Raw genomic sequence first — 144,179 nt, forward strand, 5'->3', positions numbered from 1 at the left:
CAGTGTTGATCTTTACACCTTTCCCTCAAAGCTATACAATGTATGAAATTCATGAAAACTGACCAAAGTTAACACAAAAGCTAATATGTCTTCCAGTGACAGCACATTTGCTGTCCAATACAAACTATAGTAACTACCTTAGCCCTACAGCTATGAAACTTTTTACATATGTTTCTCCTTGTGAAGAACACCTTTGTGTGTCTGACCTATGACATTTGACCCTTAGATTGTCCACCATTTTGAATTATATGAAAAACAGTCATCTCAATCTCCTTCTGGGAGTTTTTATCAATTCGCACAAAACTTTCTACGCAAGTCATGGACTTTGGACTAATATCTACAAACCCAGTTGGATAAAATGGCAATGGACATTAAAGGGGAAAGGGTACAAACTTTGGCAGGCTACTAGTCCTACATACTTACCCCTAGAATTCAAACTTTAAATTTAAATGTTCATCTTAATTTGGACATGTTTGCCTGAAAATTAATCTTTGAAATTTGTTTCATAGTTTTAGAATTGTACTCCTTTAAAAGTTCAAAAGTGTTAACCATGGTGGAGCAGTGGTTAAGATACACGCCTTGCACACAGATGGTCCTGAGTTCAAAACCAGCAAGGACATCTTTCCAACTTTTACCTGGGGCTTTTACCTTTATCTAATCTTTCAGTGAATACCTCGCAAGTTAACAGAATAAATAAGAACCTCTGTGATGCAGTGGTTTAGATACAGGGCTTGCAACCAGAAGGTTCCCGATTCAAATGCAACCAGGACATTTTCCCAACTTTTATCTGACTCTTGTGGTCTGTATCTAATCTTTCACAGAAGACCGTGCAAGAGACCAGATAAAGTATGAACCTTGGTGGAGCAGTGGATAAGATACAGGCCTTGCATACAGAAGGTTCTGAGTTCAATACTGGCAAGGAATATTTTCCAATTTTTACGTGGCTCTTTCACCTTTATCTAACCTTTCAATGAACAACATGCAAGTGAACAGAATTAGGATGAATTACAGTGGTGCAGTGATCGAGATACAGCTTTTATAACCAGAAGGTTGCTGGTTCAAATCCAACAAGGACATTTTTCGAACTTTTAACTGACTCCTGCACCTTTATATAATCTTTCAGTGAACAACAGGCAAGTGAACAAAGTCAGTAAGAATCACGGTGGTTAAGATATAGGGCTTACAACTAGAAGGTTCCTGGTTCAAATCCAGCTTTGACATTGTTCCAACTTTTACCTGACTCTTGCACCTTTATCTAATCTTTTAGTGAAGAGTGCGCAATAAAATAGACTATGTATGAACTACGGTGGTGCAGTGGTGAAGATACAGGGCTAACAAACGGAAGGTTTCATGTTCAAATCCCGGTTGTCCCATATTCCAATGCTGTAACGCTTTGACATTTTCAAGGCCAAAATAAAAAAAGCAAGTCAAAAGCACTAGAAGACCCCTGCTGAGGGCCCAAAGGTGCGTTGGCGCAGTGGTAGGGTTTGGTTTATCTTGATCTTGATCGGTTGCCTCTGCTACAGACAGTTCGCAGGTTCAAGTCCCATGCCATCAATGTACACGGAGGACCATCGGGGCCTCCCCTGTTTCCTGATAGTTAAAGGTGGGGGCTTATGTCTGAAAGAACTCTGCTCAGCTGAAGTTTTACAAAAACACATCTGGCTATGTGCATGGTGATCGCTGGTTTGTAAACAGCACCATCTGGTGGATCACATGAGACACACCAATGGCACTGAATGAGTTGGTGTCTTTCTGTAAAACCTTAGCTGGGCAGAGTTCTCATGGTTCATACTTTCTCTGTTCTCTTGCACGTTCCTCAGTTAAAGATTAGATAAAGGTGCAAGAGTCAGGTAAAAGTTGGAAAAACATCAAGGTCGGATTTGAACCGGGAACCTTCTGGTTACATGCCCTGTATCTAAACCACTGCACCACAGTGGTTTTCACTCATTCTGTTCACTTGCGTGGCCTTCACTGAAAGATTAGATAAAGGTAAAAGCGCCAGGTAAAAGTTGGAAAGGATTCCTAGCTGGTTTTGAACTCAGGACCTTTTGTGCTTAACCATGTTAAAATCCCAGTCGTCCCATACTTCAATGTTGTAGTACTTTGACATTTTCAAGGCCAAAATACAAAAGAGCAACTCAAAAGCACTAGAAGACACCTGTTGAAGGCCCAAAGGTGCGTTGGCGCAGTGGTAGGGTTTGGTTTATCTTGATCTTGATCGGTTGCCTCTGCTACAGACAGTTGGCAGGTTCAAGTCCCATGCCATCAATGTACACGGAGGAACATCGGGGCCTCCCCTGTTTCCTGATAGTTAAAGGTGGGGGGTTATGTCTGAAAGAACTCTGCTCAGCTGAAGTTTTACAGAAACACATTTCAAGTTTTGTGAGCTCCACCCTGGTATCTGCATGGTGATCGCTGGTTTGCAAACAGCACCATCTGGTGGAACACATGAGACACATCAATGGCACTGAATGAGTTGAGATGTCTTTCTGTAAAACCTTAGCTGGGCAGAGTTAAAGTATGAAGGAACAGCGAGGTGCCAAAGTTTTCAGATGCATGTTTTAAAAGTTAAATATCTCAAAAACTACAAAACATTTCAAAGTAAAAAGTTCAAGCATTTGTGTCCACAGTAAGATGAATTATACAATGTGTGAATGGAGTTTCTAGGTGAAAGTGTTTCTTGACAGATGACAGTTAACCTACTTTAACCTATAAACTTGATTCACAATTAAAAAAATCCACCTTACTGTGGACATGTATGCTTCAGATTTTATAATTCAGCTTTCATGAAACTGATTCATCGCTAATCCTGGCTAAATTAAGCCAGGATAGGTGTTAAATCCAGGCTTAACCCCTAATTCTGCTTTCATGAAATAGGCCCCAGGTCAGATATATTTTACATTTATACCAAACTCGTGGAAGCAATGTCATTGGGCATCCAGGTGTCAATCAACTCTAGTCAACATAGCAGGTTCTTACAGGGGGTGGGACTAAAAAAAAGCAGGAAGGAAGGAAGTCTGAGAGTGAGAGAAACAGGTGAAAACAGAGATGTCTGTAAAATCTGGAAAATGAAGAGCTAGGGATTAATATCAGTGTGGATATACCAGCATGTTTGTGTGTTTGTAGCTGGGTTTTCACCTTGTATTTCTACCATAACCAGCTGACAATAATAACAAGTTGGGCTGTGGCTGGTCAACTAACACACTAGCCTGGAGGAGAAGAGATTGTGTGAGACATTTCAACACGTTTCTGAGTGAGTATGGAACTGTAATGAGATGGACATTAGTTAAAGTTTAGGACCTTTATAGCCCTAGAAAGCTGTGATACATTTAATTGACACAGGAGGGCATAGGAGTGATCTATGACTTTGTATGTAGAATACATGGAATGAATGTAATATCACAGCCATTCCAGGACTAGGACCTTTAATAGTGATGTGGTGTTTTGGATAGTGTGCTTCAGCACCTGCTACCAAAGCTGTTACAATAGAGGTGCTCAGGACTTGTCACTGCATACCAGAGGATCCAGGTGGACACAGACAGACAGGTGCGGTATTGGGTTATCCAGCACACATACAGACAGGTGGGGTACTGTACTGGGTTCTTCAGCACACAGACAGGTGGGGTACTGGGTTCTTCAGCACACATACAGACAGGTAATAATAATAAACTTTATTTGTATAGCACCTATAGGTGGGGTACTGGGTTCTTCAGCACACAGACAGACAGGTGGGGTACTGTACTGGGTTCTTCAGTACACAGACAGGTGGGGTACTGGGTTCTTCAGCACACATACAGACAGGTAATAATAATAAACTTTATTTGTATAGCACCTATAGGTTCAGCACACAGACAGACAGGTGGGGCGATGCGACACGTTGTGAGCTTGTAGATCGGCTATTTCCACTACTTTTTAAAAAACATAATTTTGAAGATAAAATGATTAAATATGGCCTATTTTGGCCATAGTATACTATTTATTTTAATTATTGTTATTATTATTGTTGTCTTCATTTTGTCGTATAGTTAGGTTATTTGCCATATGCAATTTTTATTTGCAAAGCCTAAAAGCTAAACATAAATGTAATTTATATATTCCAATGTTCACAGAAAAAAGACAATTAAATTGTTAATCGCAATTATTTGTATGACAATTAATCGTCAAGTGGAATTTCATGATCGTGATCGCCATAGTCACTGATCTAGGTTCTCGGATCTAAACCTTATATTCCTTACCATTGGTTGATTGTAACCGTTAAAACACTAAAACTGTTTTTCTTTTTCCACCCCTGTCACTCACAGTGGATGTCTTGTCTTCTCACCACCTCAAGCTCAATCCAGACTAGACCGAGCTTCTCTTCTTCCCAGGTAAATCCAGGATCTCACCGTTTCCATAGACAACTCCCTGGTGGCTTCTTTTCAAATGGCCCAGAACCTTTGGTGTTGTCCTGGACAATCAGCTCTCATTCTAGGCACACATTGCAGCGGTCACTCGATCCTGTAGGTTTACACTCTACAACATTCGAAGGATCAGACCCTTCCTCACCCAGAAGTAAGCCCCAGCTCCTTATCCAGATCTCAGACAGTCATATCAAAACTTGACTACTGTAACTTGCTCCTTACTGGCATGTGCACTTAAGCCCCAGCAAATAAGACATGTCTGGTTTTGATGAACCAGCTAAAGTTTTTCCCCCTTCTTCACTCCCTCCAATGGCTCCCAGTTACTGCAAAAACAGGCCAGCAAAACACGGATGCTGGCCTACAAAGCAACCAAAGTCATAGCCCCCCATACCTTTAAAGCCTGATTCAACCCTATAACCCCTCCCACTCACTCAGATCAGCTAACATAGGGAAGCTGTCAGAACCTTCGCTAAAACATCAGGGAAACATTCCACATGTCCCAGACTCTTCTCCCTTCTGGCTCCCAAACTGTGGAACGAACTCCCCATTGCAGTTAGAACTGCAGAATCACTCCCAATATTCTGCCGTAATCTGAAGACTCACCTCTTCAGTCTCATCCTCAGCCCTTAGCACTTCACTCTCCCCATACGCCTTCACTCAGTATTTCCACCATAACCAGCTGACATTAGTAACTACAAAGTGAGCTGTGGCTGGTCAACTAACACAGTGGTTATCAACCTGTGGGTCGGGACCGACATGATTTTGGGGGGGGTCCCCAGATGACAGTAAAGTTTCAATTTAAGGACTTTTAAGACCTTTTTAATACAAAAAAAAGAAAGAAAGAAAAAGAGCATTACTCCATCAAAATTTAACCAACAAACTATACTATAAAAACTGGTCGAAGATTGGCCAAATTGTCAAATAATCTAAGAAAGAAAGAAGCAAAAGCAAAATAGCCGATCTACAAGCTCACAACGTCTCTCGTTGCGAGGCATTGTGTTGTGAGCTTGTAGATCTGCTATTATCTGTGTAACCAAGTCAAACTCGCGTTGCGTTGCGAGGCGTTGTGAGCTTGTAGATCTACTGTTTTCACAATATTTATCTGTGGAACCGAGTCAAACTAAATGTAATGCCTCAACTCCTACAATTGCAAATGCCTATCAGGGTGGGCGTCCCCTGTTCAAATATGATTTATTTTGGGCGGTCCCCAGTTCAAATTTCGTCACCTTGCTAAACTAATGGCCTAAGTCATTTTTTGAGAAAATTTATATTTTTGCCTAAGTCAGCTCCTCATGACACTGGCCACCTCTGGTAAAATCGCCCATCTCCTAATTGAAAAGGATCATGATGTTCACTCCCCTTTTAGTATAATGGCTATTTAAATGCCTATTTAAACCTATTTAAATCTCTTATGTTACATAACTGACAGACAGTGTTATTTCTATTTTCATAATTTGTTATAAACATTTTGGGTGAAATGATTAAGAAATATCATATAGTTTTGTTTTGGATCAGTTTTTTATTTTTCCTGAAAAACTTTAAAAAATGACTTAGGCCACTAGTTTAGCAAGGTGACGATATTATTATTTTGGGGGGCACGGCCTGAAAAGGTTGAGAACCAACCTGGAGGTGAAGAGAGTGTGTGAGACCCTTCACATTCTGCTCCATTGATGCTAGCGACTGACCTAGATATGACGACCATGCAGACATACCCTGGTCATTTGTTGGCTTGTTTTTCCTGACCACAATGTTAACATTTTAATTTAGATGGCATGTTATTTAGACAGATGCTATAGGTTCAGTGTTTACCTGGTATAGTTTCAATGTACAGATACAATTGTGTCGCAGATCAAACTTTCTCATAGATTTCATAGATAGCTTCATGTTTGACAGCACTGTCATCAGTGTTGTGTTGGATTCATGTTAATGTGTATTTTCAGACATTTAATCACTTCAAAACTTCACCCTCAAAACTTAGAAAACATCTTTTCAGAACTGTTCTGTTGTGAGTATGTAGATCGGCTATTTTACGGCGAATGTTTCCACCAGATTAGGGATGCTATAGGGTTCAATTGGTTAACCCATTAAAACCGAGAAAAGCATCTGTGTCATTTTAGATGTTGCTATGTAGCAACAAGATGTTTTTTTTATTTTTGGAAAAAAAGAAATAGAAGATTTTCTGAAAACATAAGTTAGGATTTAGTAGCCGTTTTTAAAATCGTCCTCGGGTCTAAAAGGGTTAATGTAAAAAAGAAGTTCCTATCACGCAAAGATTTGGTGCCCCCCCCTGTAGTAACTCTGAGGACCCCGGACCCCCTGTTGAAGACCCATGGTAGACTGATGCTAGTTTCTTCATAGTTTACTGAGGCACTACACCGTCTCTCTGCATTCTATGTACTGTATGTGTTTACCTTGCTTAATGTAAGTCGCCCTGGATAAGACTAAGAGTCTGCTAAATGCCTACATTTTAATGTCACTAATCTCAGATTTTATCCTTACTCCTAATACTATTGGTTGATTGTGATGATATTTATCAGTGGTGTAGCGTTATGGCCCCAGTGCAGACATATGTCATTTTTATAGCTTATGAAGGCTAAAACACACGCACGCACGCACGCACGCACGCACGCACGTACGCACGCACGCACGCACGCACGCACGCACGCACGCACGCACGCACGCACGCACGCACGCACGCACGCACGCACGCACGCACGCACACACACACACACACACACACACACACACACACACACACACACACACACACACACACACACACACACACACACACTTAATGTTAGTTGTTAAACTTCTTTGAACACAGTTGTACATTAGAGGTGCAATCTGAATCACTCACAAAGGGCCGTAGTGACCCAACATACCACAGGTGGCCACTAAACTATAATAATCTAACCCACGGGCCCCAGTGTGACCACTCTGGCTGCTCTGTCTATGGCTGTAGGATCTGATTATTATTCTACTGCTGTAAAAGAGCCCCAGTGAAATGAATGGATTACAAATATCACTGTGTGCATCGGTTTGTGACCTATGACCTTTGTGTTTGACCTCAGTGTGGATCCATTGTTGAGGGAGTCGATCAGGAAGGATCCTGATGCAGAGAACTCCACCTTCTATAGACCATGCACACCCTGGTTGAATGTTTCCAGAGGGTAAGAATTTAACCCTAACACCACAAGAATATACCCTGACACCACACTAACACCACACCTACCAGAATGTTACCAGAGGGTAAGAATTTAACCCTAATAACACACCCTGCCTGAGTGTTATCAAAGGACAAGAGCCCACAAAACGACACTATTTGAGATTAAAAGCAGGTTCTATAGACTCATAATGTTAATGTTATTTTAGTTGTATGGTTAATTGGACATGTTATTAATTAATTTATTATTGATTTTGTTTTTCTGTAATAATTATATCTGCTCTCCTCCCTCCCAACACACACACACACACACACACACACACACACACACACACACGCACACGCACACGCACACGCACACACACATTTCATTCAATATGCATTTGTGTCAATAAAGAACAGTTAAACAGTTAAAAAACAGAATGTAGTTGATAACTATTTGGCTCGGCATATAATTGTTCATGAATGTGATATGCTGCGTGCCATGAGTGATATATATAATGAGTTAAACTCATTTCAGATAATCAGAGAGAAGTTTACGTATGGGTGTAATACCACTCTGTCTGACAACCTTATAGCCACTAATTATTTGAATGTTAAGACCTAAATTATTGTAAAAACTCAACAGCTAATGTGTTTGATTAGGAAATAACATAATCCACCATCAGTTGATGCAAGCTGGCAAGCGTGTTATAATTCAAGGTGTGTTTAACTCATTCAGTGCCAGACTTATTTCTGGCTGTGTTTGCCCAGTGCCAGAAAATTCAAAGTAGTCACAGAATATTTATCTCCAGTATGATCGATCCCCTGATGGTTGCTAATCACAGAGGGTTTCACTGTGCTTCCGCAAAAAGGTCTTGGTCAAAGATACATAAATAAATACATAAATACAAAAAAAAAGTACACAGGAGCCGAGATACAGGATTTTTAAGTAATAAGTAAACCAAATCTTTGGATCACGTTATATTGGGTTCTGGACGTCGGCGACGTCGATGGCACTGGATGAGTTAAAGACCAGTCCACACCAAAGCAACTCCTTGCAATATGCAACTACTTGCAACGACTTGCATATTCCGAGCTTGATCATTCTACGCCACAATCCCAGTTCCCCAGACCATTCCTTGACACAGTAAGAATATTAATCTGTCCAACAAACTACAGCATGGCCGAAGGCCAAGCACAGAGCACAGTGGGGAGAGACGACAACCTATTCATCCAAAGGGTCCTTTTTCAGGACATGTTTAACCTTGAAGCGGATGGGGCAGGGTCACTTTGTTAGCTAACTTAATTACTTTATAAAGTGTTGTACATACGCATGTATGCACTGTGATTAAATGGGATTTTAAGGGGTTGAATATACCCAGCTTTTGTCTTCTTTCCAACTTCTTATCCATGCATATCTCTGACTTACAGGGCAACATCCTGGCCTTTCTGCAGGTGTAAATGAACCAGTAGATGAACCTGATAGAAGAGGGAGTGTATGTCCACAGTGTACAACACACCAACATGAACACTCAGCACGTAAGCTATTATTATTATTATTGTCTGTCTGTATAATAGTTGTGCATATGATGTTTTGCTTTCTGTCTTTATTGCTGTCTGCCTGTTTGTTTTCTCTCTCTCTCTCTTGTCTCTCTCTCGCTCTGTCGCTCACTCTGAGATTGATTGCAGTGTTTAATAATGTAATTTTTTATTTGTATTATAAGGTCCATTGGGGGGTAACTCAAAGCCTATACACACCTCGTCTCATTCTCGTTGCTGTCCTCTGTGTGGGCAGCCTGAGCCTTACAACAACACCAGCACAGAGCCAGGTAAAGCAAAGTACCCTGCCAACCCTGTGTGTGTGCGCGCGCGCAAACACACACACACACACACACACACACACACACACACACACACACACACACACACACACACACACACACACACACACACACACACACACACACACACAGATTCCAGGAATGTATACATAGATGTACAATGATGAAAAAGGAAATAAAATGGAGATCTAATGAAGTACACAGAGAGTCCAGGGGTTGGTTGTGCTTCCTGTCTAGAGTACGTCTCTCGAAAATTCTCTCGCAGAAGCACTGCGGCGCTGAAAATAGCAGATCTACAAGCTCACAACACGTCGCAATGCGACCTGTTGTGAGCTTGTAGATCTGCTATTTTCAATACAGACAGATCTACAATCTTATCTGAATGACTGTTAAAGCAGTTTGTTTAAATTACTTTATAAAATGATATATTTTCACAGCGATTATTTATTAGTGTAGATATACACATTTAGGAGTGGATTATGTGTCCAGATGCTTGTCAGACAGTCAGACAATGGTGCTCCGCAGGTCTAGAATGGAGTAAACGGGCGCAGCCAACGTCAACAACTGGTCTCGACCAGACGTGAGATTTCAGCCTACGGTAGGATGAAGCCCACGTCAGGATATATTGATAAATGCCGAAAGGTGCGGTGATTACGCCGTACGCTCATTATTCGGGCTGCACCGCGTTGATAGGGATGCTAGGGTTCATGTGATTAAGTAGGATTGGGTCAGTTAATTTCACACAAATATATAGTACATTCACCCCCTGATAATGGCATGTAGAAAGTCTACTCCTCGAATATAATATAGCTCACCTTTTCAGCTGTTCTGTCTGAATAATAAACTTGCAGATACAGAATAAAATATTCCAAGAATAACTGTCTGTAGAAGACGAAAGAAGCTCTTAAACCAAAAATCTGCAAGCTTGTATATCAGGTATTTTCACAGAACGTTCACCCAGTTTTCGCAGAATGTGAGCCTATTTACGCCAAATGTTTGCACCTTTTTCACAGAAAAGGGCAGTGAGCCCATTATGACAGGCCCAGAATAGGGACACTAGGGTTCATTTGGTTAATATCCGGTCATGACATCGAACCCCTTTTCCACTCAGGTTTTACCCCAGTCCTGTGATCAAGATGGACTCTTACCCAGAGGCCCTGCGTGTGCCCTCGAACAGCAGTGGAGGAGCACCCTCGGGTGTCAGGGGCCGCAAGGAGGCGAGGGGTCATACGAGTTCCCTGACCACCAACCAGCGGCGGTCCCTGAGCACCTCCCTCAACCGGGCCATCCGAGCAGCTAGAGACATGAAGCATACCTCACGACGCATGGCTCGCTCTCTAGCTAGTGGACTGCACTACCAGGAGCTACTGTCCCAGTCCTGCATCTACTAGTCCCATGTTACCATCTCAAACGATATACAAGTTTCTGACGCTGTTGGTCAGAAACCTCTCTATATTCTAACTTTTTGTGCTTTTTCATAAATCAATGCCCTACTTGATCATACTACAGCGTCACACAAAAGTATCAAAAGTTTGCGTCGCGTTTCGAGCTTTTTTTTTGTGCTATTTTTGGAAAGTAACAGTTTTGGAAATATGAGGTTTCCACCCGACAGAGACGATATATATTGAATGTTTCAAAATAAACAGCCAAATATAAACATCCTACAGATGGAAGCTTGCACGACAAAGAATTTCACCTACTTTTTTTACACTTGCAAACCTGTGATGTGACATTTTAGCTGAAGTTGAGTTGAAGAAAAATATATTGTGGGAGAATATATATTGTCAGTAGCTAAAATATATTTTTGAAAATGGATTTCTAATGACCAAATTATATTTTTTACTACACTTTACACTTGAGTTCCTAAAACAAGCCACTAGAGAAAGTTTTTCAGTTCCAGAACTAAGAGTTGCCATGTCCAGCGTTTAGGATGAAAAAGAATTGGGGGCTGAGCACTGGAGATGGGGACCATAATAATAATGTGCCCATTTTCTAAACATTGTTCATGTAAGGAAAACATCCAATCCGCTTCAGTAATTGCTTGTCTGAATAATTGTAATTCTGTGTCTAGAAACCTAGCGCTGCACCAGTCACTCATGTGAAAGATGTTTACTTGCATCTCTTTCAAAGAACGGTTTACTGTACGGCCAAATGAAAAGGTCATCAGAATTTCAAGCCGGAGATGGAGCCACCATGCAAGGGAAAGGTGTTTCGCACAGAAAATAGAAGATGTACAAGCTCACAATGCGTCACAGATCTGTGAAGCGTTGTGAGCTTGTAGATTGGCTATTTTAACCATGTGACGCCATTGTACGATATAAATCAGGCGTGAAATTGCTTTTAACCTCAGGATGTGCTTTCTTTATTTGGAGGGCGTATTGAACAAACAATATCCCACTGTAGACTCTTACACAATTTTATATTTATGTTTGTCTGTATTGCAGTTGTTACAATAATGAATTACTCTGTCATCATTTATTTGTGGATCCTTGCAGTGAAGTAGAATCATCTGTATGGGTTCATTTGTTTTTATCTCAGGATTATTATTCTACATCCGTAGCAGATGTTATATTCACCTGTGTATACTGCTGCACGTTGCAGTGGTAGAACTGAAGTCAGTTCTTCATACTAGCCTTCTGCACGCATCAACCGTTTTAAATTGATAATGCATCATTTCTGTCATACAGTGCTTGTCTTAAGGGTCAGGCAACAAAGTATGATTTAAGCCTTAGCTTTTTAACAGTGTTTTGTTGAACAGTTTGGATTTAACAGTTGATTTTTCAAACCAACGATGAAAGAATAGATAATCGCTGCTATGCTGTGCTGGAAATGATGCGATGCTGACAGGCCTCAGAATGATTTTGTTCTTTAAATTATTGGTAACGTAGTTGTAAATGTTTTTTTTTTGTTAATTAAATGTGAGTTTACTCAGTGTTAGTTATTGTACAACACTATTCTTTTTAACACTACAGGTATAATTGGCTGAACATCACTCCTTTGTTGTCCCAGTTGAACTGGGCCACGCCATTTAGACTTACTATGATTCGAAATGTTCACTCCGTATAAATTACATTTTGACAAAATCATAACCTGAATTACAAGATGATTTAACATAAATTGTTATACATGAATACAGCAAAAGCTAATAAATCAAGCATGTCATCGGAACCTGAACTAATATTAGATTAATTTAATCTAGGATTTAATGTTTATTTTCCTCTAATTTGCTTTTTGATTTATTGTTGATCATTGCATGTAAGAGTGTGTTGTGTTTTGTATTTCCAAAATGTATATTTTGGGCTTTTTCCTAACCAGATTATTTTCTACCTTTGTACAATGGTTGATTTTCTTACACTTGTGTTCATGAATATTTTGTAGTTTTAGTTTCTATTGTTCCTTGAGAGCCAAATAAAAAAAAATGTATTTATCTCTGCCAGATAAAGCCTGGATTATGTTTTCTGAGTACTTTTTTGGCACCAGGTTTACAATTCCTGACATAGACACAGAGAGAGAGAGAGGCGATTTCCTAATTAAGGGGTCTTTTAAGTGGAATTCATAATTAATAATGTGCCTGCCCCATAGATAAGGATGATGATGATGATGATAACAATGATAGAATATACTGAAACCGATTATATCTTGGTTGAGTGTCTTGCTCAAGGACATCTCGACACATTGTCAGGGCTGGGATTCCAACCTTTACCCATTCAGCTTTCAGCCAATATGATGATTCTTAAACATTTTCATGTCAAGTCCCCAAATGAATATGTATTTGGCAGAGGACCCCCAAAATCACAAATTGAGCAAATGTCACACTATACTAGGCTACATCAATAAAAATATGCCAAGTCTACGGTGGATTTTTATGACATTAGCTCATTAAACATTGATAAACTACATGAACACACTGATGTAAATAAATTTGATTACATAAGGCCTGTTCGCCGTTACCCGCAGCGGTAAGGGGTGTGTTTTTGGGACGAGCGTTCCGCAAAAAAAGATAAGCAAACTCAGAAACAGGCTAATGACTAGCCTCAGTTAACATGCTGAACCCGAGGGGGGCTGCGTAATGCTAACAGCAAAGATGGTTAATAAATCAAGATACGCATCTCCAGTTTACCTCCCGTTTCTGCGTGACGTAGGAGACCGGAAGCAAGTTGGAGTCCACCTACGTCACGCAGAAACGGGAGGTAAACTGGAGATGCGTATCTTGATTTATTAACCATCTTTGCTGTTAGCATTACGCAGCCCCCCTCGGGTTCAGCATGTTAACTGAGGCTAGTCATTAGCCTGTTTCTGAGTTTGCTTATCTTTTTTTGCGGAACGCTCGTCCCCAAACAAACACCCCTACAGTTTTGGCCATAATGAGGTTTCCGCCCGACAGACAATATATTTATATTTATATTGTACATGCAAAATTGCTGCTATGCGAAAACGTATTGTTTACTGCACTGTTTCTTATTTTTATTTTCATTTGTAATAAAATGTCACTGACATCACAAGGTATTCTTCATTTTACGTATGGTCCCAGTATATTATTAATTCATATCAGTCACTGTATTCCAGTGGGACATGGCAGCCTACTGTAAGTCTTAAACAAATATATATAAAACAACCCTAACAGTGGGATAAAATCAATAGAGAGTAAGCACATGCGTCACTTTTCCACCGGGAGATCTGAAATACATTTTACACCCATATCCTCAGACAGATGTAGTGTCTGCTGATGGACACTAGATGGCGTCCAAACAGCAGTTTTTAGTCTTTTTAGTCAGTCTGTCCAAAAAGAGGGTTAAACACTCAATCAAACATACCCCAAACACACATACACGAAACTTCTTTTTAAAAGCTGTTTATTTAAGATGTGACGGATGTCAACACAACAATCTGAAGGGAACAACAAACGCTTCAGTTAAAATAAGGTGACCGTTATTTAAAAGGATTAAGCAACAAAAACAGAACAATTGATGGAGTAATAACCCAAGAATTAAACATGACTAAATACAATAATTGGTCATCAACCAACTGTAATCACAAAGAGACACAAGACACAATTAAGGGAACATCTTTATGTATCAGCTAACAGTATGGAAAATGGTATAAGGCTATAAATATGATTTGTAATCAAACTGAACAATTTATTCAGTTAAATACAAAAATGTACCAGTCTGGTATTCACACTGTCACAAAATAATATATTTAGAGATTAAGCATCATTAGAATAATCTCATTGCGTTTATATACAAATGATAAATTATCAATACAAATAATCAGTTTTCCTCCCCTACATATTCATAATCACACAGGGAAATATGTTTGTCACAGTCAAGTCCTGACAGTAGTACTGTATATCTGTGCTGTCGGGCAGAAACCAGCTGTGTCCAAAATATTATTAAGTAATTGGTTCGACTCAAGACCCAATAGAGTCTTGAGTCGAACCAATTACTCCTGCGAACGCATTAGATCCAAGTAGACATCAAATTTCTCTTTTGGGCCTTTGAGTCTTGGGACTTAAGGCCCAAAAGAGAAATTTGATGTCTACTTGGATCTAATGCGTTCGACTCAAGACTCTTTTGGGTCTTGAGTCTTGGGACTCAAGACTCAAATCCTGGAAATCAAATCCTGGAAATGGCAAATCAGCATGTGTCTGTCTCCCTGGGGTCTAGTGCTGTAATAGGGATAGACTCCTGTGTTCTTGGCTGTTGCTGACAATAAGCCCACTTGTAAAGTGCATGAGCCAAATGCCTTTAATTAATTTGGTGGAATGACCCATCACGTTCATGTAATGCCAATGTACGAAGGTCAGTGTGCTTGGTTAGCTCTGTTGGAAGAGCTCTTGACTTCAGACCACAAGGTCATGGGATTGAATCCCAATACAAGATCCTTGGCATCTGAGCAATCTGGCTCCTAAGGGTTTACTATGGTTTTTCGCCTTTATCATAAAGGTTGCTGGACAATATATAGAGGATGAAATGCATAATTTATTAAATAATATAGTAGAACTGCCTTAGAATCACTGCTGATGATGTGGCCATAGCTGAATGGTTAGAGAGCCTGCCTGTCACGCCGAAAATCTCAGGTGTCCTTGAACAAGACACTTTAAAGAATAGTTCACCCAAGAAATACTTATTTTCTATCAATTACACACTCCATGAAGCTTTGAATTCATGGAGATTTTTTAGTTTTTGACACATTCCTGAGCACAGACTCAGACATATTGGTTGGATGCATGGCGCATATAATAGGCTGTCGCATTGTAGATTAGTAGGCGATAATTCCAATATTCACCATACATTCCTCATGTTTAAGCCTAACTGAATTATATATTTATTAACTTGCATATACATTGTATATATTTTTGGACGACTTGTGCATTTAATTTGTCGGCAATACTTTGCCACGCTTTCTCCCTGGATCCATTTATTGCTGCCATGTTTCCTTTCTTGCTTATTATACATTTTACTTCCTCGTATGATTCCGGGGAGACATCAAATTTCTCTTTAGGGTCTTGAGTCGAGATAGAGGCTCCCGCGGAGACATCAAATTTCTCTTTTGGGACTCTAGGCCCAAAAGAGAAATGTGATGTCTCCGCGGGAGTAATTGCTCCAGATTGCTCTATCTGAGCAATCTGGCTCCTACGGGTCTACTATCTTTTTCAATTCCCAAGACAGCTAGTTTATCCATCCTGGCAATGTTTCTTTGACACAGTACCTCTAGTAGCCTACTGCTGGTTCTATGTCCTACCAGGACCTCATGTAGGCTACTGCTGGCGTTATATCCTACCAGGACCTCTGGTACTGCTGGCACTGACAGATCCAACCTGTCAGTGATTACACCAGGAGAATACCAGGTTAACCACTTAAACCCTCGATATACACAGTGAAACGGATCTGAGTTGCAACTGTACAGCAACTGTACTGTACTACACCAAATCTCTTTGTCAGAAATAGCTGATCTCCAAGCTCACAACGCGTCACATTTTGACGCGTCATGAGCTTGGACATCAGCTATTTCTGGTGAACGTTCCCCCCAGAACAGTGAAATTTGGGGTTGAAGCGATGAGTGGTCCGGCACTACGCTGTGCTCCTGGGCGATGGCCGCCAGCTCTTTCAGGAACTCGGCGTACAGGATGACAGCAAACACTCTGCTCCAGGCCTGGGGGGGATGGGCGGGCAGGTGGGGGGTGATGGGTGGGCAGGGGGGCAAGATGGAGCCATCCGCCGTTCTAGAACCACATGACGGTATGCCAGACTCCGCTGTGAAGTCATCACCTGGAGACGACTAGAGAGAGAGAGAGAGAGAGAGAGAGAGAGAGAGAGAGAGAGAGAGAGAGAGAGAGAGAGAGAGAGAGAGAGAATGGGGGAGTTATTAAAAGTTGAAATGCTAAGTTATAACTTTCTTATACGACAAAATGAATGATAACAATAATTAAAATAAATAATATACTATGGTCAAAATAGGCCATATTTAATAATTTTATCTTAAAAATTATGTTTTTTAAAAAGTAGTGATTATAGCCGATCTACAAGCTCACAACGTGTCGCATTGCGATGCGTTGTGAGCTTATAGATCAGCTAGTTCCACTACTTTTGAAAACGTTTGAAAATATAGGAACATTTTGCAACATGGAAACGATGACGCCGATTATATCATTATTGTGACAGGCCTATCAATCAATCACAGATGAAAAAGAGAAAGAAGCAGTGGATCACTCTGCTTTCATTTCTAAATGATTCTAACATGAAGGACCCATCCAGTCCAAACGAACATTTTAAACAGTTAGCTTCACAAACCACATTTATTTTTGTCCTGAAGGCTTGTCGGAGTTGAAATTTGAAATCCTCAATGAAAGTATTGTCTCTCAATTCGTTTGAACTGAAAACTTTAGACAGCTGCTGCAAACAGTTTCCCAACAAGATGAGCTGGAGAACCCACTACCCCACCTGTCTGTGTGCTGAAGAACCCACTACCCCACCTGTCTGTCTGTGTGCTGAAGAACCCACTACCCCACCTGTCTGTGTGCTGAAGAGCCCAGTGCCCCACCTGTCTGTCTGTGTGCTGAAGAACCCAGTACCCCACCTGTCTGTGTGCTGAAGAACCCAGTACCGCACCTGTCTGTCTGTGTCCACTTGGATCCTCTGGTATGCAGTGACAAGTCCTGAGCGCCTCTACTGTAACAGCTTTGGTACAGGTCCTGAAGCACACTATCCAAAACACCACATCACTATTAAAGGTCCTAGTCCTGCAATGGCTGTGATATTACATTCATTCCATGTATTCCATATACAAAGTCACACATCACTCCTATGCCCTCCTGTGTCAATTAAATGTATCACAGCCTTCTAGGGCTATAAAGGTCCTATACTTTAACTAAATGTCCATGTCATTACAGTTCTCAGATAGCGTCCATACTCACTCAGAAACGTGTTGAAATGTCTCACACAATCTCTTCTCCTCCAGGCTATAATGTGTTAGTTGACCAGCCACAGTCCAACTTGTTATTATTGTCAGGTGGTTATGGTAGAAATACTGAGCAAACACACAAACATGCTGATATATCCACACTGATATTAATCCCTAGCTCTTCATTTTCCAGATTTTAACAGACATCTCTGTTTTCACCTGTTTCTCTCACTCTCAGACTGTCTTCCTTCCTGCTTTATTTAGTCCCACCCCCTGTCAGAACCTGATATGTTGACTAGAGTTGATTCACACCTGGATGCCCAATGACATTGCTTCCACGAGCTTGGTATAAAGAGTAGAATATGACTGTAGAAACAACACTGTCAAGTGGTGTAACTGGGTTGTACTAACCAGTATTTCTCTGATAATATACAGGAAAACTGTGGAATAATGAAACATCACAATCCTCTATTGCAATGTAATAAAATGTTCTGTTTTGTTTTCATTTTTAACATAATTTGTCAAAGACCATTTAGAAAACTGAGGTTTTCTCAGCATTATGTCGCGCTCAATACAACAAAATGGCTAAACTTGTTTTCGAATGTCATGAAAATTCTATTTGAACAAACCTGATACATGCCTTTATAATAAGATTTAAAAAAAATATATATATATTGTCATCTTGCCAACCCCATTTTGTCACTGACCTATGTAGGTATATCCCCTGTATAGGCTATAGTTCTCATATTGATTATTAATTATTGAAGCAGTATCATACAGTATATAAGAACTACACACATTTGATATCATAATATGTGATATAAATCACTGATAAAGGTCAACAACAACTAGGACCTTATCTCCATGCAAATAGTGAATAGCATTGAACTGTTTCTACCCTAACATTCATAGCACACAATGCACAGTTCAACGGGGGTATTAGTCGCCATGGTAACCACCATCCCCCTCCCCTCATATTGCTATCGCCTCTCTCACATCTCCCTCCTCCTTTGCTCTGTTCTCATTGGTGGGCAATGAGTCGAGCATTGAGTTCAGTGGGGGGCAGCTGCTCCCATGATGCTTTGCAGCAGGAAGCAGGAAGAATCTACATCAGGATGAGGAGCAGTAACGTCAGGAGGCAGGGTGGATGCTGGTGGCAGGATTGATGGACAGATAGATGGCAGGTTGTGGAGGTGTCAGTCATGGAAACATGGCTGATGTTGCCTCCAAAGTGCACACACGCTGCTCCTTCTGCTTGGGTGAGTCACTTATGTTCTTTGACTCCTCTCCTCTTTTCAGGTATTGCATCTGCTTTTGCTGCAGCATTTTCAGACTGTTCTCTTCTCTTTATCCTACACCCCGATATCCTGAATGCAATCTAATGTTAATGTGGGTTATAGACAGCGTACTAGACAGGCAGATGGATGGGTGTGGGTGGATTTAAAAGGATACTACTCTGATCCACTCAGGTGTACTGGTAACATTTTGAGTATCCTCACATTATAGTAAGAGATTTACAAACGTACTGTAACATACATTAGCTTCCTTTTGTGTGTGTGTGAGAGAGAGAGAGAGAGAGAGAGAGAGAGAGAGAGAGAGAGAGAGAGAGAGAGAGAGAGAGAGAGAGAGATTACAGTCAGTGAATTTGCAATGGTTCAACATTTGTGTACAGTATATGAGTGGAGAGTTGGACTATATGAGTGGACTATATTCCAGCTCATAAGATAAGACTAGAGTAGGTCATTAGGTCAGTACAGCTACAAAAATCTGTCTCCATTGCAAAACCACAATCAACGTTCACACAAGGCCACACAAAATAAACTTGATCTTAAACATCTATAACAGTGGTTCTCAAACTTTTTCATGTCAAGCATGCCCAAATTAATGTATTTGGCCGCAGACCACCATCAGAAAATATTTTGTGCCTGGGTCCCCCATGCAAGATTTGTGTTGATAAATGTTAAAAGCCCATCAACAAGCTCACAAAGCTTCACGTTGCTACGCGTTGTGACCCTATACATCGGCATATAGTTTTAAAGTAATTTTGCTGCGGTCCCCCTGGAACCCCTCAAGTAGCCCTGGACCCTACTTTGAGAACCACTGATCTACTTATAAGACAGTTGTTGCTTCTTGCTGCACTCCTAACCATAATCATGATGCAGTAAGTGTGGTATCGGGTATGTTCACATCACAGTGATTTCATGTAGTTGTGATGGCAGAGACTGATAAGATGTGTCAAGTCTTTTGTGACTTTGGTTGTGACCTGGTTATCTCCTGAGACAGAGCTGCTACTGAGAATGGGTAAATTGATACGTCAAGGTGCAAACCATAGCAACAATCTGCAAAAGCCTTGGAGGTGCATTGGAGGTGCACTCTTTCAATTGTTGATCATGTTGAATGTGTTTACCTAAAATATTATGATCAGTGTGTTTATGATAACCCTAACCCTAATGCCATAATGACAGTAAGTGCCTAAAATGTCATGAATGTCAAGCATGAATTGCAGTATTGAGAGAGGGTGGAGAAGTGTGTGTGTGTGTGTGTGTGTGTGTGTGTGTGTGTGTGTGTGTGTGTGTGTGTGTGTGTGTGTGTGTGTGTGTGTGTGTGTGTGTGTGTGTGTGTGTGTGTGTGTGTGTGTGTGTGTGTGTGTGTGTGTGTGTGTGTGTGTGTGCATGCGTGTGTGTCTTTCTTCAGAGTGAACAGGCTGAAAACAACATGATGATAGAAACAGATAGATTTTTGTCCCTGATGAGTTCCTGTGAGTCGGCGGATTAGATCAGTGAGGGTAAGGTATTATAGCCCTGGGGACGTTTTCATTGTAAATATACAGAGAAGTCACTTAGCAGAGCACTAATTACTATTATTCACAACGCTCCAATGACCGCAAGACTTGATGCAGTGATAATGGTCTCGGCGAAAGGAGCAGACATACGTTTGCTTATTTATACAAGACTGTGAAGGATTGGCCAGAGCTGTATCAAATAAACAATAACATGTTGCTCTAGTAGTTACAACTGGATTGTGATTTCACCTCATCTTGAACAGTGGATCTCAAATATTTTCATGTCAAGGACCCCCAAATTGATATATATTTGACCACAGATCCCCATTTGAAAGGATTTTGTGCCAGGGACCCACAAACGAGATAATTTGTAGGACGTACGGACGGAGATTCATTGGGAAATGGACTGAAATCTGACTGAAAGCAAAGAGGAAGTACCACTTGCAGCCAACAAGTGCCACCATGTCAAAAATCATCAAGTATCAAGTATTTCGAAGTGTCAAGTAAGTCCCATTTCAGGTTTCAATTGCTTTCAACACCTTTTTTTCTCTTTAATGCTACTTACTGTAGCCTATATAATTTCTACTACGCCTATTTGCACTTAATAGGTCTAAATGGTCTTTTATAGAATATGTCAACAACATGTTTATTATACTTTATACTGTTTTTATTGTGCGAATAAATAAATCAAATAAATCGAATCAAATGTCACCCTTAAGGTGGGTATTTTGACATAGACAGCAAAATCCACAGTATTAATTTAACTCTGTGTAAAAATGGTCCCAAATAGAACCATGCATCTGTGTGTGCGTGCGCACGTGCATGCAAAATATGAGCAATGAAAAAGTGCTGTTAAGTACTGATATCCTTGCAAATGATTTACACACGTGCGCACACACGCACACGCACACACACACACACACACACACACACACAGTACACAGAGTACACACCCAAACCTAATTGAACATTCTTCTGTTCAGTCTGTCTATTTGCGTTCAGTTTGGAGTTAAAAATGCACACCATTGCTTATCCAACATGATTTCTTGCTCGTAAATGAGCTGCAACATCTGTCAGCGCCAGTGCTTATAGGAGGGATTTAAAAGAGTGACCTGCACCTTTGTTTATTTATTCTGGTAGGGAATGAATGAGTGACTTAAGGGGGTGTTGTTGGAGAGGGATTGTTTTACATGGAACGGAGAAACAATCGATTTGTAGACTGTCAAATATTTAAATGATGTGCGTTTCGGGGCTCTGTTCAGTTTGCTTGTTCTCACTCTCTCTCACACTCACACACTCAAGGTGGGCCAGATCTGGATTTGTACTAATACAGGTCATTACTGTTATTGTCTCCGCCAGGCCGAAGGCTAGCCGGAAACTATGTTTTCGGCTGTCAACTATGTGTTTGTTTGTCCGTCCGTCCGTCTGTCAGCAGCTAATCTCCGGCACCGTTGGACCGATTGGCGTGAAACTGTGCACATACACTCCCTGGAGGCCTGGGCAGAACCTTGCCCCAAATATTTCTCATCGTTATAGCACCACCAGGGGGACGATCTTTGCAAAATACATTGTTTGATATTACTCCTACAGAGCGTTGTTATTGGCAGCATCAACCTTTTTGGCATGTGGGCTTCTACGGCAGGCTGGGGCACAGTATTCGGCTGCAGCGAAGACCAGGGCTTGCGTGGAGATTTGTACCTTGCAAAGGCACCCTAGGACGTACCGGCGAGACGTTGGATTAGCGAGACCCTTAATGACACTTTTGTCCTATCCAGGTGTACACCGAGGTACTTTTGTTGAGGTGATATGCTGCCAACACTGTCTTGCCTAAGCTGGGCTGCAGGCAGCACCTCTGAAGGTAGGCTGCCAAGACGCCCATGTCCTGGTTGAGGCCATCTTCCATCGACCTCCACGTTGGTCGTCGCCTCATAATGGCCAGGACATCTGCGTAACAGTATTTCTAGATGTTGTCTCCGGTAGGTTGTAGATGTAGATGTAGATGTTGAACAGCATCGGTGAGAGGACAGACCCCTGTGGAACACCGTTCCTCAGTTTTATGTTCCCCTATCCTTAGTTTGAGAGAATGTTTGGTTTCACGAATATATGCTAGTCCACAGGGACATTTAAGTAGAACGTTGTATGACGCAACATTCCAATCGGACAGTTCTTGCGTCTAAGGAGGAACTGTAGCTCTACCTCAGACTTTCAAAGCACGGCACTAACCAACCGCTTTCTATAAAGTAGACCTTGACTCGGCATACGAGAGGGTAATAGACAACGATCGAGAGGGTCTATTAAAGAAAAAACCTAAACAGGCATCTAACCGTTTGTGTTACTAAATATTTCACCCACCCCCGTACTGGCAGAACATACAAAATAAAATCCTTCATCAACTGCAACTCAACCCATGTATCTACTTAAATGTCCCCGTGGACTAGCATATTATATTGGTCAAACCAAACGTTCTCTAAAACTAAGGATAGGGGAACATAAAACCGCTACCCGCACAGGCAATCTCGACTATGCCATGGCAAGACATCAAAGCCAACCATGGCTCCCCAGCATCCTTAAGATTCTGGGGAATAAATAAAAAATCTGCCATGTCACGAGGAGGTGACTTAATTAAAAGGTTACTATGCAGAAAAGCATAGTGGATTTTATGAGAACACTTTCGGTCACTTTAAGTGGATAACATATTGAAGATGTCTTACTTTTACGTGGTTACACCACTTGACATTTTCAGACACATTCTGACACTTTCATTGTAAACATGGCATGAAACCAAAATGTGTCATCTTGCCAGCCCCATTTTGTCACTAACCCAAACACATGTTTCACGTTCAGACATATTGTGTCTTTTAAAACAGCTAAACATCAAAGGTACACACACCTGCCATACACCTTCAAACTCACAGCACTAGCAAGTCAAATCATTAACATACAATTAGCAGTGGTGGAAAGTACATTATACTCTGCACATACTGAGTGTACATACTCAAGTACTCTACTTAAGTACACTTATTACTTTACTTGAGTAATATAATATAAAAAACTTGAGTAATACAATATAAAAAACACATGAACCACTTCAGCCATATTTTATGTTTAAGCTATTTTTGAAAGTTGGACAAAAATACATACCTAACTGTAACAGAGTATTTTTATACTAGTACTTAAAGTAGTGAGAGTACTTATTCCACCACTGCCAGTTAGTCAATTAGGTCTCCTTTCCTGTTGACACAACAAATCAATTAACTCTCATTTCCCGTATATCTATAGGATCAATTAGCTCTGGTTTCCTGTTTACTTTCTGCTAAATCAATGTACCTTGACAGAGCAGCTGCCTTGTTTGTGGTGGACCACATATGCACATCAAACGGTTTCTAAAAAGCGCCCTTATCACACCACATTAACCTCACATAAACACACCATGAACCAGTCAGGGCAGGAGGCTGAGTGTGCGGGATACATGTGTCAATGCACTGTAAAATCCTCAGCGTTATTTAATCCATTTGTAACTCTGAGAGTGTAGTTATATGGACCCTTGCACTTCAGTTACATTTGGAAACTCTCAGTGTTAAAAGTAACCCATGATTTTAGTGTGTTTGTGATAATGAGTCTGAGGTTTTGCAAAATTGTGATAGCAGTAGCAGTCTTAAATAGGCAAGATAGTATACACTGCATTTTAACTTGAATAGTTCCTCTGTATTGTAGAAATACAGTCGACATTACTGCCTCACAGATATGGACAAAAATGCAAAAATATACACACATACCAGCTAAAGAGAATGACTGTGAGATTGTCCTGTCCTACTCCACTTGCTTTATCCACGTTTCTTGACCCAACACTGCAATTTCAGGGCTCAATTCCCCTGTATTTATCAGAGAAAGAAAACGTTTTCAGTTAGTAGCTCGAAAATTACTGAGGACACGGTCTGTACATTTTAGTTTCAGATATCTTTAAAAAGTATCATTCCCATTTGATTCCCATCAATCATTTTCATTTTTTGGTCTTTTTTCTTTCAATAATATTCAGGTCCCTTTTTTAAACTAGTGGATATCTGTTTGCTTTGCTTTAGTATCGGACATTAAAGTACAAATACGATTTTTAACTAGATAAATACTTTATTGTTTTCAACTTTATAGTAGAAAATATTACGATCATCTCAACACATAACTGAAATGTGAATCACCTACATGACAAAAGTAAAAACAGAAATACCAATACTTTTTTTGTGCTCCATATGTGACGATAGCGATGTGTTTGAAAATGAATAAATTATTACTGCTCCCTTATTACAGAAAACATTAATAGTGATGCTCCTTTCACAAAACAAGATGGATTTTCAAATTCCATTTCAAAACATGCATAGTGTCAAATGCATTCATGAACGTCATTTGACACCATGGACAACAACGGAATAGTTACTTGCGAAACAAATAACATTAGGAGTGATTTATGTGGCCTACAACTACTGTATAGTCAAATAAATTAAACAAATAATCTCTATGTGAAAACAAAAACAAAAACATCAACATAAATTCTTTTCACAATGCCATACAGCAAAGCCAATGGTAACACTGATATAATACAATACAATCGCCTCTCCCTTCCAAACAATTCACTTTGGAGAGAGACTTGACATGGGCTATGGTGGTTAGTTCCTGATGTAATCTCAAAAATATACTGCATATCTATTTATTTATTTAAAAAAACAAAAACAACAGCAACACCTTTTGATAATTTTCTTTTTTTATATATTTCTACAATAATCTATAATATGTAGATACATTATGTACAATTTCCCCCTACAGTGTTATGCAAAACTAAAGACATTCTTCTAAAACAGAAGAATAAGTCTGCAGAAAACATCGCTGTTTGCAATGGCAGGGAGTTAAGAGCTGTTTTTATTGCCACACACACACACACACACACACACACACACACACACACACACACACACACACACACACACACACACACACACACACACACACACACACACACACACACACACACACACACACACACACACACACACACACACACACACACACACACACACACACACAGAACATACTGATATGGTTGTGACATTTAGTATTGAAACAGCAACATATTTTAATGACATTTAACCTAAACTAAGTTTACCGAGTTCCATGGATGTCACCACTACTTAGTATTGGGCGAGACCTGTGTAGAATAGTAAATGTTAACCATGTAACAAAATACTTGGATGATTTATTATTTCCTGCTCAAAGACCAAATTATTGAGGGGGACAACGGGTTACTTTGAACTTTGCAATTACTTTGTTGTCTGACCTGTATCCCAAGATTTTGGTGTCTACGGTAAGATCTAATATTCTGAGACATGCTGGTGAATGGTGCATTCACTGTAATATAATCTTCTATAAAATAATTGGAACCGCATCCTTGTTGAAACCTCCTGTTGCATGAACATCATCCGATCTTACATTTTATAATGAACCCTTTTAAAACCTTGGGTTTTTTCCATGTTGCAGGAAAAGCAAATCTTATGAGACCATCAGACCTCATTTATGTTGGATGCCATTTTCTGTTCAGACCACTTCTCTGCTTCTCTGAGAACAAACGTCCAATCGTCCATGGACAGTCCTAGCACAATCCACATATCCTAAACATCAGGAGAGTCTTGTGACAAGTCCTGCTGTATGAGTGTTTCACTAGTGTTCTTTGAAAGTTATACAGCGAGAGTTCTTGGAGAATGCACGAGTCCAGATCTCCGAATGAGAGGGTCAAAACATTACGAGGTCTGTTCCAGGAGACCTCTTGGCTCTCCGAGCTGACACGCGAGACGTCAATTTGCATGAGAATCCATGTTCCGTGGGACTTCTCGTATCAGAAACCACGTTCTATGACATTGTTCGCCCCCACTAATGAGAGTGCAGGGATCTAAGGGCGGCAATGTCCGTTGGTTCAAACCACACTGGTTCAAAACAGTGTAGGGAGCAGCACGGCCTCTAGGGGCCACCAGCGGGGTTTGTAGAATATAAGTCTTGGTTTAGAAATATGTAACACTCCACTGCTGAGACCTAGAGCAGCATAGTTGACATCTGTTGGAGAATTAGAAGGAATGTGAAGAGGAGGGGTACTAAGGAAGATGAGGAAGGTGATGACGATGAAGGTCTGTGGTGGTAATTGTAGGGACCATGGACTCTGTCGGGCGGCCGCACTGTGATGTATCCATTGATGATGCGTACGAGAGGCGGAGGAGGAGACTGGACCGTCGTGCTGGAGAAGAGAGAAATGACAATGACAAATCATTATTATATATACATTTATTTATTTTCGGTTATACTTTGGGCAAAGTGCTTGACGATGAGCTCCTACTGTCTTCTGTGGCTTTTATATCCACCTTTGTGTAACTTTGCTTCTCTAATGACTGCCTTTCTCCCTGTCGGATAAATTAACTGCTATCCAATCTAATTTGCTCATTAGGGGAGCGACATATTTAAATAGACCGATAGACCTTTATTTATCCCGAGGGAAATGCAGTTGTCATAGCAGCGCCGCGGTAAAAACAAGATACAGGTATGGGTAGAGAACAAGTACAGAAGAAATAGTAACGCCAAAAAATCGTGATAATAGGATAACAATATAAAAGACTATAATATATAAAGTATAAAGTCGAGTCCACATCCGACCTGGCCCTCTGCGGGCTGGGCTGGTCAGGTGTGCATAGTGTATAGGCCACCAGTTGGTCGAAATATTGTGTGCATTCTATCACTAATAAAAATGGCATATAAATAGACTAGACAAGATTTCAACAAAAACATAACTATATGAAATTGCTCCAATCAGAGCAAGATGTATTAACTGGCCAGAAATTGCAATGTTTCTTCCCGCATTTCAGATTTAGAAATAAAAGCTACAATATTGTGGTCCGGCAGACATAACTCCAAGGTCTTTTTCCCTTCACTTGGCTTCCTGTCACTCTACATTGACCTGTCAAAACCCTGACCGTAACAAAATTTAAGCAAAGATATGCGTTAAAATAATTTAAAAAAAGAGGCTACAAGACAGTTCTCACTCCTTTCTACCTGTCTCTTGTGTGCTGCTCTGCTTAAAACGTAATGTCATAACCATGTCTTTCGCCCGATTTATACTAGGTACTGTGCCGGCATTGCAACATGATGTGAGCTTGTATATTTGCAATTTTCTGCGCGTGACACCAGCTTGTATATATATATAATAAAAAAAAAGTATAAATCTCTGTTTCTGTCTGCCTTTCTTTCCCCTCGTTTCATTTTCTCTCCTGCTAGGTCTGTCAGTTAAATAGTTTCTGCCTCTCTGTTTGATGCTGGGCCAATGGGGGCTATAGTGTGGTTAAGGCTGGGACACGGCCAGGCAAAACAAACACACAGGTTCCTGAAGTCAGGAGGAACTCTCTGCTTGCCAGCGCTCAGGCTAGAATGGGCACAGCAACTAGGAGGAGGATTATAGATTGAGACAAGGTTTGAGGAAAAAACGACATGATAGCACGTTAGCATTTCGCATTAAACTGACAGGTAACAGTAACTGCCCTTTCCCTTTAGATTAGGAATGCTAGCCAAGTTCAGAATGAACTTTCTATGCACACGCACAACTTGCTATTTCTAGCTGAAAAAAAGCCAGATAAAAAGTGCATTTGAAAACGTATTCCCTTCAAATGGTGCAGACAGGTCTGTTATCTTCGCTGTTGCGATGAGAAATCCTATGGAAGAACATAAGCATCTAAAACCTTTTTCAGTGCCCAAACCGTTCCCCGTGCAATTTCCAAATTAGCCTCAAATTCAAGTGTTTTCATCGCTGGCATATGTTTGCAGTTAATAATATTTACTCTGCATTGATTGGTCTTGGCTTATGGCTAAACCGGTCTGTAGCTCTTGGCCCCAGTTCCTTAGATGGATTTTGATGTTGATGATTAGTTCAGACAGGCTACAGAACAGGTATTTACAAGTTCTATTTTGGTGTCCTTTTATTTTACCGATTCAAATATCTATACTTTTCGTAACCACTGAAACCCAGATGTATTTCATTGAATGGAGTCACCCCAGGGCTCTAAACTATAGATCCACTCCTTTCTTTTCTGTCTACATCAAAATCTCTTCACTAACAATATCTACAGCTAGTAGATCTGCTATTTCTGCTGAATGTTTGCCCCACAATACTGACACGAGGGTTCATGCGGTTAAATTGGATATAGATGTTTGGAGAAGGTACCAATATCTCTATGTAAAGTAATTGGTTATTCTCTCAGAATGTTATTAATGGAGTTAATTTGACTCAGAGATCGTAAAGATGGACCCTCAGAACTAAACTAAAGTATGACGGGTCGTTCTGCAAAAGTAGTCCGATCTACAAGCTCACAACGAGTCACAATGCAGCACATCTGTTAGCTTACAGATCGGCTATTTTTTTTGGGAGTATGAATTAAGCATAACACTGGTGATTTGTCCGTGCATGTATCAAAGAGTGTAGAAAAAGGACTGTAGTGTCCAACTCTCTCTCTCTCAGTCTCTCTTTCTGTCTCTCTTTAATACAGACACAGAGACCCACTCAACATTGATCTCTCTCTCTCTCTGTGTGTTAGTCAGTCACTCTCTACCTCATCCATCCCTTCGCGTCACAGTGGAAAGAATTAAGCCTGGAAGAACGCCTCACAGTACAGCGCGCTCTCGGAAAACACTGAATATTAATACTAGAGCAATACCTTTTCAGACATTAAAATATACAAACTAGGTCCACAGTGTACACTCAAGAACATGTGTCCACAAACAAACTCCTTTTCCTTCTGGTTAAAGCCCTAGTCCGAGATACTAAAAATAACAAGGTTTTCAGACATAATGTATACAACCCACGGGCCATAGACCCTCTCTGTTCATTTGGGACCGAGTTGTGAATATACAAAGTCAAATGCTCGGTGTTAATTGAACCCTGAGAGTGTAGAAATCGAACCTTTATGGTCCACTGGGTCCATTTTTAAAGCCACAGACTTCAATTAACACCGAGGATTTTATTACATGACTTGATTGCTTAATACTTTTCAACTCTTTGCCTACTGCAAACTGACCACATTTCCAAATCATATAAGCATGGAAAATAAAATAAAATAAACCTTGCCCGTACACCACAGGGTTATCCACTTTCAACCATGACGTGCCTATTTTGAACAGGTCATTAAACACATTGTGAGCTTATAGATCGGCTATTTTCGCCGCACGGTGAGTGGTCAAACGTTACTTGCTTTCTGGGGGTTTCAAAGGATTCACCACGCCCCTCGCATGTCATTACTGAACTTTATAGTGACCTAATACACAGACACAAACTGATCTCCAGCCAGCACTCCAGCTTTCAGTAAGTACGGACTCAAGATTTTCGGATCCTGTGTAAACAGTCTGAGTCTCCATCAGTGTATGATCGCCTGAAGCTAGCCATGGTAAATAAGCTTTATGTTCCTTACAGAGTGAATAAATGCATAAGAGTCTGGATGGCAGGGCATACCCTGGCACGTAAATACTTCGACACACACATAGGCACAGACACACACCTACAGCTCGTTGCTGTTGAGCAGAAACCATCTCCATATTTCAACATTTTATGTTTTAGTCTTTTTGAGTGTCACCAAAAATGTGTGAGAAGCTTGTAGATCGGCTATTCTTTATTAGATTTAGCCATTTCTTTGGACAAGAGGTTTCCGCCCGACAGAGACGACATGCAAGTGCACTCAAAATATTTAAATAGGGAGAACGTAGAGACACAATTGCTTCACAGGTTTAATGTTTCTGTCTGATTATGTAGTTTGATGATGGGGGGAAAAAGCCACATTATAGTATTTGATTATGATCCTACATATTAACACCTTGCCTGAGGTTCACTCACAATTTTCTCATCTTTGTGAATAAACAAGGCTATGGGTATAGTGATAAACACATTATGCATTATGTGCCCCGAGGTGAGAATCTGTATTTAATGGTCATAAATGACTTTATCCACTACTGTTTTCCACAGGCACTACAACATAAACAACTTCAAATCAAATTAAAACGGGACTGCCTGCACAATAAACCCTATATCGCCTTGTGGTTGCTCAATCCAAACAAGTCAGTGGAGAGCGCGGTGTCGACAGAGCAGACCACACCTTGTGGCGAGGGTCCCTTGTTTTCCTCTGAAAGGTGAGCTTGTTTTGTTGGCTGGTTAGTCCCTGCCTGGAGCACATCGAGAGACCAAAACCGGATGCTGTCTAAGATTTCCCAGGCTGCTATCTTCATAGCCAAGACACTTAAACCAGGATGCAACCAGTCTGGGCCTATACCACACTGGAGGGTTTTTCTTGAGTGCGTTGCATAGGCGCGCGCACACACACACACACACACACACACACACACACACACACACACACACACACACACACACACACACACACACACACACACACACACACACACACACACACACACACACACACACACACACACACACACAGTACGGTGATGTGATACACTGACTGTTTTAGCCTGCAGCACAACATCAGGAAGTGTCATTTGTGTTCTATAGACAGACAGTCCAGCTTCAGTTACTGGCTCGCACATTTCCAATGTGCCCTCTGCTCTTTTTTTCTTCCGGACATCTTTTTACTTTGCTCCCTTCTTCTCTTCTATGCTCTTCCCATCTCTCCTCTTTTCTTTCATCTTGTCCTCTACATTTCTTCTCACATGATACGGTGGCCAGGGGTGGAAAGCAGCACGAATCACGCTCAACCTCGTGTCTCTTCTAAAAAACCTCTCTCTCATCTCACCTCTCCTCGATGCGGACCCAGAGGTCATTGAAGTGCCGGTGTCGCTGTTTCTTCTGCTTGTTTCTCCTCTTCTTCTTCATCATCTTCCTCTCCGCCTTTTCCAGTTGCTCCAGGCTGTCCGGGGGCAGGAGCATGTGGGGCAGCAGGGGCTCCGTGTCCAGGGGGTGACCCAGGTCGTCCTCGTCGTGGTGGGGAAGCTCATGGAGAAAAGGCTCCAGGGGAGGGGATTCGTCGTGGTTGTCCTCCGTTTCTGGGGACGCAGGCCTGGACCTCCTTGCAGATGAAGGAGACAGAGAGAGAGAGAGAGAGGAGAGTTAAGCTTTGTAGAGGCCTTTAGAGATTCATATAAAATAGAATAGAACTGTATCATTCAACCGAGGTCGTGAGAGGAGGAGTTTATGTTATGTATGAATGCAATATTATGGATGCTACAGCCAACGTGATGCTCTATGATAAAGTAAGGTACTGTAAGGTAACTGAAACCACCCCCACCCACGCAAACACACACATTTGTACTGCTATACTTGTGTTGTGAAGACATCAAGATTTCAGGATTTTAGATTTTAGAATTGTATGAGTGTTCCTTTTGTAAAATATCTGTCGTTTTTGACCCTATAACACTAAAGCTGAAACTAGCGGATCTACAAGCTCAGAACGTGTTGCGCTGCAATACGTTGTGAGCTTGTAGATCCTGCAATTTTCAGTGCGCGACACCGGGCACGCGTCCGAGTATCAATCCACACAACCCCTAAAGCCCTAAACAGCACAAGCACACACAAGAATCATGGACTCACTAGAAACGAGCACATTTAAGCTTTTGTTACACGTGTAATTTTTGCACATGTAATTCTTCTTGTGCTTTCCCCTGAGACAGAAACGTCTGAATGATCTGCAGCTTTCCAGTGTCTCCTCCAATATCCAAACCCATTCATCCTGAGCAAGTGTGTGTGTGTGTGTGTGTGTGTGTGTGTGTGTGTGTGTGTGTGTGTGTGTGTGTGTGTGTGTGTGTGTGTGTGTGTGTGTGTGTGTGTGTGTGTGTGTGTGTGTGTGTGTGTGTGTGTGTGTGTGGGTGGGAGTGAGATGTTTTGCTACCCCACAGTGATTTTTCAGTGACTTTAAAGAACTGTGTATATGTGTGTTGCACACACACACGTGCGTGCCTGAGGGATTCACATCTGCTTGATGGATGATGGCACCAATCACCCATCAGCCATAGTTCCTTATCTCCCCTTAGCACATAGACACACACATGCTCGTACAACCAGACACACACACACACACACACAGATCTCCACAGTGAGATAGCCAGCCACCCATGGTGTGTGTGCATACAGTATCACGGTAGAATGCACCAGCCATTCCCAACCTGTTGGTCGTGAGGATAGTGCACGTGGGTCCTGAAATAACTGGCAAAACACTAAGAATTTTATGATAATATAATATAAAACATTTTCTTAAAAAAAATACCATGACATTATTAACCCATTAAGACCTGAGGCCGATTCTTACTAATGCCTTCTAAAAACAGTTTTTTGAAAAACGTTTCTATATCAGTGGTGCCCAAACTTTTTCATGTCAAGGACCCCCAAAATTATATGTATTTGGCCGCCGACCCCCATCTCAAAATATTTTGTTCCAGGGACCCCCAGAAGCAAGAGTTATGGCCATTTGAAATGTTAGACACCGCAGTGACACTGCTGTAGTGCCCCATATACAGCATGTGCAATACATTTTTCTTTGGTGTGACTATTGTCACGGTAGACCCTTGAACAGGGTTTTTGTCATGTTTGGTGCAGATTGGAGCAATAGTATGCCTGTGGCCCCTAACATGGCACCTGGTGTGACTATTGTCATGGCAGACCCCTGAACAATGTGCCAAGTTTGGTGCGGATTGGAGCAACAGATTGCGTTGGTGAACTATTTAAAGGGTCAGGGTGAGATTACTGGACATAATAGCAAGCTACCTATAGCTAACAGTTGACCAAAGAGCATGGAGTTATTCAATTTGGTATCCAGACCAGGACTGCAATTCATGGAAGCTTGTATGGAAAATAATTTCAGCCAGTGTTTTACACCTGTAAACTTGTGATGTGACAATAAAATTGAAACTGAGGTGTGTGTGTGTGTGTGTGTGTGTGTGTGTGTGTGTGTGTGTGTGTGTGTGTGTGTGTGTGTGTGTGTGTGTGTGTGTGTGTGTGTGTGTGTGTGTGTGTGTGTGTGTGTGTGCGTGCGCGTGTGTAAAAACTTGCAAATGAGGAGTTCTAGTCTAGTATATAATGTTGAAATGCCTGCTCACAGAGGGGCTCTTGTGAGCAAAAACAAAGGCAGAGTCAGAGGTTTATGGGTTTATAGCCATTATATGCAGGGGCATTATAACAGTCCATAAATGTCCAATATTACATGGGTCATGCACACAACAAAATCCTAAAAAGTGTTAACGCTTATAAAAAAGGTTCAATTTGACACTCTCCGATTGTACTCTGCAGTATTTTCTGTGGAATTAGTCAAGAAGAAAGTAATAATTTAAGCCACTAATGTAATTAACAAAATGTATTCAATTGCTATACTAATCATGCTCTCTACGAATATAAAAAAATAGCAGTAGACAGAAGTGGATAGAAGCAGCAAATAAAATGTGTAAGGAAAGGAGGCTAATTGATTTAACCAATAAAACCATATGAATGAATGAGAAAAACATTTGGCTGAGTAAGAATTTCTTAATTTGAGGACACATGCACACTCACAACACACTACTTTCCCAAGACAAGCCATGGGCAAGAAGTTTGATTTAGACAGGGGTTTACATGTGTCAAGGGGGGGGACCATGGGTCCATTTAGGCCCCTTTTCAATTACAACAGCTTAAGAGGCGTGCAAATCAAACTCTAAACTCCACACACAACTCTGAAGGACTGTGGTGTGCGAGAACGACAAAGAGAACGATTGACCGAAATGAGGAACCCAAGGGACATTGTACACAGTCAAATCCTCACTGTTAATTTAACTGAGAAGAGTGTACAAATGGAACCAAAATGGTGTGCATGTGTGTGTGTGTGTGTGTGTGTGTGTGTGTGTGTGTGTGTGTGTGTGTGTGTGTGTGTGTGTGTGTGTGTGTGTGTGTGTGTGTGTGTGTGTGTGTGTGTGTGTGTGTGTGTGCGTGTGCATGCGTGCGAGCCTGTGTGTGATGTTATGCAGACTATTAATACAGCTGCAGTATGCTAGATTTCTTTCCATAGTTTACGACAATTTGTTTGCTGTGAAATTGAAAAAAAGAACAAACATTGTTTATATCGAATGATTTTCAAATCATTTGATATAATGAGTCTACTCTAAAACGTATGATTTTATAAAAAGGACTTTTTGCATTGTAAATAAATATCAAAGTAATTGCACAGCAGCTTGCACATGCACTGAGGGTAAGCAAACAAGCATAATATTCCGTATACAGTAACCTACTTTTCCTAAACAAGTGATGTTTGTTCTATTTTGCAAATTGTGCATTCTTTATTCCTTTCTTTGTTTTAGCCAGTGTCCCCCTGTTAGCTGCTTTCACATTGAGGATATGCCAGTTTGTATAAATGTTCCAATTACAATGCCAGAAATATTTACGGTTTCTCCTCACTGAATATTGTTTTCTATCCTGTTTTCATATCTCAATGTTCTTAAACATTTCATAAGCCAACGGCTGTCTGTCTTACACCTAGAGCTGAGGAAGACAAAGTTGAACACTTTAACCAAAAAATGTCTGGAGCTAATCACTTAAAGATAATTGAAAGAGGTCAAAGAGTTGGCTAATATTTTGCCTATTGCTAAAGCCTAAAGGCTTATTTATTTTCCCCCGCCAACATCCACATCAAAACATGGCTATTACACAATTAGCAGATTACTAGCCGTCTCTGGTTAGGTTTAAGTTGTTAGATCTGACATGCTGTTCCCACCACAGGGAAATTAGTAAAAAAGTAAAATTAATGTAATAAAGAGGTGTCAACATAACACCTATAGTGAGACATGGGGAGACATCTAGTCCTTGAGAAAAGCATAATCAATGAAGGGATTATTACTGCGTGTAGCTTTTGATTATTTGCAGACGGTACATGTCTTTTTTTTTCACCAGGGCTTAAGCTGAACTTAAAACATCTGTTTTGGGTCTGCAGGATGAAATTAGACCAACTACGGAGTTGCGCTTACTTGGAAAATGATTTCCATTTGAAATCCAGTCTGCAAAAAAAAAACGGAGACAAAAATAAATAAATAAATACCCCCACCAGGGCCGCGGGGCAACAGTTGCAGCCAGGCCATGAAACCGTACACCAATTTAAGTGATAAAATATGGACCTACCAATTTCACAGACTCGTGTTTTCAGAAGAAATCATAATGTGTAACAACTTTGTGGCGGAATAGGATACTGTCTGCCTCACTCACTCTCTCTCTCATCCCTCCGTCTGCCTTTCGTTGTTGTCTCTCTATCCAGCAGGTCCAGGCATACCTTTTCTCTCTCCATTAGGGCTGCAACCACTTTTTATCTTCTAAGTGATTATTCCATCGACAACTTTTTTGAGTAATCACAAAGCGTATTTCTAACAAATATTTATATCAACAAATCGATTAACCACTTAAAGGAGCATTTCACCCCTGGAAGAACTTACAGTCACTCAATGTTAATAATATTTGTAGTAGATAACAGTAGCAAAATATGAAATTTGCACCCTATGGCCAGAACAATATAGAAGTCTGTGTGTTTGGATCATGTTTATGGGTCATAGACCTAGATAAAAATACGGGTTTCATGCAAAATCGGCGAAATGTCCCTTTAAGCATTATTTTATACTTCATCACAAGACACCGTTGTGAAAAAAAATGAAGATAGCCATAACAATTGCACTGCGATGCGTTGTGAGCTTGTATATTGACTATCTTAATGATTTCAGAATTTTCTTCCTATAATGAATTGCCCAAAATAGGGATTGATTATTTTATTAAAGCATTGCTTATCGATATTTTAAATATAATCAATTAGTTTGATTAATTGTTGCACCCCTACACTCCTTCGCCGTCCTTTACTTAACTTAAACCCTATATACTTCATTGTACACCAAATAGCCCAAATATCTGATCTACAAGCTTTGGCTGTGCATCGGCTGTTTCTTGCATATCTTTACAGAATATTCACCTATTATGACATGCCCAGAAGGACGCTAGGGTTCATCTGGTTAAAGATTATAACATTACACCTATCCGTTGTTCCATTGTGTCTTTTTAAAAACACATTATTCCAAATCGTATTCACTCCCATGTGGTACCAGGAAATGAGGTCACGTCCACTCTCAAAACAACCAATACCACATTGCGTGGTATTTCACCGACTTCCCATGCTCTACAACACCTCTGGCTTGCTTTTCATCAGACACCACCTCTCCATTCTGCTCCAAGTCCCACTACAATATCCCCCTCCCCAAACCCCTCCTATACTGTCCACGGCTTTGTTCAGCTCCGACCTCAACCTGTGATGATGACATGTACCCCACTGTGCCCAAGCCAAAGAAAACACAGCCACTTATATATAGAATAGGAATCGTATTGTTCCGACTAAAAGTCTTAAAGCAAGCATTTTAAACAAGAGAACAATTGGCCTTCTATTGTTGCTTTTGTTCTGTCATACATTTCTATCTGCCTCTCTCTCTCTCTCTCTCTCTGTCTCTCTTAATCCTTCTCTGTCTGTCTGTCTGTCTGTCTGTCTGTCTGTCTCTCTCTCTGATTATATTAACACTCTTTGTAGCCGTTTCTATCCACACTAGGGTGACCAGATGGTAAGGGGAAAAACTTGTGACAACTGGGGGTTGTTGTGGGTTTGAGCCGTCAGGAACCATCAGCAGGCTGGGCAGTGGCAGCCATCACAGCTAAGTCCCATCTGTAGTTATTTTATTTAATGTACGGCAAACACAATCCCTTTTTTTAATACACACCGTTTAAAAGAATACTACACACAGCCGTGTTTATGCTAGAGGAAAGATTAGGTGCTGACATGTCCGTAACTCTTTTGAAGCTAATGCAATAAAAGTGAACATTTCACAATGAACACTTTTTATGACTTGAAGCTTGAAAGCTTGCATTAACGCAGTGGTTCTCAAAGTGGGGTCCGGGGGAAAAGTTCTATCAAATGGGGGGCCGTAGCCTAATCCATATCAAAGCGGGGGTCCTTGAAATGAAAAGGGTAGTCTATCATGTACTGTAGGTCAGTGGTTCTCAAACTTTTTAATGTCAAGGACCCCCATATTGACACTTGTTAGCCTGCGGACCCCCATTTGAAAATATATGCCAAGGACCCCCATAAGAGAAGATTTGTTTTGGCTCTAGGAGTGATTTTCAACCATTTTAATTTCAAGGACCCCCAGTTTGACATGTATTTTAATGGCATTTCTAACTCTGGGACCCCAATTTATATTGTAAAGTCAATGTTAACTTAACTCTGGGGTGTACAAATGGAACCAAATGGATCCGTTGGTTCCATTTGTACACTCTCAGAGTTGTAATACAGACCCATAAGGGTTCATTTGGTTCCTAACTGTCCATCATTTAGCTTGGGACCCCGTGGAACTCCCTCAAGGACACCACTTTGAGAACCAACGCTGTAGCTATCGTGGAGGCAAATTATCAGAATATTCTGAAACATAAATGAAAAGTAAAAAAAAAAGAGAAAACTTAAGTGAAAGAGAGAGACCTTGAAAACCAAGGCGAAGGGAAATAAATTAAGAGAACGGCAATGGCATTGCAAGCCGAAAATAGCTGACCTACAAGTTCACAAAGCGGCGCGCATGCAACGCGTGTTGTGAGCTTGTAAGTAGGCCATGCGACGCCATGCGACGCCATGCGACGCCGGAGCATAAATTTGGCATGGACATGGAAGACAGCTACACGGGACAAAGAAAGAGAGGTGGAAAGAAAGATAGAAAAACAGAGAGAAAAAGAGAGAGAGAGAGAGAGTGCAGCGGCCTTCAAGTGGTAAGCCCGTTTCCCACATTGGAATCCAGCGAAGGCCGCAGCATTGCTCTAAACTATCACCCTTAAGAAGTCTGGCTTTGGCGGTTTAACTTGTTTATCACTTCAAGACACGGCGCTCCACGGCCCAAGAATTAGTCAAGGCCACAGCGGAGCCACAATCCTTTCTCTTACACTCTCGAAATATCACTTCCAGAACGCGCTGGACCGCGCGACTTAGCAGACATTTGTTGTCATGTCCCGGAATTCACATACTGTACGCCCATCATCCCCATTGACATCAGGATAATGATTTGTTATTTCTAAGGGGGTGTAAAAAAAGAAAGTGTGCTAGTTGTGCTCATAACAATGCGTGAAATTTACATTATAAACAGTGAGCCCACCAATATGTGAGCGTGTCGACTGGGTAGCTGTGCTGTGGGGGTGGTCTTAAAGGAGCACGTCATCCAATTTCAACCCATCTTCATATAATTGGTCCTCACTAATGCTCGTTATAAGACGGCACCATTTCTGTCTACTCACGGCGTCTCTCAGAGTTTGGGCTGTGGACGGTTTTGAATCCCACCTACCAGTGACATCATCGGTAGGCAGGTTTGGTAATTTCCATTTTAAATGTTTCAGTGCCACGCTATGAGCTTGTAGATCTGCTATTTGTGCAAATCTTTGAATAAAGCGAATATTTGTAAAATGTTTCGTTCCAGGGACCTCCAGAGGCAAAGATTTGCACACAATTTCACAATTTTCCAAAAATAGCAGATCTACAAGCTCATAGCGTGGCACTCGGTGCCGCACTATGAGCTTGTATATCTGCTATTTAATAGCCAAAGTATAAAATAATGGTTATAACTAAAAATGCTTCCCGATGCGTTCCCGGATTGATTGGGTTAAGTGTGTGCGTGTGTGTTAGTGTGTGTGTGTGTGTGTGTTTACCTGCTAATGGGCTGCCCAGCGGGGGTGTGCTCCACCTCGTATCCCTGGCGACGCAGCACGTCAATCACAGTGTTGTTGCCCAGGAAATGGCCTGCAAATCCAAACACATCGGTCACTTATTATGACTGACTGACTGACTGTCACTCATGTGAACTGTCACGTTCAGGGCTGTAACTAATGATCATTTTATTAGTGATTCATTTATCGATTATTATTATACAGTATCAACGAATCGATTGACCACTTAAGCGTTGTTTTATACTTAGTATTTTATACAATGGTGCCATGTAATAATACTGTTAATAGCCGATCTACAGGTTCACAATGAGCTTGTAGATCAGCTATTTTCACTAAAAAGCGATTTAAAAAAAATAATGACATGACTAAAATAAGGATTATTAATTGATTATTTGATTACATTATCATACATATATTTTTTATAATCAATTAAACTATTTGCTGTTGTTTGTGAGAGGACCACGATGGAAATACGTCCTGGACTTATTAACACACACAGAGTTTCACGCTGCTCATATTGCAGTCATGTCACACACACATAGTACACACATGCACACGGCCATAGACAGACAGACAGGGGGTCATTGTGTCACCGACTAGCGGAAAAGGTTTAAGTGCTGTTTTTTAGTGCTTTAGGGCTTTCTCCCAGGGATACTTGACAATAGATGGTTGTCCATACTGGATGGACAGCATGGCTCTACAGCCCGTATCAGGACTGCTTCACAACCACAAGGTGGTCACCTTCGATGTAACTGAATTTTGATAGTTAAAAATGAAGGAAAAAGCAAAAAACCTTTGTAATACCTTTTTACTTTTACTCAAGTTAAAGTTTGAATGCAGGCTTTTTACTTACTATTACTTTACGTAACCCAGTAGTTTTATGTTGTGGTATTGCTACTTATCACTTAATCCATTAAGGCCTGCTGGTTCCGATCCTACAAAATATCTTCATTAGTTTTCTGAAAAACTAGTGTTGCTATATCAGTGGTTCTCAAACTTTCAAGTCAAGGACACCCCAAAATTATATGTATTTGGCCGCGGAGCCCATCTCAAAAATATTTAGTTCCAGGGACCCCCAGAAGCCAAGATTTGATTTAAAACATTTTTGCTTTACAAATATGTATATTGAAAGATTTGCAAACATTTTCACAATGTTTCAAAAATAGCAGATCTACAAGGTCATAGCGCGGCACTCAGTGCCACGCTATGAGCTTGTAGATCTGCTCATTTTGAATAGCCAAAGACATCTAAAACGACACAGATGCGTTCCCGGTCTTAATGGTAGAACATCCGAGTACTTCTTCCACCACTGGGCCAAAGCTACTAACTTCTGAAATGACATCAACTCCCCCACCGCAGAAATCCTGGAGTGTTATTTCTAACTCGACGAGTGTAAAAATGGACCCTGAAAGGATCTCTCCTCCCTATCTGGTTTCCATCACATCCTATTTGGGTTTGTTCCTCCCAAACGCTCTTGGCACCATGTTTCTACTCCTCCTCCTCCTCCTCCTCCTCCTCCTCCTCCTCCACCCCATCCCTTCTCTTCCTTCTACATCCTTCCATTCTTGGACCATTTGCGTCCTGTGGTGGAAAGTGACATCTTTTGACAACATTTACTCAAAGTGACAACATTTACTCAATCATTTGCCTCTGAGAGTAGACTAGTATGGGGTCGAAGTATGACGTATCAAGAAGAAGGAAATACTCAAGTAAAGTAAAAGTACCTTGAAATTGAACTTAAGTACCGTGCTTGAGTAAATGTACTTAGTTACCTTACACCACTGCTTTTGCTGCACTCTCTCACCCGCTCATCTTAATACATTAATTCTCACCCTTCTCCTCTTGTCATCCTGCCTTCCAGTTGCTCATACCCCCCTTCTCTCTACCATTACCTCCTCCACTCATCTCTTCACTTTCTCCTGCTCTGCTCTCTCTCTCTCTCTCATCTCCACCCTTTATCTATCTCTCTCTCGCCCTCTCTTTTCCCCTTCTTCTTTCTCGCTGACCCTCTCAGCTATAGGTAAAGTGGGGGGCATTGAGGATTCAGGTTGCCGTGTCAAGAGGTCTCCATTCTTCTCCTCTAGTCTGACAAAGGGGTAGCAGGGGTCCATTGTCCGGGCCCGCTCAGCCATGGCATCATAGAGCATGTGCAAACAAAAAGCTCAGCACTCTAATCTGGCCCTGAGCCATTGAGACTTTGCCCTCGTTGCATTATGGGTTGCCATGTTGCTGCCCCCTTGTCGACAACCTCTAACTGTTGACAGATAATATGTGACAAACCCAGGATGGTCAGGGGGACGTTGTAATTTGCTCTTTTTTTCCTCCCTCACTTTTTTGTTGTATTGTTTTAAACATGACATACGGTTCTTTTCTGGTAGCGTGTCCTGGATATCTGTGCCGTGTGATTTTACATCACAGTGAAAGAGAACTAAATGTATTGCAAGTGAAGCTAGCGATGCCATTAACCCATTAAGACCTGAGGCCGATCTAAAAAAAAAATTGTAAATCCTAACAGCTTTTTGAAAAAAATATACAAAATAAATGTCCACGTTTTTTCGCACTCGGTGCCGCGCTATGAGCTTGTATATCTGCTATTTTTGAATAGCCAAATAAATCTAAAAATGACACAGACAGTCTTAATGGGTTAAGACCGGGTTTGAAAATAATAGATCGATTTGACTGAAATTGTTATTGTATTGGCCAATATCTAGTCACCATTTATGAATCATCGCTATATACACCAAAATATCTATACACCATTATTTAAGCACATCAAAAGCTCTGTCTATCGGTGGACTTCAAGATAAAGGACACTGAACCCGATCTACAGTACATCAAAGCACGCAAAGGGACTTCAGCCGTTACTTTTCCTTACTCCTTACTTATCATTATCACCACTGTTCAGGTACACTCAGCTGTGGAAGTACTACTCATATGTTTTACTCAAGCAAATGTAGCAATACCACAATATATAACTCATACTCTGAAAATACTTTCCACCACTGGGTGCACTCCAGCATAAAACACAAAGTCTTGTAGTGAACTATAGGGAGCCACAGAGAACTTGGCAAACCAGCAGAAGAGAGGGATGAAGGGAGAGCGAGTGAAAGAAAGAGGTACAGAAGAGACGGAGGGGAGAAGGAGATAGAGAGGGTGCGATTGCGACAGAGCGAGACGTACGCACAAAGATGTCCTGCTTTATCCACATCTAAAAAAACAACTCGGTGTGACTGATGCAAGTTTATTTCAGGGGGATTAAGGTGGGACAAATGAAGCCCCCCGCCACACACACGAGAACACTAACACTAGGAGCTGAACCATCATCGGTCGTCTCCTGTCATCACACTGTTCCACTGTGTTGGATTCTTGCAGGAGAAAGGACAGTTTCAAACACGAGTTGCGGTCTGTCATGGTGGGGATATGGGAGTTCTACACATCGTCTACGCGTATCGTCGGAAACCTCGTATCTCCGTGTTTCTGCTTTTTATGTCATCTAATGCCCTACTTTGTCATGCAAGCTTAAGTAGTGAAAATAGCCGATCTACAAGCTCACAATGTGTCGCATCGCGACACATTGTGAGCTTGTAGATCGGCTGTTTTCACTATTTCGGAAAATGGTTGTTACATTTACTGAAAAGTAACGGTTTTGGACATAAAAGGTTTCCACCGACTTTATGCAAAATGTCAGATGCATGAAAAAGATGGACTGTTGAATCGATTGCTGAATTAATTACAGTATGTAACCAGTTTGACAATCCTTTAAAACAAAGATTTATAAGAAGATTTGCTACCTTAATCACTTTCCTAAATTTGAACATGTTCAAAATATGATAATTTCACTTACTCCAACGCACTAGCAGATCATTTTATATTTGATTTGACCTACTCCTTCCTTCATTTTTTTAATGATATTCTTTATTTTTCTAATTTCTCAAAAGGTAGCAGCACATATAATAGCTAAACATGCCAGCATTTCATATAAAAGGCCATTTTATAAGCAGTCCTCCTTAACAATAAGCCGTTTCACATAGGCCTAATATTAAAAAAATAAAATTAAAAAATAAACCTAGCCTGCCTGTGCTCCATAAGTCACGGAATTACAAACAAAAACAAAACGTAGACATCTCTGATTAAAAATGATTGATGCCCCTGTGAGCACTGGAAAGGAGAAACAGAAAATTATGTTTTAACAGTATGAGTTTTTCCTGAAATTAGGCCATACATGCGATGTAGGCTTTGGCAGCCAGCGGTGCACAGTAAAATCCTCAGTGTTCATTTTGACTGAGTGTGTAAAAAAATTGACCCAAATGGACGCTTCCGTTTTGGGTCCATGTACGTTCTGTCAGGTGGGTTATTTCCATCTCCTTTAGTTTCTTTACTTTATGACAGTGGATCTTTGAAACCTGCTTAGCAAAGAAGCCACACAATTAACTTCAAACGGGAAAGAAAAACGGAGAATTCAACAGGTCCCTGACACACTGCAGTCAAAGTGGAAAAGAAAAGGGAACCAGGAACAACTGTGAAATTGAATCAGAAAAAGACAAGTGGAAAAGACAGCTGACAACTCTCATTATCACATCAACCTCAGTGAGCTATTACACAACAATACAACACACTAATGCTCAAGTGTTCATTTAAACATCCTGAAACCTCGGTGTCCCTATTCTGGGGATAACTTCCGATGAAAATAGCTGATCTACAAGCTTACAGGAGTGGGTCATTTCGCCCACTCGTCTTTACACCTGTAAACCTGTGACGTGACAATAAAGCTGATTCTGACATTGATTCAGATTCTCTGAACACCAGATATATATGTACCAGATATGCATTTGTTTATGTATTTTTTACGTAAAAAAAAAAACTTTAAGTGTATCATGTTAGTTCCACTGATCTAAGCCGGAACACAATCAATTGATTGATGATCATTAAAATAAACATGCCCTAAAGGCCAGACTGCACCAAAGCAACTAGTCGCAACTAGTCGCAACTCCTTGCAACAAGGCGTTTGCAAGGAGTTGCATTGGCGCGGTCTGGCCTTTAGAACGCACGCCGCCCACCCATCTGACCACTTAACAGTGGTCCCCCAGAAAGAGTAAAAGCCTGAGTGTCATTTTGTGGCATATGCCCTAAAGTTCAAGAACCCTGTTCCCCGAAATCATGTCCGTGAGAGCTGATAAATTTCCACTGAATGTTTGTTTAGGCCATTTTCATACATTTTAACCCATCCAATCCGGGAACATATCTACAAATGTCTTCTAAATCCTAACAGTTTTCTTTTATTTAAACGTATGTTGCTATATACATCAGTGGTTCTCAAACATTTTCATGTCAAGGACCCCCCCAAATTATATGTACCGTATTTGGCCGCGGAACCCCATCTCAAAATATTTAGTTCCAGGGACCCCCGCCCCAGAAGCAGAGATTTGAGTTACAAATGTTTGCTTTAAAATATATATATATATATATATATATATATATTCAAAGATTTGCAAACATTTTCATTATTTTTCCAAAATAGCAGATCTACAAGCTCATAGCGCAGCACTCTGTGCCGCACTATGAGCTTGTATATCTGCTATTTTTGAATAGCCAAAATGTAAAATAATGCTTTTTTAGCTCAAATGAAAAAGTGACACAGATGCGTTCCAGGTCTAAATGGGTTAAAGCTACGAAATGGTCCAAAAGTATGTACACGGTAATGTACAGTATTTTAAATGTATGTCTTTCCAGAGGCCCAGGTCCCTGTAGCAGTTAGTGCTGAGGGAGAGAGGAGATGGCAGAGATAAGATGTAGGGACTGACCTGAAAGCTCTCATTCACAACTAGGCTCCGGCATGGGAGAATAGGACTACTCATACATATATATATATATATAAGGTCACTAAGCGAGCCGACTTCCCAAGCCATATAAAAACTTAAGAGATCAATATAACTTCTAAAATGGTTCACTGACTTCTTGAAATGTTTATGAATAGTTAAGTGAATTTTAGTGCGATGCTGCAGGCTCGTTTTTTACGACCCCCCCATAAAACATAACTCCCGTTTTTAATGTATAATTTGAATGGTTGTTTGGGCCTGACTGTACTCAGAGAGAGCCATTATTATAGATTAATTATACATCCAAACAAACTTATATTACAGACTGCCGGTGCTACCGCGCCTTGTGCCATGTGCGTTACGCTTCAAAAGCCTCAGTATAAAAATTAACCCGCGGTAGCGGCAGCCCCTTTTTTTGGTTTCAGGACACATTTGATCCGGATCACCAAGGAAACCAGGCCAATATCATATTATCAGCACACATAATTAAATGAAAGTGACTTTGGGGCATAGCTCTAATAGCATTAAAAGCAAGGCCAATGTGGTCTTCAATAACCACAATGTTTTCGATACTTTAGAACAGTGGTTGTCAAACATTTTCATGTCAAGGACGCACAAATTAATATGTATTTGGCTGTGGACCCCAATCTGAAACAACATTTTTTTGCCAGGGACCCCATCTGAACATATTTTTTTGCCAGGGACCCCATCTGAACATATTTTGTGCCAGGGATCCCCATCTGAACATATCTTGTGCCAGGTAACCCCCATACAAGATTTGTGTTGTTAAAATGTTTCCAAAATATATTAGAAATAATATTGTTTTGAAAATAGCACATCTACAAGCTCACAATGCGTTGCGATCTGCAATTTTCAAAAATAGTCGATGTATATAGGGTTAAAGTGGTTAAATACATTTTGATGCTTGAACTAATTTTGCTGGCGACCCCCTGGAACACCCTCAAGGTCCCCTGGGGGTTCCCAGACCCTACTTTGAGAACCACTGCATTAGAACAGTCTGGAGGCACACCTGCATGCTCACTCAGAGGCACATGAGAATGACACAGCACACACGTTGAGAGCCACTGTCGTATGCTAGCTTTAAAAAAAAAAGGGGCACCCAGTATCCTCAACCCTTCGCTGAAGTTATTAGAACATATGGTAAGCCTTAAATAGCGTTCCTTTTCCATACACAGCAATATTTACATTACGACGTGTAACCAGGGACCAAGCGGCAGTTCTCATAACATTATGGGATGTTGAATAAACAAACGTTAAAGGCAGAGCTGAAGACATTCTACCCTGTAGGTATATAGCCTGCAAAACAGCGGTTGGTGTGCGCTCCTTGTTAGTGAGCTAGCCTACATGGCCAATAGTCACCGCTGCTAACCACAGAACAAAGAGTTGTATCGAAGAATGTGGCAATTGGGAGTCTGGAGCACTGATATTCCTCCAATGATGTAGCTGTTACTTAGTGCAGCTGTTTTCGAACTTCACAGCTCACAACGCCATTTTTAAAAAAGAAAGAAAAAAGTGGCTAAAATATATGTATATAAAATATGTTATGGTAAAGAATTTGAACGGTATAGAATATGTATTGGGAAATGATTGCACACAAAGTACTGATATACAATAGTAAATTGAAAGATAATTCATAACTTTTTGTATAGTTTATATAATCTGTGGTTGACACAAAATGCGAAGACACACCGTTTGAGAGCGTTCGAGAACAAAACTTTTATGAACTGACTTCTAGCAGTATAGAAAAAAATCAATGATTACATGCTCTTGCTCTCACACGCACACACGCACAGTCACACACAAACTGTCACAAACACAGTGCACGGAATTACAGTATTTCACCATTATTGTCTAAACTAAATCAAACTGGCAGCAGGCTTTAAGGATTTGACATTTCTAGGACATCGGAAAAACTGACCAGCCAACAATTTAACTGGAAAATCGCTGTTTGAGCTAAATGGGTGACTAACAGTGAGGGGGTAAAGTCTCTACGTCTTCAACGGTCAAGCTGAAGCTGCCGTCCACCATAGTGACAGTCACGTCACGAGATAAATAGCAGAAGAAATTACTGGTTTATCCACTGGCATAAAGATCACACAGGCATCTTGGTGTATTCCAAACACTGCCAGGCTTACATTGACACACATATCAAGTGTCTGGCTACACAGGCCACTGGTTAAATAGTACTATTTTTGATCTATGGTAAGATCATACTGTTTTCCTCCCTTGATGGACGTCCAATTCCTCACTGTATTAAACTTAAAACCCCCATTCCTTTTTAGAGGACTGCAATTTGTTTAAATAGGACAGGACACTCCATCGGAAACTAGCTAGCCCCAAAAGAGACAATATGATTACATACTGTCACGTTAGTTGATGATAAATACATATGGCAGTATGATTTCCCTTATTGTTGAGAGTCTAGGCAATTTATTGTATCATAGTGTCTTAATAGTGTACAGTCACATATCAGTGTTGTAGTAACACCTATTGAGTGATCAGAGACATTTATTTAACCACTTAAACCCTACATACTTCGTTGACTGGCGTCTCCCAAGGTTCTATACTTGTCCACTCCTTTTACCCCCCCTCTACATCAAACACCTCCCCTGAAAACAGCCGATCTACAAGCCCACAACGCGTCGCAACAAGCTCGAAGATCGGCTAATTTTGCCAAATGTTTGACTTTGTAGGTAGGCTATTTTCAACAATGTTCGCCCCAGAATAGGGACGCTATGGTTCAAGTGGTTAAAGTTTTTTTTTAAGACAAATGGGTAGAAATAATCTATCTCCTGTAGTTTTCAATGTTAGGGCAGAAGGTTAAAAGAGGCATTTGTAGAGCCACTGACTTGTGGAAACACAGGAGGAAAGGTTGTGTTGAACATCAATCCCATACCAGCAGGGGAGAATATGGCTCAAGAGGCTAGAGGACTTCACCATGAACGGATAAAGGTCAGAGCTAATAATGCATGAAAAATAAGCAGGGGCTGTTTTCTATTCACAAATGTTCATAGTTTGTGACATCTAGCAAACCGTTGAGACGTCAAAGTTTCCCTTTACTGGTTAAGAATATCATTTTCCTGGCACAAAGGTTTTGAACCTTTGAACATTTCCAATCTATTGTCAATCATGCCAATACCTTATTTAATTTACTGTTGGCCTAAACAAATTTAAGTCTTAGATTCACTTCTCTTAGAGAGAAGAAAACAGTATACTTCTATTGGCGGTCAAGCCCCTGTTATGTACACTTATGGAACTAATGTTGTCGAAGATAAGCTAGGCTAGTAGCTAAAAGGCTAGATATATGGTATGTATTTGGAATAGTTCAGAGAGATTTAGGAAGTAGGTGTCACAGGAAAAACTAAAAGGTCTAGTGTCAAATTCAGGCGATGATGCAGTATATTTCGAGTTAAATTAACTCTCCAGAAGTTGCCTTGCATCTTTTCAGTCTCTCCTACACTATGTCTAATAAAACAGAGATTACACAAAAGTCTCTGGTTTTTAAGACGAAATCCACCACCATAATATGTTATATTATACCCTCTTGTGTGGGTATTAGAACATGAAAAAGAACATTTGGTTCGACATAAATCCAAATCCTAAGCCCTGTTTCAAGGGTGAAACCACGGATTGAGCCAAGCTAAACCTTTGCATGTTGTTTTAGGGGTTTCCACCGCACAGTCATTACCCACCTACTGTATAGCGCCTATTTGTGAAACTGATGTCATGATTTCCTTCAGAATTATGATGAGGTCGAGGAGAAATTCGGATCTAATTTGAAAGCGTACTCTGTCACAATGTGGTGCTCTCGTTGCTGACAGCGATCTGCAGTACGCTGGAGGAGAAAGCACACTATAATGCCTTTTAACCCATTAAGACCTGAAGCCGATTCTACAAATGTCTTCCTCTAAGTCCCAACAGTTTTCTGAAAAACGTATGTTTCTATATCAGTGGTGCTCAATCTTTTGTCAAGGACCCCCAAAATGATATGTATTTGGCCGCGGACCCCCATCTCAAAATATTTTGAGGTGCGGTTATTTTGTTCATAGAGAGCTGTTGGTTGGTTCAAGGAGAGAGAGATAGTGGTTATTTAATGGAGAGAGAGCTGGAGGTTAGTATATCATTGCTGTGGCGTGGAAACCTTGTATGTCCAAAACTGTTCCTTTTCATTATCATTTAAAAAAACGTTTTATTTACGAAAAAACGTAGATTTTTCGTAAATAAAACATTTAAATGATTTCAACTTTTTATAGTTGAAATATGCAGATACAAGGTTTCATCCTGACAGCGACGATATGGAGAGAGCTGGTGGTTATTTCATGGAGAGAGCTGGTGGGTGTTATATGGAGAGAGCTGGTGTTTCTATTTTTCCATAGTTTATGTATAATTAGTGACACATCTAGCTGGAGTGCGATACATAAAAATGTGCAGCAATGGACCAGACACCGTGGCAGCAGGTACCATGCCACAAAACCAGGTGCAAAGTATTCATACAGTATAAACACACAAGTGGTGGTCCACATAACAATGTCCTGTTCTATATTTTAAAAAGCCCCCCAAAAAGCCCCCAAACGAACGCAAAACAAACAGCATCGAGAGCCAGTCTTGATTATGTATGGCTGGCAGGTCCCATTTTCAAGCCCCGGCTATGTTTTCCTTGAGGAGGTTTTTCTGTTTATGGAAAAATGTTTGTGGACATCGTCCATCGGGGGGGCATATGGTTACTCCGAGACAGAGACACGTTTCTACTTGATCGTTCCCCAAACACTGGACCATTGACCCTTTACCAAAACTGAACAGCGGCAATGCAGAGCGAGTGTTTCAATGGGAGCACTTTGTAGTTGTTGAAGGATATACAGCGCGTGGAGTGGAGGCATCACCCCGGTCAGTTATAGTGGTACCCTACATGTACCAGATGGCCCTGTGTGTGGCTAGCTCTACAGCAATGGTTCTCAAACCTTTTCAGGCCGCGACCACCCCCCCCCCCCCCCCCCCCCAAATAATCATATTTGAACTCAGGACCCCCCACCCTGACAAGCACTTTGACATTGTAGGAGTTGAGGCGTTACATTTAGTTTGACTCGGTTCTACAGAAAATAGCTGATCTACAAGCTAACAATGCCTCGAGTTGCGAGGCGTTGTGAGCTTGTAGATCAGCTATTTAGCGAATTTTTGCCTCTTTCTTATATTATTTATTTATTTATTATTTGACAATTTGGCCAATGTTTGACCAGTTTTTATAGTATTACAACGCGTCGCGGTGCGACGCGTTGTAATACTATAAAAACTGGTCAGCTTGTAGATGGGTTGCTAGGGTTTAAAGGAGTAGTTCACCCAAAAAATTACTTATTTTCTATCAATTACACACCCCATGAAGCCTTGAATTATTGGAGATTCCTTTTTTTTTTAAATATAATTTGATGACCGGAGTCTCAAATGCAGGTCAATTGAGTCTCCTACCAGAGACTCCACCGTCATCAAGTTATTCTCTCAGGAATGCCACAAAAACATGAATTCAAGGCTTCGTGGGGTGAGTAATTGATAGAAAATCTGTTATTCTGGGGGTGAACTACTCCTTTTGGTGGTTAAAATGAACGATTTCAATGGGGGATTGGTTTTAATAGTTGTTGTTGCATTCTTCTTCAAATCCACCTGGATATGGTCATGAACGTGAGATAGGATTGATTGCAGACGGCGGTCATAGGAGACAGCTGTTACATGGCCGCGTGGATATGAAAGACTAAAAGGCATCGAATCACAGAGAAATCAGCTAAGGCAAACCTTAAACAGCATGCCGAGAGCACAAATATCCCTGTTAAACAAAATAGGCCCTATTCTTAAGCATGCAGAAGAATGCTAACATTTCAGCTGCCAGCAAACCAATTCTCTTTCGGTTTCTCTCATGCATGGGCAGAGGCAGGGTTCAGGCCTGGGCTGCATTCTATAGGTCACTGGATCGCTTCTTTATTGGGAAATTGATAGCAATCAGCATCTCGCACACTGCAAAATCTGGAGTGGCACTTAAACTCTCGGTGTAAAAACAGACCCCGCAATGTACAAGAGACAAAAGAAAGAAGAAAAAAAAAGGTGAATAAAAGAGCAGAGCAGTGATGTTAATATAATCAAATGAAAGCTGGTAAGAAAGGAAAACAAAACGAGGAGACACAAAGAAACACGCATTCCAAACAACAGATGGAATGTTAAGTCGTCAGATGCCAGACTGTGATAGCGGACGATAAGAGCATCCTGTAAAAACCCTCAAAAGAAAAGGTTGGGTTCAAGCTAAAACACTTCTGCTATTCAGACGTGTCTTGAAAAGGTGCCCATGTAAAGTCTACTCTAGCACACTGGAGCCCGGGATACTTAAGGGGTATCTCGCTTTGGTGCAACATCATTCATGCAATCAAAGGCAAAACGTGGCTTAACCTTGCATGAAAGAAACCATTGACATTAATGTGGCCCCTCGATGTTTTCCAAATTCAATCCTTTATCTATCATTTAAATCGTGACTTTTTGAGGTGATCTCTCACTTGTCATTCAAACTCTCTGTCCTAACTATCTCAGAAACAAACAGTTCATTTTGATTTCTCACTCATGACAAAAAATTAAAAGGTCTTACACAGAACTGTTGGTCACTTAGGTTTGCATGAAATGTACAGTCTTTTGAGAATGTACAGTCTTTTGGGGAAAAATCAGAAGCGAGCAAGTGACATCGCCATGGATACCAGAATCCCATAAAAATGACAAACGCTTAAACAGTGTGGGCATGGCACTAGATTTCCTTCATCCAACTCTGGGGCCCCTAGCTCAATTTTTAAGACAGATGTTCGCCAAAAAGGCCTCTATTTGAAATGTGTTTTTTATGGCCCTCTACTTTATGAAGACAGAATTCAGCGGAGAGTGGCAGGCGAGATGGGAGTTAGGTGAGATTGTTTAGTCAATAACGCAACTGATGACCGAAGCAATGTGTGAAACAGGTTGTTGCTGCGGTTTTATGACCACTTCAGCTTTATAGATGTGAAAATTAAAAAGATGGATCATTAAACAATCCAGCATTCCAGTCCTACCTTGTGTGGCACTGGACCTTTTTTTGTGAATTGAAGCGTGTGAAGTGAACTGTTTATGAGAGGTGTGAAAAATGGCTGAATTCTCTGCTGGGCGAGAGCGAGGTTTGACAAGATGAAGTTTAGCAAGTTCCCCGACTTCAAAAGGATTTAAGACTCGCTTCCAACTTAGAATTTATGCAACGAACAAATGAAATACAGAGCCCATAAGAGGCCCAGGGTGTGAGGTTGTTGTTTAAATAAGCCCTTGCAGAGAATTAGTGGTGGCACAAGGCACTCTGAACTCAAGCCATGTGAGGGATTACATATCGTCGCTGTTGGGCGGAAACCTGGTATGTCCAAAGTAAATTGTGCATACTTTTCATTGGTTTAATATTTATAAAAACCCACAGACAGAACAAAACAACGTTCACTTTCAAAACCATTCAAGAGTGGCGAAAATAGCCAATCTACAAGCTCACAAACACTTGTGTGACACCTTTCTATGACAAAATAGGAACATTTACAAACATACAAAAAACATTAAAAGTTGTGAAATATGGAGATACAAGGTTTCCGCTCAACAGCAACGATATATCATTCGGCTTTAGCAGCCCTTGTTTCCCAAGTCCTCCTGCCAAGAAATGACAGCACATGAACACACACCAGCCCGTTTCCTGTGGGCAGTGGGCACATGCAGGATGATCAAAGCTAGAGGATTCTGTAAAAGTGAGCACTTTTGACTAAATAAACCAGCGCAGGACCAAATCTAAATGTCAAACCCCTCGCTGTGAAATGTCTCATTTTACCTATAAATGTTCTCTCGTCGAGTTTTCTTCCTAAACAAGCGAGTATAACGAGATTTTATAAGCAGCTTAAGAGGGACGCGGGGGGACCTGCACACCTGAAATTCAGATTGCTGCAAACGTTTTTTTCCCCTGTCAAATCTGTTTAAAGTATCAAAATGGAAGTCAATCTCTTGTGCCAATACACACGTGTGTGGATACACTGTAGAAGACAGGCACACCGGGTAAAACTTAACTGAGAACAAGAATAACTTCCAAGACTAATGTTTTAGTTACAAACACATCTCCAAAGCATAAAAATGAAAAACTGAAAACCTTTGCATGTATTGGTAAAAGTAAAATTAAACAACCTCAGAGAGAGAGGGCAATGTAGCATCAAAGAAACAGGATGGAAAAACACTTCAAATGTTCTTTCTTCCGTTATTATTATTATCCTACTACACATGCGCAAAATCTCTGTCCGTGTGTGCGCGTGTATGCGTCTGTAGTTCGATCCGTAGGCCACTGGTCTAGTTGTTATTAATATTATTATTACTTGTCCATTCTGTTTTCTGTGTTAATTTTCCATTCGAGGATGTCTTTTCTCTTATACTTTTTGGGGGGCATTTTTAAGCCTTTATTTCACAGCAATAGAGGATAAAGAGACAGGAAATGCGAGAGAGTGCAGGGGAATGACATTCAGCAAATGGTCCAGTGGAGCGGGAATCGAACCAGGGCGTCACTGATCAGGGCCATGTGGCATGCGCCCTAACCACTTGGCTATCGGGTTGCCCGTCAATTTGAGAATATTGACTTGTGTTTCTAATTAAACTGGGGAGATTTTCACCATTTACTGACATCATTACTGCCCTTATTTGTTCCTGGAAATAAATGCTACATAAGGAAGTAAAATACACCAAAAAGCCTGTGATTGGATCATGCCAGAAACTTCTCCTTTACCTAGCCCGCTCACTCCATTGTCGTCTCAGCCTTTAATCAATCTCAGTAAAGAATAAATTGCAGACTGGAGTCGGATGGAGTCTCGATGTAGAGAAAAATATCCCACATTATAGTTTTTCTTCAGAAGTTTTCTCGGAGAGCCCCGCCGCCTGGAACATGTGGGTTGGAGTGTAATTTTGTGCCTATTTAGTTGGGAGAACTTGTAGTATGTAAAAGAAGGAGCAGATGTGCATTGTCTCCATCTCTACCAGAGACCTATGGATCATGTCCTGTTTGTGATTTAAACAATTTAGCCTCATTTATAATTCGTCGTACAAGGGCGTCATGCCGCGAAAATAGCCGAATTGCAAGCTTGCAACGTGCCGGATCGCAAAGTGTTGTGATCTGCTACTTTTGATGCTTTGGTGTAACGCTGTAGTATGATCAAGTAGGGCGTTCATTTAACAAGGAACTGTTAACCCATTGAGACCTGAGGCCGACTCTACAAAATGTCTTCTAAATCCTAACAGTTTTCTGAAAAACGTATGTTTCTATATCAGTGGTTCTCAAACTTTTTTCATGTCAAGGACTCACAAAATTGTATTGTATTTGGCCGCGGACCCCCATCTCAAAATATTTTTTTCCAGGGACCCCCCAGAAGCAAAGATCCGAGTTAAAATGTTGTTTTAAAAATATATATATATTCAAAGATTTGCACACATTGTCAAGATTTTTCAAAAAATAGCAGATCTACAAGCTCATAGCGCGGCACTTGGTGCCGCGCTGTGAGCTTGTATATCTGCTATTTTTTGAATAGCCAAATAGATCTAAAGTGACACAATTGCGTTCCCGGTCTTAATGGGTTAAAAGGGTTATAATTTGGAGATAAGAGGTTTCTGCCCGACAACAACAAATGACGGCAGCACGTCAAGGCGGATAACGTGAAGATGCTCAATACGGAATGAAGTCGGAAAACTAGACACACCGAATTTGAGAGGAGTCATTTAGTCATGACGTTACAATTTTATATTCAAGCGGTTAATGGCGCTACTATAAAACACAGCCTAGTGTTGTACAAAGGAAAGCTCAAATAAGCTTTCATTCATGAAGGCAACCGGAGAACTTCCCCCCTTCAGCCCAACAAAACAAAAAAGTATTCAATATCCCCACAGAGAGAGGGAGAGAGAGAGAGAGAGAAAGAGAGAGAGAGAGAGAGAGAGAGTGGAAGCCACATATCACCCGAGCTGTGTTTTCCTCCACATGTCTATCTCTCACTTCCCCTCTGGGCAGTTTGAGCTCTCCTTTATGTCTCCCGCCCCCAAAATGAAAAGGGACAGCTCCTTCATAACAATTCCCGCTCGTATCATCAATAGACCTCACTGCTGCCGCTCACTAGATATGTAATTTTCTTTTTTTTTCTCCCCCCTTTCATATAGGAAGGAGCGAGGGTAAAGGTATTTGTGGTCCACAAATGAAAGTTTAGCCCCTGGGCTATAGCACATAAAGAGAGCCCGTTCCAGGTGCGTGAGGAAATACTGCTATAGGCTTGAATGGGGTCAGGGGTGAGGAGTTCAGCCAAGTTCAACTCTTTCAATAAATCACAACAGCCCTGTTGTGACAAGCACTCACTACACGACCGAGAGAGACGCATGGGGTTATGTGAAATGCGTCTCAGCCGCGCTAAAGCCTAATTTATCATTTGTCGTACGGCATTTGTCGTCCGCTGAAAATAAATAAGCGCTGTGACGTTGTAGATTGTCTATTTTTGGAGAGGGACAACATGGTATAAAATTAAGCTTACGGCTTTGGGATTTCTGAACCCAAGTGCACGTAAAAAGTGTGTACCTGTTTAATTGCTGTTCAGTTGAGTTGATCAAATGAACAACGCTCAACCCCCGCCTCAATACCACACACGGAAGTGCCCTTTTGTACAGCTGCAATCAGTCATATTTATGTCCTACCTGGGATTTGAACCCAGGTCCCCCACCGTGAGTGCCAGCATTTCTGCTTAGCCAAGACAGAAAACCATTTGGGCAGAGGAGAACGGAGATATTACGCTTTGAGCTTCATGCAATACCTCTTCAACCAGTAATGGTCGAAACCCATCCACAGAATCTACATTTCTCCATAGGGAACAGGGAGATCAAATCCAGCCACAGCAGATGTACCAGTTTTGTATTAACATATTATACCATAGAGATGGATCAAAATACAGTTTTATTCACTTAAAAAGTTCTGGATTGCAACTTTTAGACAAAACAAAACAAAAAAAAACAGCAACACAAGTCTCTAATAGGCCATTTCCACAGCGTGGCTGACCTACTGACATGCTTTAACATCCCATAAAGTCAGAAACCAAGCGGGGTTCGGCGAGTTCAAGAGTCACAATAAACACAGTGTTAATATGCCACTTTTCAGCTGTTCATGGGTGATTTCTTGGGATATTTAATATGCAACAGATTCGTTTTTAGCATAGTCAGTATTTCTTTTTTACATATTTTCAACAAGTCTTGTGTAAGACTTAAGACCACAGGCATGCAGATGGTCAGAAGAAAGAGGGGAAAGATGCAGACAGTCAGTCATAGTGACAGTTGGTCAGTATATCACATCCCTCAAAGGTTGAGACAGAATGGGGTCTGACAGGTTGGAGGAGTGGCCACAGAACGCACGGCCCTGTTATCTTCTGACTTTTAACGTTCTTCTGACGTTTAAATGTGTGATTACCTCCGCCGAGGAGGTCATGTTTTTGCCCCCATCTCTCTGTCTGTCAGTCAGTCAGTCTGAGTGTTAGCAGGACGTCTCAAGCAGTTATGACCGGATTCGCACAAAACTTGGTGGAAAGGATGCTCCTCAACTTTTCACACCGAAAAGTGGCAGTATAGGCAAAATGCACTATAACCTCTGAAGAGACATAAACATCTAACTACGTTGGGTTTATCAGGGGTACAGGAAGAAGTGATTAACTGTTCACGTGGGTTTTTGACTGAGACTCTCGGGGGGAATCAATAGATAATCAATAGGCAGCCAGAAGGGAAAACGAAAAAGAAAGACAGATATGCAGACAGACAGACAGACAGACAGACAGACAGAGTCTATCACATACCATAAATCTAGAGACAGGTCAAGGAGTGAACAGCTCTGTCATCATCTAAATGGTCCATCTGGTGCCAATGGTTTGCGTGTACTAAAAGACCCAATCCTGGAATCGAAATGTTCCGGAAAAAAAGGCCAGTCCCATTATGTACGTACCTGATGTTTCTTCAAAAATAAGCAATAACAAGGGCAATGAGAGTTTCAAATTGCAACAAGAATGTATGCTGCCAAAATATCCATTGCCAGGACTAAATTATTTAATATAAATTATTATATATATATTAAATTAATATATACAAAAATAAAATAAAAATACATCTTTATAAATGAATCCAATTAAAGTTCATGTTGAAAGTCAAACTGATAACCTGGTTGAAGTACATCCCCACACACACAGCTGGACTGCTGGTAAATTTCAAGCAAAAAGATCTAGGACTGTTGGTTTAGCCCTGGCCAGGACTGAAAGTGTGTGGTCGGTCTGTCTTTTAATGGCGCTGTTTGACATGAGTGGACTCATGTCAGCGACTGCACCAAACAGTTGTAAAGTAGCCGTTTATGAGGCCAGGGCGCTGTCACAATGCGCCGTGTTTCTGAATTTCACACCGTCTGGGAGAAAACAAGAGACAGGGAGGCAGGGGCCTTGATCGTGTAGTGCTTGGAATGAAACTGTATCGACGCCGTCGAAGAGGAAACCTTGTATGTCCAAAAACATTACTTTTCAGGAAATGGGGGAGGAAAAAAAAGTTTGTTCCAATGGATTCCAATGTAGTTATTTAGTCACAAGCTCTTATTTTTTATTGTTTCAATATTTATAAAACCCACAGACAGACTTAACTACTTTCAACCTAGCGCCCCTACTTTGGACATGCCATTATAGGTGAGTATTTTCAAACACGTTAAAGAATTATTATTCTTTTGCATGACACAGAGGACAAAGTATAAATGAAACCTATTTTATCTTGCAGTCAACAGCAAAAGAGATCCATAATGATCTCACACGCCACATATCGACACAGTTCATAATATATAAATATCTTCAAGTTAATGATTCATTTCTCCAGTGCGCTGTATTTGACAGACACAGCTGTCTGGGAAAACCTGCCAACAACCACACGCTAAAGCAGTGCTGACTCCACACACCACAAGGCAGTTAAAAGAATCTATCACCTCTAATGCAAGACAGTGAGCTGTTTTCAACACTTTTAGTTTTGCAGTTAGGTATATATATATATATATATATATACGCCTTTTGTGTTCCCGAGAAGCTGCTTTAACTCTGTCAATGCGACTCTAAAGTGTGTGCGCGCTGACCCTACTCAAGGTAAACACAGTGGATTCGGCAAGCATTAAGTGACTATTTCCCTGCGCGAGACCCCAGCACTGGCCACACACTGACAAGTCAAGGTGCTCCGTGTGAGTTATGAACGCATGTCAACCTTCGCCTTTAAGCCGCAGCTCAAGCAGGCCAAGCCATCCATTTATTACTGCCTACCCCACCACACTAAACAGTTCACTAACCATGGGGTATTCACTAGCGTGGCCCTACCAGCCTAAATAGGGAGGGATCCAAAGGCAAAACTAATTGTCTGTGAAACGAGTCAAACATTTCAAAGTACAGTAAACGTTAGGGCCTGTCAACCACACTGGCAATTACACCGCCACAAATATTTAAATTTGTGGTTTGGGAGCAGAGTTTGAGGAGAATCATGATGTGCTAAGCAGTGAGGGTTGATGCCTGGATTTATACTGGGTTGCGTGCCGTGTGCCGCGCGCCGAAAATAGCTGATATACAAGCAGAAGTACAGATCTACTAATGTAATGCGTTGTTAGCTTGTAAATCTGCCATTTTCTTCGGTGTTCAACTAAGTATACATCACAGATGAGACGGAAATGTACATGGATGCATACGGCCTCAACCTCCATGATCTGGAGGAGAAAGAAAGAAAGACAGAAAGACAGAAAGAAAGAAAGAACTGAGAGGAAAAAAAGGAATTTGTACGAGCCGGCAGAAATGGAGCCCTCAGCCCTCAGCGATATGTAAACACATCATTTTATTAAAGTCAAGAGTGCCAGGGTATGGCAGAGATTATAAAGGGAACATGGGTTCAGATTGTATACATGGATTGGGTTACTGTACCCATAGACCAAAGCAATAACCGGTTCCATATGCCTGTCTGAACATACAGCACTTTTTCAACATCATCATTTACTGTGAGTGATGGCCGTGGTATTTCAGACAAACAGATGGGGGGGAAAGACAAATTTTTAGGAGGTATTTACTTACAGCACCAGTAATGTTCAGCAAGACATGGCAGTACGGCACCTCATACTCATGTAGGACCAGGACTATTGCCGTTTAGCATAATAGACTATGACCTGTCCGTTAAAACATTCTTTATCCGTCTTTACTTGAAAACACTCCGTCTACTTCAAGATAGATATGGGTTCTCCGAGTTAAAATGATTGCCCTTAATCAGAACCAAATGCTTCCTGACAAAATAATGAATGTTGACCGTCAACTCCAGCCAGGAAGTCAAGTGTGTTCAAATATCGATATGCATGATTAGGTGAATCCTAATGGGAAGATCAAATTAATTGAATTGAGTAATTGTTATGACTTGTGCTTTGCTCTCCCAGCATGTCTCTGGAATCGCACAGACAGCCAAGCTGGCATGGGATTGAATCCCGCCAGAACCGTCACTCATATTCCTATGCTGTGGGTCCTACTGTCTATCTCATCAAAGAAAACACAAATCTACATGGAATGGACCGCTCATGCAGCTTTGAAATTACTGTCATTGTTTTTATATTCATACTGAAGGTTCCCCAACTAGACAAATCCACATATAAAGTAGTTTTGACTTACACAGCACACTGAATGGATCTCCCATGAACGTTATCATTGCAATGTTCAACTTCCAAAACACTCTCCAACTCACCACTGTTACAAGTCACATTGTTGTCTCTCTCTCCGCTGTATTCCATGTAACAAAGATGAGACGTAACAAACATAAGTCTGTGGGGAAGGGTTGCCAGATCTGCTTATTATAATTTCCCCGCAAGATTTTATTTGAAAATAGCAGATCTACAAGCTCACAACGTGTCGCATCGCGACGCGTTGTGAGCTTGTAGATCGGCTATTTTCAAATAGCTGATGTATATGTTAAAGTGCTCATGTGGCCCATAGTTGCTTCTTTTGGGATGGTTTTCCTAGACCTGGTTGCTTGTTTCTCTCACGGAATCTGGCAACACTGTCCGTGGGTAGTAAAATCGTTGATCTATACATTTGTGAATCTGAGTGTACAAATGTGAACCAAATGGTTCCATTTGTACCCCCACAGGGTGAACACTGAAGGATTTGTCAGTGTGGATAGGATTACTAAGTAAGACACAGACAGATCTTAGGCAGATGCCCTGAGCTTAAAGTGAGCGTGTGTTACTGGGACAACAAGCATCAATCTGTTAACCTCAACGTGTTCCGCCTGCCAGCTACACAGTGCTTCCAACGGAGGCTAATGAATGGGCTTGTCTGTGTGTGTGTGTGTGTGTGTGTGTGCGCGAGTGTGTGTGTGTGCGTGTGTGTGTACGCGAGCGTGGGTGCTGATTAGAGAGGAATATGGAGAGCAAGGAAGGTTTGTGAGTCTGTTAATTTCTCTGTTATAGTGTGTGTGTGTGTGTGTGTGTGTGTGTGTGTGTGTGTGTGTGTGTGTGTGTGTGTGTGGACATGCACATATGTGAGAGAGCACATATGTGAGAGAGAGAGAGACAGAGACAGAGAGAGAGAGAGAGAGAATGAATGCGTGTGGCTCTGACTGAGCTGACATCGGGCAAAGGACCAGTGACCACTACTGACACTGACTGACCGCCAGTCCACCAAACCACTGGAAAAACAGCTCTAATACCTGGAAGCTAAGATATGATGGGTGGGTGCCATATTGACTTTTCATGCACTTCCATTACTCACACGTGTGTGTGTGCGTGTGTGTGTGTGTGTGTGCGCGCGCCTGCGTACATGTGTGCGTACGTGTAATGAAAGTGCACGAGAAGTCAATCAGAGAATGGTAGTTTTGGCTTGGCCTATAACAGTCAACCAGAATGTTTTCTCCCTCAACAGCTTCTGAAGACAAGAGGCTCTACATATTTCCCTCGCGAATGAAACCACATGAGAATGAAAAACATTAATGGCTTGTTTATCCAGTTTTGAGTTTTCTTTATTACCGTTTGCCTTGTCCAGTTCTGCGGTCAACTGTGAGAATGGTATTCTATCGAGCCGTTTTTATACTTAAAATGTATCAGACTCCTATGCTCTCTTGGCCTGGTAATTATGTGAATTATTTTGTTTATTTCCTTTTTTACTGAGCGGATTTAGCCAATTGGAAATTATTTGCATCAACAGCCTGGGAAATTGTAGAAAGTATTTTGCAACCTTGTCATGGAATAGGGCTTATTGAATTGGAGGCAAAAATGATAAGCCTCAACAATTTTCACAATAATTGTCATTCAGGCATCTGTTGGCTAGCGCTCCGGGCTAATGGGCTCATTACTTGGGAGGACAAATATTCTAAATATGTGGTTCTGCTCTCAACAAACTCAAAACCAATTCTCCTCAATTGATTTTGATTTAAAGTGAAGTGTTTTTTTTTTTTTTCTGGGCAGCTGATCAGGTTTTAACTTGTGTTAATTACGTTTAACATTCAAATAGAAAATGAGTGTCCAATACCAAATCTTAAACTATCAATAACTAGCTATGCAAGTAACTAGGTGTGCAGTTTAAGGACAAAACTTCCTCTGTGTTATATACAGACACCATTCAAATATTACTTTAGATAAGCAACACTTTAATGTGGTATAGATTCTGCCTAAAATGATCCTACTCAATCTAATCAGCTGTTATTATTAGTCAAGCAACTGGCAATTTCAGCACAGAGTGAAACCTATGATCTGAATGGCCATTCTTATTCATTACATGACATTATCTCATCTCACCTTCAAGCTAGTGAAATTATAGTGAAATTAACCACTTTCAACTTATTTTGTGCATGTCATTGGAAATAATCTTCAAACAGAATGACACAGTCATATTATACCAGCTTGTGCCAGGCTAAAACCCTTGAAAATACTAGTGCAGCGACTGAATACAGACCAGCTTGCACCACAAGCTAGTAAAAATAGCGAAAATTGCAGATCTACAAGCTCAAGCTTGTAGATTGGCTATTTTTGCCAGTTTTGAAATGGAACCCCCTCAAGGATCCTGGAGTCCCTGTAGCCTGGGACCAGACGCAGTGATATAGTCTAGCTACGCCAGGCTAGAGTCCTTGGACCCCACTTTAGAAACACTGTCGTAGACATCTAACATATAAGATACCGATGTGTTTTGTTGTTGCAGTGTTTTTCTACATGAATTCATTTGTGATTGTGATTGTCATTTTGGGACCTCTTGCCATTTGGAACTTAACTAATGCACAAGCAACAGAAAAAATGTCTGCGGTGTAGTTCCGCAGTAATTCAAGCCCTGGTATATATTGATACGAGAGGTTGGCTAGTCTACATAGTACTATGAAAAATAACATGGTTTTACTCAGCTGTGTCTAACTTCATTGCATAGCCTTTCTCCACATTGACAAACTGACAACTTGTGGGCATGTTGACTAGTGTGGTGACAGTCTGTCTCCTTTGGCCGAATGGAAACATCGTTTTTTTATAAATGCATCACCAATAACAACAAAAGTTCCTCACAAGAACAATGTTGGTGTAACTAAGAGATTTGCCAAAATAAATACATGTAGATATTTTCAACAACAACCACCCAACTTTCCCTTTTTTCACCACCAGGCAAGGTGATTCTGTTTTGTGACATAATGCATGTAGTGGCATGAGTGTGACTGTAGAAATAAATATAATAAATATTATACTTTTACTCCACTACATTTATTTGAAAACTTTAGTTACTAGTTACTTTGTTGATTTTGATTATTATTACAAAACCTACATTAACCACTTCAGCTCTGCATACATTTCGGCCATTTGAAAATAGCCAATCTACAAGCCCACAATGCGTCGCGATGCGACGCATTGTGAGCTTGCAGATCTGCTATTTTCAAAAGATTTGTATACATTTGAAAAGTTGAAATGGGACATTCTGCATAATGACTACTTTCACTTTTGGTACTTTAAGTACATTTTGATGCCAATACCTTAGTACCTTTACTCAAGTAAATTTAGAATTCCTGACTTTTACTTGCAACGGAATACGTCTACATTGCAGCGTTGATACTTTTACTTAAGTAAAGCAATTGAGTACTTTTTCCACCACTGGTTGGCAGAATGTTGAAAGGTCAGGATACCACCTACGTTCCGGTTCTCTGACATTAAGACACGAGATTGGTCACTGATAAAAACTACTTTAACAGCTGATGCTTCCAGATCAGTCGAGGACAGGGACATAATGGACTCCATTGTAACTCTATGCGTGTGTGTGTGTGTGTGTGTGTGTGTGTGTGTGTGTGTGTGTGTGTGTGTGTGTGTGTGTGTGTGTGTGTGTGTGTGTGTGTGTGTGTGTGTGTGTGTGTGTGTGTGTGTGTGCGTGCGTGTTCTCTGACCCCTGTGGGAATAATTAAGGACACATTTTACTCTAGTCTGTCAATGGTTTGGGGGCTGGCATGTATGTATATATAAGCGTACATGCGTATATGCTGGCCTGTGTAATGTGTGTGTCTTTGCACGTGTTTCCGTGTGTGTGTGTGTGTGTGTGTGTGTGTGTGTGTGTGTGTGTGTGTGTGTGTGTGTGTGTGTGTGTGTGTGTGTGTGTGTGTGTGTGGGACATACACTATTTAGTGCCTTGTATGTGGTGACCAGGCTTGCCCTTCATATGTCTATGGCTAGCACTTCTGGGCTGATTGGCCGTATCAGTTTCACACATGCACACGCACGCGCACGTATGCACGGCACACATGTACGCACGCACTCACCTTTTCAGACCAAGCCCTTGTAAAGGCAGCTCCTTTGGGACGTGCAGTGAAATGTACTCCTTGTTAGGGCTTGCATGTGTGTGTGTGTGTGTGCGCACGCGTGTGTGTGCGTGCGTGCGTGCGTGCGTGCGTGTGTGTACGAGTGTGTAAGTGTGTGTGTGTGTGTGTATGTGTCTGCTTTTCCTCAGCTGTTTCCTGCTGGCTCAGAGACCAGCAGACTGTGAAGGCCTCTCTCCGCTCACCACTAGCAGCTTTTTCACTTCCAACTGACCAAAGCAACATTCAGCACAACTTGGAAGCCAGGACTTTAGGGCTGCAACTATTGAGTATTTCTTTTGTAGAGATTATTCCATCGATTACTTTTTAGAATAATCGATTCATCTTGAAGAGCAGTTTTTTATATATATATATTTTAACACATATACTGCCAATCCCGAGATATCTCGGGACATTAAATCCACCCGTTACCTGCGTATCCCGAGATATCTCGGGATCGTCTTTTTATGTGGTTTAATAACGAAAAAAAAATGTTTTGGTACCATCCTTGATTTTTTTTTTTTCCCATGACGCTTCCGACCCATCCTATGAGAAAATTTCCGACAACTGTTTCCGGTTCGTTTTTTATCCTGAAAAAACAGTTTTTCCCTGGTTTTGGCTAAAGATCATGGTTTTCACACGGTTTAAAAAACAAATGGTAAGCTCCGGTTGTATTTTCTTTTCTTTGATCGACGAACGGTTATCCTCTTTGTGTTTAAAAACGATCTGATAGCCGATCGGAGGCTAAGCTAATCTAAGATGGCCGGTGGGGAAACGTCACAGCCACGTCACAGCCAAACGGATATGACGTTTGCAGCCTCTTTTACCGGCTGATAACACAGAAGAAGAAAAAGGAAAAAAAGTGTAAACATTATGAGGGCTCGTACGTCCGTCGTTGCTGTTTATAAACACCATCCGATCGCGGATTTTAATGGATATAATTTTTTTGTGAACGGTTCAAAAGGCTATAAAACTCAAAAACGCTGGCAGTGGGTGAGTACCTTATGAATAAACTCTGGCAGGGAATGTGTTAAGTATAGGCTACTAATGAATTGTCGTGAAAATATTGTAATAGATTTTTTTTTATAAAACACAAAATCAATTAGTCTGGTTAACCACTTAAGCCCTATTTTATGCATTGTCGTACAATTCTGTCCAGCAAAATACCAACAATATCAGCTATTTTCTGTATTTATGAAGATTGCTTATTTGCATTCAAGGCACCATCAACCTGCTCATCGAGAGCAGTTAGCGGTTCAGTGTCTTGCTAAAGGAGGTTTTGAGACTAACACAGGGGGATCGAACCAGGGACCTTCTGATTTCCCAAGTGGCCACTCTGCCTCCTGAACCACTGCTGCACCCCTCAGAGAAAGAAGACGAAAGAAGAAGTTGTGAAGAGTGGACTTGCCATGCGAGAGTGCAAAAGCACTTCCTGAGGGTGTGAAATTAAGCCTGATTTATGTAGTCGCACACCGAAAATAGCAGATATTGGTTATTTTTCGGGGCGTGACACAGTGTGCAGCAAATGATACATCAGGCGTTACCTGTAGATGTCCATAGGACTGGCATTCTTCACCCCAGCTCTCATCTATACCAAGTGTCTGAGTAAATCATTACAACAAGTCCTTGGTTTCTTTCCTCAAGTGTCAATAATGGGACCAAACAAACATGACTCCAGGGCGAAAGACTGTCTGCCTTAGATACACATCAATCAACATGCGAAAACACACACACACACACACACACACACACACACACACACACACACACACACACACACACACACACACACACACACACACACACACACACACACACACACACACACACACACACACACACACACACACACACACACACGACTTGATCTTTTGTTATCTGGTGTCTTTATTCTCACTGTTTTAACTCGTCGTCTCTTATCAACTGAGTACTACTAACGATGTGGCTATATAGTTTCAGGGGAATTCAAACTATTACAGTGTAATAGGTCTGAATTCCTCTGAGGACGCGTTGGTGTAATAATTACACCGACACGTCTTATCCGATCAGAAAGAGCCTGCAATGCATCCAAGAAATCTGATTAGGGAAATGCCTGGTCTTGCATGGCCAGACGATCAGAGATCAGAGATCAACTGATACATACTGGTGCCAACTAAACTCAATGGAGTTGCTAAAAGAGCCATCAACACGGCTACTAATAAGCCTACGCATTTCTCATAATTGTTCCTACCCAGTTTAAGCAACTACATTGAATTTAGACGTCACCAGACATATTGGTCAAGTGTAATAATTTAATCTCATCACCTCTCTCCACCAGCAAACAAAACTAGGCATTCAAGTTTCTTTCGGTTCTTCACGCCCAAGGATGAAGGCGTGAAATTTACTTTTTTTTTTACTTGGAAGCACTGGTGCTCCCAATTTAAAAATAAATATAGTAACATGGTGCAAAGTACATTATGATTCTGCATGAGGTTGTATACATCCTTAAATTGGCCATATTGCGTGTAAGCACTTCTCAAGTCGGCATCGATCAGGGGTTTGTTTTTTGAATATTTTTTGGGGAACACACGGAACAGCTCCGCCTTTCTTTCACAACGAGAGACAGTTTCTCTCCGCGATCAGCTCACCTCGTTTCTCAAATTGAACATTTGTTCAAGTTTCAGGCCGACCAGAGCCTATTTGACTTCCACTGTAATTTTTTTTTAAAAGTATAAAACGTGAAAAATGGGCACTTCTCTGGCCTACTGGCAGTGTGCACAAGAAATTTGACTCTGATCGGTCAAGCGGTTTGCAAGATTAGCTCCGGTGTAAACACATACACAACACACACACACCCTGACACACTTATAGATGGCTAGCCTCCTGCAGAGCCACACATAAAAAGAAAGGTGTTTCAGCCATTTGACTTTTTGAAATATTGCTTATCAAACCCAATCCCACAGGGAGGTGGTGAACACTCAGGCTTTCACGAGTGATCAAACTACATTATGGCAGGATAACTTCCATCTCTCTAGACATGAGTTGCTTCAGAGTCCAATAAATCATGTACACCCATTTTTCTTCCTCTCTCTCTCTCTCTCTGTCTCTCTTTCCCCCTCTCTTTCGACATCGTTAACGGGAAAAATGATGTAATCCCTCTGAAGTCTTTGGTTTCACACCTTAGAGGAAGACCGGCTTTAATGTCCTGCAGACTTTTATATGCATCTGTTACACACATGACTGACAAAAAAAGTAAGTGAGTAAGAGAGGTGGCAAGGGAGGTGAATTCGCTCAAACAATAATTTAACTCCACCATTCCTGGATTTGTGTGAAGGTGAGTGTGTGTGTGTCTGTTAGGCATCTTATGGCCAGGGAACATTCCGATATTCCAGGAAACATTTGTTGCCTTCGTGAGCTTCAAGCGTCACCGACTCAAAATGTTCCCTTCGTGTCTTACTCCGCATTCATACCATGTGCAACCACATCATCATTCAACAGCACACTGACTGTTTTTTCCTGGCTAAAAGTTCCGAGTTTCAGTGATAGAAAACAGTGTGATTTGAACCTTTTGTTGTTCTGTTTGTCTTTTAATACACTGATTCTTTGCAGTTTGGCCCAATTACTTTTTATTTATTTATTTAAATTTGCCAAAGGACACAAGGACATACGGATGCACAGCTAACACATGGTTAGCAGCATGTTGCCCAAAAGTTGCGCTGCCGCCAACTTTCCTTGGGCCAACAAATGAGGAAATATGGTCACATAAAATGAATGGACATCCAACAACTTAATTCTCAAATTGCTTGTAGTGTGAAGAGGAGACAAAACAGGCATTGTCCTTCTCTCTAAAACCTTATATTGTTAAGCCCACGCTTGAAAATTGAAACTGGAGTGTCACATTGACACTTCGAAAGGGTCATGCCAAAAAATTGCCTTTATCTTGATTTTCTCCATATCATCCCATTTGAAAGAATATATAAATATAGATGTAGACCAACCTGCTCCGAAGGCAAAGAAGAAACTCTTATCTGGATGTTCCTCCAACATTGTCTTGACTCTCCTGCCCATCCTCTCGTTGCGCTTGTAGATGAGCTCCTGTCGGAAGTAGCTGTCTATTTCCTGGGCTGTCACCTGCTCACTGGGAGGCAGCGTCACGTTATTGAAGTTAGGAACCTGGAGATTGGACGGGGTAGGGTCGGGGTAGTGGAGTATAGAAGGTAGAGAAAAAAAAATATTCACTTGTCAATTAATGTCTTTTTAACCACTTTTTCCAAAATTCTAAAACTTTTGAGAAATGTAAAAGAAATTGCTAAAATAGCTCATCTACAAGCTTGCAACGTGGCACGTTGTAGTCTTGTCGCTTGAACATTTTTGAAAACGGCATGGCCAAGTAGGATTGAGAAGGTGTGAGTGTGCTTGTATGTTTGGCATCTTCTGACCAGCTAAATATATGAACATGCATTTATTGAATTGTTTAAATTATGTTAACATCTCCGTAATCATACCATCATTCAGGTGAGATGAAAAACAACACTCATCAGTCATAACAATCCACGAGTTAGTGTATGGAGTGTGAGTGAGTGAGTGAGTGAGTGAGGTTAGTATGTGATGAGAGATGGGGGGATGAAGAGAGATTTGGGGGGTCTCAGGGAAAGAGTGAAAAGGAGGAAAGGGAAGGGGAGACTGGAGGGTGGTGGCTACGGTGGCGAGGAGGAAAGAAGGATGGAGAGAAGAGTGTAAACGGGATGGCAGAAAAGGGAAGGGGGGAGGAGGAGGGGAGGCAGTGGGAGGTTGGGGTGTTGAGGGGGGGCTGGGGTCGGGGTTCAGGGATTTGGGGTCAAAGGTGAAGGGTTATGTCACAGGGACACTCCTAAAGATCAAGAGGTCAAACTGAGCCGTAGCTTATTAACTAGACTGAAAGTGAATGGAGGTTTACCGCTACATAGAGTAGAATTAATTAACAGGTGCGTTGGATCAACTACTGTTCTTACGACATCAAAGAGTTTCTTATTGTCGATCGAACACCAGAAAGTGTAAGAGATAAAGCCCAATGAATACTTTGACATACAATGCTGTCGCGTGCCAAAAATAGACGATCTACAAGCCATCAACGCTTCCTTGTAGATGTGCCATTTTCGACAAGCATACTATACGGTGTAAAGAAAACATACATTTTCTGTCTGGCTTTTAGGCTTCGTAAGCAAAAATGACACAGGGTAGATAATGAAAAATAACTTAAATACACAAAGAAATTACTCATTTTACGACCATAAGAAATAGTGGAGATCTGCTATTTCCAGTATAAAAATATAAAGAACTATGAATAATTTTAAACAATAACCTGCATTAACCTAACCCTGCATTACTTAATTTACAAGAAGTCTACACAGTTAGAGAATGTAGAAGAATCTCTCCTACCAACGTAAATATACAGCATGGAATTGTGGCAAAAATCTTTTTTTGGGGGGTCTGAGAGACTAAATCTCATCAAATGGTGGTCTGTGGCTCAAATGCCAAATAAATAATGGACCTTGATATGAAAAGGGTTGAGAACCACTGGCCTAGAGACAGGTACAGAGGACAACCAACCTGTGACGTGTCATGGTTGAAGATGATGGAGTTGAGGTCTCCACAGTTGTAGTGTTTGATGAGGTCTTCAGTGGTGTAGGGCACCTGGAGGCTCCCCGCCCGCAAAGACTCCTGCTGTAGCAACGTCTGGTTCAGGGCAAAGATCACCTAGAGAGTCAAACAATGATATATTGCATTAATGATAATTACATCATTCATTAACCACTTAAACCCTCTAGACTTAGCAAAGTGGACCCGAGTTGTATCTGTACTTTTTTTTCTTTGTCAAAAATGGCTAATGTTCCCCCAGAATATGGATGCTGTTTTTTTTTGGTAATATATTCATTCATTCTTTTATTTTCCTAACCATCTACTGTAGGAGATGTGCAGCCTTCTGCTCTCAAAACAAATACAAGTGAAACAACGAATACTAAAAAGTTGCTTATACAACTTTATACTGTGTGTTTTAAGGTTTCTCTTCTTCAGGGGGATTTTTTGTAAGTAGAAGTAGAAGGATATTTACTTGCAACCCATAAACATGGAGACTGCAACCCACTGTTTGGGAAGCAGTGCTTTTAGGTGATGTGTTTTCAGGTTTGGAGTGGTCCGCAGCAGTGACAAGCCCCCTCTGGGCTGTCCTGTGGAGCAACAGCTATTGTGAGAGCGTGAAATCAGCCAGTGTTTGGTGAGAGAGAGCCCTGGTGAGCCTACAGCCTGTGATCCCAACCGTAAGCGCGCACACACACGCACACACATGGATGCACACACACAAATACACACAAATGCATGTGTGTGTACATGCATGTGGGTGCGCACACACACACACACAGCCTCTGATCCCCCATTCACCCGCCAACCTGCATACACACACACACACACACACACACACACACACACACACACACACACACACACACACACACACAATCCACTGATCTCTTACTGAGTGCTCCCCTCTAAATATAACAAGTTTACATAAGTCCATCAAAGTGAGGAACTCTTCAGTCAGCCGTGGAAAAGAGAGTGTGTGTTTATTACCCATCATGCATCTTCTTCACGTTGGGACGTTTCACTCAAACATGTGCGCACCTTCCAGCATGTGCGTGCCTGTGTGTGTGTGTGTGTGTGTGTATGTGCATGTCTCACAGTGTGCCAAACGGCTTCGGTATAGTGTGACCACGTGTACACGCATGCATAGGCGCGCGCACGTGTGTGTCACGGTGTGTGCGTGCATGCTGTATTAATATGCATGCCCATACGTCAACCAGCCAAACCAAGTGTTTTTTTCCTCCCTCCCTGTGCGCTTTCTAAAAAAAAGGTACCCTCGATGTCACTCAATTTATCAAGAGGGTGTCGATCGTCCCCCAAAATAGCCGATCTACAAGCTCTACAACGCAACGCGTTGTAGAGCTTGTAGATCGGCTATTTTGGGGGCTGGTCAATCGACACCCGCGTACGAGAAGATCGAAATGACGCTTCGGGGTCTCTTTAGGGCCGGTTTCCATTGTGGCGAGCAACAGCGTAGCGGAGTAGGTGGAGGAGGAGGAGGAGGAGGAGAGGGGCCGAGCAGCAGCAGATGCCTTCTTGTCAGCGGACAAAGAGCTCCCCACTGTCGCCTTCTCCCTCTCTCCTCCTCTGCTCTCTCCGCTCCCCTCCGGCTTTCATCGCGGCCGCGCATCAAAGTGGGCGCTCTGCATATGAAAAGGGGGTCCGCCTTTTATGCCGCGCAAATTAGCCTATCGCCAGTACACCCCCCCCCCCCCCACCTCACTCTGTTCCAACAAAAAACGCGCGCACACACACACACACACACACACAGACACACACACACTACACACACCCTCACATCTGTGCCGCGTCCTGGAGGAAAGGCCCTCATCTTCAGGGTCTCCCGTTTTTTTTCACAGGCCTCCTCTCCTTGCCTTCCTCTCTCTCTCTCTCTCTCTTTCTCTCTCTGCCTTTCAGCCCCTTAAATTATGGCTGGGAGAGGAGGAGGAGGAGGAGGTTGCAGTAGGAGTGGGCGGTGAGGATCAGTCATACTAACGGGGGGGTGAAAAGATAGAAAAGAAAAGAGAGGACAGAGAGGGAAGGGTCTGAGGTAGAAAGGTAGATAAATGCAAAGGTTGGCAGAAGAGAGAGAGAGAGAGAGAGAGAGGGGGGGGGGCAGAGGGTCCCGGGCCAGACAGTAAAGCAGAACCTGAAAGACAGAAGCTGAACGAATGACATTTCTTCCTGTGACCCCATCTCCCCCCCCCCCTACTTTCCCTGTTGTGTTTGTGTGCCGTGGGTCAGTGGGTGCATTTTCCCACTCGTCTGTTCACTCCTTTCATGGACCCCCCCCTTCCCCCCCCACGCACACACACCCCTAACTGATATCAAAGCGAGCGGAGCCAATGAAAGTCAATAATTGCCCTTTGTCATGGAAATGCTCCACTTGTTGAAATCGAGAGCGAGTGTGCGTGTGTGCGTGGCCGTGTGCGTGTGTGTGTGTGTGTGTGTGTGTGTGTGTGTGTGTGTGTGTGTGTGTGTGTGTGTGTGTGTGTGTGCCCACCATCATGACTGGATTCCCACATGTGGAGATCTGGAGTGTTCAGCTGAAACACTCTTTCGCTGTCCCCCCTCGCCCCTGCACCGTGTACAGGGTTGCCAGATCTGCTTATTATCATTTCCCCACAAGATTGTATTTGAAAATAGCCGATTTACAAGCTCACAACGCGTCGCATCGCGACACGTTGTGAGCTTGTAGATCTGCTATTTTCAAATAGCTGATGTACATGTTAAAGTGCTCATGTGGCCCATGGTGGCTTATTTTGGGCTGGTTTTCCTAGACCTGGTTGCTTGTTTCTCTCACAGAATCTGGCAACACTGACCGTGTATGTTGTTGTAGAATGTGGGCACAGCAGCCACACACACATGCTTATGAGTGTTTGCAGAGAAAAGTTAGCCGTATTTACATTTCTTTAAGGGGCGAAGCTGGCCGCGATGTAGGATTTGATAAGATGAAGACATGCCTCTTTCAACAGCCCCAAAGCAAACCAGACCAAAGCAAATGAGACTTCTAGGAGCAATATTTTGGGAGGAAAGTGAGATAGCTTTAACGATTAATCCATTAAGACCGGGAACGCAACTGTGCCGTGCTATGAGCTTGTAGATCTGCTATTTTTGGAAAAATCGTGAAAATGTCTGCAAATCTTTGAATATATATATATTTTTAAAGCAGACATTTGTCAAATGTTTAATTCCAGGGACCTCCAGAAGCAAATATTTGGGTTTAAAATATTGTTTAAAACATGTATGTATTCAAAGATTTGCTAAAATGTTCAAGAATTTTCAAAAATAGCATATCTACAAGCTCGTAGCGCGGAACTCGGTGCCACGCTGTGAGCTTGCAGATCTGCTATTTTTGAATAGCCCAAAGTATACAATACTTTTTTATGCATACTGTGTAATTTTATGAAATCGAAAATGACACAGTATGCGTTCCCGGATTGAATGGGTTAACAGCAAACTGTGCTCCGTTTTATGGCTCTCAGGAAAGGCACCGACTGAAATCAATGACACACTGGTAGCACGATATCTTGAAAAAGTAGGCTTGCCATGAAATATGCTGTGAACATTCATACTCCTAAAGATGAAGTAGATTTTGGGTGACCACGTCACCTTTCTTCTAACACAGTGGTTTTCAACCTTTTTTCATGCCAAGGACCACTAGATTGATATACATTTGGCCGCGGACCCCCATCTGAAAATGGCTTGTGCCAGGGACCCCCAGAAGCAAAGATTTGAGTTAAAAATGTTCTCTTTAAAGAATATATATTTTCACGATTTTTCTAAAATAGCCAAAGCTAAGTGGTTAAAATGACTGTGACGCTTTGTTAACTAATTTGGCTGGGGACCCCCTGCTAACAGCGTGGCCTCCCTGTCCAATCTGTATCTATTGATAGTAAGTTACTATGTGTGCGGTTTGTGAACTAAACAATCACAATGCAGTGTTTCCTGTATGGTGCAAGATACAGTAAAACCATCGATGGCATTATCCCTGCATTGACAAATTCGCAGCTTTGTGGGCGTGTTGACTGGTCTGGTGATGGCTCATATCTGGCCAAATGGAGCTAGTGATCACATACTTCACCAATAACAACAAATGTGCTTCACAAGACTATTCACAGAACATTGTCAACGACTATCTTAACCCATAAGGCCAGAGGTTCCGATTCTACAAAATGTCTTCTAAATCCTAACAGTTTTTTGAAAAAACTTATGTTGTTACTTATGTCAGTGGTTTTCAAACTTTTCAATGTCAAGGACCCCAAACTGTATATGCATTTGGCTGTGGACCAGGAGACCCCCAGAAGCAAAGATTTGAGTTACAAATGTTTGAAAATATATATATTCAAAGATTCGCACACATTTTCTCAAAAATAGCAGATATACAAGCTCGTAGCGCAGCACTTACCGCGCTACGAGCTTGTAGATCTGCTATTTTTGAATAGCCAAAGTGCTTTTTAGCTCAAATCTAAAAATGACACAGATGCGTCCCAGGTCTTAAGGGGTTCACTTTCACACTCTTCACGAGTTTCATTCTCCCATCACCATGCATGCATTCCTGGTCGTGCAAAGACCGTTTATATGCTGCACTTGTTTATGGCTAGAGTTGGTTCCGTATCATGATGTCATGCAAGTAGCAAGCAACATGAGCTGTGATGATTGGTCTACTGTTGAGGGGGCAGACAGACAGACAGACAGACAGACAGACAGACAGACAGTTCTATACGGCTTGGACTTTGGCCACACCGTAAAAGCCTGAACAGAAGGGAGTGAAAGTTAAAAAAAAAAAGAAAAGAAAGAAAGAGATGGGGGAATGCAGGTTATGATAGAGCAAGGACACCCAACAAGAGAGAGGAAGGGCAAACAGATACCATCCCCCTTCCCTAGGACAGACTTTATCAGTGAAATCTCTCAGAGAGAGAGAGAGAAAGCACACAGACAGAAACGGGGAGAGAATGCGAGTGCGAGGGGGAGGTACCATGTTCTTTTATGAGCGATGTTATCAGTGAAATCTTAGACAGTGCAGTCAGCCCTAAAACAAGGCCTATCAGGTGCGCAGGAGAATGATCCAAGCTGTTCCGAGGCCAAGCTTTTTACTAGACCAGGGACTTGGGAAGGTTTCTGATGGAGCACACGATCGAGGAGGACGGACAGGGCTATGCGGATGGATGTCAACATGTGTACACCGTTTCATCCTGTAAACCATTGATTCTCAAAGTGGGGTCCGGGGACCCCCAGGGGTCCTTGGGGGGTTCCAAGGGGTCGCATCACAATAATGTGAATTTTTAATACTTTGGCTATTCAAAAATAGCAGATATACAAGCTCATTGAGCGGCACTCAGTGCTTTTTTTCTGCTATTTTTGAAAAATCGTGAACATTTTTGCAAACCTTTGAATATATATATATATATTTTTAAGCGAACATTTGTAACTCAAATCTTTGCTTCTGGGGGACCCTGGAACAAAATATTTGAGATGGGGGTCCGCGGCCAAATACATATCATTTTGGGGGTCCTTGACATGGAAAAGTTTGAGAACCACTGCTGTAAACAATGCCATTTTCCAAACTTTGTGTTTGTATCCCAGGGGTATACCCTGGGATATACAGGACATAACTATTAGAGAAGCAGCTATTAGTTAACCACTTCATCTTCATACTTTTCCGTACAACGGACAGCGAGAATTGCTGATGTACAAGCTCACAGCGTGTCATAGCCTTTCGGAACGAAAGAAAATCACAGTGAATTTGGGGAAAACAGCCCGTGCAAGACAAAATCCTGAGACAAAATCAAGCTGTCATATGGGCGAGCTTGTGTGTCTGAGTGTCAGCAGCCAATGAGCTCTCAGGCGTGAGTTCAAAGTTGAACTCTACAGCTCTCCTCATGATCATGACAGTGAAGAAACCAACCCACCCAACAAACTGTAGTCTGCTCCAGGCTGTGTTTTTGGCACATCTACGTTTTCTTTCCTCTCCATACAAACAAAGGCACATACACTGCATAAGTGGTGGTAAATACCTGCTTGTTCCCCATTTTGTTTGTTTTTCCTGCACTTTTTCTCAAATTTGAGAAAAAGTGCAGGGAATTCCAATAACTGCAAATGTGTCAGGCTGTCTGACTAGAAATCATGTTAAGAGTCTGATGTTGGCTTTATTAGCTGGCCACTGAATTGAGTCATATTGTCTGATGTTGGATTTATTAGCTACTGAATTTGATCATTTCAACTGGAATGCAATGAACTTGTTAAATGTGGACATTATGTAAACTTTATCGTCTGACAACTGCAGACACAGAAGAGTTATAGGTATTTGGGAGGCATTTAGTGTATAAAACCCTCATTGATTGTTTTGGAACTGAGCAGGTGAAACCAAAGCGAACCCGGCCAACACTGTGGTTTGAATAAGGAATGTCATTTGAATATCAGAGTAGACTGCACCAGGTGACATCTCCACTGGATAAAAACTGTTTCCCAACTGTTGTGTATAGCCTATATGTTGCCGTAGCTTTTATTGTTGCGACCGTAGGTCGCATTTACTATAGAAACCTGCTCCAGGTGTCCGTCCGTCACGTCACTCCGTCACACACGTCCCGTCACACTTTTGCCCTGCTCATATCTCCGCACCCGTTGCCCCGATCCATGCCAGATTTTGCACACACACTCCTTACCTGCCAAACTACACCCTCCAAGGACCCCCGGAGCTCCAGGGACCCCCAGCTGCCTCGGGGACCCCCAAGTGTAAAAAATGAGCACATGTGGACTAATTACCAAATGACCACCCCAACGGGGCTGCTCACGGGGCATTCCCGGGGACCACCCACTCCTGGTGCTCCAGAACGGATGCAAAAGTGGTGGCGCCCCCAGTGGAGGACCCCCTGCCACTGCAGCTCACATAAAATGCTGTAACTCGGGCTAGGAGCGTCCGGGAGAGCCGCGGCCGGTACCTATTCGTCCGCCAAGGCAACGCGGACACCCCACCCCTAATTTCTCACATGGCCCTCTTCTAGCGCCACCTTCAGGCCGCTTTTCACAACACATTTTTGCCCACTACTCCTACAGTTTTGCCCCTAAAAACACGCAAATTGCTACACACTACACAGTATGTCTACACTCATGTCATCAACATGCCTGCCACCACATTTCTTAGACCACCAAACAAAACTATACATTGCCCACACAACTAGGAACCAATCGCCGTTACAGCCCTCTTCTGTATACATGTGACCTACGGTCGCTTATCTCCCGATTAGGGAGTCTTACTGGTATATATACGCTGAGTATATACGTTATTTTCCTACTGTCCTTTTTTATTATTACTATAATTACTTTTGCTGCTACAATGTCTGAAGGACCCAAACAAAAATAAGCTTTACTCTTATGTACCTGTGTATATAAGATAAATAAAAAACACCTTTAACAAAAAGTGTTTTATGCAAGTAAATATACAATAAAGTTCTAATGCCTTTGCCTAATCTCTATGGTGAACGGTCAGGCCACTGTGGATTAGTTTTCTTCAGACATGCTGTACAAAGTAAAATGAATGAATCACTTCCACGTACATAAAAACACACATAAAAACACACACATGCGCACCCTCGCAAATAAATCTTTCAGCCTGCAAACCCACAATTTTCAGCTTTTACGCATACACACACACACACACACACACAAGTTAGCATTACGTCTGGAATGTGTCATCTCTTCTGCACTTCATCACTCCCTCTGCCTCCTGCTTCCTCTTCCACCAATCACACCTCCTCTTCCTCTGTCCTCATCTCGCATAATAATATAGATCTCAAAATATTTTGTTCCAGGGACCCCCACCCAGAAGTAAAGATTTGAGTTACAGATGTTCCCTTTAAAAATATATATATTCAAAGATTTGCACACATTTTCCGGACTTTTCAAAAATAGCAGATATACAAGCTCATAGCACGGCACTCGGTGCCGTGCTATGAGCTTGTAGATCTGCTATTTTTGAATAGCCAAAGACATCTAAAAAATGACACAGATGCGTTCCCGGTCGGTCTTAATGGGCTATTAAACCCCCAGTGCTTCTCAAACTGTTTTATTTCAAGGACCCCCAATAACTCTTGAGCGTACAAATGGAACCAAATGGTCCATTTGTACGCTCTCAAGAGTTACAGACCTGTAAAAAGGTCAATTTGGAACCTTCTCGGGTCCCTGGACCACACTTTGAGAACCGTGTTCTGGGGTGAACATTCGCTATTTTCGGCAAAGAGATTTGGTGTGGACAGAAAGAAGCAGGGGGGCTTAGCATAGACCCCTGGGGGACTCCAATTAATGAAGTTTAACCACTTAAAAGTTAAAAGTCCGGTCAACCAAGTAGAGGGGCTTAAGTCTTAACCCCCTCTACGTGGTTGACCGGAGTCCGTCAAAGGCTCTAGAATAGAGCCGATCTACAAGCTCACGATGCGGAGCGCTGTGAGCTTGTAGATCTGCTATTTTCTGCTAAAGTTTTCCCCAGAACACGGATGCTGGTGCTTGAGTGGTTTTTAAGTGGCTAGTCCACACAGTAAAAAAAATGTAACCAAATGTACCCGGAAACCTTACCTGTAATGACCCCGGAAGGTTACATACAAGGTGCACTCTCAGTTACAAATGGATAAATTAACACTGAGGATTTTACTGTGCACTCCCTCACTCCCCTATTCCTCTAACGACCCCTCTCTTCCTTCGCTCTCTCTCTCTCTCTCTCTCTCACTCTCTTACACACACGCTCAACCTCTTCCTCTCTCCTTTGATCCCGTCCTCCCTTTCCTCCTGCCTCTCTCCTTCCATCCATCCTACCATCCATCTCTTTCTCCCTTTCTCTCTCGCTCTGGCTTTGATCCCATACATCCCCTCTATCAGCCAGGTCTTTTAAGATGTGACCCCTGCATTCCGCGGGTCACTAATGACCTCCCTGCGTGTGTGCGAGAGCGTGTGTGTAAGGTCATGCCGTGTGCCCGTATTTTTGCATGTTATATGCCTGTTCATGTATGCACGTGTGCAGTGGTGGAAAGTAACTAAGTACATTTACTTAGGTACTGTACTTAAGTACAATTTTGAGGTATTTGCACTTTACTTGAGTATTTCCAATTTCCAATACTTTTACTTCTACTCCACTACATCTCAGAGGCGAATGTTGTACTTTTACTCCACTACAATTATTTGAAAACCTTAGTTACTAGTTACTTTTCAGATATCAATTATTATATTATGAAACGTACATTAACAACTTCAGTCCTATTTTATACCTAGGCTATTTGAAAATAGCCGATTTACAAGCTCACAACGCATCGCGGTGCGAGCTTGTAGATCTGCTATTTTCAAACATTTTAGTACTTTTACTTTTGGTACTTTTTGAATTCCGGACTTTTACTTGTAACAGAGTACTTCTACATTGCAGTATTGATACTGTTACTTAAGTAAAACATTTGAGTATTTTTTTCACCACTGACTAGCACACCCGTGCGCTGTGTGTGTACTTTGTGTGTACACATCCTGTGTGTGTGCGTGTGTGTGCTTGCGTGAGTGTGTCTATGTGTATATGCCTCACGCGTGTGAGTATGCGAGTGTGTGCGAATGCCTTATCATCATGGATTACAGCAGACTCTGCAAAGCTCAAATTGAACCCATGCCTTTGAAGGCAGCTTAATTAATTTTCCAATAGCAGACAAAAGGACCACTTCCTTTGTCTGCCATTGGGTATGGGGGCAACAATAGCCATGCTAGATTCTCCTACGTGACAACTTAATTCAAGCACGGGAGAAAGTGGAGAGAGACAGTGACAGTGAGACAGAAAGGGAGAAAGGGAAAGAGAGAGAGAGAGACAGAGAGACAGAGAGACAGAGAGAGAGAGAGAGAGAGAGAGAGAGTGTAATATAGAGAAAGTGAGAGAGAGCAACAGAGAAAGAGAGATTTAATCAGGCAGGCATGTTACGAGAGAAAGCTATAAGACAGTAAAAGGCTTAATTGAGAGTGCTGCAAGAGAGTATAAAACAGTTATGCTTTGGAGAGCTGTAACATTAAAGACAGTTATGCTATCTCTGTGAAAGTTGCTAGCTTGTAGATTGGCTATTTTTGAATGTTTGAAAAATGCAATTGAAGAATCTGATTTAAGATTATACCACACTCATGACAAGCCTCTCTTTCTCCATCCTTGTCATCCTCACTCTCCCTCTCCATCCATCATTTTTCTGTTCTTTCTTTCCATCCATCCTCCACTCACACACCTTTGCGGTTGTTTTCCTCCATTTTCCAAACACAACTTTGTCACATCACAGATTTACAGGTGTAACAGAGTTGCCAAGCTACCAACGAATGCCAGTTACATTTAAATATTAACAAGACCAGAGGCAAGAAATATCAACTTCCACTCTATCAAATGTTCCGTCTCCTCCTTCTCTCTCTCCTTCCTCTTAACCCCCCCCCTACCCCCCCCCCCCCCCTCTCTCTCTCTCTCTCTCTCCCCCACCTCACTCTCTCCTTGTAAAAACATTCTTGCGGGGTGCATTTACCTTGGTGCCCGGACGCGGCCAAATATTTAGGTTGTCACAGGGAATCAGCCTCAAACCAAAAGGGCTGGAGGTGTGTGTGTGTGTGTGTGTGTGTGTGTGTGTGTGTGTGTGTGTGTGTGTGTGTGTGTGTGTGTGTGTGTGTGTGTGTGTGTGTGTGTGTGTGTGTGTGTGTGTGTGTGTGTGTGTGTGTGTGTGTGTGTGTGTGTGTGTGTGTGTGTGTGTGTGTGTGTGTGTGTGCGTGCGTGCGTGCGTGCGTGCGTGCGTGCGTGCGTGCGTGTGTGTGTGTAGCAACTGTGGGTTGTGGTGATTGAAATGTCAAATTCTCAAACCCCTGCTCAACCCTACCTCACTCAACACCAAGACAAGCTCCGCACACGTCTCCCAATCCTCTTCTTACGCGCTCTTCCCCATTAGTGCACGCGCATGCAACACTCTCTCTCACACACACACACACACACACAATACATCATCACTGTCGAGCTCACACTGTGTCGCGAGGTGCCAAATATATTGCGATGCATCGCGTTGTCGAACCAATGGCATCAGCTCAAATAGGGATGACAGGTTAAAAGTGGTTAACTCTGTTTGTGGTTTTATAAATATTTGTATAAATATTTAACCAAAGAAGCTTGTGACTAATTATTGTATTTCATGCTGGCTCATTTGGTCTGACCAATACCAGGTGGTCCATACGTTATCCTGCTAAATGAACTTTTTTGTATGCAAACCTTTATATTTACACTCGTATTCATAATGAACTGTTCTCTCAAGCTTTTTTATGTCAAGGACCTGATATGCATTAGTCCATGGACCACCATCATCTCTGGGACCTTAGTTTATCCTGTAAAATCCTCAAGAGTTCCTCTAACACATTAAAGACCGGAGTTCGATTCTACAAAATGCCTTCAGTAGTTCTCAAACTTTTTTGTGCCAAGGTTTTGGGGCCTCAATTTGTGCTCAAATAGATATATATTTGACCGCGGACCCCCATCTGAAAATGTGTTGTGCCAGGGACCCTCAGAAGAGAAGATTTGTGTTCAAATTATTCAAAACTTTTCAAACCCTTTCTACATTTTTTAAAAATGTTCAAAAATAGCAGATGTACAAGCTCGCAGCATGGCACGAAGTTTCCCGGTTTTAATGGGTGAAAGTAACTTTCCTCTTCTATCCCGGACTTTAACCTGGGTCTCCTGTGCAAGTGCTGACATTTTTACCATTGAGCTGATGAATTGAATCTTGACCTTCAGGTCAGAATTCGTGTCAAGTACGAAACAGGATCGTGTCAAAGGTCATGTCTCACCTAGACACAGGATCTAAATGTCTCAATAGAAGAGCTGGGAGACAAAATACAACACCCCAATTGTATGAGTTATATTGTATTAACATACTCTACCATACGGATTGGCCAAAATTACATTTTATTCATTTAAAAAAAAGTTACTTAGTGCCGCTTTAACTCGGAGTGTACAAATGGATTGGCTGAAACATGGGGAATGGATCTCTTCAAAATATAGCCACTGCTAACGTTAATAGAATGTAAAATCCGTTGTTGTTTTTGCAATATTAACATTACTTTTACACTGTACACAGAAAACGGAACCAGATGGAAACAGATGATCCCCTGTGGCGACCCCGATGGGACTTAGCCGAAAGAAGAATAAGAACATTACTTTTACACCAAACACAAACAGCCACGACATTTGCGTCAATTTGAAACACGCCGTCACATATCATTTGTGACAGCCATTTGATTCCCAGCTAAATTCCCAATCGATTTTTGGCTTAATTTCAAACCTCTGAATATCAAATGAAAAACGTTGATTAGCCGTTAGCCTAGGAACTTTTCTATGCACCTGGACACGCACGCACGGCACACACACACGCGATGGTTTTGGACACTTTTGGGGACACTGCATTGATTGATCTATTATGTCCTTACCTTAACCCTATGCTTTAGAGAACATTGATTAGCCTTTAGCCTAGGAACTTTTCTATGCACCTGGACACGCACGCACGCACGCACCCCCCCCCCCCCCCCCCCCCCCCCACACACACACACACACACACACACAAAATCGGTATCTGTCAATGTTCACAGTGACAAGACAGTGGAACAAAATCTGTGAGTGGTTGCAACCTCAAAGCTCTTCTGTTCTCTCTCACACAAACACACACACACACACACACACACACACACACACGCTTGCACTCTCTTTTCAACATAGGCAACTCATACTTCCACAAAACCCCAGTGTGACCCAGAAGCCAGCCACCCAGTCCATCAGGCTATTGAGAGTCAACATGCAGGTCTTGAGAACACAGTGGGCCACAAGGAAAACACCCATCAATCTCTATGGCTGTCCGTGGACCAAGGGAAACACTGTTAATCTTCGCGACAGCGTGAGTCAAGGACAACATTATCGTGCCATTGCATGCTGGGATTCAAACCAACGCACTTGAGGGTACTCGGTGTAGACATAGCGGTGCGCGGGGCCATTCCAACACTTCATAAGGTTTCGTTGACTCTTGCAACAGGGCAAATCGTTCAATGTTTCTGTTAACCACTTAACCACTTAAACTCTATATATTTTGTTGTATGTCAAAATAGCAAAAATAGAGCTTTTGGATCTGCCGTTTTCACTGAATGTCGCCTATTTTTGACACTAGGGTTCATGTGGGCAATGGCGTATGACAAAGATGTTGGATGTTATTGTTTTTTCAGAGACGGACAGACATGTAACAGATGATATGAGTGACGTCACGGCAGACTTGGCTAGGATAAATACAGAAAGCGATTACACGCGGATGTGCCCGCCATCCATCTTCGATGGTGCCTTGGAGCTATGTCCGTCGTGTTTTGAGGCCAGAGGGGTTAACTTCTCCACCTTTCCGGGGTCCCAAAGGTCACTAATGGACTTCCTACATGGACCCCTTCTGTTACAAAGGTTGTATAAATATCATTCAACAACCCACTGGAACACTTGCATACAGGAGAGACAGGGGGAACGGGCGCCAAATACAGAGTGTATAAATTTTATCCATTCTGAATAAACTACATGACACATTGATGTTATAGCTTCCCTTTTGACGGTATACCTCAACACGCCAACAACAAGTATGGCCATATTTATTTTTCTTTCAAGGATTTTAATGAAGGAGCTTGTAATGATGACCTATACCTTAATTATTATACTAGACAGACAGACAGACAGATACATGATAGATACATACATACACACACTATAACTGACTAAAGCTGAAAACGGCACATTTACAAGCTTGTAAATCGGCTGGCGTATGACACCAGCAAGTATGAATCAGACTTAACCACTTAAACCATATACACTTGGTTGTTTGCCAAATAGCAAATATAGCCCATCTACAAGCTCACAATGCCTCGCAAGCTTGTAAATCAGCTATTTTCGCAGAATGTTTGCCAAATGTTCATTCATTTTTTGCCTATGTTCTCCTGTTATGACATGCCCAGAATGTCATCAAATCATCAAATCACAGCCCAAGGCTGGTCACTATACATTCATTATGTAGTGTGGTGGCGCTCAAATATAATGATTGTGATCATAACAGGAGATCTTTCGTGACCCCCGCTAATCAATTTGGACCCTTTTGGGTCCCAAATGCTGGTTTAAGAAACAACAGAGTCCTTCATGGCGTGGTGTAACCAGTCTCTTATGAACACACGGCGGTGCCGCGGTGGTCTGTCGGACTGTACCGTGTGATGGGTGGTAAAACAAAACAGCTCTTTGTTATGGCCATAAGTGGTTGGCATTGGAGGGGAAAACAACCGACAGAAGTGCCAGTAATAGATCTACAACGTTCGACCTTGTGGAAGTCAGGGGGGGGAAGAGAGAGAGAGAGCGAGAGAGAGAGAGAGGGAGAGAGAGAGAGCTGAGAACATAAGTAACCACACAGCACTATTTACTATACTACCCACAATTGCCTTAAACCGTTGGCCCAAACTCAGACCCAAAACATCCTGGCAACTGAAGCTCAAGTATGGCATGGAACAACACACACAAACACCCACACACACAAACACACACGCACACGCGCACACACACACACACACACACACACACACAGATATACATGTACATACCACTTACATTCATCCGCTACTTTCTAAACAATAAACTTGAACAAAAGCATTCAACAGCTTTATCCCTCATCGAACCCCTCCCTACCATGGATGTATGGATGGATCTATGTATCTGTGCATCTACGTACTTCGTACTCTATGTAATGTATGTGTATGTATGTAGACTCATTCTCGGTTGCACACTGAATTAGAAGAATGTGTCTATGTCATGGAAAAAACAAGAACCTGGTGGGCCAAAACCATCCAAGAACCCAATCTGGTTGCGGTGGAGTACTGATCAATGGTGTGGTCAGAGAGAGAGAGAGAGAGAGAGAGAGGAACAGAGAGAGGGGGGGAGACAGAAAGAAAGAGAGATTAGAAAGTCAGACAATAACAATTCCTTTGAATTCTCTCCTTTCCAACGGTGAAGGAGAGAATGACGTAGAGTGAGAGATGCAGATGGAAAGCGAGAAGGGAACCAAAAAAGAAAAAAAGACACAAAGAAAAAGATACAAACATAACGGAGGAAACCAAAGTGACGTGGAGTGAGATATAGAGAGATAAAAGAAAAGAGGGAGAAGCTCGACCCACAGCCTCGGTGACCACAAACTTATAAGAACCAACACTAAACTATGAAAAGCATCCAGTGGTGGAAAAAGTACTCCAATGTTTTACTTAAGTAAAAGTATCAATACTGCAATATAGAAATACTCTGTTACAAGTAAAAGTCTGGAATAAAAAAATGTACTTGAGTAAAAGTACAAAAGTATTGGCATCAAAATGTACTTAAAGTACCAAAAGTAAAAGCACAAAAATATTTGAAAATAGCAGATCTACAAGCTCACAACGCGTTGCGATGCGTTGTGAGCTTGTAGATCGGCTATTTTCAAATAGCCTAGGTATAAAATAGGGCTAAAGTGGTTACGGTATGTTTTATAATATAATAATGTATATCTGAAAAGTAACTAGTACCTGAAGTTTTCAAATAAATGTAGTGGAGTAAAAGTACAATATTTGCCTCTGAGATGCAGTGGAGTAGAAGTAAAAGTACTGGAAATTGGCAATGCTCCAGTAAAGTAAAAGCACCTCAAAATTGTACTTAAGTACAGTACTTGAATAAATGTACTTAGTTACTTTACACCACTGCACAAAACTATGAAAAGCATCCAAGTGTGCTTGAGTTTGGTATTCATAAAAATGTCATCTTCCATTCCATGAGGCTGCTGCACATGTAAACAAGCCACTGCCAATGTCATGTGAGGTTATGGACCCAAAACAACTTCTATCAGAAACTACTCGAGAGATATGAGAAAGATGAAGAAATGTTTACCGCAAGTGGGAACCTACACAAAAATGTTCTTGGTATAATAAAATGACAGAAAGAGAGACCAAAAGAGAGAGACGCATGGATGGATAGAGACAGATGAAGAAGATTGTTTTTGACGTTTTAGGTTTGTACGCCTTCTTGAACTCTGTTGCAGAGGGAGAGAGAGACAGACGGAGGGAGAAAGATAGACACCGAGAGACAGACAGAGGGAGAGGGGCAGATGAAGAAAGATAAAGGGGGCAGAGCGAGCGACAGAAAGGTGGAGGTGAGAGATAGAGAAAGAGATAGAGAAAGATAGACAGACAGATTGACAAAGAGACAGACAGGCGGATAGACCTTTAATTCATCATGAGCCACAGCCTCGTAACCACAGTTATGAACACCAATCAAAGTATAAAAAACATTCAACTATGTTGGAAGCTCTTGATTCATTCACTCTGCATTCCAGTTCCACTTTGTGCAATAAAACACAAAGTGACATTTTGCATGTCATACTATAAATATTTGACTAAAATGACATTAAAATGTTTGTGATGAATTTGATCTCACATCAATTCAACTCACACAGTAGATCCTAATAATATAATAACATCTCACTTCTAACAAAACTGCTTCACAAAGCAAATTAAATCAATGAGTCTATAAAACTAAATGAAAATGAATGAAATGACTGAGGGCTACAACAGAGAAAGACAGACGAAGAGGCAGACCAACTGCAGCCAGACAGACTAAAACAGACAGACGGCAGACAGAAAGCCCACGACTAACAGTCAAAACAAACTGCAACAGTTTGTTTTGACAACACAAGATGACACAAAAAACTTAAGACAGAGAGAGAGAGAGAGAGAGAGAGAGAGAGAGAGAGAGAGAGAGAGAGAGAGAGAGAGAGAGAGAGAGAGAGAGAGAGAGAGAGAGAGAAAGGAGGCATAGAGCAAAAAAGACAGCGATGCAAAGCAATGGGATTTGATGGAACGGCACCACAGTGGTCTGCATGTTGTCAGGCCTCAACAGCTTTCATGTCAACTACCACAGTCAGACGACCCCCCCCCCCCCTCCTCCACCCCCACAAAAAACCCAAAAGACAAACAGTCGTTTGGTGTAAATGACCCTGAAAACTTTCATCCACCGAGGAGGGGAATTTACTCGCTGCAGGACAAAAACTAAACAATATATACGAGGGCTTGGGTGTGAGAGACGGAGAATGTGCGTCAGAGTACATGTGATTGTGTTAGCGTGCGTGCGTGCGCACACGTTTGTGTGTGTCCTTCTCCTCAGCGACTGTAAGACAGATGTAAGGCTGTGTTCTCAGCTCCATACTAACATGCATTAAGTCAACACTTCTCTGTCAGTTAGCTCTGTGAGCTGTACAGTGCAAAGTGGTCCATCACAGCAGAGCCTGATTCATGCTCCGCTAGCACAGGTGTCAGCTGACACAGTTGTCTCTCAAGGCAGGCAACTCTTCCACAGTCTTCGAATGCTACAGAGAGTATGTATCCACACCTCGTAAAAGACGCCGACAATAGGCGGTCATCTGCTATTCAGACTGGAAGGGTATTCGACCACTCACAAGACGGTGTTCAGCAAAATATATTTTATCATATATTTTTTAAATTTCCATTTCTGCTAAGCAGCAAGAGATTTGGCTAATTTTGTTTCACATGATGGCAAGGGCGAAAATGGAAGTGGGTTGGAGTCTACATTTGAACATTGTCTGAGCCAACAATCTTTCTCAAGAAACTATACTGACAGAGTACCAACTATCCATTACTTTTTCACTAACAACGCTTGTATTTGCTTCAACACTTTTTGACAAAAAGAAAAACGATCTGATGTTCATTGGCCTCCATTAGACATCCATTGGGAAAGGGGGACTTGATTTAAGCTATGATACTTTGATTGTATTGTGTGGCTCTGGGCATTGGGTTTAGAGCAGGGGTCTTCAACGTTTTCAGGCCAAGGACCCCCTAGCTGAGAGAGAGATGAAGCAGGTACGCCCTCAATATTGTATAAAATTGTAAACTTTTTTGGCTAAAGTTCTCCTCAGAAAAGGGATGCTAGGGTCGAAATGGTTAAAGTAAAAAAAAAATCATATCACACAAAGATTTTGCCTGTAGTAACTCTGAGGACCCCCTAGGGGTCCCGGACCCCCTGTTGAAGACCCCTGGTTTAGAGTGAATCCTTCATTTACAGACACCCTATTTTAAACTGGCAGCATGGTTCAACAGATCTGATACCAGTGTTAATATTTCCGTGTATTGTAAATGTTTTCCCCCTATAACAGAGCTCTCCCATCAACAGAAGGTGACATTTATGTGTTTCTGGTTTCGCAGTGTACTTCGAGGAATGCACTCACATACACATGCAAATGTATACAGACCCACATAGTTACAGAGACAGACAAACTCACACATATTTACACTAATGTGCCCTGTGCGCGCACATACACACACACACGCACACACAAGTATGCAATGTGAGATATGACTTGCAGTTTTACTATCTGTCCTTTTGAGTTTCACAACAAGTTGGAGCAGCCAGACCATCACATTTCTAGTTCCGTCCAAACCAATATCAGTCATTCCAGAAGTAGCAGCTATTATTAATCAAAACGGTGTGTTCCAAAAATGTTATCTAGTATATTAATCATAATCCTTTCTTATCAAGAAAATTTAAATCCACGTAACAGTAAAACTGAAAGTGACCAAACTGTTATGACCATCACCATACCAAGACGTTTCCCCTGTCAGCCATGTTTACATAAATACATGTCCTTCACAGGTGTCACCAATGATACTAATTTGAATCAGAATCAATCTTTATCATCACATCAACATTACAAGTGGGTGAAATTAAATTGTGAAGGCTTATTGGTGCAGTTAAAAGATAGATAAAAGAATTAGAGCATAAAAGAAAAGAGGGCAGGTAACACATAACAAGTGCATAATCTGTAACTAATTTGCGTAATAAATTAAACATGTGAATTCGGAGTTGCGTTCCATTCAGGTCAAACAGAGTCAGGGTGCTGCTTTTGTGCATGTAGCTAATCTGCTACGCTAAATCTTAATTAGTATAATGTACGCCGTGAAAAAGGTCTAATTATTGTTGATGGTCCACAACATCACAGAAATGCGTCACGGCCGCCCTATGGGGTCGGGCCAAGCTGTGCTTTCTATCGCATATACCGTATGTCTATTGAAGCAGGATTAATTACGCAATTAATCATAACTCGCTGAATTGTCAACCAATTTCCATGGGGTTTGGATGCTACAAACGTAGAAAAAAAAGTCACTGTAAGAGTAGAGTGATCACGAGGAGAGAGGTTTGCACTGTTGCAAAAGGAAAAATAAATAACAACACCCACATAGAAGAAATTCCTGTTCATGTTTCAGACAACCAGTCATTATAGGTCGTGGTATGCATGGAGATATGTAACACTGTCAGGATATTTGCCTGCCCAAGTCTAAGTTTCCTGGCAAAAATGTGAGGAGAACAGCAAAGTCATGCAAAAAAAAACAGTGTGGCAAGTACCTGTGAAATTCCACCAAACCCAGCAAAAATGAGTCCTTGGAGCCAGACATCTCGGTTAGAGATAAGTAGTACACAAAGAATGTGATACTTATGATAAAAAATTGACATAATTACATATGATTGGGCAAATCAATTGTTCCGCCACTGTCGGGTGGAAACCTTGTATGTCTAAAACCATTACATTTCAGGAAATTGAATAAATAACCTGTGTTCCAATGGATCCGGTCTAGTTATTGAATAAGTATAAATTAGGGCATTAATTTCTGAAAAAACATTAAAAGATGAAACAGCGATGATATTCTCCAAAGCGAATATTACTATTACGTATTCACATCTAAATCCATTAGAGCAGTAGTTCTCAGAGTGAGGTCCAGGGACCCCCAGGGGTCCCTGAGGGGGTTCCAGGGGGTCCCCAGCTAAATGATTGCGACACATAGTATCAAAATGGGGTCCGTGGCCTAATGCATAGTAAACAGGGGGTCCTTGAAATGAAAAAAGTTTGAGAAACACTGCATTGGAGTTTAAGATGAAGGTTCAGGGGTAGATATTCTCATATAGTATTTCTCCATTAGCATGCGTGGGCCGGGCACACTGTCGCACAGAGCATACCAAGCGCCAGCCTACCGCCGTTCCCATGTCAGGAGGAAATATCACACCCTTTCTCCGGTTACCCATCAACAGTATGGCCATGTCTATATAACCTTCTGCTCAACTCCTTACACACTTCACGCGCAATTTCACGTTCCTCCACCACTCCATTGTCCTCCAATGTCACAGTTCCCATTATCACCTCTACTTCTAAAAAGCCAACTCAGTCCAGCGGGGGTGTTTCAATGGGAGCTCTGCATGTTAAGAGGTCTTAAAGTCATACTGTGTAACTTAAAAAAAGAAAGAATTGATCAAATCTTTTGCAATTATATTTTTCACACTAACCATTGACAACTTCTCTAAACATTATTAAAGACTGTTTTATACGCGAGTGTCTGCACCCCAACACTTAAGGAAAAATGGCGTAGGCACCTGTAATGTATTAAATTTACTGTAGTTGTGTTCCAAAATCTTGTGGGGCGCTAGTACCCTGCAACATTTGTTTTTGAGCGGTAGGTTCTGTAAGGATATAAGAACGTCTTTAACTTTTAACTTTAAATGTGTTAGATATTTGCAGATAAAACCATTTAAACCCTGCATACTTGGGTATGTAACCTCTTTTACAAGTGGTTATAAGTATACTTGGTCCAATCCTTCTTTCCCTCTGCTCCAAATCTCTTGACCGAGAATCATCGTCCAGAACAATCATCTATCTGCTGAATATTCGCCTATTATGACATGCCCAGAATAGGGATGCCAGGGTTCATGTGGTTAAAAAGATGCAAGAAATGACTACTGATACTACAATTTATGTTGGTGTAACTTTTAAGTGATACTATCATGGAATCTTAGGAATGCTAACATTTTTGCACTGTTGTTGTGTTCCACCCACAGGCCATCTCACGGGACACTTTGGGATGTAGCCCCTCAAATCCTGCCAGTCACATGCTAATTGCGCTACTGACTGGTCGTAGCTTAGTAAGGATGAGGGTCCTGGGGGTCTCTGTCCCATTCAGCCTGCAACAACCTCAACTTGCACAACAATACCCTATGATGGGCGGCAAACACATTGAAATGATGTCCTAATGACTCCAATGACTCTTACACTAGCGTTGAAGAATCACAAAAAAAACGCTGTTAAGTACATGCACATGGTACTTGCACTTTGACACAGGAAGTAGTAGTACAAACGGGTCACAGCAATCATTGACCAAAAGAATACATAGGAGCTAAACAGTTTAAGTTTAGCTTTATGCGTAAATGTATCCAGTGCATTTATCTACTTAAACACATCCGCATACATATTGAACTGAGCAAAAAGGTGGACACGTCAGTCAAAGTTTTAAGAGGCATTCAGGGTACTGCTTTTTATCGCTGGTAACATTTCACAATCAGATGTTGTGGCTGGAAAACTGCTTGCTAAAGTTAATGAGGCCAATGAAAAAACTGTGATGGAGCCATCTATAATTTCAACGGCATTCATATTTATCATCACCATCATTTATTTAACTCACAACCATGTTCACATGGTATGGAGCACAGATTCATAAATAGACAGCATGCAATACATAACAATATCCATACAGACGTAGCAAAAGGCGTGGCATGCATTATTTTAAGAGAGTAAGAACGTTTTTCAGAAAAGCACCCAATTTACAAATAACTTTGGGCTTATCGGTAATACAATTTAGAGGGGACTCTTACTGTAGTTTTGTACTTTGATGTACTGTGCTGTAATCATGCTTGGCATAGATCACATCAAGCCAGGTAGGTGCCTTTTATGTAATCTCAGTCAACCTATTTTAAGCATTATTTGTATTTTTTATGAAGACGCTAATTCATATCCTTGAAATTAAAAAATAATCAGTACATAGCACCTGGCTGTGCTGATAACCAGCGGTGGAAAAAGTACTCAAATGTTTTACTAAGTAAAAGTATCAATACTGCAATATAAAAATACTCTGTTACAAGTAAAAGTCCAGAATTCAAAATGTACTTGAGTACAAAAAGTACAAAAGTATTGACATCAAAATGTACTTAAAGTACTTAAACATTAGGCAGAATTTAAAGTTTTAAAATGTATAAAGATCTTTTGAAAATATCAGATCTACAAGCTCACAATGCATTGTGAGCTTGTAGATTGGCTATTTTCAAATTGCCGAATTGTATACAGGGCTGAAGTGGTTAATGTATGTTTTGTGATAATAATCAAAATCTACAAAGTAACTAGTAACTAAAGTTTTCAAATAAATGTAGTGGAGTAAAATATTTGGATCCGAGATGTAGTGGAGTAGAAGTAAAAGCATTGGAAATTGGAAATACTCAAGTAAAGTACAAATACCTCAAAATTGTACTGAAGTACAGTACTTAAGTAAACGTACTTAAGTTACTTTCCACCACTGCTGATGACTCCTCGTGCATAGCTCACATAAGTGCAGTCAGTGTAGATACCAAAGACAGCAGGGTGGTCTATATACTGTACTGCCAAGTATCTATAAAGTCCTCCAAATGCCAACTGTCTTTTGAAGTGACCAAAAACCAAAGGCAAGAGGCATTCAATAACGGGCACCAAATGAAAGGCAATCAGGTGCTGTGGTTGTCAAACCCACTGCCTGAACCTTGAAGTGCTGCATAGTAAAATCCTGAGTGTTCGTTTAACACTCGAGAGAGTAAAAATGGACCCGTTGGAGTCCATTTTTACTATGGGAGCATTTCCGAGCATGCAGACTTTTACCTTTTTTCCACAGTGTTTATTGTCTTGTCTTTATTAACTACAGATTTATTAACTACAGACTACACTGAAGGACTACATGCCAAATCTACTTCTGTCTTTTATCAAAAAAAAGTTCCTTGCATACTTCACACATGTTAATACTGTATTTTGATAGCAGTAATCAGCATCGATCATGATGGTGTTGAAGTTTACACCACATGCTTAAACCTAAACATATAGCATGTGGCATGAAGTAAAATTGCATGGGCTAGTCAGTACATTTTCAATAAGATTAATGTGATCTGCATCATTGATTACTGTATATGGAAAAAAATAACCTGTGTTCCAATGGATCCAGTCTAGTTATCAAATAAGTATAAAATAGGGCATTCATTTATGAGAAAAAAAACATTAAAAGATGAAACATGGTGATACAAGATTTCTGTCATTCTCCAAAGCGAATATTAGTATTACATATTCACATCTAAATTGATCCATTAGCGCAGCAGTTCTCAAAATCTTGAGGGACAAAATCACCAAGAATGGAATTTGTGCCCACTAATTGCACCTTCAATTGTTGTGTGAACTGCGCCTATCTGACCCGACTTAACACTTATGCCCTATATAGTTTGTCGTATAAAAATAATCTGTAAATGGCCTATCTACAAGCTCAGTATGTGTCACATCGCGACGTGTTCTGAGCCTGGCTATTGTCACTATATCGAAAACGGACAATTAATGGGTCAATGACATGCCCAAAACAGGGACACCTGGTTGTAAGTATTCACAGACCGATTCACGAAATACAGCCATAAAGTTTTGCAGATGATGAGTGCAGTTTCCCTTGTTTTGCCTCTCGGAGTGTACAAACAGCAGAATAGCTCTGAGAGTTTAAATTAACCCATAGCATTGTACAGTCAGTGTACAGTACACGCGTGCAAAGCGGCACCCGGCCCCTGCACACATTTTCATGACCCGGTGTTAAGTCAGAGAGACAAGCTATTAAAACACTATTTGAGCTGCACAAGCTTGTGTTACACAACCAGGAAAGGCCTCGGGCACCGTCTCTACTGTACGACCGGTACTGAATATGCCTTCAAGGTTCTCAGGCCTTTTCCCCTGGCATCCGGCTGCATCTGGCTCACTTTTTATTCGGTTACACACACAAAAAGGATACTCCTGTATGTAAAATATGATTTTTCGACCCCGATCCTGACCCTGATTCCCCACCCCCAACACGTGGCACTCAGTTCTCTCTCTCTCTCACACACACACACACACACACACACACACACACACACACACACACGCACGCACGCACACACACCTTAAAGGACCACAGTGTAAATAAGCTCTTGAGCTATTGACAGATGTACATATCTATTTGGGTATTTGCATTTTTGTCAAATACAATTTTAAATCAATCAAACAAAACAAATCAAGACAAGATCCTGAAATTCTGGCTACATATGAATCAAAATAACACTGGGTAATGAACTGAAGAATTTTTGTGAGCCAGTGATTCTCAACCTTTTTAATTTCAAGGACCCCCAGTTTCATATGCATTAAGTCACACCACATTTGGTACTTTTTATTTATTTATTTTATGTCTGGTACACCAATCTACACTGTAAAACTGTTTGGGTGTTTTGGAGAGTGTACAATGGAACCAAATCGTGTTATTAACAAATCCAGCCTGGTTCATGTTCGTAGCTTTAACCACACTTTGTGCGTGACATGAACTCAAAATAAAAAGAAAATGACTTCCAATTTGAACCTAAATCCCATTGTTCTGCTGTTCTGCATTTACCGGGAGAAATATACAGAACTAGAGTTTCGGGGGGCTACGCGCAACCCCAGCCGCGCACGGGGCCCAGCGTGGCCGCGTGTATATTGGGGTACTGAAATTGCTGGAGTAAAACTGTGGAAAAGTAAAAAAAAAAAAAAAAAAAAAATTGAAAAAAATATATTTTTGATGTTTGAGGGGGACCCCCGCGGACCCCCTGCTGGTCGACGGACCCCCTGTGGAGTGTTGGGACGCGCGGGGACCCCCCTGGAACATGGCGGACCCCTTGGGTGTTTTTTTTTTTTTCATGAAGGTGGTTGCTTGTTTCTGGCGCTTGTTTTTAGAGAACCTGGCATGCCAACCTGAACTTGGCAACCCGACTGACATCAGTGACGTGTCCTTGGTATTTGTACTTCCGGGTTGCATAATGATGACATCACCCCAGCGCATGCTGTCGGTGGCGTTACACCAGAAATGGTTCCTGGAGAAAATGGTGACCAAAAACAAATTTTGGAAAAAAAGGAAAAAACCCCCGCATCGGCTGCCTGCTGTTGTGGTGATTAGGTCGTGCGCACGGTAAACGGTACGAAGCTGCCTCCCCTTCCGTTTTGTCCGACATTTGGTGAGTAGAATTAATTATGTTGCGCGGTGGAAAAGGTGTAGTGAGCAATGAGATGTCCCCTACGCGACACGTAAATTCAGCGCGGCCGCCGTGGCGAGTCAGTTGGCGACATGTGGTCTGGCGGTGCGTTGTTTATTCGATAACAGAGCTGTGGGGTGTCCCCACCGAGGGTGCGGAAGTCGGTCGCCATTTATATAGTTAGATACTATACAGATTACAATATACAGATTACATACTATAGGACATTCCCCCCCCCCCACACTATGTATGACCTACTCACATTAGAACAATGGGGTTTAGGTTCAGAATCGGCTAAGTTTCCCTTCAAACAACTGCACGTTTGGGGATTGTAAGTCTGAATGTATGAACCCATAATAATGTTGGAACAGTGCAGATGATGCTGCAGCTACATCAACGCACCCTCATTGTGGATTGGCTGAGAACGAAGAGAAGCCTGCTGAGGATTGGCTGATTGAAGCAGAATAGTGTAGTCTTCAATGGAAAGATATTTCAAAATGGAGACATTTGAAGAGAGGTGTGCTGACGAATAGTCATTAGTACGACTCGTCTGCAATAGATTACAGGAAAATGGCAAAATAACAATGGAATATCATGGAAATGGAACAGAAATGCCCTTTTCTCCTCTTTGGAAGGTTTGGATAGTACATTTTATCCACTGTGTAATCTCAAGTACTGGAGGTTGCTTTTTGTTTTTTACATGTGGAAGTCAAGTCGGCACAAGGAGGGAACAAACAGATTTGTGGATGGTACGGTTTCAGAGTTTGAGGTTTAACACAGCTTTTGCAATAAGAATCGATGTCATCTACAAGATCTTTATCTAAGCAGGTAGAAATAAGCCTGTCAAATTCAATATGATTAACTACAAAACCACTATGTTTATTAGCTAACCTTCCATTTCCACGTTAACCTGCCGATCTGCAGACCTCAAGCTTAATTTCTGGCTATGGACCAGTCCAGGACAATTCTGAAAGTGAGAAGATCTATATGTCTTTGTCTCCGGTGTCATCTATCTACACACATAATGCCTGGGGAAATGCCAGACATTTAATATGGAACTGTTTGGTCAACAGAGAGAATGAAACCAGGCACCGCAATGAGACGGGCAGCCAGGAACTGAAGGAAATAAGCCATGAAGTCACATTGGACTTAACAACTCTGATTTGGAAATGTGCTCAAATTTACACATATATTGTGTATGCAGGAGGAGATACTCATGTGTGTGCAGACATAGGCACAAACACGCGTGCGTGCAAAATTACATGGACAGTTTGGACACAGATATACACAAAACACCAACATAAACCACAAAACACAAACACAAAACACACCCACACACGGGCAAGCACACACAAAGCACAACCACTGTCAAACATGCACAATGTGGTCCTCTACACGCCTACACTCCCACTGTGATATCAATGCAGAGCATACCAGAGTTGACTACAATGTTTAGGGGTACAATAATTAAAAGTTTATGAAACAATGAACATGAACAAGGCAACATTATTGCTATACTTCAACAATAATCAGCAGCTGTTCTTCCACATCTGGACCAACTGGAACTAGCTGAGTCCAAGGACACCTCAGCACTTTATCCAAATTTCAGGACTATTCATTTATTTGAAACCATAACACAGCTGACAAATCATTTCCACTGGCAAGAACAATTGAAAAGAGTCACACGCATCTTGCGTTGCGGGGATTTTTAGGGACATGTAGATAATGAGTAAGTCGTGGCCTAGCCCTACTGGGGCCCTACAGTTGAAAAAATAATATTGATCCATTGATGGCCAAAAGATACCATACGCAGCTGCTCGGCAAAAAATGTGTGCGTCGTTTAATCTCATATTCAAAATATATTGACTCAACTCAACAACTCTCAACCAGGTGTCATTATTGGCGGAAAAAAGTCAAGTCAAAATGTTCAAAAATAGTGAATAGCAAATCCACAAGCCCACAACACATCGTATCACTGCATTGTGAGCTTGTAGATCAGCTATCCATGTTGCTATCCATCATACAACAAAGTATATAGGCTTAAGTTTTAACTTGAAATAAGTGAGGCTACAAGTTTCTTGTTTGAAAGATGTACCCTTTGACTATCCTTAAAACAACCCACATCATAAAAAAAATATTACTATTATTATTATTACATTTTATTCAGCCAGTAAGAAACACTCCAAGGAAGCAAGATTTCGATTTGAATAGAGCTGATAGTTAAGATACCATCACTGGCTAAACATTTCATCTTTTGCAGCATGCACGCATGTGGCTGTACGTCTAGAGTTTCCTTACGGTTGGCTGCTCAGTTGTCCCTGCCATGATCACTAAATCAATGGCTTGGATAGCCATAATTCTTTCCAGTGAGACAAATTAGATCTAATCGAATTTGCTGCCCATGCAGTGAAATTACAATGACTTATTGGAAACACAATGCATGTACACTTTCTTGCTCTCTCTCTCTGTCTGTCTCTCACACACACACACACACACACACACACACACACACACACACACACACACACACACACACACACACACACACACACACACACACACACACACACACACACACACACACACACACACACACACACACACACACACACACACACACACAGTTTTCCCATTTAGGCAAAGATTCTTGCGGATCTTCCTAATCAAGAGTCAAGACAAGGGAAACCTCTCTTATTACAAACATTTCCACACACACACAATACACACCTCCATCATCGTCATTGCTCATTTGCCATCTAACCTCATTACCAGGAGGATTGAGACAGATGTCCCTCTGTGGACAAACTCTGGAAAACAATGGCAGCTTGCCCAAAACGGTGCCCATCCTGGGTTGGAAAATAAGGACGCCCATTGTACTCTCTTGGATCAAGCTTCGGATTTCATACGATTTACATAATCAAAAAGTTTTGTCGTCATTGTCATCGGAACGCCACATACTGGTGGAGTTTCGAGATGTTCACACTTTGTGACACGGGCTGTCCCCTCCAATGTATTTTGTACAAACCGGGCTTGTGTCAAACTCCTCAGAGCTAGACAGTTTCCCACATACTGTATTTGCTGACTCATGAACACAGATACTGTCCATTATGTAGAAGATCGCTCATGATCCTGTGGTCAAGCTGAATTGTTGAAAAACTGTATACAATCAACCATATTATGCGAAATCCTCAAGAGTTAACTTTTCTGGAAATGTACGGCTTTTTGCAAGACACTGTTGATATGAGTCGTAAAACTTCGGTTTGGGTCCGATATGCTCATTGTAGCCACATTTAAAGAAAGGCATTCCTCTGAAATTGGGTATGGAAGTGCCTCGATTGCAGACAAAGAGGGGGATATGATAATTGAGTTAAAATCACCAGTGCTATTGAGAGTTCATGCTTGGTTTCATGTTAGGCAGGAGTTATGTTTGGTTTTGGTCAGTGCATTAACGTTCTCATATCTGAAGCCTCTCGTCGGCAGCGGACAATGAGTATAATTTCACACAACAAGCGGCGTATAAAAAGATGCAAAACCTAATTTCTCATTATTGTTACTATTTGCTTTTCATATAATCATAATTAAATCCAGTTGGCAGTTGGGTGCGGGTGTAGCATTACGTTTTGCCTCTCTGTAGTCACACTCGTACATTGCTCAGGATAAGCGCATCTTTAAAATGCCTAAAATGTTCATGTCAAAAAAGGTGCGATTGCAATCATTGCATCGCATGAAATCTTACATTACATGTAATCCAGTGGATGTCATGGACTATAAATACACTGTTCAAAGAAATTAAGGGAACACATTGATCCCTTAATTTTTTTTGCAGTTTTCATGAGAAGTGTATATATACTGCTCACGAAAACTGCTCAAAGAAATTACGGAATCAAAGAGTTGCCCTAATTCTTTTGAGCAGTATATTTAAAAATCAATCACGGTAATCTGTAAGTTCTATAAATACTGAATGTAAAGTTATTGTACTTGTTAAGAGAATGAACATTCTACAGGGGGAAAAAAAGTAGAATTGCTCTTACAAGGCTATCACTATAATGCTGTCATCATGCTTTTACTGGGCACACCATCATGACCTAATGAGCGTTCTGCACATCTACGTATGTCCGCAATGCAACCTTCACTGCTGTAGTCCCTCTGTAGTTCATGAATGAAGTATGGTTTCGAGCATTCCTTCCCGCTCCTCGTAGCAGTACACTGAGACCAGCATTCATCACCTCTCCATGCACCATTACTCCCAATGATGGGAGAGAAGGGAAAAAAACACTTTCATTAGCAGGTCTGCTCCGCTGAGGTGTGGAATGTTCAGTGGGCTTCCATCAACAGACTCAGAGAAAACAGTCCTTCATACAGCTATTGTTGTCCTCGGCCAAGTCACTTAGTGTACTGGGCAAGGCCAAGCTTGAGGGGCTCCATGTTAGAATAACAGCAACCATGCTTAGCTGTAGAGATCTGAGCAAAGAAAAGTTGCGTGTGTGTGTGCGCGCGCGCGTTGGCGTGCGTGCGCATGCGCGCAAGCGTGTGTAATTTCCGTGCATGTTCTTTCAAAGTTTCAGAGTGGTTGAGGTGTGCCTCAACCAAGAGTTATCTTGCCAGACACTCGGATAGACTAAAAAAAATGACCGCACCACTTGCAGAACAGGGTAAATCAAGCACCCCTCTTTTTTTCAAAGCCTAAAATTAAATTTAACTACTTTATTGCCTGTGTCAGACAAATTCAATGCAGCTGGGCAGTTCAGGCTTTGGTACGGAGCTGACTCAGTGAATTTAAGAGCACAAATGCACGTTCTCGGCAAGGCAATGCCAACCCCATACAATTCGAATCAAGCTCCGATCGATTTGATTTGATGGGGCAGTATGAATGAAAATATTGAAGGATCACTACTGCAACTGTGATGCGAAGGAGCCGTGTACAATTTCAGATACATGCCATAGTGCAACCGTGCCTTCAAGGCGGTTTACTTCAGCAATAGGAGAGCAATTTGTATTTTAACCATTATATTATCTTATAGCATCAAAGGTAGATCTTGAATAGAACAGTATGCTACTTGCCTCTCCTTAACAAAGGCCCCAAGCTGTCAGATGCCACACCACAGCAATTCATTAAACATTTTCCTTTCCCAACACTAAAATCAATCTCACAGCAGTTGCAAATGGAGTGTGAAAGTGCAGGCTATTACAGATAAGAAGATATGATTCTCCATGTGTAGATGGATAGAACACTGCATGTCATTGCCAAGCCAAATTTTGGGGCAAGCGCTCATTTTGGTTCATCCAATGTCTATGGGTATGTGCACGTTTTTACAACAAATTACTTTTTAAAATAATTTGAGAACGCAGGCATGCCGACAGCAAGCCTTGAGGCATGCGAGGCACGCCTCAGAAAAGCGCTTTTAAAAAAACTACAACCAATGTAACTGCAGCTCAACATCCTCTACTTATATGTAGAACTAAACCTTGGCAATGATAATAAATTTAATCGCAATCACCAATGTGTTGTTACTGTAGACATATCTGCTTTTCACAAGCACATCAGAAATAGCAGCAGCAGGGGTTGTTAGGGGCGGCGAATTATAGTTTTGGGGCTGACGGGGCCTGCTTTAAAATAACAAAAAGCTAAGCTTCCGTGTGTTAGGGTAAATGGTCAAGTGTAATCCCCTTAGCTCCCAACCAGCATTAGCAGAAATTCCACAATAATATGGAACATGATTTCATAGCAACCGCTTGCCTTTGAAAGACGTCTGGTAATTGCAAGGGTCAGAGTGGCATGGAGACAGGCGGCAGACAGACAGGGCGACTTGAGAGCGCTTGCTTGAGGAACAAGGTTTCTTTTTTCTGCCGATTTCAGCCCTGAGTCATTAGGATCCATTTTTCTTTAATAACAGATGACCAGCCGAGCACGGCCGACTGTTTGTACAGCTGATTATTAACACTCGGCTAAGCTCAGTCAACACAGAAATAGTGGTTTAGAGGGTAAGAGAGAGAACTATGACTCTCTGTCCTCGGGAACAGAGCTGTGATATGCATATATATCACTTTTATTTCACGTTTCTGTGCAGCGTTGTTGAGGTTTTTTGTACGGTCCTATCAAATGTCAGTTCATTTAAGGTTTCCACAGGATGCTGTGCATTGTGTAAAAGGCCTGATTCATCCTCAGAGCACATGGTTTACTGGAAAAATATGTCTTATGTGGTCTGTCTTTGAGATTACAGTAACATGACGGCTCTTGCAGTGAAACATACTCATACACAAAAATACTGTACACACGAGCTGATTCACACACTTATGTAATGGGGCAAAATATGCTCACGCACACACAGAGGATATGGATGAAAGGAGCCACAAGTAAAGGACATTCACGAACGGACAGATAGAACTGACACACTGTGAAATCCATTCTTCAGAGTTAAATGAGCGCTGAGAGGACATTACAGTGCAGCTACAGTACACACAATCTCTGTGAAAACAGAATCAATGGACGGACCAAAAAAAACAAAAACCAACCTGAGAGAAGTTGAGTCCGTTGAGCGGGTGGCACTGCTCCTCCACTTTCTCCACGGCGCCCGTCTTCTTCCTCATCCTCTCCGCCTCCTGGGCCAGGTACAGGTCCAGCACGGGCACGCCGCGGGTCTTGATGTCCGCCTCCGTCAGCGAGTTGACCATCAGCATCACCCAGACGGGCCGCTTCCTCTCCCAGTTCCCCGCGATGGCGTTGAAGAGGTAGTCCGCGTAGAGGCCCTTCCCCCTCTGATCCGGCGTCATCCACGAGGGCATCATGAGCTTGACGTACTCCAGGTGCCTCTTCAGCCTCCGGTAGATGTCCCGGGGCAGGACGTCCTGGAGGTTCTCGCCCTGGGGGAGCAGCTGGCAGCTGGTCAGCGCCGAGATGGTGTAGGGGTCGGTCAGGTCCAGCTCGAAGAAGACGATGTTGCTCTCCTGGAAGGCCTGCTTGGAGTTCTCCGGGATGAAGTCCCAGACGCGTGTGTAGGGGACGTGGATGGTGCCGTAGAAGTAGGAGGGAGGGTCTCGCTTGATCGTCCACAGGAAGGAGTTCAGGTCGGTTTGCTGGGGGAATGAGAAGAACAAAATGTGTGTGAGAGGGAGAGAAGGGGAGAGAGAGAGAGAGAGAGGCTTTTAATTCATCATTACCGATGGTCATGAGTGTGAGAAACATGCAAGAAGGCAGGTCACAGCTAAATTATCGTTAATTTGATGAGAATCAGATGAATCCTGTTTTAAGATAGTGGATTACGTCCAGTAAGTAGAATGGCCGTGCTTGTGTGTCAGACAGACACATTCACAGGCCGTTGTTGTCTAATTAATATGATTCACTTTAGTGGTAGTAATCAACCACGGGTGACAAAGACGTTAAAAGGGCCTGTCTGGCAATGTGTTGACTAAACTGTTTACTGCACAGACTGCGTGCTAACAGCATGATAATGACTTATTAACAGACCACTTAGGACCTAGGTGCCAAAAACCAATACACACACTTCTGAAAAAAGGCATGTTGACAGGTTTTGACCGGCTCTGTTGATCTTGGGTTACAAACCGGGACATGTCCTGTTTCTGCAGCATCTGAATCACACAATACACACGTATCTGAACATCAACGAGTGACTTTTGACATAATGTGTCAAGACTAGTCTGACACTTTTTTTCCCCACATGTCTGAATCAGATATGTGGGAAAATAGCTGATCTACAAGCTCATAGCGCGGCACTCTATGAGCTTGTAGATCTGCTATTTTTTTCAACAGCTTAAGTAACACACATCTCAAATGTAAAAAAAAAAACCTCAGTCATTTAAATTAGTTTTCATTTTACACCTGGTAAAACAGAATGAAGTAAACTGATTATCTCATTGTCTCAATGAATGGATGTGCATGTTATTTAAATAGCCTACGCTTAAAGCCATGTATTGGGTGTTGAGCATTATACATGGGACTTTGCATGATGCATATAATACAATAAGTGTGTGCAACTCAGCATCATTATTTTTTGCACCTTGCAATTGAGTGATGTGATAATAATGTTAAAAAATACAATCTATAGACTCTGACTGAAAATAAGTTTAAATTGTAGGCCCATCTTTGACCTACAGTAAAAACCTACAGCATTGGTTCTCAAAGTGGGGTCCGGGGACCCCCAGGGGTCCTTGGGAGGTACGAGGGGGGTCCCAGCAAAATGTGTTAATATAGCCCCACAATAATTTTAACCAATTTAAAAATATGTTAAACTTTGACTGTTCAAAAATAGCAGATCTACAAGCTCATAGTATGAGCTTGTAGATCTGCTATTTTTGAAACTTTGAATGCTGCATTGAATTTTGAACATTTTACCTCAAATCTTTGCTTGGAGGTCCCTGGTACAAATGATGTTTGAGATGGGGGGGGGGGGGGTCCGCAGCCAAATACATATCATTTTGGGGGTCCTTGACGTGAAAAAGTTTGAGAACCACTAGACTAGATCTACAGCGTTCATTTATTTGTAACTCTGTGAGTGTACAGGATCTAAAATTGAGAGCAGTATAACTTGTGTTAATCAATTGTGCACTTCTTAAACCATTGGTTCTCAAAGTAGCCTACTTTGGCCATTCAAAAATAGCAGATGTACAAGCTCATAGCCCCGCGATCTGCTATTTTTGAAAAATCCCAGCCACAAAATATTTGTTTGAGATGGGGGGTCCGCAGCCAAATACATATCATTTTGGGGGTCCTTGACTGACACGAAAAACTTTGAGAACCACTGTCTTTTAAACACCTACTTTCTTATTGAGCTCGCAGTTGGCCGACTCCTTCATCCTCCACTGATCGGTCGTCCTGACCAGATATACGAGACACGCTGTGAAGAGAGAGCCCACAGTGAGCCGCATGATCGTAGATCTCCAAACGTGCACGGGGATCGATCGATCGATCACAACAACGTGTTGCTCCTCCGGATCCCTGCAAGCATGTGTGTGAGGATCAAAGTCCTATGATCTCCTATCTCCAAAACTTCAGCTCCGTCAGATAATCACACAAGAAGACGAGTTGACATGATGTATAATCCGACAAGACGCCGCCGGACAAAGTCATGTTGGGATTGATCTCTGAAGACTAGATCTAGATTGTTTTAGATTGTCGCATCATCCTCTGGTGACTCCTTTTCTCCACTCCTCCAGTCTGTCCCCTGCGTGGAATTCAACGTGTCTCCTTTTCCACCTCAACTTCTGATCAAAAAGTTAACTTTTTCACCTCAACTTTTGATCAAAAAGTGCAGTTTTTCTCCTCAAACTTTCCACCGGGGTTGGATCACGAAAAGGTTTCGCTCAGCAGCAGACAGCAGGTCCACGGACCACCACCGCGTCCACTCCACGCACCTGGGCTGAAAGTCGCCGAAATAAACAAACTTTTCCCTCGTTTTAGTTTGTCAACAAAATCAAAGCGTGCATCGGTGAGAAATAATGATGTTCAACTCTGCTCTGACTGGTTGGAAACTTATATGATCCCCGTCTCTCTCTGTGCGAAATGTTGTGGTCAGTCTGCGCTACTTCTTCCACCTCTCTCTCTCTCTCTCAGCGTGGACTGAAAGTGTGTGTGGGAGAGAGAGAGAGAGAGCATCTCTGTCGGCATGGCCACTCGACCCCCTCTCTCTCTCCCTCTCTCCCCCTCCCCCCAACACACAAACACAGGCACCAAGTGATTGAGCCTCAACAACCAGAGGGGTAAAATAACTAAGTACATGTACTTAAGTACTGTACTTGAGTCCAATTTTGAGGTATTTTTTACTTTACTGGAGTATTTTCCAATTTCAGCACTTTTACTTATATATATATATATATATATATATATATATATATATATATATATATATATATATATATATATATATATATATATATATATATATATATATATATTACTCTTTACTCAATTATTGGACAACTTATTTTGATTATTATTACAAAACATACATTAACCACTTGCAGCCCATATACATTTCGGCTATTTGAAAATAGCAGATCTACAAGCTGCACCACAGTGCCTCGAGATGCAGCATTGTGAGCTTGTAGATCTGCTATTTAAGTACAGAAAATGTGAGCTACTTTTCCCACCACTGGCCCTCCCTCCCCCCGCCCCAACACACACAAACACACGCACCAAAGTGAGTGAGCGTCAACAACAAACCTTACTGTAGCTTACACGCACGCATCATGCGCAGTGTTGCCAGATTCTGTGACAGAAACAAGCAACCAAGCAGTCCAGGAAAACCGACTATGGGCCACACATGAGCACTTTAACATCAGCTATATGAAAATAGCAGATCTACAAGTTCACAATGCGTCGCGACGCGTTGTGAGCTTGTAGATCGGCTATTTTCAAATAAAGTATTGCAGGGAAATTATAATAAGAAGATCTGGCAACCCTGATCATGCGTGCCATGGAAGCCCGGGTTCTTGGTCAATTATCTTGACATATCTGTCACATCCCGTGCCAGCGCTTTATTTCCCTTTAAGATTAATGACCACGATAGACCTAGATTAATTTGAATGGCCAATTAATTGGTTAGGCCAATTATATGGCTTATTAAAGCCCAGCTATGATCAAATTAAAAGATAAAGTGCGTATAGGCTAATTTGAGCCGTTATTTTCTCTCCAATGTCACTTATGTTAGGCATTCTGACTATGCTAATTATTGATCTCAGGATTACTGTATCTGAACTGATCTCTTGTAGACAGTGGTGTAAACGTAACTCAATAAATGTAGGACTCAAGTACTGTACTTAAGTACAATTTTGAGGTATTTACTGGAGTATTTCCAGTTTTCTGTACTTTTTCTTCTACTCCACTAGCCTACATATCAGAGGCAAATATTGTACTTTTACTCCACTATGATTATTTGAAAACTTTAGTTTTGTAGATTTTGATTATTAATACAAAACATGCATTAACCACTTCATACCCTATATCCTTTGATTATTTGAAAATAGCTGACCTACAAGCTCACAATTGCAAAGTGACACTTTGTGATCTCTGCTATTTAAAAAAAAAAAACACTTGTAAAATGGGACATTCTGCATAATGAGCACTTTCTACTTTTGGTACTTTAAGTCCAATACTTTTGTACTTTTACTCAAGTAAACTCTGGACTATTTCGACATTGCAGTATTGATATTTTGACTTTACTTTTATAAGTATAAGAGTACTTTCTCCACCACTGCTTTAGGCAGGCGCCCTAGGAGGTGTAGCATCATACAGCACACAGGGTGCCAGCTGTGATCCCGTGGCTAGATTGTCATGCCCTCTTAATTAATGCCTTAAATGCCTTTACAAACTGGCGACATTAACATGAGAAAACCCCACACCAGTGGTGTTAAGTAACTAAGTACATTTTCTACAGTACACGTTTGAGGATTTTTTTGCTCTACTGGAGTGTTTCCAAATTTCAATACTTTTACTTCTACTCCATTACATCTCAGAGGCAAATATTGTACTTTTTACTCCACTACAACTATTTGAAAACATTAGTTAGGCTACTAGTTACTATGTAGATTTGAATTATTATTACAAATCATGCATGAACCACTTCAGCCCTATGCATACTAAGACTATTTGAAAATAGCCGATTTACAAGCTCATGTGTTGCTTTGTGACTTGTAGATGGCTATTTTCACTACTAGCCTACTTAAACATTTGTTTTCTAATTTATGGAATTTCTCATTTTTGTATTTATTCATTAAATTATTTTACAAAAATCACTGAATTTGTTTTTAATTCATGAAAAAAAATGAGGATACATGTTTTTGTTGTTGAAAAAACTAAATATAGGAAACAAAACAAAACAAAAATGAAGGGATATTTACTTGTGACCCATGAAAATGTGTCCGCGACCCACGAATGGGTCCCGACCCAGTGTTTGGGCAGCAGTGCTTCAGCCTCGTTCACACGGGGCAGTAAACACATGTTGATGTTGTTGTCAGACGTCTGAGTAAATACAAAGCGGTTTGTTGACTCAAAGAAAGAACTCGGGGGTTTGTTTTGTTTGCAGGCAAATAAAACAGACAGAAAATGTGCACGGGGGACCCCCCCCCCCTACAACCCACACACACAGTTAAATGGGTTCAATTAAAACAACCCACATTCAATTTATCTCATAGTGTACAAATGTAACGAAATCCTTCCTTAAAGGAGTAGTTCACCCAAAAAAGGACTTATTTTTTTTATCATAGCCTACACACCCCATGAAGCATTTTTAGAGATTTTAAATATGTTTTAGTTTTTGTCTTTGGCTCATTCCTAAGCCAATCATTTCTTATGTTCTTATTGACAAAAACTAAAAATATTGCTAGAAAATAAATCATTTTTTGTGTGAACTACTCCTTTAGGGTCTATTTGGTCACAGTTGTAGCCAGTCTCTCAGTAAATGAACACTGAGGACTTTACTGTAGGCTACATTAATTAGCCTATGATAATGTTGTTTTAATAGCCAATTTGATGGATGCTGTTCACATTAAGCCAAGCAAAGTGACGTAACAAATGAGAGCAAAATATATTGCTCCCTGAGGATGAAAAAACAAAACAATAAAGTGTGTGTGTGTGTGTCCGTGCGTGCGTGCGTGCGCGTGCGTGCGTGCGCGTGCGTGCGTGCGTGCGTGCGTGCGTGTGTGTGTGTGTGTCTCAACTCTTACAATTAAAGCTCCCCCTAGTGGAGAAAACTGCTAAAGATATTTCTATCAGTATTGAGTAGAACCCAAGGGATGGAGTGAGGGACAGACAGACAGAGAGAGAGAGAGAGAGAAAGAGAGAGAGAGAGAGAGAGAGAGAGAGAGAGAAAGAGAGAGAGAGAGACATCCAAGGTTTTTGCAGAAGCATTCCTTTTTAATGAACTCTCATCACATTCACTTCATATCTACAGGCAGTGGTGGAAAGTAACATTTACTCAAGTACCGTACTGTGCTGTACTATACTATTACTCCACTACAATTATTTGACAACTTCAGTTAGCCTACTAGTTACTTTGTAGATTTTGATTATTATTACAACACCTACATTAACCACTTAAGCCCTATATACATTTCAGCCATTTGAAAATTGCCGATCTACAAGATTGTAGATCTGCTATTTTCAAAAGATTTGTATACATTTTATACATTTGAAATCTTGTGAAATGGGACCTTCTGCATGATGAATAGGCCTACTTTCTACTTTTGATACATTAAGTACATTTTTATGCCAATACTTTTGTACTTTCACTCAAGTAAATTTTGATTACCGGACTTTTACTTGTAACAGAGTATTTCTACATTGCAGTATTGCTACTTTTACTTAAGTAAAACATTTGAGTATACTTTTTCCACCACTGTCTAGTGTCTACAGGTGCAAAACGCATAGGCCCACATCTATCAAGAATTTCATTGCAATAGCACACCATTGATCTATCCATATATCTGTCATGTAATTTTATTAAGGTGCTGACTATCAAGTTAAAAAGGAATGGCTATGAAGTCAGTTCTTTATATTGGCAAATGACTGAGACATGCATGCAAGAAATATGTGAAAAATGTCATTTTATGACTTGGGACATATTTCTCAGCCACCATCTGGTGGTTTGTCCTTAGAATGGAAAAGACCAAAAAGTCAGTTGTGCGAGTCCTTCACATAGTGGGTCGAGACCCATTTGTGGGTTATGGATCCATTATTATGGGTCGCAAGTAGATATCTATTTTTCTTTTCTTTTTTAAAAGAAAACAAAATGTAAAAATATTTTTTTTAAAGGAAATAATAACCACAATTGTTCATAAATTAAAAAATAAAATAAATAAATGAAATAAAATACATTCCATAAATTAAAAAATACTTTTAAGAAGCAGTGAGAATAGCAGAGGCTGTGGTGCGACACATTGTGAGCTTGTAGAGCTGCTATTTTCACTAGTTTTTTTATTTTGGGTCTCGAGAAAAAAAACGTTGGGAACACCTGCTTCACATCTATCCAGTAGGGGTGAGGGGTAGGGGACTGCTTGATGTCAGCTCCAGATAGATAGATAGATCGATAGATAGATCATATTTTCTTTGGCGCAGATCTTATTAACTACTTAAATCCTATATATACTTAGATGCCAGCCAATCTACGACCTTGTAGATCTGCTATTTCTTGCAGAATGTTTGTCCTGGGGGTTCATGTGGTTTAGGCCAGTGGGTCCCAAACTTTGATGCTCAAGACCCAAAAAATAAATCAGACGTGGGACCCAAACTAGTGAAAATATCAGATCTACAAGCTCACAACGTGTTGCTTTGTGACACGTTGTGAGCTTGTAGATCTAATATTTTCACTACTTCTTAAATGTTTTTATTTATGGAAATTATTTGATTTATTGAATTTTATTTATGAAATACTTTTGAATATATGTTGGAATTAATTTAATTGATGAAAAGTGATTTAAAAAAAAAATATATATATATATATATATTTTGAAATATTTTGAAAAAAAATATATATATATATATATTTTGTTTTTTTATATGGAAGAAGCAAAAAGGGGATATTTACTCGAGACCCATACAAATTGGTCCGCGACCCAAACATGGGTCCAGGTCCACTGTTTGGGAAACAGTGGTTTAGGCTGTTTCATTGGATCCTGATCCTAATCTGATCCTGATCTTCATGTGCTTGTTTAAACCGGGGAGAAAACACACCACAAAATAAATGTTAATTTATTCATTCGTATCTCAGACATACAGTATTTCTTACACTTGTTCCCTGTACAAATGAAAACCAACGGTCCATTTTAGTCCCATTTGTACACTCGCAGAGTTAAGTTAACACTGAGGGTTTCACTGAGTGTCGTGTTTTCTCCCCGCTTTAAACAAGCACAATGGAAGATCAGATCAGGACAGGAAAAGGTTTCCAGTTCCTGCACAAACGCAGCCACAGATGGAGCTGCAGATACAGTTGTGAGGCGTTCCAGTGATCTCTCTCCAACAGCCAATGATCCAAAGACTTCGGTTCTGGCCGACCTGCCCCACTGTTTTAATAGCCTGGTTCTGAACGGCTGGCTTGGTCACACTCTGGAGTCTTTCCTAAAATATGTTGATGTCATGTAGATCCAAATCGTAAAAGCCATTCTTTTATTTGGTTCCTATTGAAAACAATGTAAGAACCTCAGCTATAGGGAACCCCCTGGTGGGACTGGCAAGATAACATACAATATTTAATTCACTTTATCAGTACTGGGTCCCACGGGGAGGTCTGGGTCCTGAACAGAAAGCTTATGGGAATGGGAATTGCATGTCGCCTACTTTTATTTGTGCAAATAAAGACAAAGCATTCAAAGAAAGATAAAATAAAAATCTGCATCCAATCTCCATCAGTACACACCAACTCAGCCTCTAGAAAAACATCATGGCACACTAAATGCTATGCATTGTGGTCATACTGGTAACACTATTCATACAGCAATGTGTTAATCAAATAATAGATCTTCCAAAAACACAAAGAGAAATTGACAGACGGCTAGATACAGTAGATAGTGTAGATGGAAACAGAGAGGTGTGTGTGTGTGCATGAGAGAAAATGTGTGCACATTTTGTCTAAGAGTATGACAGAGATGGATATATGAGAGAGATTTCGTGTGTGTGTGTGTGTGTGTGTGTGTGTGTGTGTGTGTGTGTGTGTGTGTGTGTGTGTGTGTGTGTGTGTGTGTGTGTGTGTGTGTGTGTGTGTGTGTGTGTGTGTGTGTGTGCGTGTGCGTGTGCGTGTGCGTGGGTGGGTGGGTGCACGTGTGTTTCGTTTGCAAAATGAACACCTGCAGCTGCCTTTCTTTAATGTCTGAAAAGGTTGAGCATCGGTGTGATTTGTAGAGGACCCACAAGCCCACAAATACACACACAAGACACATGCGCACGCACACACGCACGTACACACCTGTTCTTTATTTCCATTATCCCCCCACTTAGCTTAACCCAGGCCATTCAATATAAATACTTATCCACCATACATCATCCTGCTGAGCTCCCTGTAACATCACACATGTCAGGGGTAAGGGCATTGTAAACCACTGCTGCTTATCATTCATTGTGCTTTATAGCCGCAACCCAAAACCACCATTATTTTAGCTTATCGGTCAAACTAGATGTGGGGCAAAGGGGCAGGAAGTCTCCGAAGGGGATGACTGGTACATCACTCCAGTGGTGGAAAGTAACCGAGTACATTTACTCAAGTACTGTACTTAAGTACAATTGTGAGGCACTTTTTACTTTCCTGGAGTATTTCACATTTTCAATACTTTTACTTCTACTCCACTACATCTCAGAAACAAATATTGCACTTTTACTCCACTACAATTATTTGAAAACTTTAGCTACTAGTTACTTTGTAGATTTTGATTATTATTATAAAACATACATTAACCACGTCAGCCCTGTTTAAACTTTGTCTATTTTCAATAGATGTTTATTCATTTTATACATTTGAAAAATTCGGCATAATGAGTACTTGATACCAATACTTTTGTACTTTTACTCAAGTACCTTTTTAATTCCGGACTTTTACTATAACAGAGTATTTCTACATTGCAGTAGTGATACTTTTAATTAAGTAAACATTTGAGTACTTTTTCCACCACTGCATCACTCCACCACATGTTACTTCAGGACAGTGGTTCTCAAACAGTGTGCCGTGAGACAAGTCCAGGTGTGCCTTGGGATTGTGTGACAACCTGTTATTGCAATATATACCAAAGGTTATGAATTTGTTTTTATAACGATACTTTGTGCACCCTCATTTCCCAATACAGAGCCAAATTCTATTATATACCCTATTTTGTGAATGTCAAATTATGTTTTGTTTTTAGTTTTTTTTTTTGCAGATCTACAAGCTCACAATGTGTCAAATCTTTGTGAGCTTGTAGATCTGCTATTTCCTGTGTGTCTTTGGCACAAATAAAGTTTTAAATCCATTGGCTCAAGTTGTATGAGCTGGTTAGCACATGTGGAATGCCTCCTGCACAGTAAAATCTAGTGTGATTCTAACTCAGAAGAGTGCTCAGCTCAAATGGAATGAAATGGACCCGTCGGTTCCATTTGTACAGAGGATTTCACTGTGTGCCTTCAAAGCTGGATGAGATGGCAACATGTGGGGGTGATTACTTTAAAGATAATTCAATTCCAAACAGGAGTATTTCCCTTTTTTTTTACGCTGCTCTTGAGGAAATCCCAACACCTCTGGTTTTGTAGTCTCCGCCAGGCCAATGGAGTGGCCGAGATATGTTTTCGCCCCTGTCCGTCCGTCCGCGTGTCAGTCAGTGTGTGAGCAGCTAATCTCCGGCACTGTTGGACCGATCGGCATGGAACTGTGCACTCATACTCCTCAGAGGCCAAGTAAAAACCACTGCCCCAAAATTCTCACATCGACCTGTTATAGCGCCATCAGGAGGCCGATTTTTGCTAAAGCTATTATTTTATAATTCTCCTACAGATTTTGTCCAAACGTCATGCACATTGGTACACACTAATTTTAAGACGTATCTCTCAGATTTTGATTGGCTTCCAAAGTTTGCAGGAGAGGCCCATTTTGAACAAAATGCCTCGAATCATGCACCCAGCGTCCGATTGCCGTGAAACATTGCAGGCCCACAATAACCTACCTGCCCTGGTTGAGACCTGTTTTCCGAGGAGCACATTTTTCTAGTTTTGTTACATTTTGATTTTTTTTCCCATTCTTTTCTAATTGTACATTATTCTTCATGTGCTGGGTAGGTGCTCCAGAAACTAATCCAATGTATTTATTTTATTTTACTCTTAATCACTTCATCAAACTGAAAATAAAGAATGCCCTGCTCTATTCCTGTGGATCTCAAATTGGGGTCTGTGGAACCCAAGGGTTCCTTGGGGGGGTTCAAGGGGGTCCCCAGCTAAATGTGTTAATATAGCATCATAATCAGTTTAACCAACCCTATATTATATACTTCAGCTATTCGAAAACAGCTGATCTACAATCTCACAGCGCGCCATGGTGCAACGAGCTCTGTGCTTGTAGACTGGCTATATTGAAATTTGTGGAATAATTTAGAAACACAAATCTGCTGTCCCTAACACATAATCTTTTCAGATGGGGGTCTGCAAACAACAATTTGGGGATCCTTGACATGAAAATGTCTGAGAACCACACTACTCTCCAAATTAGAGTATTATTTAATAAAAAATCTGTGGGATGTGTTGGATCACGGTAAACATTAATGCTACATCTGCACATTTCCACTACAAAGGGGCTCAGTTTGTGAAGATCAAACAAAATTGTGATCTTCTGAGGGAGTGCATTTCAGCAAACATTTGATTCTACCTCTGTGAATTCTTCAAAAGGATTTTACAATATGGAAATTACAACATATGTTTCAATTTGGAAAACTGGTAGGTAGGATTTTCTGATCCTGATGAATAACCCACACCCATATTATGTGTGTGTGTGTGTGTGTGTGTGTGTGTGTGTGTGTGTGTGTGTGTGTGTGTGTGTGTGTGTGTGTGTCTCTTTCTCTCTCTCTGCACCCCCCCCCCCTCTCCCTCTCTCTCTCTCTCTCTCTCTCTGACTGTCTCTACCACTTACATTTATAATAAGGACCAAAGTATATCTTTCACACTCTCTGGCAGCCGTGGCTGAGGAGGTAGAGAGGCCATCTGATCTTCGGCAACTACAGGCTTCGTGCCGAAGTGTCCCTGAGCAAGACACTTCAATTTCTAACTGCTGCCCAGGTGCTGTTCAAAATTGTGCCGACTGTGCCAAATAGTGAAGGGTAAACGCAGACGATTTATTTCAGGTATATGTGCAAACATGTACTGTACTTGACAAATACCCCAACAACAACTCTCAGTCTATCTCTGATGTGTAAACCGTTGTTAATTGTGAACATAAGGTTATAGAACGATGTGGCTGTGCGACTTGGTTACAAGACTTGACTGCTGATTGCAAGCACCTGCAAGTAATAATATGCAAACGTTTTTGTTTAATTGTATGTCTGCACATATAGTATTAGAATGTGTGTAATGTGAATATCATGTTATTTCAGCACTAGAAAATCCTCTTATAAGTCCCTCATGGTTCTTTTTACGCCCAAAGACAGACCACATCAGACGTGAATTCCAGTAAGTTGTGTGCCGGACAGATGAATCAGTCATTTGATGTATGGTCAGGCAGAGAGACAGACGGACAGAGGAGGGGGGAGGAGAGGAGAGGAGAGAGAGGAGAATCAGAAAGACAACCATATAAGTCCTCCAGGAGGCAGTGGTTTCAGTTCATATGACTCAGTCCATTAACACATGGTCAGTCATATGGACCATGGTCCACTTCCCCCACAGCTCATTACACCCTTATTGAAAAGAACTGGCACTGATTATACCTGGCTCTCTGTGTGTGTGTGTGTGTGTGTGTGTGTGTGTGTGTGTGTGTGTGTGTGTGTGTGTGTGTGTGTGTGTGTGTGTGTGTGTGTGTGTGTGTGCGTGTGCGTGTGCATGTGCGTGTGCGTGTGTGTGTGTGTGTGTGTGTGTGTGTGTGTGTGTGTGTGTGTGTCAGGCTCAGCATTCATCAGAAGTCCACCACATGAAGCCAAGTCAGGAATCCTGCATGAGTGAGTGACATCCACAGTTGGGAAAGTTACACCTTTGAAGGGATACCATTACTGCTGCTACTACTAGTTTGAATAAAGTCATTCTCTTCATTTACACTCATTATGTCCTGTTATTTAAATGTTGAATAATACTGTTAACTAATGAAATAAAGTCACCTACTTTGTCATTACAAAAGTATTGGGAAGGTCACCTTTTTTACGGTATATGTGTGCATTTTATAGTAACAAAAATGGGGCTTGCAACTCACTTTATGCTCCAAGATTTATTAAACAAACAGCAGATACGACGTTTCGACCCTTTCTGTCTTTTTCAAGTATTTATAGTAACCCATGTAAAACTCCCTAACAATAATACAATGATTTGGTTGAGAGAAGAGGAGTTTTTCATTGCCATTGTCACAAAAACCCTTGGACAATGTCTGGTCTCTGCTCTATATGTAAAGTGTCTTGGGACAACTTGTTATTTGGCAATACAATTGAATTGAATTGAATTGAATCGAATCAAATTGAATTGAAGGTAACAGTGCAGAGGGCTGGAAACGACTAGTACACACCAACCTTTCTAGATGTCGTATTTCGATAAGTTTTACATGCAAACCTTGCAGTGTGAGAGGGGATCAGGGACCACAGGATAGCTGTTTCTGCTGCTCACGACACAGCCGATTTTATCATTCTCATAAACATCTTTAGAGTCGGGTTTCAAAAACAAACATGACATTAATATGGAGCGACACACTGACCAGAAAAGGCATGACTACATGGCAACTGCGTTAGAAGTGGTTGTGACAGAAACATTAGTCACAGCATCAAAGTAAAAGGGTGAAAGTCTGCCCAGCATGCACGAAAGCTATTACAGGAAACCAGCGTGTTCCAGTGCCTTTGCAGGGAAACACACATACCATGTACCTCGGATGTTGTGGGTTTGATTCAGGCTTATGGCTAACCCTAACCTCAATTATATGTTATTGTCCTATTTATTATTACCCTTGCTCGTAATGCTGGGTGTATGATTAACATAAATCGTTTTGTCAGATTTGTCAGGATGTCAGAATATGATTAATATTCTTTGTAAAGTTTGCTCGAGAGGTATTTTCTTTGCAAAACAATTTCTTTACCAGGATATAATAATCTCAAAATGTCTGTAAATAAATATTTTGAGGTAATGCAATTCCAGTTTTGACAATGTTTCTTAGTTTTCTTTTTCTTTGTTTCTTAGATATTCTTTAAGATATTCTTTAAGGCTTCTCATTATGAAACATATTCTCAACCATTATGTTATTAAACCACCCACTGCATGGGAACAATGACAGGTTTGAGTACCCATCAGAGCTAAGCTACAGTATCACACTACACATTGCACAATTGTCTTTGTCTGTCTGTCTGTCTGTCTGTCTGTCTGTCTGTCTGTCTCTCTCTCTTTCAATTTATGCATGAGAGATGAGAGACACAACTACAAGGAAGCGAATGGGCTGACGAACAAGTTTGGATACACATGTGTAGCATCAGAGTTCAGAATCCAAACTCTGGAATACATTTCTTTCCAAGCCATTGTATTGTAGACAGTGGGAAAAAGATCTGTCTGTCGGGGGGTTATGAAGCCCCTGGAGATCATGTAATGGTAACTAGATCATAATGAGAACCAGTGATCTGAATGTGTTGACATACATCAGAGATAGTAAAATGTGTACACTGTGGTGTGCAATATTTTGTTAGACAGCGTGATATGACTGTCACATCATATGATATGATTTGATACTCCTGCCAGTGCCCTTGATCAAAAGGCACTTTTGATCACTGGGCACCGGGTCTGTGATGCCCTTAGATGTCGGGGGCTGCACCTGCGCCGCACTGAGCGGATCGGCATGCGTACCCTCAGGTACAGGTAAATCTGCTTATTCTAATTTCCCCGCAAGATTCTATTTGAAAATAGCCGATCTACAAGCTCACAACGCGTCGTATCGCGACGCGTTGTGAGCTTGTAGATCTGCTATTTTCAAATAGCTGATGTATATGTTAAAGTGCTCATGTGGCCCATAGTCGCTTCTTTTGGGCTGGTTTTCCTAGACCTGGTTGCTTGTTTCTCTCACAGAATCTGGCAACACTGCGTACCCTTCGCAGAGACGCAGAGAAAGACAGACAGACAGACAGACAGACAGACAGACAGACAGACAGACAGACAGGCCTACAAAGATACAGAAATTGTACAATGGGTAATGGCTTAGCTCTCTCCCTGCCAATCTATCTCATCTTGAGTGAGTTGTGGCTCCCTGAGTGTGAAAAGAAATCTGTGCATCACTGAAAGAAATAAGATAAAAGTTACACCACAGAAAGAGAAAGTGATGCCCTAACAATCTGGTCAGACAGACTACAAACAGTACATTTAATTTGGGTTAGTTAATGATCGACCAAATGATCAAATGTCTCAGCATTTAGTAATAACAGTCTCTGGTGGTAAAATAGAATATAAAACCGCAGGGTAATTTTGACGGCATTCTGAGCTGTTTTTTAATCACTACGTTGGTGTTCTTAACAAAACAGCGATTTTTCCATGTAACAACTCTCAATACCACCAAAGAAAAGCATACTGTACATCAAAGTTTTTTTTTCTGATCGTTAATTCACAGCAGTACATTCACAGGCCTCATTGGTATAATACAGTGGTTGCATGGGGGTATCAGTTCAAATATTTACAAAACCAAGCGTATAACTAAATCTCCAGACCAACTGGAAAAATATCTGATGAGCTGAGGGGGATGACAGCTATTTTTCCCCTCCATTAATGATGACATTTGGTGTGTTTTTGATTGCGGCACTGAGCCTGTAACCTCCCCAGTGAACCTGCACGGGGACCAAGGGTTAGAAAACAGCTCCTGGGTGTGACAGCGGGTCTGTGCCCTGCTGTTCACCGCTGTAAAAATATGAATATGATTTTAAATCAAAGTTGTGCTGAAGACAGCTGTGTTGAAGTGACTTTGTGAAGACAAAGAAACATTTCTCCTCATTTGTACTGGATATGACTAAGACTAGTGATTGGAGATTCATGTGCCTGAAATAATTTAGTTTATTGACACAATAGATCATATATCTGTGCATTGTGACTATGATGTCTCGTCTGTGTCAATAATGGGTCATCATCGGTGACACTGACAGACAGCAATAATTTGATTAATTTAATTTCATATGCGAGAAGAACATTTTTTAAAGTGTTTAAAATATTTTAAAGTGAATACAAAGGAGAAATGCTGTCATTATTGATTCTTGGAGAAGCATATTTGCACAGCTTGCCATGACAAAAGTGTCTGTCTGTCTGTCTGTCTGTCTGTCTGTCTGTCTATTTCTGCATGAGGGCTAATGTGTTGTTCCAGATGTCGATGGAAGGGGAGAAGTGGCAATGCCACCTGTGAAAGACAATGCCAGCGGAGCTTATAGAACGACTATTCCGTGGCTCAGTCAGTCAAGTAACATAATACACAACGTCTAGGGTATCATGATGCAGAACAATTACATCAAGGTGAAAAGATCACCACATTGTCAGCAATGACTCATCGGTGACACAGATGTATGGTTTAAGAGAAGTCATCTGTCATGCACTTGTCACCTCTCTATTCTGCAATGATATAACACTGGCTAATGCAGACTGTTCTTTCAAATATTTTGCAGTGTAAAACTGAATTCATATGCTGCATTAGAAAAATACGTAGCTCACTTAAAGTAAGCTGTAGCTGCAAAAGAGTGAATTTTCTAAACAGTTCTTCATAAGGGTGGAACAACAGTATAGTAGTCGTCAGTGGTGTAAAGTAGCTAAGTACATGTACTCAAGTACAATTTTGTCAAGTAAAATGTTCTGTACTTCGCGATGCGACGCATTGTGAGCTTGTAGGTCTGCTATTTTCAAAAGATTTACACATTTGAAAACTTGTTAAAGGGAACATTCTGCAAATGAGTACTTTTACTTTTGGTACTTTAAGCACATTTTGACGCCAATACTTTTGTACTTTTACTCAAGTCAATTCTGAATTCCGGACTTTTACTTGTAACAGAGTATTTCTACATGGCAGTATTGAGACTTTTACTTGAGTAAAGAAAATGGAGTACTTTTTCCACCACTGGTAGTCGTTCACAGTGCTGCATGCAGTGAAATAGTAAAACGTGTGTGACGTCTATAACAACTACAGCTGTACAGAGAGAGGGTCTATACATGACATCCTCTGTTGGTCTTGGCTCTTGTTTCCCGCTTTTTAATCTCAGTTATTCAGATCCATGGGAGCGACTAGGCACGGCATTATCTACATTAAAACCCCATCTTTTATCACAAAGAAAACGTCTCAGACCGACCAGTCGTCTCAGTCTATTTAAGGTCAGAGTAACCAGAACGCCATTGATCTGGCAGCGGAAGATGGGTTTTTAATGGAGACACCGTCACAGTCAGTCTCCTCTGTGGATGTACAACTCAGATTGCAGCGGGGGAAACCAAAGCCAAGGCAAACAGAAGATGTCATGTTGACTTATCTACATCTACGTTGATTCGGTGCGAAGTCATTACCTCTTCTTGTACAAAAGAAAACAGCTCAGAGTCATTGATAGAAGAGATTGTCCAGGTTGTGCATATGGCCATGGTGCTCGACATTGAGGAAGTTACTTTCTAAGTTTAATACGTGCACAAAACGTGGCGGTTCGCACAGCATTATTCGAACAGCATTGTTCGCACCGTCAATCAGCGTGTTCAGGTTTCAGTACTTGAACACGCTGACATTGGCACTCTATTCTTCCCTCTCTCTTACCTCTTTATCCCTTTTCTTTTGTCCCTTCCTCCCTCTCTCATCTCCCTCGCTCTCTTACCCCCCACTCTTGCTGATCGAGCTCTGGTCTGACACACAAACCCGAGTCTTTCTGCTGATGTCGGGAATCCCTATATTGGCCATAATACGGGCTACACGTGAGGCATGTCTATATATGGTCATTTTTGTCCAGACAAACTCACAACTTGAACTTATAGATTACTTTCAATTAAAAGTGACATGTGATGTTATACAGTAAGTCATATTACCACAGTACTTTCTCTCATAAGTGATGCGATTAAATGAAATAGACTAGCTCTGGGCGGGAGTGGCTCAGGAGGCAAAATGTTTTTGAAGTTTCCTTTAACAAGACACTGAACCTAATTCTCGACGAGCAGGTTGCTGCTTTGCATGGCTGCCTCTGCCTCAGATATGTGTGTGTGTGTGTGTGTGTGTGTGTGTGTGTGTGTGTGTGTGTGTGTGTGTGTGTGTGTGTGTGTGTGTGTGTGTGTGTGTGTGTGTGTGTGTGTGTGTGCGCGTTCTCGCACATGTGAGTGTGTGTGTGTGTGTGTGTGTGTGTGTGTGTGTGTGTGTGTGTGTGTGTGTGCTCTCGCACATGTGAGTGTGTGTGCGTGCGTGCGTGCGTGCAAGTGCACGTAATGTCATTGCAAAGAGCTTTGGAAAAAGGCGAGATGAGGACTAAATGCAAACCATGTTATTCTTCAAACCTTCCTGTATTACCTCAAAATGTGTGGTAAGGGAAGTGTGTGTGTGTGTGTGTGTGTGTGTGTGTGTGTGTGTGTGTGTGTGTGTGTGTGTGTGTGTGTGTGTGTGTGTGTGTGTGTGTGTGTGTGTGTGTGTGTGTGTGTGTGTGTGTGTGTGTGTGGGTGTGTGTGGGGGGGGGTCATCATCATTGTCATCAGAATCAACATTTTTGAAGGGCAAGACGGCGAGAAGTGAAGATGGACAAGGACAGACAAAAGAGAGGAGGAAGGACAGACAGTCAGATAGACGGAGCGAGAGAGAGTGAGAGAGAGAGAGAGAGAGAGGGAGATGGAGAGGGAGAGAGAGAGGAGAGACAGAAAGAGAGAGAGGATGAGGGGGTGTGAAGGAATGCAGCTGTTCAAACAGTCCTTTGATTTAGTGGTCACGGCTCCCAGCGTGATTCATTCTGGCTCAAAGAGTGTGGCGATCAGTCAAGTTTTTGCTGCCTTCTGCCTGCCTTTCTTTCTAAATGCTGTGTGTCTGCGTATGCACTATGTTTGTGTGAATAAGAGAGAGAGAGAGAGAGAGAGAGAGAGAGAGAGAGAGAGAGAGAGAGAGAGAGAGAGAGTGTGTGTGTGTGTGTGTGTGTGTGTGTGTGTGTGTGTGTGTGTGTGTGTGTGTGTGTGTGTGTGTGTGTGTGTGTGTGTGTGTGTGTGTGTGTGTGTGTGTGTGCGCGTGCGTGCGTGAGTGTGTGCACTGTACTTGAACTTGGATGACTCGTACAACATACGGTAAGTTGCGCTCTAATGAGAAATGCACATGCATCATTTATGATGCGTGTAAGTGTAAGATAACTGGACTGGACATGAAAGTGTGAAAGACCCACCCACCCAAGTACCACTGCACGTACCTACATTTTTTAGCTGCGACCACAAGCCTGTCTGTCTGTCTGTCTGTCTGTCTGTCTGTCTGTCTGTCTGTCTGTCTGTCTGTCTGTCTGTCCAACATTTTCAAATGCAAACTGACAGCTGGTCGTATTTTGTCAGGCGTTACGTGCTTGTCAAGTTTGTTTTGTTGTTTGTTTGTCTTCTGAATGTATATTTGTTTGTTTTCCCTGGTGTGCAACTGTGCATCCACCAAGAAATCTCAACACCCACACAAGGCATGTCTGTCATACTACAAAATAATACACTGCAAATTGGACAGTGGGACAGGCATGACTCCATGAATAGTTGACACTCTATCCTGGCTGCGGCCACTAAAGCCATCATAAGAGCTACATACTAACTACAGGATGTGGCTGTTTTCGGAATAAGACCGTTGGAAATGTAGGCCTATCGCTAAATATAAAAGAAATACCAGAACTTTAATAGGAAACCAAAGCACCAGCTGTTAGTTTTCAAATCCTGATGAATGTTTGAAGACAACTAAAAACACAAACTCACATTTGCAGCAGTTAACTCTTTTATTCAATTGAGAAAGACTAGAGGTTTTAATGAAACCACAAGCCCGATAAAGTGGGCCAGAACAGCAGGAAAAATACTGTAATAATCACCGAAAATATATAGGACCTAAGGCAGTGGTTCTCAAACCTTTTAATTTTAAGGACTCCCAGTTTACGCCTGCATTAGGCCACAGACCCCCATAACTCATGGAAATTGACCCGTTAGGGTCCATTTAGTTCCATTTGTACACTCTCAGAGTTACCAATCATTTAGCTGGGGAACCCCTGGAAACAGCTCAAGGACCCCCGGGGGGTCCCCAGACCCCACTTTGAGAACCACTGTCCCAAGGAATCTATCACACTGTATAACTCTGAGAGTGAGCAAATGGACCCGCAAAAGGTACAATCCCAGAGTTGCAAATGGATAAATCAAAACTGACGATTTCGCAGTGCGGTCTACCATATGGTTTTAATGGGATAACAAGCCTGAGAGAGACAGCACAAAAGAAGAAAAACATAATAAGGGAAACTGAAATGTTCCTTACAAACGCATGTTATCAGAGTCTCAAAAACAAATCTCCTCTTACCCAGATAAGCCTAAATGTTCCTGTGTTCGAGTCACAGCCCTGTCTCCTGCCTGTCAAGCTGCTTTTCTCTGCAGACCCATGCTTAGCTCTCTTCGCTCACGGGGGTCAATGCAATCTAGGGAGGCACTTCCCTTTTTCTTTTTCTCCACCCGACTGCGTCAACAGTCCGAGCATGAGGTTTGAGTTTCCCCGCTGCGCTTCTCTCACCTGCGTCTCATTAAACTGGTGCCAAAAATGATAATGTAAAAAAAAGAGAGGGAGAGGTTCGGTTGGTTGTGCGGCTGCCAGCGAAGGAAGGCGAGAGGAGGAGGGCGTGCGGGCGAGTGAGAGAGGCTGCGTGTGAGAGAGAGAGAGAGAGAGAGACCTGTGGGAGACAGAGAGACAGAGAGAAACAGAGACAGAGACAGAGAGAGGTAGAGACAGAGAAAGAGAGAGAGCTGAAACACCACCTGAAACCGTGTGTGTGTGTGTGTATGTGTGTGTGTGTGTGTGTGTGTGTGTGTGTGTGTGTGTGTGTGTGTGTGTGTGTGTGTGTGTGTGTGTGTGTGTGTGTGTGCGTGCGTTCGTGCGTGAATGAGGGCCTTGTGTTATCACCCCCCCACCCCCAGCTGATTGAAATGTAAATGGAACGTGTCAGAGACCCTATATTGTCAGCCAAATGCTAAGTTATGAAGAAATAATAACAGTCTCTTTCATTAGGGAAATGACAGGTCTCATTTGCTCTGATTTGACTCTCGGTGGAATGTTTCCATAATTACTTCAATATTGGGAAACATCGTGAGGAGGAAACACAGCTGGGGCCAATGACAGCATTTTCTGTGAATAGCAACAACAATGTTGCCGAACGGACAGCGTTTTGTGTCGGCAGCATCGATATTCTGGTACTGTTTAAATTTCTCTCCACGGTTGCCTGTTTTACTGCTGACAATGTCCCTTCCATTACAGGTGGAAGATAACACTGTTGCACTTTGACAGAAGGGAGGACATAGAACTACTAAATGATAAAAAGTAAATCATTCTGAGGTGATTTTTGGACCACATCAAATATGAGAAAAACCGGTGGGTGTGTTTTGCTGCAACCCTCTGTGTAGTAGAGGCTTGTCTCGAGGTGTTCACTATTTCTGATAACATTTTAGGTGAGAAATAGTTACTTTTAAACTGTTACTTTTCAGGATTCAAATTCAAAAGTAGCAGATCGACAAGCTCGAAACGTGTCACTTCGCACTGCGTTTCGAGCTTGTGGATCTGGTACTTTTGTTGCTTTTGTGTGACACTGTAATATGATCAAGTGTGGCGTTAATTTACGAAAGAACACAAAAAGTTAAAATATGGAGATAGGTTTCTGCCTGACAGCAACGATATGTTTTAATTTGCCCATTACTCAGTGTCGTCATACGTTTGCCCCCCTTGTTTCGCAATCACTCTCTGTATGGAGGGAGGTAAAAAAAAAAAGACTGGCCCTTTGCATGGAACTGTTCCTCCCCAATATTTAATAATGGCAGACTGTTGATTGCTGGCTGGCTGTCCTATTCAGTTCTCTTGTTGGAGAGAGAAAGCTGGTTATTTATGGAGACAAGGTTAAAGGCAGGGTAAGTGATTTGCGTTGGTTAAAATAATTGTTAAATAGCTCTTTATTGTGATAGTACTCATTGCTATAGAGTGTTTGTTCAGTATTAGGAGTCTCCTTGTCTCTCCACCTCTTTATTAAACAGAAAATGCATTTTCGTTTCAATTTCAGTTTCATTTCCAATTTTATCCAATCAGGATAGAGAACTCAACCAGGATACAGATTAAAAAAGTGAAATTGGAAGTGATGACACTAAGAAATGAGCAGACAAAATTGGAACTGAAACACTATACAAATTAAGCTTAAAAATGGGTACTTTCTCCTGATTGGCTGAGATTTTGACACCTACCGGAAAATGTATTTTCTGTTTATTAAAGAGCTGGAGAGACATGGAGACATCTGTTACTGACAAAACACTCTATAGCAATGATTACTATCAGAATATAGTATTTTAACCTTTTAACAAAATACTTTTTGTTTTAACCCAAAAATATCACTTACCCTACCTTTAAGAAGGTTTCCTCCCAGAATCTATGTTCAGAATTTGATTCACATGTTCCTTTCTAGGCTACTCTAGATCTATTCTAAAAGCTAGTAGAGTTCCATGGCAAAATCCTCTTCCAGCAAACCCACTTCATAAAAGTTTCCACAATGCTACAGGTACAAGTGGTATGGTTTAACCAGTTAAGTTAAACCCTATATTTTGTTGACTGGGATCCCCCAGGGGGCTATTAGCCCCCTCCTTTTTTCCTAAACACCAAATATCTTTGCTGAGAATAGGGACGCTTGGTTTGTGTGTTTTAAGACTGTACTGCAGGGGTCTTCAACGTTTTTCAGTCCAAGGACCCCTTAGGTGAGACAGAGATGAAGCAGGGACCCCCTCCACAACATATTGTATAACATTGTGTTGCAGATTAAACTTGTTCATAGATTTCATAGATAGCTTCATAGACTTGTTTGACAGCAATGTGTAGCATTGTGTTGGATTCAAGTCATTTCAGACAGTAAACTACTTAAACCCTCAATACTTGTACTTTGTCTGCTCTTTTTCCCCCCTACACCAAAAATACGCCGAAAATAGCCGATCTACAAGCTCACAACGCCTCGCAGCGCGAGGCGCTGTGAGCTTGTAGATCTGCTGTTTTCGACTAATGTTCACTTCAAAATAGGGATTAATTGGTTAAGTGGTTAAATGTACAAAAAAAAAGTTCCTATCACAAAGATTTGGTGGCCCCCCTGTAGTAACTCTGAGGACCCCCTAGGGGTCCCGGACCCCCTGTTGAAGACCCATGCTCTACTGGTTTATCTCACCGCACACGTATTAGACCTGGCATAGATGCTTTATGGAGGGCTGATATTCTGGACCTTGACCAGTGGTCCAGCATATTGCTGGCCTCCAGAAAACATGATCGCTAGTGTTTATCTGACGCCCAGGAAAATCTGTTTCATGAAAATGATTACTGACCCCATTTGTTCTATGAAGGTTGTTATTTATATAATTACGTCCTGGGAATGTTCCCCAGTGGCCAGACTCTGGGGGGATGGTTGCTTTTAACCTCTATGAGATGTTTGTGATTACAGTGGCTTACTTGCCCCGTTAAACTAGCCGGGATTGGCAACAGAAAGCATTGATTGCTATTAGTAATTCATTTCATTTTCATGGCATTTTATTGTTTTTGGTTATTTTGTAAAATCCAAATTAGCAAATGAGAAAAAAAGGACTGTGGTCTGAGGCAAGTGTCATAATGAAGCCAGTGGTGGAAAGTAACTAAGTAGATGTACTGTACTTAAGTACAATTTTGACATATGACATAGTTACTGTGTATCATGCACTTTTATCGGTCTGTTTACAGAATAGATTTCAAGTTAGTGCTCACCACCTACAAGTCCCTCGATAACCTATAGCCCCCAGCAGCCTCTCTGACCTCCTCCACCACTATGTCCCCTCCCTTCCAGTTCCCTCAGGTCTGGTGATGACAACGTCCTGGTGGTCCCCAGGACAAAGTGCCAACACAGGGCCTTTTCAGTTCCCACCCCTCCCTCTGGAACTCACTCCCAACTCACATCAAACCCACCGTTTCCTCGTTAACAACTTAAAGTTGTTTTGTTTGTTTTGTTTTGTAAAGCGACTTGCAGTACCTTGAAAAGCTCTATATAAAAGCCACATATTATTATTATTATATAAATTGTATTATTACATTTATTGTGCAACCAGTCTGTTGTGATTCTGTTCAGTTAACCACTTGATTAGACATTGCTCCAACATTTCTGTCCATGGATCCTAGCTTCTTTCCTTCCCTTCATACACACAACTCTTCATAATTGACTTAAAAAGTAAGAAGAATGTCCATCTTTGCAGTGCAAAGTTAGCTACAATTTGGCTAAGGCAGAGAACAACTGGCCATTTAAATGTAATTAACAGTTATTAGCAACACCTGGAACAGATTGATATAGCGTAACAGCCCCAGTGCTGTTATGCTATATATAGATATATATCAGCAGTCATGGAATCCCTCTTGTCCAATCATATTACTATAATGTCAGATATCTGTAAGATACTGTATATCTCCCTTGAATTGGAACTGAGGAATACACACCATGCAATGTCAATTAAGGGATGGTTGGAAGAATATCTGGATTTCTTAATATGCAGCATGCAGCTGTTCTGTTTGCAGACACCCTCATTGGGATATATAAAAAAACAGAAAGAAAATAATACTCCCTGAATGGAATGAGGACGTGCGCTTAGTAAAAACATAGACCTGAGGCTGATATATAAAAACACCTTCTAAATCCTTTTTTTTTGAGTTTTCAGAAAATCTTCCCAATATTTTTTTTATTATGTTGCTATATTGTCTCTGTTGGGTGGAAACCTCATGTGTCCAAAACTGTTACTTTTCAGGATTCAAAGATCTCTATTATTTTCCTTTTCAGTTATAGGAGCACTTCACCCATTTTCAACCTTATCTTCATATAACTATAGGAAGACACGGTTTCCGTCTGCTCACTCTGCGTCTCATTGGTAGGCTATGAACAGTTCAGTAACATGCCTACCAATGACATCATACCAATGAGATCCCAAGCTAATAGAAACGACAGGCTTTTTCTTCCTGGAAAATTAGGTTGCTGAAATAGAAGCCATTGTTGTTGCAGTGATAAAAAAAAGTTAATTAATAGGAAATCTTTTTACCAATGATGTCATTGGTAGACATGTTTCTGAACTGTCCACAGCCCTCCTCTGAGACAGAAATGGTGCCATTAATAAGCATTAGTGAGGACCAATTATATGAAGATGGGAGAAGTGGTCCTTTAATATTGTTTATTATTATCTATGTGTTATTTATTATTAAAACTAGTCAATACTGATTCATTAAGAAATAATAGGTAATATTAGCATTTCATATTGAAGATGAATGCACAGTATGGGTATACCTTAGTTCGAACAACTGGGCCTATTTACTATAACCATCAATGAGATTAACAAATTAACTACAGTATCTATATATGCATTGCACTATTGCCCAAGTATTACAAATACTTATTATAACTATTAAAATGCTCCTACCCTGAAAGCGGCCTTTGTCCATGATGAACTTTACACACTCATAAGCTACTAGTTATCTTAAAAATATAAGCTTCCATCAAATATAAACTACGTAGATCACGGTTCATATTCAGCACTGACTTGATTTAAATCAAAATAGGCAGGGGGTGCCAATGCTAATTACCACACCACTGCACATGCCCCGCGACATTTGACCATTTGTCTGGAAATCATAGTGACCTCCTCTGTGCGATGGCCACGCCGTGATGGAATCCAGCGAGAAACCGGAGCGGTGTGTTTTTATTGACATTGGAGTGTCCCTCCAGGGTGGAGTTCTGCTATGACACGTCAAGAGGAAGTTCCCAGGGGCTGAGGTTAGAGAATGGACAAGTGAGTGAGAGTAGAGAGAGAGAGAGGGGGTAGAGAAAGAGGGGGAGAGAGAGGCTCCCAAGAATAGGACATTGATACATGGACGTTCCTATGTCTACAGCCTTGAGCTGTGTCCTGGGTTCATTTCCCAGGCATGGATGTGTGTAAGTACGGGTTCACATCAACTCATTTCACGAAGGACGTATAGCCTACGTTGCATCTCAAAGATGGACTGCTCTCAACCGCCGCCAGTACAACTGTACGACAGAATAGCACTAATATCAGTATTAGTAGTAATAGCATTATCGGGGTAATAGATAATATGTGTAACCGGCGAACAGGACATAACAGGTTATAGGATTTATGTCTAAAGCTGTAGATTACATCGGTGCTTGAGGAATGAACTCTAACAGACCTCCAGGCCACTAAGGGGGCCATTCCCACTAATCATATCCCAGGGACAGGCCTTCATTTTCCCATGCACCTGCTGGCCCTGAATCATCCATTTCAATGCACAGAGAAGCACATAAGTAGGCCTACCGAAGGCTTCATTATTTCCATCGATCGACTGGATATGAAGACGTGGCTATAGTCTGGCAACCACCTAATTGTACATACACAGGCACATGCACATACTGCATGTACTGTGCATAAAAGGTATACACCCATGTTTTAGAGGATACTTCTTTCTACTGTAACAGCCAAACCTCTGTCTGACTGCACAAGTCACAGTAGCTCCTGACTTGCCCAGTTTTGTGGAGGAGAGAGGACCAGTGTCGCCAGGTTTTGCGAGAGAAACAAGCAACCAGGTCTATGAAAACAAGCTCAAAAGAAGCGACTATCAGTTTAGCCACTTTAAACCTAATATACATCGGCTATTTGAAAATAGCAGATCTATGTTGTGAGCTTGTAGATGTGATTCTACAAAAAATAAATAATCTTGAAGAAAATGTGAACAATTTGGAACAAAAATCTTGTAAAACAATCCCTGGCATAAAATATTTTTAGATGGGGGTCTGCAGACAAATACATATTAATTAGGGGGTCCTTGACATGAAATTGTTTGAGAACCACTGGATTAAACAATATTACACAGCAAGCCCAAAATAAGCAACTACACTTTAGAAACAAGCCCCCCCCCAAAAAAGAACCCTGCAACTACCAATATTTACAACTGTGGAGATAAGAGGACCCTGCTCCCTCCCTCCTGTCCCAGATGTCTGTCTGGAGGAGCTCCACAGGGAGACCATGGGAACCGGTCAGGGGTCACTGACATTCTAATTTAATAAACTTAAATTAAAAAGTGAGGTAAATAAACCCCCGCCCTGTTAAGAACACGTCCACTCCAAAGACGCAGTCAGAGGATTATGTCTCAGAAAATTGAGGTTATAGACTTATTAAGGTCCCACAGTCCTTTGTTGACCTTTTTTTTTGTTCTGGCTCAATATCTTTTGAACAGTCATGTACACACACGCACGCACGCACGCACGCACGCACGCACGCACGCACGCACGCACGCACGCACGCACGCACGCACGCAAGCACGCACACGCACGCACGCACGCACGCACGCACACACACACACACACACTCAAGCAAGCACGCACGCACGCACGCACGCACAGTTGCACACATGCATGCGGCGCACGTGTGTTTGTGTGAGTGTGTGTGTGTGTGTGTGTGTGTGTATCTATCTATCTATCTATCTATCTATCTATCTATCTATCTATCTATCTATCTACACACGCACACACTATCCACACGCACACGCAAAGTGACTTAATAATAATAACTTTATTTGTATAGCACCTTTCATCCAAAAATGTAACCCAAAGTGCTTCACAAGATAATAAATAGTAGAATGCCAGAAAAAAACTGAATTGGCAAACAGAAACATAACTAAACAGCGTAGTTAAACTAAAGATCAAGTCAACGTAGGACAGAATTATACACGTTAATCAAAGTAGAAATAGCAATACAAAATAAAAATAAAAGTAATACAAATATTTAAAAATAAATAAATAAAACATGAACACAAGATGCATTTAGTTAAATGCCATATTAAAAAGATAGGTTTTCAGTTTACTCTTAAAAACACTGAGAGAGCTTGCCTTTTTAAGTTCCAGTGGTAATGTATTCCACAACTTAGGGCCCTAGACCCAGAAAGCAGCCCACTGCACGTGGCCTCGTGAATGATGGTCCTTTATCATTATATCCATACTGTATGTGGGAAGCCTGGGAAGGTGAAATCCAACACACCTCTATTTCAGGGCCTTTACTAAGAATCTGAGCATATTGACTTGAAATCCCAATTTCAGTTAATTTTATGTGATGTGCATTCATGAGATTATAAAGCTTTTCATCTTTAGAGTCCTGTATATTCTCTACAAATAAAAATGTCCCTGGTTTTGTGGGAGATGTGTTTGAATGTGTTTTTGAATCTAATGGAACTGCATTGGCTGGGTTTCAGCACCATCTACTGGTAGATAATGCACATTGCGCACTCTGCTCGTTCTGTCCAGGCCCAGAGACAAATCTCTATTATGTGTTCCATTACATTACAGGTGAGGTGACATTAAATAAGAAACTATTTGTACTCTGTACCTACTTCATTATCCATTCATTGCATACAACAGTTAAGCACTTTCAACTTGGCATGCCTGCTATAGGCATGGGACATGCAGTGCCAGTCACCCTCGGCAATAATAGCAAAAACAGCTAAACTACAAGCTCACGATACAAGGTTCTCAAAGTAGTGTCCGGGCCCGGGGGACCCTTGAGGGGGTTCCAATGCGTCCCCGTGAGGCACCCCCAAGCCAGACGTCCAACATATTCCCACTAAATGTGTCCAAATTCGTCACCAGTTTAACGCAACATGTGTGAGAATGTGTTGGAAGTAAGTCTATACTGTCATTTCTGTGACTCTTATGAGGGAAAGCAATGCACCTTGTTACCATGAGACATAGAGTCCTTTAACTAGTGATTTTACAGTTATAAATGCTCTAATGAGGCTGAAGGAATATTAGCCAATTGGATCACTGAACTCTGCTTCCACCGAAACAAGTAAAATTAACATAATGTCAGGAAAGTTTAATGAGTTACACCACAGTGGTCCACGTTACAGCTCCTCAATTTGGTTGTACTTTTACAAAGATGATCCATTTATTGACCGATCACCCCACAACCCGTCTCTATCAGCACCGTGCAGGAAGTGCTGGAGAGTATTGCTATTTAACACCTACAGCATTGTGCATGAATAATTTATAGGCATTAATCAGCAGTAATTACTAATCAGGAGCCTGCCGGCACACAATGCTACATTGCTGGTGTCAGAGTGCTAAAGTTAAAACATGCAAGCTAATTTCATTGGGTTTTATAATTAATAAGCAGCCAGTGGGCCAAACTAAACTGGGTCAACACAAGGAAAGGGTTGTTTTTGTATCTGTGTCGAATGTAAACAAAATACGTTACAAATAGTTCCCACTTTACGTGTTAATAATAGCCTAATCACTATAAACGAACATTTTCTGTTTCTGTTTTGTCAATGATAGATTTCATAGAGAGAAAAAAAGAGAGAGAAAAGAAAACACTGACTGTCTTCTTGAAGTTCCCATTAGTCGTTCAAGCCACCTTGTTATGAGTTCAGACGGAATATTACCCAAACACAAGCCAACAGTGCATTCATTTAATATACTTTAGACAGATATTCATTAAGTGTGCTGCATTTCACTAAGTATGTATTCCATCATTTGATGGGATATGTTCATTAAAAAAAATTGAGAATCATTCTTTCAACGACTGCCATGGCCAATGGCAGCGCCGATTCTGTGAAAATGCCCACTCCCTGGGATGAAAGACAACAATGTGTCATTCTGCCAGAGCAGAGCAAACCTCCTGTTATCATATTTATGAGTTCCACCAAAATCATATACAAATGTGGGGTTCATTCAGGATGTTTGCAAGCAGCAATGATCCCAGGGTAACATGGTGTAATAATAAGTACAGTACATGCAAAGACTCTTCTACGATATAAGGGTTTCTCTGTGACACCCACACTGACACTGGCCTCAGAGCTGGAGCTGCTGGTCCGGCTTTCTGCTGTCTGGCTTTATTTTTTCAATAATGAGCGCCTCACTGTACGTTATCCAGCTTATTACACAGCTGTTTACATTTCTGCTTCCATAGCACAGAAATGGAGGCAGCACGGGGGTCTGCTGTGAAGAAATAACAGCCTGCAGTATGCCTTATTATCTGACCGACCAGAATGGTGCATTGAACAAAGCTGTGTAATAAATGAGAAACTCTGACTTGCTCATAAGACCACTCCCAGAGACCCCTGTTTTCACTATCTGAATGTGAGGATGTGTGGAAGTCATGTCAAACAAGTGAATTCAACTAGCTGGTCCTGTATGGCTGGCGTAACCACATGAACCCTAGCATCCCTATCCTGGGCACGTCATAATAAGCGAACGGGAAAAAGATAGGAAACGATTTGGCGAAAATAGCCAATCTACAAGCTGTCGTGTTTCGACACGTTGTGAGCTTGTAGATCGGCTATTTTCAGCAAAGAGGTTTGGTATAGAGGGAAAAAAGGAGGGGGCAAAGTACAGTATGGACCCCTGGGGGACCCCTGTCAACAAGGTATATACTGTAGGGATTAAGTGGTGTGTTGGCTGTGTTGGCTGACAAAAAAATGTCATTTTCAAATGATCTGTGTTCATTTAACTCCAAGAGACACATATGGGTAAATTTTGGTACATTTGCGGGTAAAAAAAGAAGCATTTACTCTGTTCTGTATAAAGAAAACATTCTGCTGGCCGGCATTCCCATCAACGATGGAGGGCAAATCAATAGGCTTTATGTTCATCTATGTGTCAGACAACAACCCGTTGAGACACAAGTTGAGATGAATGCTGAGCCTGGATGGCTCCTTTATTATATCCCCGGGATTCGTTCCTATTTACATTTCTATTGTTGACCTGTCAGCAGCTGAAGCAGGCCAGCAAACAGACCGCTTCCACTGGAAAGTTTGTGCTTACTGCACAGTACTACATACGCTTGTGCATGCGTGTGTGCGTCTGGAAAGAGATCAACTTTTTTCTAGAAATCCTTGTTTTCATTTACAGGATTTTCTCATTCATGCTAGGGTTCATGTGAAAAAGGAAAGTAAACCGACACTGTCTTCTAGTTGCATCTTTCTCACCACCGACTGCCCTCATCATCATTTTATTTAGTTTTGAGTCATAATATTGAATTAAATCTACATGCACTGTACAATAGCTGCCAACCAAATCGATTGGAAGATCATGAAGAAACAGAAGGCGATAGCTGTTTATTATAACCAAGGTACAAAAGCAGAATATCAGAAATCAGGTTAGTGCAGGCTTAGTATTGACTGAATCTATTCCATAAAATGTGTAAGCAGAACATAGTGAACATAGATGTTCAAACCAAATGAAATTATAAGACAAAGGATTTGGGCAGTAAACCACAATGACATACTGATACAATCTAGTCTCTCTAGAGTTAAACATGCAGTTTGATAAATAAGAGAATTGGGCTGACACCCGAGGGGTGGACATGCTAGACTAAAATTGATTTATCTTTCTTCCTTGAGGCCCCTTTATTTGCCTATAACATATCTTTGTTTAATTTGAACAGGTGGCAGCTCCAGATAAGAGCCTGAGATAATCTTACCAATCACCAAGAAATATTTATATTGCATTACCTATTCGGCAAGCAGACAGCCTCATCCACTTAAGTGCAGCCATGCGGATATGAGGCTTTAGAGAAGCATGATTGATCCTTTTCTTTTGGAGTGTGTGTGTAAACACTCACTCCTATAAGCACACGGCAAACAAGGGGAGGAGTCATGGCCTTCTAAGGCATAAAGGGGGAGGAGTAAGGGGCGTGCACTTGCGTTTATTAATATACCCCACTCAGGAAAGGGGGGCGTGGCTGTGGAAAGGGGGCGCCTAGGTATCTAGGTTTCTATTAGCTATGGACAATCTAAGTACATTTACTCAAGTACTGCACTAAAGTAAAATGTTGGGGTATTTTTACTTTTATAGGAGTATTTCCAATTTTCTGTACTTTTACTTCTACTCCACTACATCTCAGAGGCAAATATTATACTTTTACTCCACTACAATTATTTGAAAACTTACTAGTTACTAGTTACTTTGTAGATTGTGATTATTATTACAAAAGATACATTATCCAATTCAGCTCTATATACATTTCGGTCATTTGTGCCGATCTACAAGCCCACTATGTGTTGCGATGCGACGCATTGTGAGCTTGTAGATCTGCTACTTTCAAAAGATTTTTATATATTTGAATACTTGTGAAGCGGAACATTCTGAATAATGAGTACTTTTTACTTTTGGTACTTCAAGTACATTTTGATACCAATACTGTTTTTTTTTTATTCCTGACTTTTACTTAAACAGTATTTCTACATTGCAGTATTGGTACTTTTATTCAGAGATGGGAAGTACAAGTACTTTGTTACTTCCACAGCCAGTCGCAGCAGCTCAACGTATGGACCAAAGCCCACCACATACTCCTCCACCAGAGGATCTCGGTTCTGAGACACCAAATCAGATGAAATGGGATCAGCATTTATAGTGGGAAGAACCGATCGGAACCACCGATCGGATGAAAATGCTTTTTACAATTACAAACTCCCACCTGAATCAAGAGAATGAAGAATCAACTTTATTATTATAGGAACAAAAAGAAAAATGAGGGGGGAAATGGAGAGGGAGAAAGAAAAGAAAACCATTAGGCAAAAGAGAACCTACAAACAATACAGGTTTTAAAACTCTAACTTTAACATATTATTTTGGATATGTCTCATCATCGTTACAATCTTGGAGAATGTAGGCTATACTGAGAAAAAAAAAGTACAGTTGTATGAATTCAAGTACATTCAAAGATAACCCTTAAGCTGTGTCTCAGACACGGCAGTCTCTTGACTGGTGATCCCTGAGTTTGTGGAAGTGTTGGTCTGAGGCAGCTCTTCAGTGAAGGCGTTCTCCAGCACTTTTAGGATAGACAGTTTGCGAACTTCATCCTTGAAATCCCGACCGATGAACACGTACAACAGTGGGTTCAGGCAGCTGTTGAGAAATGCCAGGCAGCCAGCTATGGGATACCCGATGGTGAACACACGATCCAGTGTTTCACTCTGCACTGCCGCCATGCGGCTCACCAACTTAATTTGTATAATGATGTGAAAGGGGGCCCAGCAGAGGAAAAATGCAGTGATAACAGCTGCTGTAATTTTGAAGGGGCGACCTGATTGGCTGGCCAGCGAGCGATTCCTCCTGAGCCGGTAGATGATGACAGAATAGCAGGAGACGATGGCGGTGAAAGGGACCACGAATGCCAGGAGAAAGCAATAGATGGCCATGACCCCACCTCGAAATGCTTTCATCTGCATCGCGGGTGTACTGTAGTCATTGGTGAGTCCATAGGTGGTTATGCACAAGATGATGTCCTTATCATGAAAGGAGGGTTGTGTGTCCATAAAGACGAAGTAAGGGGAACTGAGTGCCAAGGCCATCACCCAGACACCCAGAATCACACAAGACGCCTTTCTGATGCTGCGTTGGTTCTGGGCCCACACTGGCCACACCACGCATACACATCTGTCAACACTGATGACCATCAGAATGTAGATGCTGGCATGCATGTTCACGAAGAGAACGGTAAAGTTCAGTTTGCACATGAATTGGCCAAAAGGCCAGTGGCTGTCCAGAGCTGTTTCCGTGATTCTCAGGGGCAGGAGCGCAGTGAGGAGGAAGTCGGCCACAGCGAGGTTGAGATACCAAACGGTGTTGATGGTTTTCTTCATTTTGAAGCCCGTCACCCAGATGACAACACCGTTCCCCAACACACCGAGTACAGAGACCAGGCTGAAAATGACGAGGGACGCGATCTCGAGGGCTTTTTCAGCGTGTTCATCCTTGTAGTCAGAGCCATTCCCACCAGACATATCCAGCTCTTTATCGGGATAGTCAGCAGTTGTGGTCATTGTCCTAAAACCTAAAATAACAAAATAAAGGAAAACATTTTTGAACCATGTGCTATTAACCTCTAGCACTGGCCTAAATACTATATGTAACAATGAAACTCCTCTGTTTATTTGTGAATCTTTTTGTGACTTCAAAAGACCAATCACAGCGTGGTGTAAACTTAAACAAAATAATAATAATAATATAATGTAGTATGGAGTAGTATTTAATTATATCTGTCTTTGCGCCATCTTTGCCTGCAGTTACCCATGTCTCATTTGATTGGCGGAGAACATGTAAAAAGACGTATGATTAGCTTGAATGGTGTATTTATATGACGTGTGTGGGAAAAAAAACATCATTTGTAGATTACTTTTTCATTTGTAATTCGATTTTTTTATTTGCAAAGTTAATCAAGGGTGCATTTGTAAATTCAGTGAGCAGAGCATTTGAAACTGTAGATTTGAAACAAAAACGTGAAGCATAGCATTTGAAACTGTCGATTTGAAACACAAACGTGAAGCATAGCATTTGTAGCACTGATCTGAAAAACACTTGCAAACCAGAACTTGTTTATTCAAAAATCACCCTGTGTGGATACAAACCAGGACTTGTGGATTTATTAATTATGAGACTGATTTGAGTGCATATTTATAGCTCCCTCCGCTGCTGGTCAAACAAAACAAAAAAAAAATCACACCCTGTGTGAAGGAAGCGGTGCCTTTGGGGCGGGGCCTCCTGGTGGCGCTATAATAGGGCGGGGCGGGGCTTCAGCAATTAATGCTCGTCCCTATTGGTGGTGTAAGTCCACATACCAAATTTGGACTTGGTGGCATGCTGCAAACTGGAGTTATAGCTGTTTAAAGCCAGTGGCCTCCTGGTGGCGCTATAATAGGGCGGGGCGGGGCTTCAGCAGTCAATGCTCGTCCCTATTGGTGGTCTAAGTCCACATACCAAATTTGGACTTGCTGGCATGCTGCGAACTGGAGTTATAGCTGTTTAAAGCCCGTGCTGAAACGGACGACGGACACAACATAAGCTGGGGGTCCCTGGACCCCTCTTTGATAGCCAGTGGCATGTGTGGGCAATGAGGGGAGAGTTGGCGTAGGCAATCTCCAAGTCTGTGTGTGTGTGTGTGTGTGTGTGTGTGTGTGTGTGCGTGTGCGTGTGCGTGTGTTTGTATGTGTTTCTTCTTTGCCGTCAGGCTCATACGGACGGACGGACGGACGGAGGACATACGGACAAAGCCACATATAGAGCGGTTGGCACCGCTAATAAGTATAGGCTTACCGTTACTAAATACAGCTGATGAAATTATCATGGAACTTTTTGTAATATATTTATTTATGTTAAAATAAGTGTGAAATTGCCCTATATTCTAGATAGCATGCCTGTCTAGATAATAAAGAAAATGAAAGAAAATACCTGTTTCAAAGTGTTGAAGAGACGTCGGCCAGAGAAGTGTCTTGTTCAACTGTGGCCAGTGAACACTGAGGAGCTGAGCAGCTTAGCATCCTGTGAGATGTCATGTCCTTGGTGTCGGGCAGAAACCTCGTATCCATATTTTAACTTTGAAAATGAATGCCCTACTTTGTCAAAAGTAGCAAAAATAGGCGATTTACAAGCTTACATAATGTCAAATTGTGACACGCTGTGAGCTTGTAGATCAGTTATTTTATTTTTATTTATCTTTTAAAATCTTGTGAAGTTGGTTAAGTGTGTGTGTGTGGGTTTCTGTAAATATTGAACCAATGAAAAGTAACAACAACAACTTGTGACTAAATATTAACATACACTGAATCCATTGGAACACAGGTTCTTTCTTTTCTGAAAAGTAACTGTTTTGGACATGCAAGGTTTCCATCCGACAGCAACGATGTGCAAACTCAAACTAGTGTGAGATGACAACACCCACTGACACTCTAATCTGATGGAGTACATTCAGAATAGCAGTTTCCTGTTTCCTTTGTGCACAGAGACTCTAATAGCAGTGTAGACTATGTATTCTGCCACGAACCACCATTTGAAAATATGTTGTGCCAAGGACCCGGTTGCAAGTTTTGTGTTTGTAAAACATTTCACAAATATTCAACATTCTTCACATTTGTTCAAGATTTTCAAATATCCGAAGCATTTAGGGTTAAAGTTGTTACACTGGTTTTCGAAATTAACTAATTTTGCTCTGGACCCCCTGGAACCCTGTTAAGGATCCCTGGGGGTCCCCGGACCGAAGTTTGAGAACCACTGGTTTACACACACTATGTAGGCCTACAGTACTTAAATGACAGAATGTGTTTATCACTAGGTCATCATAGGCCTTGACAGAAGGTAATAAGATGTATAAGATGGCTGTGGGCGCTGGGGGCGTGTTCTCTCCTCCGCGTCATCAGTGCCCATACCCTAGGTGGGGTTGGCGAAAGGGCCTTTCTGTGTGGAGTTTGCATGTTCTCCCCGTGTCCCCTAGGGTAGGTACCCTCACAAAAAACATGCATTAATCCTGGTCTTATACTGCCTCCCCCTGGTCAGCCGGGGCGCCTGATGGAGGGGAAAGGAACTGGTTGGAATAACATGTTCCTTCTATGCTACCGGGGAAACTCTCCCCTGTCAGGTGATAAGAAGCGGCCTGCTTACTCCTCATGCATTGAAGGAAGCATGAGCTCAGTTCGGGGCTCTCCCCAGGCTGGCGGGAGAGGGGTGTGAAGCTGCACTGTGATCGAGGATGTGCATATGTGTGAGTGTGGTTTGACACAGCCTGTTTCCTTTGTGCACAGACACCATTATAATAGCAGCTTAGACTTCACTGTTTAATACAATAGGTTCTTAGTCAGGTTTCACTCATAATGTTGTTAAACACTCATGAAGCGTTTTAATATATTTTAAAACAAGCCTCTTTCTTTTATCTTAAATATGAAAATATAGAACTCAGAGCAGAACTTGTACCTTCCCTGTATCCATAGGAAGAGAAACTATCAACTGTTTAGTGAGGCTGAACTACAGTTCAAATCAGTATACAAAACAGCACTCCTTATTATCATTGGAAAGTTTAATTTGAACCTTGTTTACAGCTGGGTCATTTAGTGAAGCCGCAGGAATGACGTACCCTTCCCAACCTCCAGGGTGAAGGAAGTGATTGACGTGCAAGCTTTAGCTCCCCTCTAACCATCTCTGGCATTCAGAGCCGGTGCTTAGATGTCCTGAGAGCAACAGTGTCGCTGGAAACAGAGGAACCCTATTGGCTCCCTGCAAGCATCGCTGATCATAACAATGACAGCACTGAAAACTGAGTGCGAGGACTCGCGTCAAACAGGAGACGTCGAGGCTGATGTAGAGGATGAGGCCGAAATTTACCACTGGCACATTTAATGCTTCGCTTATCTCTGCGTTCAATGTCACCGTCGTGGGAGAGGGTGAAGTTAGAGGAGGTACTCTATTAGAAAGTCAATGAAAGCGATGAATATTTATTTATCTTAATTAAATCAGCCACAGTTGGTATAAAGTGTACACAATCTGTTGAGTGCCTGATTTGAGCAGTAGATGGCGGTCTTGTTTGATGAATTCTGATTGGTCAAATAAGCATAGACTTTACCAGCCCCTCTGCTCATCATCCTGAATTTCCCTCGGGATCATTAAAGGTCTATCTATCCATTGTCATTCTGAGCGTTTACTGAGTCTGGCTGCTCTGTGATGCTCATTGAAGTTTACTTTGTCGAAACCTCATCACGTTTCGATTGTCTTCTTGATCGAGATGAGTGTGTGTGTGTGTGTGTGTGTGTGTGTGTGTGTGTGTGTGTGTGTGTGTGTGTGTGTGTGTGTGTGTGTGTGTGTGTGTGTGTGTGTGTGTGTGTGTGTGTGTGTGTGTGTGTGTGTGCGTGAGAGAGAGAGAGAGAGAGAGAGAGAGAGAGAGAGAGAGAGAGAGAGAGAGAGTTTAGGAAGGTATGCAACAAAACAGCAGCACTCTGATCCACATGCCTTTAAGGTGCATTCACATTCAGCCCAGGACTGGCTCCCTTATTAGCCCTGGGCTAATAAGGGTGGCTAAGCACAGAACAGTGTTAAATAACCCATTTGGCTTATGAACCCATTTATATGCCTAGGCTATAACCTGAGCCAGGGCCCAGGGTTAGCTTAACCTCATCCCACACTCTTATCTCAATCAGCTCTGGGTTAAGGATTCACTCTTGAAAATCAGAGCAAAGACATGACATCTTTTTTCAAAATGTAAGATCCAGATTACTTGTAACTCACTCGTACATGTACTGTACAAGCAAGGAAATGTTGGTGAAGTGGCATGCCCCACAAGACTGTGCTAGTAATAACAATTACAGTATTACAACCTTATAATAATGATAATACAGGAAATTAAGATGATGATGATGATGATGATAATAATAATGATTATTATTAATTAATGAATTATTAATTACTGAGGTAAAAAAAGTTAAAAGATGAGAATAACACAGGTTAAGTGGGGCAGGTAGGGAGTGTGCAGAATATGGAAGGAGAATAATTTAGTACTGAAGGTGCAAAAAACTGTATACCATACACATAATAGTACTAACACGCATATAGTACACATTGTTGAACATCTGGAAATGTATTAGAACGTAATTTATGTTGAACAGCTCACTTTAGGATATAGGCTTTAAATTATGTTATCACTTGATTTGCCTAAAGAAAGAATATGATATTGATTGGTTGAAATGACTGCTGAGGTGCACTCGAAGGCTTGCAGCAGGCAGAGGCCTGCATTTCCTTTATGTGCATTTCCTGTATGTGAGCTGCACTCACTGCGTACATGACATACAGCCTGCATCTATGGCTGATCAGTGAGGTCAAAGAGTACCCAAGATCTGATAGTTTTAACCAAATGTTACATGCACACATGCAAGTGTGAATCATTAGATTTTCTGATTAATGATTTAATTTAATCATATATAATTGCTGATAATATGCAGTATAATTGCATTTACTGAATTATGCTCAGGTATAAGACACATTTTGGGGGACATTTAACCCCTCAGTATGCCCATATATGGCCATGCTGATAATATCGTGCAAGGTGCAAAGTAAGCGTTTTTTGTGTGTGTGGGTAGCTGTTGGACAAGTCACACATACACCCACATACAGACACAGTGACTTCTGAGAATCAACTATACTGTCTGACTTCTAAGAATAGGCATGCACGCCTATGTGCACGCAAATACACACACACTGACTTTCTTAACTTTCCAAAAGTCCCCTACGTGCACACCTAAGTGCACACACATACGTGCACACCTAAGTGCACACACATACACACACTACAATTATTTGAAAACTTACTAGTTACTAAGTTACTTTGTAGATTTTGATTATTATTACAAAACACACATCAACCACTTCAGCCCTATATACATTTCGGCCATTTGAAAATAGCCGATCTACAAGCTCACAATGCGCCCGATGCAACGCATTGTGAGCTTGTAGATCTGATATTTTCAAAAGATTTTTATACATTGAATTTTTTTTAATTGGACCTTCTTCATAATGAGTACTTTCTACTTTTGGTACTTTAAGTACATTTTGATGCCAATACTTTTGTACTTTTACTCAAGTAAATGTTTAATTCCATACTTTTACTTACAGAGTATATCTACATTGCAGTATTGCTACTTTTACTTTTTCCCACCACTGACCACCTCTAACTAACCCCAAATTAGCGGCCTTGAATCATACTGCAATCACTCAGCATATTAACATCACATGTCAATGGACCGAATACGCTGATGTATGATGGATGGTTATGCTGCACTGCAGAGGAACATTTGTTTCTGTTCCTCAATTTAAATAAATACAAACAGATTAAATGTGAAATTGTTTATTCATGGATAGACTCGTGATTACCATGTAAATTACTGTGTAAAATACATGGAATTCAGACGTAATCTTGGGATCAGTTTTTAAGAATTCAAATTTCTAGACTGACTTCATCTCCCATGGTTATCTATCCACACAGCATTGATATGCGGAAAGTCTCGCTTCCTTCCATCCATTTACTATTCTCTCCTTCCCTCTCTTTTCCTTTCCTTATTCCTTCTCCTCCCCTTTCTTTTCCTTCACTGTGCAGTTGGAATGATCAGTAGCATTTGTCTTTATTTGCGCTTATTTTGTCAGCCACATAGAGCAGAGTTCTTTGCACCATTTTCTTAGGAAAATTCAACTGTTTATTCATGCAGAAACTGTGCGTTTTTGGTCTGGATTCTTGTGGCTTTATGCACAGCAGCCATTTTGGAAAGAAATTGGTATCCTTCTTGACTTCCTTCACAGTTGTTACCAATGATACTAATGAAGGCACTGTTCCATTCTGGTCAGGGTGCTGATATCGTGCCTGTTGGCTCACTAGACACTCCATTTTGGTTCCCAAATGGCCCCTTATGGTGGGTGTGTAACTCTGAGAGTGTACACTCTCAGAGTTATGGGGGTCCTTGAAAATAAGACAACCACTCTGCCACACTAAATGGAACAGAGCCTTAACTAGTATTATTGGTAACACCTGACTGTGAAGGAAGCAAGGACGCAAGGAAGGGGCCCAATATGGCTGCTGAGCATAGAGCCAAAGTCTTCTAGACACTAGAGCAGATATAACAGAGAAAAAAAATTGTAACCAATTATTTTTTGCCCCTTTTTCTTCCTAATTTAGTCATGGCAAACAATTCCTCCCACTGCTGTCGTTACCCTGCTGGCTCACCTGCCAGTGAGGAACCTTTGTTCTTCTCCTTGTGCTCAACGTTCCCTGCTGACAGGCGCTGCTGCCCCAGTACACATACAGTGACAAATATCACCGGCACCTGGGCTTCCCTCCCCCGAACACAGCCAATTGTGTTCATGTAGATGGATGCTCGGCCAAGCCAGACGCACTGCGGTGGATTCGAACCCCTAGGCTCTGCCGTGGTGGGCAGGGTACTTTACCCCTGCGCCGCTAAAAGCGCCTACTCAAAGTGTTAATTTCCTCTGAGTGTTAATTTAACTCAGAGTTGCATACCCATAAAGGGTCCCTTTTGTTACTATCAAACATATAGCTGGGGACCCCTGGTACCCCCTCAAGGACCCCTGTGGGTCCCCAGACTTCACGTTGAGAACCACTGCTCTACGGGGTCTGATTAGATCACCTGTCGCCAGTGTATTTGCTGTGGCTCTGCTCATAATCCACCACAAAAGAAATGGTTCTGAAAAATCTTCATTTTCATCTCACAGAGGGGGGAAAAAGTTAGAGAGACATAGATATATAAAATGAAGATAGCTGAGAGCGGATTTCACGGTGTGAATTTAAACAAATTATTTGCCATTTGAGTTGAGTGAGTGTGGAGAATCGCCTTAGTGAAACATTTGATTATCATCACCTGTTGGTGGCAGTGTTTCCCCTTATCAGAGTCTGTAGAGGCATAGCAGTGGTTTTCAAACTTTTTCATGTCAAGGACAGACTCCCAAATTAAAATGTATTCCATGCACCCCGTCTGAAAATATTTAGTACCAGGCACCCCATACAAGATTCTCTTCTAAAATATAAAAATAAATCTATACAGTATATCAAAAACATTCAAATAGCAAATGTATATAGGGTTAAAATGGTTAAACTGAATTGATGCTTAACTCATTTTGCTGGGGACCCCCTGGAACCCCTTCAAGGTCTGTAACTCTGAGAGTGTACAAATGGAACCTGGTCCTGGTTCTATTTGATCCGTGGCCAATGTAGTGGTTCTCAAAGTGGGGTCTGCGGACCCCCAGGGGTCCTTGAGAGGGTTCCTGAGGGTCCACAGCAAAATGTGTTGATTGCATCACAATCCTTTTTATTGTCCCACTCCCTGGCACAAAGTATTTTCAGATGGGGGTCCGTGGCCAAATACATATCAATTTGGGGTCTTTGAAATTAAAACGTTTGAGAGCAACTGGCCTAGAGCTGCTACCAGTCTGGAAGAGAATGAATAAAGCATTAAAAAAACTGTCACAGTGCAGCAAGCCAAAGAAAAAAAGGAAAGTTTTTGGCTGGTGATTGCCTTCTTAACCACAATAATTACACTGCACATCAATCTTCAAAACAAAAAAAGAAGATAAACATGTTTTCTATTGTTTTACTGGTGCAGAGGATTGTTGCTTTTCCTATATTAGACAGGTGCCTGGTGGCAAGGATTAAGCAGTAGAACAACTAGAAAGAAGATTTTCAAAGTGAGCAGACTCACGCTTTGGCAGAGGTTTTTCAATGTCTTTCTCCGGGTACCTCTTCCAGACACACACACGCACGCGCGCACGCACGCGCGCGCACGCACGCGCGCGCACGCACACACACGCACGCACACACACACACACACACACACACACACACACACACACACACACACACACACACACACACACACACACACACACACACACGATTAAAATACTGAAACTGTACCCAAGCTTATTAGCCGGGTTGATCAACCTTCAAAGTTATGCTGTCAAACACTGCCTGGCTGTGCTGCATTTTATTTCAGTATACACGCAGTATGCATCTTATTGTTTATTTCATGCAGAATCTTTCAAACAGAATTTTATATATTATTATATAACTGTGCTCTGCGGAGATTTGTCCCAAAAGCTAAACATGAAAGCAAAAAAAAAAAACTAAACTCACTATATGAACCAGAAAGGTATGTGCAAACTAACTAACTGCAATAGAATGTGTGAGTAATATCAGATATACAGTAATGTG

The 144,179-nt window shown here is 41.4% G+C and overlaps 2 protein-coding genes across 2 annotated transcripts; both read right to left on the minus strand.

Annotated features, from left to right (window-relative positions):
• Positions 1-25,538: 25,538 nt before the first annotated feature.
• Positions 25,539-104,377, minus strand: trabd2a (TraB domain containing 2A). The gene is made up of 7 exons (XM_084046748.1): positions 103,607-104,377; positions 101,345-101,905; positions 69,607-69,753; positions 68,016-68,190; positions 39,320-39,410; positions 31,395-31,667; positions 25,539-26,848 (listed from the first exon to the last, which is right to left on the minus strand). The coding sequence occupies exons 1-7, from the start codon at positions 103,712-103,714 to the stop codon at positions 26,650-26,652; spliced, it is 1,554 nt and encodes a 517-aa protein (XP_083902874.1). The 5' UTR covers positions 103,715-104,377; the 3' UTR covers positions 25,539-26,649.
• A 29,987-nt stretch (positions 104,378-134,364) lies between these two features.
• Positions 134,365-135,471, minus strand: LOC311037903 (chemerin-like receptor 1; the record flags this gene model as incomplete). The annotated part of the gene is made up of 1 exon (XM_084047199.1): positions 134,365-135,471. The coding sequence occupies one exon, from the start codon at positions 135,469-135,471 to the stop codon at positions 134,365-134,367; it is 1,107 nt and encodes a 368-aa protein (XP_083903325.1).
• Positions 135,472-144,179: the final 8,708 nt, after the last annotated feature.

Source organism: Gymnoscopelus microlampas (genome assembly GCF_963454915.1).
Source record: "Gymnoscopelus microlampas genome assembly, chromosome: 21".
In the NCBI taxonomy this organism is placed as follows: Eukaryota; Metazoa; Chordata; class Actinopteri; order Myctophiformes; family Myctophidae; genus Gymnoscopelus; species Gymnoscopelus microlampas.

Coding starts and splice junctions, on each gene's coding strand:
- trabd2a (XM_084046748.1), bottom strand. CDS start 103,714: ATGCGGCTCACTGTGGGCTCTCTCTTCACAGCGTGTCTCGTATATCTG. Junction 39,411..68,015: donor CTTCTTTGCCTTCGGAGCAG/GTTGGTCTACAT, acceptor TTGGATTTGCAG/GCCATTTCCTGGGCAACAAC. Junction 31,668..39,319: donor GCTGGGCAGCCCATTAGCAG/GTAAACACACAC, acceptor TTCATCTGCAAG/GAGGTCCAGGCCTGCGTCCC.